At 38.8% G+C, this 124,224-nt stretch overlaps 8 protein-coding genes and 1 long non-coding RNA gene across 28 annotated transcripts in view; 8 read left to right on the forward strand and 1 right to left on the reverse strand.

The window, feature by feature from the left end:
• nlrc3l (NLR family, CARD domain containing 3-like) overlaps window positions 1-5,296 on the forward strand; it is a 9,347-nt gene extending 4,051 nt beyond the window's left edge. For 2 of the 4 annotated variants that reach the window (XR_014030519.1, XR_014030520.1), the window contains exons 6-8: window positions 951-1,197; window positions 2,066-3,877; window positions 4,648-5,296. Coding sequence is in view for 2 of the 4 variants with exons in the window: in XM_081371067.1 (XP_081227193.1) it covers window positions 951-1,197; window positions 2,066-3,657 (1,839 nt within the window). In the remaining 2 variants the exon portion in view is untranslated. Of the gene's footprint in view, window positions 1-950; window positions 1,198-2,065 lie in introns of all 4 variants that reach the window. The other 2 variants (XM_081371067.1, XM_081371066.1) reach the window with 1 other exon arrangement.
• A 1,072-nt stretch (window positions 5,297-6,368) lies between these two features.
• Window positions 6,369-17,036, forward strand: LOC308693944 (cysteine and histidine-rich domain-containing protein 1-like). The gene is made up of 11 exons (XM_081371137.1): window positions 6,369-6,580; window positions 7,934-7,983; window positions 8,921-8,977; window positions 9,262-9,422; window positions 9,569-9,672; window positions 9,779-9,837; window positions 10,739-10,809; window positions 10,891-10,993; window positions 11,082-11,201; window positions 11,318-11,380; window positions 15,740-17,036. Exons 1-11 carry the CDS (start codon window positions 6,517-6,519, stop codon window positions 15,905-15,907), a joined length of 1,020 nt encoding a protein of 339 aa, XP_081227263.1. The 5' UTR covers window positions 6,369-6,516; the 3' UTR covers window positions 15,908-17,036.
• A 1,385-nt stretch (window positions 17,037-18,421) lies between these two features.
• LOC308693926 (NACHT, LRR and PYD domains-containing protein 3-like) lies at window positions 18,422-44,816 on the forward strand. Its single transcript, XM_081371090.1, has 12 exons — window positions 18,422-18,611; window positions 18,896-18,991; window positions 19,183-19,296; window positions 19,582-19,677; window positions 21,402-21,515; window positions 21,592-23,394; window positions 25,882-26,052; window positions 36,139-36,309; window positions 37,026-37,196; window positions 41,038-41,208; window positions 41,939-42,117; window positions 44,327-44,816. Coding segments are annotated over exons 2-12 (3,042 nt in total). The 5' UTR covers window positions 18,422-18,611; window positions 18,896-18,941; the 3' UTR covers window positions 44,329-44,816.
• A 762-nt stretch (window positions 44,817-45,578) lies between these two features.
• On the forward strand, window positions 45,579-48,893 carry LOC308693250 (cysteine and histidine-rich domain-containing protein 1-like; the record flags this gene model as incomplete). Its single annotated transcript, XM_081370044.1, has 8 exons — window positions 45,579-45,909; window positions 46,027-46,130; window positions 46,237-46,295; window positions 46,975-47,045; window positions 47,119-47,221; window positions 47,310-47,429; window positions 47,546-47,608; window positions 48,726-48,893. Exons 1-8 carry the CDS (start codon window positions 45,710-45,712, stop codon window positions 48,891-48,893), a joined length of 888 nt encoding a protein of 295 aa, XP_081226170.1. The 5' UTR covers window positions 45,579-45,709.
• Window positions 48,894-50,426: 1,533 nt separating this feature from the next.
• On the forward strand, window positions 50,427-103,460 carry LOC308693928 (NACHT, LRR and PYD domains-containing protein 3-like). 16 transcript variants are annotated; one of them, XM_081371093.1, is made up of 13 exons: window positions 50,441-50,558; window positions 51,100-51,149; window positions 51,403-51,498; window positions 51,713-51,826; window positions 54,126-54,233; window positions 54,522-54,635; window positions 54,924-55,037; window positions 55,116-56,918; window positions 58,987-59,157; window positions 59,838-60,008; window positions 71,316-71,486; window positions 91,808-91,857; window positions 92,350-93,114. In XM_081371093.1, coding segments are annotated over exons 3-12 (2,817 nt in total). In that variant the 5' UTR covers window positions 50,441-50,558; window positions 51,100-51,149; window positions 51,403-51,448; the 3' UTR covers window positions 91,809-91,857; window positions 92,350-93,114. The 16 variants fall into 16 exon arrangements, 12 of the variants coding, with proteins under 12 accessions (XP_081227227.1, XP_081227218.1, XP_081227228.1 ...); XM_081371103.1 differs by lacking the exon at window positions 50,441-50,558 and adding an exon at window positions 50,637-50,786 and having other exon boundaries at window positions 92,350-93,115; XM_081371101.1 differs by having other exon boundaries at window positions 50,427-51,149.
• Window positions 75,087-83,217, reverse strand: LOC308693950. The gene is made up of 6 exons (XR_014030526.1): window positions 82,945-83,217; window positions 82,344-82,431; window positions 81,872-81,959; window positions 80,311-80,394; window positions 77,672-77,788; window positions 75,087-75,184 (listed from the first exon to the last, which is right to left on the reverse strand). It is a non-coding gene; the product is annotated as an uncharacterized lncRNA (long non-coding RNA).
• Window positions 96,205-97,860, forward strand: LOC308693251 (NACHT, LRR and PYD domains-containing protein 3-like; the record flags this gene model as incomplete). Its single annotated transcript, XM_081370045.1, has 4 exons — window positions 96,205-96,276; window positions 96,721-96,746; window positions 97,037-97,150; window positions 97,227-97,860. 4 exons carry the CDS (start codon window positions 96,205-96,207, stop codon window positions 97,858-97,860), a joined length of 846 nt encoding a protein of 281 aa, XP_081226171.1.
• LOC308693948 (uncharacterized protein) lies at window positions 97,352-101,262 on the forward strand. Of its 2 annotated transcripts, none has more exons than XM_081371141.1 (6): window positions 97,352-98,243; window positions 98,531-98,626; window positions 98,974-99,060; window positions 99,567-99,653; window positions 100,352-100,438; window positions 100,635-101,262. In XM_081371141.1, the coding sequence occupies exons 2-6, from the start codon at window positions 98,577-98,579 to the stop codon at window positions 100,744-100,746; spliced, it is 423 nt and encodes a 140-aa protein (XP_081227267.1). In that variant the 5' UTR covers window positions 97,352-98,243; window positions 98,531-98,576; the 3' UTR covers window positions 100,747-101,262. The 2 variants fall into 2 exon arrangements, 1 of the variants encoding a protein (XP_081227267.1); XR_014030525.1 differs by having other exon boundaries at window positions 97,740-97,878; window positions 99,829-100,438; window positions 100,635-101,173.
• Window positions 102,638-108,624, forward strand: LOC308693252 (cysteine and histidine-rich domain-containing protein 1-like; the record flags this gene model as incomplete). The annotated part of the gene is made up of 9 exons (XM_081370046.1): window positions 102,638-102,739; window positions 104,393-104,553; window positions 104,656-104,759; window positions 104,871-104,929; window positions 105,610-105,680; window positions 105,762-105,864; window positions 105,953-106,072; window positions 106,188-106,250; window positions 107,281-108,624. The coding sequence occupies 9 exons, from the start codon at window positions 102,638-102,640 to the stop codon at window positions 107,446-107,448; spliced, it is 951 nt and encodes a 316-aa protein (XP_081226172.1). The 3' UTR covers window positions 107,449-108,624.
• Between the last annotated feature and the right edge of the window lie 15,600 nt (window positions 108,625-124,224).

Here is a 124,224-nt window from a genome sequence, read left to right on the forward strand (position 1 = left end):
TTTGATTAACATGACTAATAAACATACTATTGCCTTATTCTGTATAAGAAGCCACATCATCTCACAGAAAGATGAGCTCAACTGTTGTTATGAAGCGATTTTGGAGTAAAACCATGTTATTAAATGTCTGTTGTTGGAAAGAGGTTCATAAATGCTTCTCATGTTTGGAAAGATGTTGCTTTTTCAAATGCACGTCACAAGTGACTCAAACTCAGTGCTTGTCAAATGGAGCAGCGTTTACGGAGCCGTACATCAATGACAAGCTGTGCATAAAAAATAATCGCAGCCTTTGCGATTTCAAAATCGCTGTAAGCCAATTCGATTTAAGTGCGATTACGTGTAAAGTGCGATTAATCATGCAGCCCTCCTCCTAAATGGTGGTCCTATGTCGTACAGTGTCACGGTCTTGCAACCAAAGATGGCCTGCGATCATTTTCTGTCATTTATCATGATCATCTCAGTGTGTTTGCTGCTACGACCTACGTCTACTGACTAACCATACAAAATGCAACATGAAATAGCGTATTGATCAATCCAACATGGCGCTAAAACTTAAAACGACTTGCCTCACGCTCCATTTGCAAAGTTGTCATGCCAAGTTGGACTCTTTTCCCAAGCCTAGCCTAGTTCATATTATCCTTTCGCTTCCTCCTCTTTTTTTTTTTTTTTTTCTGGGAAATGATCCAAATACACCAGAGAGGAATTCAAAGTTCATGATTTTGCAGTCTTTTGTCATTAATTTAATATACAGGGACAAAACCATTCAACTTCTTTGCAACATTTATAACTTTTTTGTTTCACTTTTTATACTTTTTATTTTACTAAAAAAAAAAAAAAAAAAACATCCAACGGTCTTTAAAATGAGATCAAACTTTTTTGATGCACATGGGTTACACTTTATCTTGCACTATATTCAGATAAATATTACAGATGTGTCTTGTCTCGTTCAGGCCATGGTGAACAGTCTTGGTCAGCTTCGTCCATCAGAGATGTCGTATTTTAAGCGTAGTCTGAGCAGTCACTGCAACTTCAAGAAGAACTACTCTATGATTGCGGATCTTACTGACGCGCTGGATGTGGCTGATAAAATGATCGAGATCTGTAAGCTGGGAGAGGCTCTCCATCTCACTGTACGAAACCTCCAGAACATCAGAAGGGACGATTTGGCCCAAATCCTGAGGAAGACCTGTAGACGAGGTACAGCAGCTTTCACACGTCACCTGATAGATGCTCAAGGAACAGTTGCCCCCAAAAAGTATAAACATTATTTATATTTATCATTTTATATATATATATATATATATATATATATATATATATATATATATATATATATATATATATATATATATATATATATATATATATATATATATATATACTTTGATCAAAACAGTAAAAAAGTAATTTAGGGCTGTCAATGTTAACACAATTAATTCAAAATCCTTAATGCATTCATTTAATGCAAATAAATTATTAAAGCACATGAAATTGCACCATTAACGTAATTTGTCACACAGTTAGTAGGGATGCACCAATATTAATTTTGTTATTAATCATTCTAATAAGCTGATTTGCTGCTCGAGAAACATTTCTATCAACAATGTTGAAAACAGTTTCCACAGAAATCTGAAGCAGCGGAAACTGATACTTTTTTTTTTTCCAGGATTGATCAGAAAGTTCAAAAGAGCAGCATTTATTTGAAATGAAAATATTTTAACATAATAAATGTCTTTACTGTCACTTCTGATCAGTTTAATGCATCCTTGCTGAATAACAGTATTAGTTTCTTTAGAAAAAAAAAAATCATACTGACCCAAAAAGTTTGATTGGTAGTGTACATTTTTATTTATTATTTTTACTTCTGACTCACGATATTGATTAAACGTATACAGAAATGAGTAATCAGTACAGTAAATTCTAGTTAATTCACAATAAATTATGACTTTTGAGTGAACTGTTCCTTTCATTTTTGAATATGGCTAATTATTTCAGTGTAAAATGTGTTATAAAATAAACCTTGCATGTTAAAAAGCGTAATAAATTCTGTTTTGTTTCTGTGCAGCCTTGTTACAGTATGATCTGAGAATAGCCCACGACAGGCGCTATTACTCTCTTTACGAGGGTCGATGTCGTCCAGGTCAGCAGCGCTACATCAGTGACGTCTACGTCGAACCCGTAACCGTCATCAGAGGCAGAAGGGACCCTGTCAACACTGAGAACGAAGTCCGACGGATCCCGTTCATGGTCGAGGAGACGGCAATCAGGGCCGCCGACATCTTCCGCCCCCTTCCTCCCGAGCACAAACCAATCCGTACGGTCATGATGACGGGAATCCCTGCCTGCGGTCTAACGGTGGCCGTGAGTAAGTTCATCGTGGATTGGATGGAGGACAAAAACAATCAGGATTTTCAATTAGTGTTCCCAATTCCGGCGAAAGAGTTGCACATTGCGAAAGGTGGAGACCTGAGCTTCCTAGAGACGCTCTCACGCTACTTCGCCGAAGCCGAGGACATCGGATTCATCGAGAAGGAAGATTGCTTGTGTCTCTTCATTATCGATGCGTTAGAAGTTTGCCGTCATCAACTGGACTTCGAAAACAACAAAACTATAACGAGCGCCAGGGAGAAAGCGCCACTTGACGCCCTTCTCACGAGCTTAATCAAAGGCACGTTGCTTCCTAACGCTTGTGTTTGGATCACCAGCCACGTCTCCGCCGCATACAAAATCCCTCCCAATTTAATCGACAGGTTTGTAGAGTTGAGAGGATTCACGGATCAAAACAAAGAAGAGTACTTTACCAAGAGAACCACCGACCCACCCGAGCTCGGTAGGAAGGTTTATGACCAAATGAAACGCTCCAAAGCTCTTGAAATCATCTGCCATCTTCCTCTCTTCAGCTGGATGGTGGCGTTTATCTTCGAACGGGCGTTTCGAGATCCCGACTATGGCAAACATCCACCTGGCATCACGGCGTTTTATTCGCAGTACGTCGTCGTCCAAATGAACCGCTCGTTCGAGAAGTATCGCGGCTGTAACGTGGAGGCGCAAAAGTGGAAGGATGAAGATAAGGCGTTTATAGAGCTGATGGGGAAGATGGCGTATCGAATGATTCTAGATGGACGAGACGAGTTTACCGTGGCTGATTTGAGAAATGTTAACCTGACCTATGAAGATTTGCGCACTCGTGATGAGTTAACCACCGAAGTCAGGCGGGCGAGCGAAGACGTAGAGACGTGGGTCTTCAAGTTCGTGCACGTTACCATACAGGAGTACATGGCCGCCATGTACGTGTACGTGGCGTTTAGGAAACACGCGAAAAACGTGTTTATATCGAGCCAAAAGTCTTGGTTACAGGGTACAACAGGCAAGGATCGCCCCGTGATCGAGATGTACCGTCCCGCCATCGACCGCATGCTGGCTTCTCCGAACGGACATCTGGACATGTTTCTTCGCTTTTTGATCGGATTGGTGACTCCAGGAACTGAGGATAACCTCCGTGGATACGTGCTCGGTCACTATCATCCCAAAGCCAAAGGCACGGAGGACTTGGTCAAATACATCAACAAAAAGATGAGGGAAAACATCCACCCTGACAGGCGAAGAAACCTGGAGTTGTGCATGGTGGAACTGGAGGAAGGCAAAGACGAAAGATGAGTGAGAATAGTAGAAAATGGATTAATCTCTCAAGCGGGACTGTGGAACACTAAACTAAAAGCAGCGTCCCACGCAAATCAATCTGGTCTAAGGGATAGTTCACCCAAACACGTGTACAGATTTAAGTCACTGCTGCTTTCATTGAATGGGATGACAGTGATAAAACACTCCATTTTTTGTTTCTGGGGTAAAAAAGCATGGGTTTGAATGACATTATCGTGTGTAATTTGCAAATATGGGTGATTAAAGGCACACTATGTAAGATTTTTGGATCAGAATATCCCGAAGCCACTAGAACAATGTTATATATTTTGCTGATCTGTGCACTTGCATTATCCCAAATGTTTCTAAGAATGTTTAAATCCAGTGAAATAAGCAGTTTTAATCGTGTGTCGCCTATCAATGGCATCATACCCGTAGAAGCCATGGGAACACCAAAGATGCTTTAATATATTATGTGTTTTATTAGACAGGTGAGCAACTGTTTGGATACATTCATCGACAGAGAACTAATCATTGTTATACAGCTCAACACAGTCTTTTTGTTTACATCTTGTTTTCTTGCTTTACCGCGAGTACCATGTTTAATATTGATCTAGCTCACTGCAGTGTGTAACAAGTGTCTCGTATAGTAGCCGCCGAGTGAACGCACAGAGTAGCATAACTTTCGACACACTCAAATGTATCTGATATGATAAAACAATGCTGCGTTACCCAACATACGCATGACCAGAAGAAGCGGAGGCGTCTGTTGGATAATAAAAGCTCCACTGCTCTCGAGCTGCTCGTCTCTCATTAGCAGTCGCTCCAACGCAAATAAATCTTCAATACATTACCGGTCATCCATGAATATGATTTCTGCCTGAGTGCCGTCGTATTCTCCACTGGCTGTAGAAGTGAAGACAACTCCCATGAATCCACGAAATCAAGGCGTCATCAAGCCACGCCTTTGTTTGAATAAACGACCTCTAGTGGTGAAAACTTACATAGTGTGCCTTTAATCCTGTATTTGTTGGGTGAGCTATTCCTCCTTTTAGGTGCTGAACAGAGAACATTAGTTTGCTTGTTTGTGTCAGTATGAGAACAGATAATAATAGCACTAATGTCATTAAAGTGCACAAGGGGCTGAAGAACTGGACGTGCAGTTTATCAACAACGGCTGGTTTGCAGAGTCACCAGCACCCAATGCAAACTCTAGTAAACGCATTATTCAGTGATCCGGCTGTGTGACACATGCAGTACTAGAATTTATTATCCTGACTAGACAGTGTTCTGATGCTTGTTTTTATTCATGTTATTCTGATATGAGCGTTTGTTGTTTTTCAGGTTTGTAATCATAAAATATTAATGGATTTTGTTTATGCTTCAGATTTACTCTTTAGTAAGAAATCATGTAGTTAATGATCCAGAATATGTTCAAATAGTCCAGTTTGCTTGGATTCACTGACATCTGAATGAATTTGAGCAACAATAGTATTTAATTTGCCACTTTTCTTTTTTTCCCCCTCTTTTTTTTTTTTAAGGGTAGTGTGACTGAAAATCTGGGTTGGAAAGCCAAGGGTTGTTGATTTACGTTGATTTATATGCCTTTATTACCATTGTGTCATTGAGTAACGTATAATAAAAATGTCTCTTGGAATGGTGGAGCAGTGGTGTTTCTTACCATGTCAAATTTTTCGAAATATTTAACGTCAATATCTAATGTATAGGTTATACAGCAATAGGCATCTGTATGTGTTTATATAAAATATAACGTAATGTAACTGTTTTTTGAGGGGGGGGGGAATATAAATGCATGTTTTTTTTTTTTAATTCCCCAAAAGTTTAAAATGCACAGAAGCTATGTCTCTTTAATATTTTTATCACCAAATTCTATTTTTCTCATGATTTTTTTTTTTTTTCTAATTTAAATAAAACTTTACCAGCTTATCACATTTAAGTGAGCATATTAGCATATTTGTAGTGACAAGGTACATTAAATTACATATTAGTGATGTATTACTAATATATATACACACAATTATTGCTGGTGCTTGGTAAGACTTGCATTAAAAGGGGAACCTGAACCACATCTAGAGACCGTTTTCCCGAGCTTTGCCGATGTTGCACGAGTCGCTGCCATGTGCTGGTTCGGGTGTAACGCGGAAAATTCTAGAGGTAATAATTGTTTCTCGTTGGACATAAAATAATTTTCCTCCAGGGGGCGTTTGGCGGCCCAGAAACACGAATCCTCCATCCAAACATTCAAATCTCAAGACATGAATTTCCTTTATTGGAGACACCAATACACTAGAAAGCTTAAACGTTAAAATGTATTGATTTCCGAGAATTGTTATCTTTGATAAAAATGTAAATCCGTCACAGCATTTTTTTTTTAGAAAATTAATTTTATAAAACAGCTTCTATAGTAATCGTAATCGACTGTGATTGGCTCATCCTGACGAGCGCTGAGAAAAGTAGCAGCTGCCACGTGACAACACCAATATCAGCAGCGCCAATATAGGACAATAATTTACATTAAATGATGACAACGAGAAACCTTAAAAGCCATTAAATTAAAAATACTCAAGGAATCGTCATAATATAAAAATAAAATTAATAGACCCACCACATTTATCACATGTAAATTAATTCTGACCGCCGTTCTACCCACTTATTTCCGTTTCTGCGGTCGAGTGTCAGAAAAGTTCGCGAATTTTCCCGAACGCGTCGCGAGTTTCCGGCAGAGGAAAGATCCTGCGCGAGGCACAATATACACGCGCGCTCCAGACATCAAAACCGAACATTCAGTGCAATAAAAGACTAAAAAACTGTTATTACGAGTTGTGAATACTTCATCTGTATCGTGAACCGTCCGCAATGTCTGTGCTTTGTTATAATAAAGGCTGCGGGCAGCGATTTGATCCAGAAATCAATCCAGAGGGTGAGTGTTTGTTACACTAATCTAGTTACAAAGTTTATTCATAATCGAAAGTGTTACTTATTATTTTTTGTGTGACGTTACCGCGCTGTCTATTATTTAGCTTCATACTCTTACGTTTCCAACCAAACAAAGCATGCATGGCTCTGGTTTTTAAGAAACACAACAGAGTCAGAAATATGCAGTGTTGTTAATTGAAATATAAGGCTTGCTTTGTAGAATATAATGCATGTAAGTGTGTTAGTGAACTGGACAGCACTGCATAATACTTGAGCTCAATGAATTATGTAACTTGCTGTCCTTATAAAGGGCTCTTACATTATCATAAAACATCACCAAACATTATTTAATGTATAAAAGATCAAAGGAAAATGCCACATAACTTCATATATTTGCCATATTTTTCCTGAAACATTACATACTTGAAGCATAAACTTACAAATCACTTTAGATTTAATATTTTTATTTGAATTATTATTATTTATTATTATTATTATTATTATTATTATTATATAGCCTAATAATTATACATATATAATTAACTGATATTTGTGATCACATGCCACACTGACACTGCTTGACAAACATGCATATAATGTTAGTTAACATAATTTTAAGTGTTACCCAAGTTTATGTCTAATTATAGCTTACTAGCTTTTTTCCTGAACTTTCCTGAAAAAAACAAATCCTTGAAACATTGATTTACATTTTGCTCCCTCATTCAGGTTCAGCTACTCTGATTCAAGAAAATTGTATTTCAGAAAAAAAATAATAAAAATATATTAATTTAATAAAAACAGTAATGTATAAAAATTAATTAACAATAATACACTACTGTCACTACTAATGATTAAATCATTCACAAATGTTCAAATAAGTGATTGGATAATAATGTTACACGTGATTTTAAGTGTAAAATCATTTCAATCATGACAACTCTCGAACAGTTTTAGCATGTTACTGAATATGGTAATGTTAATGTATTTGGTCTTGGTGGATTAGATCTGCTACACTGCTGTTGATTATTACTGTTACAGAGCAAGTATGGACTCGCTACTGCTAGTAGATACACAGATCATGTAAGATATGCGGCTGCTGCATAAATAATATACATAAATCCTGTAGCAGATCTAGGCAGGTGGAGCTGGGGAGGTGGAGAGGAACTTCATTACCAGCTTACAGCAAACAAACAACCAGACCATTTAAACGATGAGCAAGCGATCTCATTGGCTGCAGGATCAGCAGAGGCCAATCAGCTTGTACCATGCAGTAATGACGTGATTGCTTGTAGATTGCATGTAAAATACCATCAGCCTGCGGCGCCCTCTAGAGTTTCATGACTGATATGTTTTGCAGATGCGTGTACGTACCATCCTGGAGTTCCTGTGTTTCATGATGCTCTGAAGGTGAGTGCCTGAAGATCGTGGATATATGAAGTATTTATTCTTTTCATTCTAGACCCTGTTTACACCTGGAATTAAGATGCGTTTTGGTCGATCGGATCACAAGTAGACGAGGGACACACATTCCCGTTTACACCTGATGTTTTAATAAGTCACTTTTGTCCACTTTAAACCACTTCTGTCCTGATTTCTTCGAGGGGAGGGTCTATGGGCGGGTAAATGTTTGGGTTTATTCAGATCTTTCGATCTAATGGACAGAATAAGCTCATGCAATTTACATATGAAGCAAGACCGGAGACGATGGAAAAACATACAGAAAAATACTGTCGCTTCTGCTCTGACAGACGCAAGATCAGCCGAACGCTGTGAGTTTTTCATCTTCAAAACAATCCTGGGTCTTCAGACGACAAAGTTTAAATCCCGTCTGCTAAATCTCTTCCCATAATGTAGCATTAGAGTTGCAGTGCTTTGCCTGTGCTTCACCCCAATATAGTCCCAAGTCAATATCTGCCTAGGAAATCACCTAGTCTTAATCTGCATCGCTATTTGTACTCGTTGTGAATACACAGGCCACAAGAAGTAATTCGTTTTTTTTATTATTTTTTTTTATCACTTTTACTCATGACATGCTAGCTGGCAACAAAGGATTCCATTCATTATGCTAAGCTAAGCTAGCGGTGGCGCTTCCAAAATAAAACAATGCATGCGCTGAGACAAAAATGCGTTTGCCCACCTATCTAAATGTAGGAAAGACGGTGAATAAGCCCTATTTCAAAAAATGGTGGAGTGTTCCTTTTATTTTGTACTGTTTACTGGTACTTATTGGTGTCAGTCTTCTGAGAAATGTTTTTGTATTGTTCTGGGTGCAATAATGCATATGTTTCCTTTAAAAGACACTCCAACGAACCCTCTGTCTTTCTTTATCTCTTGCTTTCTTCAGGGTTGGTCGTGTTGTAAGAGACGGACAACAGACTTCTCAGATTTTCTTAGTATTGTGGTAAGTGTCTCATTCTCAGATCTCAGCAGAACATTTTACACGCAAATAAATGTGTTTTTGTGTTTGATGGTGTCTAAACACAGCATGCTTCTTCAGAAGAAAAGAGAGAGAACAACTATTTTCTGTTTTGCATTGGTGTACTCAAATTCTCACTGTCAGTTGCTAACCGATATCAGAACCATGTAAAATTCCTTAATCTCTTCGACATCCATGAATTCTGTCACTAAGATAATTAAAGCAAATGCATGCAAATGTCTCCTGTTTTATGGCTTGTTCTCTGTCAGGGCTGCACTAAAGGTCCTCATAACAGCGAGAAGCCGCTTGAACCCGTGAAACCAGACGTGAAGGTCTCAGGAGAGAAGAAAGAGCTGGAGGATCTGAAGCCCAGGTTTAATGAGTATATCATCCAGGCCCCCAAACCACTGGAGTCCATCCAGAGACCCAGGTAACTCTTCCTCCTCTTCATCTTCATCATCATCATCATCGCTATAATGGCTGCTAACCTCAAATTCACTTTATTCTTGTTTACTACTGTGAAGCTACTTTGAAAGGATGTGTATTGTATAAAGCGCTTTATAAATGTTGTTTCAGCGCTGAGGAGCCGCTGGTGGAGCTGCAGAGGAAAGTCTCCCCGTCTCTGAACCAGACGCTCGAGAAACTCAGACTCGCAGACGCCGCTCAGCTCCAAGAGAAAGGTGACGTTACATCATTATAAACTTGCAGGAGGTTCTAGATTCATTCTCGTTTTATTTAGTTACTTGACCATCTTAAACCTGACATGTGCATCTTTTTGACCTCCAGAAGAGGAAGGAAGTGAGGTCAAAATTGGGACGGCGTGTAAAAATGGAGGCTGCTCAAAGGTTAGAAGAACATTTCTTCTGTATGTTATGGTGATATAAGTCATGTTAGTTTAAAGAGGACCTATTATTATTTTTCCATGTTCATCTTTCTTTGGTGTGTAATGTTGCTGTTTGAGCATGTTTGAGTCCCTCCAGCAGGAGTTATTCTCTATATCAGTGTCACTGTTTCTGAACTCCCTGAAATGCCTCCATTGTAGTCTTGAGTTTCTTCCAGGAACGAACACGTCACAATATTCATCATTTAAATAATAAATATGCAGAATAAAGGGGCGGAGCCTGGTTGAGTTAGTTAGTAGTGTGTTGAAACTCGAGGTTATGGTAAGGGGCGGGACATTTCCCAAACACATTCACATTCTTGACCAATCACAACACACTGATCCAGCCGACCAATCAGAGCACAGTGTGCTTTTCAGAAGGAGGGGCTTCATAGAGACAGGAACTCAACAGAGCGTTACTGACAGACTGGGAAGAGAGGAGCTGCAACAATGGAGAATATGGGGAAATAATGTGTTTTTTGAACATGAAAACCTGTTCTTGTAGAGCCCAAAAACAAAATCAAGACATCAAATGGCCTCTTAAACATCATTAAATGCATTATAACATTGAGTGATACATTTGCCACAGTATTATTTAATCTTTGTTAATAAAAAATACAACTGTTCAATGTCAGTTAATGTCAACTCAAGAACATTACATAATATTAACTGATACAATTTTAGATTTTTTTGATCGATTAGCATATTTGTAAATGAAGATTAATAAATGGTTTAGAAGTATTTTTCATTGTTAGTTCACGTTTACTAATATACTTAATGTTAACAGATGGAACCTTACTGTATACAGTATATTAACCTTTTTTTTAATTAAATGTGTGCTAATATTATGCCATTATGATTATCAGACATACAACGGACCAAAGACTGATGCAGAAACGTGTTCATATCATCCTGGAGTGCCCATCTTCCACGAGGGGTGAGGAGAATTTATAACTGATGCTGAAAAGCAACTATTTCATCTTTTTAGACGGTATTTTATGAGCATGCATGGTTTCAGGATGAAGTACTGGAGCTGCTGTAAGAGGAAGACGTCTGATTTTAACTCATTCCTGTCTCAGGAGGGCTGTAATAAAGGATCACACCAGTGGAGGAAAGACACGGTGAGCCGAGCAATGGCTTCATGTCCATCAGGTCAAGATCACATGATAGACTATGATTCTCAAACGCGTGTGTTTTCTGTCTCTGCAGGGTAACAAAGTGGCTCCATGTCGATTTGATTGGCACCAGACAGGAAGTCATGTGACCATGTCTATCTATGCAAAGAACTCGAATCCTGAGCTTTGTTCTGTGGAAGCGAACAGCATCTCGGTGAGGGAGTTCGACTGTTTAAAGTGATATATGTGTTTTTGCCATTGTCCAGTGTGGTGATGTTATTTATTAATGGTCTGTACTTTTTTTGTCTGATGAATGATTTTTTTCTGCAGCTGAAAATGCGTCTGATCTTTGATGGAGAAAAAGAGTTTGAGCTGAAGATGAGCCTGTGGGGGGTGAGTGTCAGTGACCAGCCATTATCTGTCCTTAAAACACATTTAGTGTCATTGAGATAACATTATTGATTTATTCATATTTTGAACTAGCTTTTTATTTTTTATATTTAGAATTTTAATTTTAGTTCATTTTGTTGTATTTTTAATTTTTTTTTCATATATATATTTTTTTTGTTTACTTTTTATTTCAGTTTTAGTTTGATATTTTAGTACTTCAAATTAAACTAAAATGTTGCCTTGGCAAATGGCTGAAATACAATAAGTTAAAAAATATTTGTAATGTTTATATTACATTTGATTTCAGTTGATGTTTTATTGTATTTAAAGTAACTTTTTTTTTTTTCAGTTTTAGTTAACTATAATAACAATTTGATAAACTTGTTTTTTTACACTTGTATTGAAAAGTTTGAATTTGTTATGATCCTAAAAAACTTTTATTCTAAAATATTCCTTAAGTACATAAAATTACTTTGTGGACAACAGTGTTGTTGAAATAAAGCTGAAATAAAATATAATATAAAAATTAGATGAAGTGCTGAAATTACTAAAGCTGAATTTTTTTTTTTAAAGTTTAAAATAAATAAAAATGACAAAAAGCACAGCAAAAATACTAAAAGTGAAATTAAAATGAAAGCTGATTATTATTTTTTTTTACCTAATTCAAAACAATGAATACTATAATAATAATAATAATAATAATAATAAGTTTTATTTATATGGCGCCTTTCCATAGCTCAAGGTCGCTTTACATTGTACATTACAATATATTTAATGTACATTACAATACATATTGCGTAGTGTAAGAGGTAGCGAATTCCATAATTGAAGAGCATTAACACTAAATGACCTTCCACCTACAGTAGACAACCGGAAACGAGGGATAGACAATAAACCAAGTTCAGCTGATCTAAGGGACCGGGCAGGGTGGTAAGGGTAGAGTAGGTCAGACAGATATTGGGGAGCAAGACCATTTAAACGGATAGTTCACTTTGAAATAAAATTTTGGTATGTTTTAGCTTACCTCAAGGGCATCCAAGATGTAGGTGTCTTTGTTTCCGCAGTAGTTTCAATTTTGATATTTTTAGGTCAAACCGTTCTTGTCTGTCAGTCATATAATGCAGGTCTATGGTCACCACCTCAAAGAGCATGCACAGTGAAGTCCAAATTAAACAATTCCCCATCGTAAGTACACATTGATGGCCTAAGACACGAAACGAGCGGTTTGTGTGAGAAAACGAACAGTTATATCATTTTTACCTCTTGTACACAACCAACAAGTGATCTGAGGGCGTGCGCGCATCCTGGTGTGTGACGTGTGCGTGCGTTCTGGCTTAGTCTGCGCAAGCGCCGGAAAGCGCCGGAAGTGATCTCTCGTGCGTGTACGTCACTCATTTACACAGAACAGAGATTGTAGGTAAGACGGCTAATAGAAATGGTACTAAGAACTATAATACTGTTCATTTTCTCACACAAACCGCTTGTTTCGTGTCTTAGGCCATCAATGTGTACTTATGATGGGGAATTGTTTAACTTGGACTTCACTGTGCATGCTCTTTGAGGTGGTGACCATAGACCTGCATTATATGACTGACAGACAAGAACGGTTTGACCCAAAAATATAAAAATTGAAACTACTGCGGAAACAAAGACACCTACATCTTGGATGCCCTTGAGGTAAGCTAAAACATACCAAAATTTAATTTCAAAGTGAACTATCCGTTTAATGCTTTGGACGTTAGAAGCAATACCTTAAAGTGGATACGTGATGCCACAGGTAGCCAGTGAAGGTCATGAATCAGAGGAGTAATGTGAGCAGAACGTCTAGTGGAGGTGAGAACTCTTGCTGCAGAGTTTTGAACATAGTAATCTTGCAATAAGTTTTTTGGGAAGACCAAGAAATAATGCATTGCAATAGTCCAGCCGTGATGTGATTAATGCATGAATTAAGGTTTCAGCATCAGCTAAAGTGAGAGAAGATCGTAGACGAGCAATATTACAAAGATGGAAAAAAGAGTTTTTAACAAGAGAAGAAATATGAGAGACAAAAGATAGAGTTGGATCGAATAAGACACCAAGGTTACGAATCGATGACGAAGGCTTAACATGAGTTCCATCAATATCAAAGGACTAGTCCATCCTTTTGACTGAGGCAGTAAAGCCAATCACTGATATCTCAGTTTTCTTATCATTTAATTTGAGGAAATTCAGGGACATCCAATGAGATATATATATATATATATATATATATATATATATATATATATATATATATATATATATATATATATATAAATATATATATATATATATATATATATAGAAATAATAGTATTTAAATAATAAACAACACTGGTAGACAAATATAAATTGTGTATATATATTTGAAATGAATGACTTATAATATATATTACATTTAACTATGTAATTCTCATACTTCCATTTATTTATGTCACGATCCACACTCAAGGAGACGAGGGAAGATAATAATAATGCAGTATTTATTAGGGAAAATCCGTACTCACAACTAGTCCAGGCAAGGGTCAAAACCCAAATAAGGCAATCCAAAACACAAAACAATAAACAGGCAAAACCAGACCTCAGAAGTGGTGTGACAATAACAAGGACTCCATAACAAACACTAAACAGGCAGGGTATTTATACACACAGAAACTAACAATCATGATGGGGAACAGCTGGGTGCAATGAACAGTGATGAGTGCAGACAAGGATTGTGGGGAATGCAGTTCCTAATGAAATGACACCGTGGGGGAAGAGGACCTCTAGAGGACACCAGGGAACATAAACCAACACTGTGACATACCCCCACCCCCTCTCTACGGAGCGGCTACCAGATGCTCCAAGACGTAAAAGCAAACAAAACAAGAGTCCAGGCGGGGGGTGGAATGGTGGAGGATCAGGGGGCGGGATGGGGGGCCAGGTCCATGGAGGGGAACAGGAACAGGGGGGGAACAGCTTAGCCGGCAGCCAGGGCAAAACAGACCAAAAGAGATCTCCCCTTGGGCACCCAGGGCGAAGATGACAATCCATCTGGTGGCCAGGGCGGAGACTTTCCCTCGGGCGGCCAGGGCGGAGACGACCCTTCGGGAGGCCAGGGAGGAGACGACCCTTCGGGAGGCCAGGGAGGAGACGACCCTTCGGGAGGCCATGGCACAGGAACAGGAGCGGACACCGGCTCAGGAAGAGGAATCGGCTCAGGAACAGAAACAGGACCAGACCCCGGCTCAGGAACAGGCACCGGCTCAGGAACAGACACCGGCGCAGGAACAGACACCGGCTCGGCAGCGGCCATCTTGTCCGGAGACACAGGCTCGGCGGCGGCCATCTTGTCCGGAGACACAGGCTCAGCGGCGGCCATCTTGTCCGGAGACACAGGCGAAGCGGCGGCCATCTTGTCCGGAGACACAGGCTCGGCGGCGGCCATCTTGTCCGGAGACACAGGCTCGGTGGCAGCCATCTTGTCCGGAGACACTGGATCGGCAGACGTGACGTGAACAGTCTCTGGATCGGCAGACGTGACGTGAACAGTCTCTGGATCGGCAGACGTGCCAGGTCGCTGCTGGGGAGGCGCCGGCAGGGCGAGCTGCTCGGGGATGGCCTCCGTGACGACAGCGGGCTGCTCGAGGACGACCTCTGGATCTTTGGGGAGGCTGGAGGTCTTCCTCCTCCTCTGCCGTTTCTGATGGCGATGTGCAGGCTCTGGGCTGGGCGGAATCAGCGCGAACAGAGCTCTGGGCTGGACATCACCAGCCCAGGGTCGAAGAGGGGCCAGAGTGGAGAATGGTGTCAGGATTCCTCTCGACCACCTCCTCTGACAGCAATAAACAATAAACAGGCAAAACCAGACCTCAGAGGTGGTGTGACAATAACAAGGACTCCATAACAAACACTAAACAGGCAGGGTATTTATACACACAGAAACTAACAATCATGATGGGGAACAGCTGGGTGCAATGAACAGTGATGAGTGCAGACAAGGATTGTGGGGAATGCAGTTCCTAATGAAATGACACCATGGGGGAAGAGGACCTCTAGAGGACACCAGGGAACATAAACCAACACTGTGACAATTTATGCCATATTTGATTGGATTACATTAGTACTAAAAAGTGTGAAAAAGAGACTTAACACTTTTAATTCAATGATTTATAGTGTGAATTTCATCCATTAGATGACGTTCCAGCACAAATAAGGGGAAAAGCACAATACCTGTTGTGTTTATTAGACATGATCCATTGAATGGTTTTGTCCCTGTGTATTAATGACAAAATAAGAATTCAAAGTTCATGATTTTGCAGTGTATTTGGGTCTTTTGTTGATATATGATTGTGTGTTTGACAGGTGATTGACATCAGTAAGAGTGTTGTTAACATGATGGCCTCTAAAGTGGAGGTGGTCATGAAGAAGGCGGAGCCTATAACCTGGGCGCGGCTGGACACGCCCCCTCCAAAGCCTCAACCGACCAATGAGAAAAAAGAGGATCAAGACCAAGAGAAAATGATCGCTTGACTCCCGCCGACTCGCTCAGGCTCTCAGACAGCAGTGATCAACTAAACCTGCATCCTCACCCGCTGTATGATCTGGCAAATCTGTGAGATTATTGATTTACTTTATTGGAGTTCATAATAATCCGATAATTGTGTAGGATGAGCACAGCCGCAGACTGTTCTTGCTTTACACTCTAATCAGTTTAGATGTGAATGAAAACGAAGCTGTGAGGGATAGAAGTACATTTACACAATATTTATATTAATATTATAATAATATGAAATCTTTATCAAAATATAGTAAATATCAAACTAATGCTTACAGATACCTAACTAACTATCTTTAACTGTAGGAGCTGCCGCAATTTCAGTTATTTTTATATCACATCACAACTGTCAACTAGTAATAACACATTTTTCTAGTTGGTTTTATTAATCAGTTTAATATGACATCAATGCAGCATCACTTTTTTGTATTTTCCCCCTTGCACATTTTTTCCACTTAATTTGTGGAAATACTAATTTTACTGGGTGAACAATTCGTTTAATATCTCTCACAGCCTTGTTTTCATTGGTGTCTAATTCAATATGGCATCTTAAGTCTTTCTAAAATGATTTCACTGAATTATAAATATTCAATATGGCAATAAAACAGATTTGGTCGAGTAACTCTTTCCTGTGGAGGTGAGAGTGAGATGAGTCAAAATAATGCGCATCAAAATATCAAACAAAATGTTTAAAAACAGTGTCTTGTCTGTATTTTGGTTATTTCCTCTGTTATGTTAGTGCTGTCAACATTTATACAAGCAAATATACATGTTGCCTTTTTGTTGTTTTATCATTCCATGTTTTGATGATTTACAGCCTTAATTTTCATTTGCTCTTAAACAACAGTCTTAGCTGAGCTTAAGTTTAACAGTCTCAGATCAGCTTGGATTAGGTTTACTTGTGTCGTGGATTGGGAACTTTTGTCATGTCGTTTCATGAATGAAGCTTCAGACACTTACTCTGGTTTGGCATTCTAGAAATAAACTGCAGTAAATCACTGAAAACTAGAATTAAATATAAGTATGTTTATGTGAATCTGATGGATCTATTGTTTATTAGACTCTCATGTTACTGTAAACATTAAATTATTGTACTGTACTCTCAAATTTGTCTTTCTGTCTGATCATTCAGTCTAACTTAAGGAGATTTTACTTGCCAAATGCTCAAATAGCATGCGTTCGCTAGAGATTTTATTTTTGTAAATATAGTGGGAACTTTATTAGGGAGAATTTCCCTGGAATTTTTTATAAAACCATTCCATCACATCAATGTTTTATTAACTATTTGTACATTCATTCTACATTGACTGTCAGTTTTTACAGTGCGTTCAAACCAGACGCGACGCCTCAACACGCAATAATGTTACATACGTTTTTTTTCTAACCATCTATTTCTTTGAAGTCCCGACTGGAACATCAACTTACAAAATATGACAATGAAAATCTCAGGTATTGTTTATGTGCTTTACTTAATGTAAAAAGCGTCTAATGAGTGTGTGAATATCTTTTGTGGGTGACCTTTAGACACTGAGAGCGACAATGGGTAATAATTCATCTCAGATCCTTAAAATAAAACAAACAAGAACGCTGAAACTGTCAACTCGGTGTGATCAAATAAGTCTATTAAATGACAAACATTGTTTCAGTCACTCGATATGTATCTTTAGTAATGTTAAAGTAGTGTTATATGAATTTAAGTATTTGTAACCAGGGGCGGCTGGCCAATATGGCGCTAAAATATATTTTGCTTTCCATTCTGACTTTTTAACAACTGGGCACAGATCCAGCATGAGGGATTTGAAGCACCTGTCTGAGAAAGTAACGAAACAGTCAGTAGCAGTTTTAACACTAAGTGACATGACATCTGACGCACAGAAGCCAATGGCCCTGTCCCAAATGGCGCACTTCATGAGGACTTTCGGTCTCGTGGACTTAAATTGCGCGTGCTCGCTGAGTCTATGAGTTCGTAGGCCGTACAATTCAGCATTTTAACGCTCTGAAGTGTGCTCAGCAGAACATTAGTTTTTTCTACTTATTAGAAATGAGGTATTTATAGGCCTCTGTAGTCAAATAATGTGACATAACTCCAAAATGCTGCAGTAAAATGTGTACTTTATTTTACTGCTTTTTTTGTGCAAATAATTATGTTGTAAACCTCTACATAAAAATTCTCTAGATGTGGCCTATAAAGAAAATAAAAAAAAACATTAGTCAAATGCACAACTTGCAAAGACAACGTGAGTGTAAATTAAAAGGATAACAGAGTAAAGTACCAAAACTCTCGAAATATGGCATCTTATTATATCGTCACTCACAGATAGATAGCCTAGATCTGGGCAAATCAAGCGCCCTGAAAGCGCGATCTCTCTTTGCTGTTACTGAAATTACCATATTCACAGTAATAGGCGCACTCTTTTTTTTTTTTTTTTTTTTTGCGGCTGGCTTGACCGTGTATTTTCAAAACGCGGCTGGCTTTGCTTGACCGCAACATATAAAAAGTGAAAGTAAATGAGTTGATGTTTCGCCATTTAACAGCCAGAATGGATTCCATACTGAGTATCAAATTCAAAGTGTGTAATGGAAACTTTCATAAAAGCTAAGACACGAATTTACGTGCAACTACTTGATAGAAACGGCGGTGGATTTTGTGAATCTGAAAGTGATCAACCGTTTTTCGAGGTGAGTGTTCAGGTCTCGAGACGTTTTACGGGTGCCTTCCGCATTTAAGCCATTAGCCTATTTCCCCTAAAGGACATATTAGTTATTTTATATGTGTTTGTTTGATATTTTTCATGTTAGAGCTAAACATGCTTCCATTGTTTCATGTTGTCTGTGATTTATTTAGCATGTGTGTTAATACACGACTAACATTGTGTATTTGAGTGAACGCCGCGTCTCATGATCCTGTTTCTCTGAATCTCAGGTTCCGTTTAGCTGAATTATTGTTTGTCATTTCCATTCAGAGTCAGTGGTGAAGATCAGATTCTGTTTCAGCTGTTCAGCTTCATCATGGATGAAACTCAAACATCCAGAGATGAAGATTTTTATCCAGGTTGCAGGTATTTTGAATAAACTCTAGATTAAATCATCTTTAAATTATAGACAAGAAGATGTTTTTATTAAGTTAAAAACTTTAATTTTATTGAAAACCATTAGACCAGCCAGTTTTATAATTAAAATACCTTTTAAGAACTTATTTGAAAATATTATCAGATTTATCACCATTAATTATTAATTGTTTATGTTATAGTTCAGTTCATCAGAAGAGATCAGAACCAGAGCCCAGCTGTGTGTCGATGAGGAGTGACGCGTCTATGATTCTGCCAGTAGATTTTAAGAGTGGAGATACACAACATGATATCAGGTATAATGTTTCTGTGAAAATATGACTACTACAGCATGAGATTTTTTATTATTGGAATAATATTGGTGATATTTTCTTCAAGATATGAGAAATTCTTATTTATGTGTAGCTAATATTTGAATGTATGTAGTGTTACTCACACATGAGAGACGGATATGAGAGCACTTAGTTCATTTTACAGGTTTTTTTTATCAACATTGTGAAAATAAATTATTTAGGGATAAATTAATATGTGGTTTTTAAATACAGTAATTCAATATATTAACTTTATTCTGTTTTTGTTAGTTCAGTTCATCAGAAGAGATCAGAACCAGAGCCCAGCTGTGTGTCTATGAGTCCGCCAGTAAATTTTAAGAGTGGAGATACACAACATGATATCAGGTATAATGTTTCTGAGAAAATATGATTATAGTATGGCATTTTATATTATCAGATCATTATCAGTAATATATTCTACAAGATATAAACAATGTACACAAGGCCGTAACCAGGGTTTGAAAATTAGTGAGGTCCGGGGTGAGGTGCAGGGCCGGATTAAGAATTCAGAGGCCCCTGGCCACAATCAATGTCTTATGCCCCCCCTTAGGTAGGCCAAATGTATAGTTTGTCCAAGGACATTTTAATTTTGCATTAAGAGTTTTAGTTTACTGACTTAAAAGGAACTTTGTTGTACTATGCTGGAGTAAAGTTCATAAATGATCGATCTTTCCCATAGGATTTTGTAAAACTATGTTGGGTAAACCTCTGTCCCTCTAGGGGGGTTCGGGGGCATGCTCCCCCGTAAGAAAATTTTGTACATTTTAAGGTTAAATGCATCAATCTGGTGGTCTTTGAGAGCTCAAAATTAAGAGCTTCAACGGGCTTCAACCCATGAACTGTGCACAAAGAAAAAACATTGACTTGTACCTGGACATTAAAGGGGGCTCAAACATATTTTTTAGTTATGATATGGAGTTTCAGTCTACATTACATTATAACTGGTGTTTTAGTATGCCAAACAATTAGTATAATAATAATATAATAATGATTTAGATAATTATTCCTATTAAAATCCATATAGCCTATAATGAAAATGAATATTTCAAAAGTATACTTTACATTACACTATAGGAAAATTACAATACTTTTGTCCTAATGTCTTCACTTGCAAGAAATAAACTCTTTGATCGCGTGAGCAAAGTGCGCACTTTTCTTTAAATCACGCAGCACAAACATAATGCCCATATAGGATACTTAAATTCTTGTGCTGTTTTATAAAAGCACAAAACCATATCACGGTTTCGATATTAGTTCGTTGGCAAAATATAACGCTAGAGACCTTTATGTTAGGCTATACATTTTACATCTCATGTGTATTGGGAAAAGGGAGAAGAGCGAGTTCGGCAAAAGGCGGATTCGAACTCGAGTCGAACGCTTCAAAAGCTACTGAGTTTCAAGCACCTCACGCACGCCCAACGACCCATGCCACTGTAGCTATTTAGTAGAAGGTGTCTTTTTTTTGCTAAAAAGACAGGCACTTAGTGCAAATTACGCTCCATTATCGGAAATGTAAAAGAAAAAAAAAGTTCATTGGCACTTTTTGGTCATTTCATGAATTACAAATTGACATCAAATGTTGTTGCATCATGCTTGTAGTTTCTTTTGCGCTTTATTTACAAATTATAATAAAGTGACATAAAGCGCTCTGCCGCATTTTTTATAGTCTATGCTTACAACACGCTCTCAAGCCCCGTTCACTGATCTACCTTCTCGCAGCGACATAAATTGCAAACACACATGACGCGGTTTAAACGGCTAATTAATCATTCAGAGAGCTTGACATTTTATTTTTGAATATAAAAAAATGACCGAGGTCCAGACCTCGGTGACCTCATAGCTGGCTACGGCCATGAATGTACACGAAGAATGTTTTAATGTAATATTTTAATGCATACAGTCTAGTGTTGCTCACACAGAGAGACATCTGTGAAAGAACTCATTTTAATGTACAATTTGTGTAATAACAGTGTAATTTAAATAATAATGAAGAGTGATTGTTTTATTGATAAATGGATGTGTAATATGTTTAATATGTCAAATATGTATAACTTTAAACTCTGTTATAGTTCAGTTCATCAGAAGAGATCAGAACCAGAGCCCAGCTGTGTGTCTATGAGGAGAGACGCGTCTATGATTCCGCCAATAGATTTTAAGAGTGAAGATACACAGTCTGATCTCAGGTATTACATTTCAACAAAATATATGATTAAAAAAAGACATTGAGTTTATTAATGCTGTGGTATTTTCATTTTACAGCCATGAATTCCTCAACAGGTTTAGATCAAATCTGATGAAGAAGTTTGAGTGTCTGTATGAGGGAACAGCACAGCAGGGAAACCCAACACTCCTGAATGAGATTTACACAGAGCTCTACATCACAGAGAGTGAGAGTGGAGAGATCAGTAATGAACATGAGGTGAGACAGATTGAGACACAATCCAGGAGAGCAGCAACAGAGGACACACCGATCAAATACAAAGACATCTTTAGACCTTTACCTGGACAAGACAAACCCATCAGAACTGTGCTGACAAAGGGAGTCGCTGGCATTGGAAAAACAGTCTCTGTGCAGAAGTTCATCCTGGACTGGGCTGAAGAGAAAGAGAACCAGGACGTCCAGCTCATATTTCCACTTCCTTTCAGAGAGATCAATCTGATGAAGGACAAAACACTCAGTCTTTCAGATCTTCTTCATGTCTTTTTCCCTGAAACTAAAGAAATAGAAATATCCAAAGACAAATATAAAGTGTTGTTCATCTTTGATGGTCTGGATGAGTGTCGTCTGTCTCTGGATTTTCAGAGCGATGTGAGGTTGTGTGATGTAAGTGAATCAGCCTCAGTGGACGTGTTGCTGATGAACCTCATTGTGGGGAATCTGCTTCCCTCTGCTCTCATCTGGATCACCTCCAGACCAGCAGCAGCCGATCTCGTCCCCTCTGAGTGTGTCCATCGAGCGACAGAGGTACGAGGCTTCAATGATCCACAGAAGGAGGAATACTTCAGGAAGAGAGTCAGTGATCAGAGTCTGGCCAATACAATCATCACACACCTGAAGTCATCAAGGAGCCTCTACATCATGTGCCACATCCCAGTGTTCTGCTGGATCTCAGCCACTGTTCTGGAGAAGATGTTGAGCGAAGCAGAGACTGGAGAGATTCCCAAGACTCTCACTCAGATGTACACACACTTCCTGATCCTTCAGACCAACATCAAACATGAGAAGGACTATGAGAAGAACGTGACAGATGAAGACATGATCCTCAAACTGGGGAAACTGGCTTTTCAGCAGCTTCTGAAAGGCAATGTGATCTTCTATGAGGAAGACCTGAGAGAGTGTGGCATTGATGTGACAGAAGCATCAGTGTACTCAGGATTGTGCACTCAGATCTTCAGAGAGGAGTTTGGCTGGTATCAGGGGAACGTCTTCTGCTTTGTTCATCTGAGCGTTCAGGAACATCTAGCGGCTCTATATGTGCATCTCGACTATATAAACAACAACAGAAATGTGTTTGACCCGATCACCAAACAGAGTTTGCGGTCTAAAGTCAATGACTTGCTTCAGCTCATGTTTAAACATGTTTCATTATCTGCGCTGCATCAGAGAGCTGTGAATGAGGCTCTACAGAGTAAAAATGGACATCTGGACCTTTTCCTGCGGTTTCTTCTGGGTCTGTCAGTGGAGTCTCATCAGAATCTCCTACTAAGACTAATGAAACGGACAAGAACATCTGACAGCAATGAGGAAACAGTTGAGTACATCAAGAAAATGATCAGGACCATTGACTCTCCAGAGAAATCCATCAATCTGTTCCACTGTCTGAATGAACTGGGTGATCATTCACTAGTGGAGGAAATACAACAGTATCTGAAATCTGGAAGAATAAAGAAAGCCAAACTCTCTTCATCTCAGTGGTCAGCTGTAGTCTTTGTGTTGTTGACATCAGAGGAGAAGCTGAACAAATTTGATATTAATGATTTTGTTGGACGAGACAATAAAACTGAACAACTAAAGGTTCTTCTGAAGCTTCTTCCTGTGATTAAAGAATCCAGATCAGCTCAGTAAGTATCAATCAGAACAATCAGTTCAGTGTTAAAACATTAGGAAAATAACAGTTAATAAATCTTCAGTGCTGCAGATGTTGTCTGGAGTTCAGTGGTCAGTATTTTGATGTGTTTCTTAAACCGTGACAGTGTAAAATTCCTTCAGGCATTCAAACAAAGTCAGAAAATTTGTGTATGAATAAATAATTCAGGTTTACTAGTTGAATGTTCTTGCACATAAAGAAGGAATTTAAATATTTAAAAGAAATGATAAAAGAAATGAAGACCAAGCAAACAACTGGAGAAACAGCTCAGTTATCAAGTAGCTCAAATCTCCTAAAAAAAACATTTGATGTATGGTTTACATAGCAGTCATACATTTAAATTTTTACTATTAGATGGACAATTAAATATTAACTTTTATTTTTCTTGATTGAATGATACTTTAGATGTTTGATCATGTTTTGTGTAACGACTGCGAGTATGAACCAAACACCAGCTAATCTTCTTCCAGAAAATTAATTCAAACTCTCCACTTCTCGCGAATGAAGGGGGGAAGATTTGTTCAGAACGTCTCATGATCATCAGCATTCTGGCTATTTAAAAGAGCCCCCCAGCACCAACGAAATAGCTGGTCAATGCTAGCTTTGTATACTGGTCAATGCTAGCTTTGAATACTGACTGGTTAAGAGAAAGACAGAGACCAAGGTCCCACACAGAGTCCTCACATTCCAGGGTCAAATCACCAAACCCAGAGCCATAAGTCACCCATCCCGGCGCCAGAGAGTCGGCAAAAGACCCTTCTAATGACCAAACTAACGGAAAAGCTTGTCAATGTGAGGGGGTTTTTAAAAGAAGGATTGGTTCAGAGATGGCACAACATTCCTGACCCCTCCCCCATTGGGACCTCTGAACGAACAAACAGAGTTCTTTTCTCTCTAAACCAGAAAACTGAGATTCTTCCTACAGTATACATAAAACTCATTCAATAACAATTTTCAATGGACTTGTAAACATCATACATCATTCTATGTGTTTCTACGATATATGTGTCCATTTAATATGCTTTAATCCCATATAATTCATGTAATTGTATAACTATTAGGTGTGTGAATGAAAGTGTGTACTGTTTCATATCAATGCTATCTTACGAACACAACTAGCAAGATGGCTTGATTGAAATCTGGGTAAAATGTTTCGTATTCTTATAATAGTAATGATGTCTAAACTGTGGCCTCTGTACTCTCTGCCAGAGCTTGGAGAGTAAGGAGGTCCCAGATAATGCATGATTTACGATGAGACAAACAAAGCCAGTGTCTAATTGGTCCGATCTCTTCAGGAGGGGGGGACAAACTTTGAGTTTAAAATCTTAGACCCAAAAACAAAGTTCTCTCTCTGTGCTCTCGCTCTCTGGGTTCACCCTCAAGAAACGCTCTGCTACCACTCTCAAGAGAGATGGGCAGAAAAAGATGGAGATCTAAACCAGACAAGTAACCATGTAACAAACGCGCAGACGAAGGAACCCAAATTTAGATCAGAAGAACGGGTTCAACAGCTTTATTCAAGCCATCTTACTAGCCTACTCTATTCTCAATTTTCTTCCTTTTCTGTGTTATCATTTCCTTTATGTTCCGTTGTGAGTCTCGGTTCTAAGTTAAGTTTTGCGACAAGATTTCGAGCCACGTTTCTTCTGCAACGCACCGCTTTCCACTTCAAAGACTTTTCAACCATCCGACATCCACGCCACAGACATCTATCCAGGCACGAGGAGACCACAGCCAACGAACGGGAAACCCAAGGGAATCCCCAGAAGCAAAGATGCAAGTACCTCCAGACTAAAACTGAACTGGTGCATTGATATAAATTTAATAACCTGCCTAAAACGACAGAAGGGTTGAATTAATGCTTGATGGTTCGTTCAGGTTATGTCTTCTAAGTGCATAGAATCTTGAGATTTCATCATCTCACTCTTAAACTCATTTTTTTCAAACTCTTTCTTTCTCACTCTCTTTCTTCAGCAACCTGTATGAATGTGTGTGTATGCGTGCGCGTGTGTTTGTGTTAGATATTAGCTTTATGTGTTAGTATATAATCAATAAAGTATTGTTTGTATTTAAAAAGAGATTACTTGTGTTATCTGCTTACGAAATTTAATGTCTTAAACTTCTGATCTAAGTTACCTTGCTAACTATAGTGTTTCACTATAGTTCGGATATTTATATCCGTTGCAGAGTTGATAGTTACAGCCAGTTCAAATGAACCGCGAACGAGTCATTTGCTTGGTTGTAATAAGTGACTCTTTCGAATTCCCTATAAATAATTAATAATTCCTTTGAGCTAAATTGACGAATCACTACAAATACAAATATCTTACATTTGTGACATTTTAGATCAAACGTGTTCATTTTTGCTTTAAGTTTGAACTTTCTCTTTAATAATGGATTCACTGCTAAACTGATCTGATCTGAACTGAGAGAGTAAAGTGTGTGTCATTGTTCTCTACAGGTTGAAGGATTGTGGCGTCACAGATGAAGGTTTTGCTGCCCTGACTTCAGCTCTGAGATCAAACCCTGAACACCTGAGAGAACTGAATCTGTCATGGAATAAAATAGGAAAATCAGTGAATCTGCTGTCTGATGTACTACAGAATCCTCACTGTAAACTGGAGAAACTGAGGTAAGATCATATTTGACTCTCACACATGAATCACAATCAGCAGAAGAATAGAGGCAGAGAGATGGCGCCGCTGTGTTTGGCATGTCACCTGCTCCTCTGTTTTTTCATATTTGTTTTTGCTACCGTCTCGTCGTTTATTGTTTATGATCGCACTACGCTGCTGGAATTACGTTTTACAACTAATCGCCTCCTAAATGCCCAGTCCTTTAAACCACCACCGCCACTGTTGACATCAATTCCTCCTTTCCTGAGATGCCCTGTCTGTCTACTACCAGGCAGTAAGCGCCGCAGAAGACGTGGTCGGAGAGGCGGGTTACATGTCAGGCTGAGGACTCACCTGGATTCTCCGTCGCAGAGGAGTGGAGATCGATCAGGACTTGGCAGTGCTAGAGGATCGCGGGAGTGCTACCGGTGGCTTCGGCCGGTTGGCTTCGACACTGGCGTTCCATTTCCGTGTCCCCGCCGTGTAAAAACATCCACCCGGAGCTGTGTCCAAGGAAATCTCCGTCCAATTCCACGTGTGACATCGCCACTTGTTAACTCGACTACGTTCCGCATGGCACTTTGTAACACCAGATCGCTCAATAACAAAACATTTGTCCTCAATGATGTCATCTCCTCTCACAATCTGGATTTGTTTTTCCTCACCGAAACCTGGCTCCAGGCTTTTGAAGGAGGTTATTGACACCATAGGTCCCTTCCTTGTCTCCTTCATTAATAGCTGTCTTAGTTTGGGAACTGTTCCCACTGCTCTCAAACACGCCATTGTCAGACCGCTGCTCAAGAAACCCAACCTTGATCCCTCCATACTGTCCAACTTCCGCCCAATATCTCACCTGTCATTTTTGTCTAAGTTGATGGAGAAGCTTGTTCTGTCCCAGCTTCAGTCTCACCTACAACTGCACGTCATTGCTGATAAATTTCAGTCCGGTTTCAGGTCTAGACATAGTACCGAATCAGCGTTACTGAGGGTCAGTAATGACATTCTAGTAGCCCTGGACAGTAAAAGCTCTGTGGTTCTGGTGTTACTGGACCTGACCGCTGCATTTGACACCGTGGATCATGCCATCCTCATCTCCCGTCTTCAACATGCTATCGGTCTGCAGGGCACGGTGCTCAATTGGTTCTTTTCATATCTCACTAATAGAACTTTTTCAGTAATGCTTAATGACTTTTCCTCCTCAGCTGCCCCCCTGTCATCTGGTGTGCCACAAGGATCCATTCTCGGTCCTATTCTGTTTTCACTTTATATGCTGCCACTTGGTCAACTCATCTCCAATCACAACGTTCAATTTAATTTCTATGCTGACGATCTCCAGATCTACCTTCCTGTGATTCTGAGCAATCGTTCTGCGCTTGACCCCCTTTATAACTGCCTTCAGGACATCAAACAGTGGCTTTCGCAGAATTTCCTTCATCTGAATGAAGGAAAGACTGAGTACATCCTGTTCAGCCCGGACTCACCCAACAGTTCTCTCAGTTTTGGTCCTCTTACACCTCAGTTTGCACCCACTGTGCGTAACCTGGGTGTGATTTTTGACAAAAGTTTGCAGTATGACAAACAGAGCTCCCCAAAGCTGTGGAACGCACTTCCAGCACAGCTACGAAGCATTACCGTGTTGAGTGTTTTCAAATCACAGTTGAAAACACACCTATTCAGACAAGCTTTTAACACGTAGTTTCGGATTTGACTGTTATTTTTATGTACATTTATGTTTTTAAATATTGTTGTTTATTGTTGTTTTTACTGGAAAGCGCCTTGTGCACCTTCTGGCTGTTGTTAGGCGCTCTACAAATAAAATTTGATTGATTGATTGATTGACAATGTAAAGTATATTTGAAGTGTTCAGGCTCTATACAAAAGGAACTGTATTGCACTAATTACTATTACGATGCCAACCGTTTGAGAGGGTCGATTACCACATTTTGATGTCCAATCACCACAAGAGTAATGAAGAGCAGGCTACTGTACTAAATTGTACTATTTACTCTTAAGAATGTTGAATAACAATAATCAAATACACTGTGTATACATTCACCGTCAAAGGATTACACAAATGCAAAGAAAAATGTACATATGAAGGGCGTAGGCCTGCGCAAAATAATAAACAATATAAACAATGAAATATTTCAACAGATTTGAATTTCAAGGATACAGATGTTAGCTGGTGTTGTGATTAGGCAGTGAAAACAATGATTGCAACAGTCCGTGTTAGTCTCTACAGTTAGTGTTAGTCTCTCAGACGTAGTCGAAGTCGACTGAATGGGATCACGCTAGGGAGCCTATCTTCTTCAAGCATGCTTGAACGAGCCAATGCGCTATGACGACATGAATTGCATCACGCGCTCTGCCCCGCGAGACGGGTATCAATACGGAAGCGGATGCATACACCATCTGTCTTTCTCTTCGGAGCCGATCGTTCTCTATGACGAAATCTCTGAAGAGTGTTGTCTTCTACAACGAGCGAGTATGTCAGTGCTTCTTCAGAAAGTCTCTCCCTGGCTGGTGTTTCTACAGCGTGAGCAGCAGTGGTCGCGAGCTCTTTGAGCACTCAACTGCTGTTCTAACAGCATTACATATTTATTTGTGTTTGTTTGTCTGACGGCTGGTTGAGAGCGAGAACAGTGATTGCTTCACTGGTACAGGCTGCACCATCCCTGTCAGTGTTGCAGCAATCATTCCCCTGGGTGCTCCGGCACTGGTGAGAGGTTTCTCACTTCCTGAAAGAGCAACATAAGTGGGTTTGCGTCTTTTTCAAGATGTCATTCCGCCCATGCGTTTCTGGATGTGGTCATTCCTGTCCCCTTCTGACGGTCACAATTGCTGCGTCACGTGTTTGGGTGTTCAGCACGCTGAGGCAGCTTTTGTGGACGGTTCATGTTCCCATTGCGGGAATATGACTGTCTCAGTGTTGAGATCGAGACTCGCCTTCGTTCACGAAGGTGCAGTCCCCATTACCACGCCCCACCCCAGGGTGCCGTGTGGGATGGGTGATCGGAGATCAGTGAAGGAGTTTCCGCCTGGTAACCATTCCCTGTGGGGTCCTCAATCCTCCATCACACCGATACTAGTGGAGCCCCCTGCTGAGAGCACTGGTCCCTCTGTAATGGACCGACCAGATGTCTCACTCGCGGCTCCCCCAGAGGACAGGATGCCGGTTGCAGTATTGGAGGGTAAGCTGATCTTTGGAGATGACGACTCGGCTGCGTTATCCCCTTTGGGGAGTGTGAAACCCTCCACCGTGTCCCGCTCAGTCTCGGTTGGATGATTGGTTCTCAGCCCGCCGCCCCAGTGCCCTTCTTTCCCGAAGTGCATGGAGAGCTTACTAGGTCGTGGATGGCATCTTTAACTGCCGGAAGCGACCTAGAGAGTTTTTCCCCCCTCACTACCCTTGACGGAGGAGCGGTGAAGAGTTACGAGGCTATTCCCCCAGTCGAGTGGTCTGTCGTGGCGCATGGACATGCATGAGGGTTGTCTAGGCCGTGCGCTCACCAGTGAGCTCCGCACCACAACTGACTTGGCTCTCCGGAGATCGGCCTAGCGGTGTCCACCCTGGTGGTCCAGGAGCGCCATACTTGGCCCAACCTGGTTGATTTATCGGATGCGGACAAGGTTCGGTTCCTGGACTCCCCAATTTCCCAGCTTGGGCTGTTCAGGCCTCAGCGTAGAGCGAGCCACAGGCAGGCCGCCCAGCCTGTATCAGTCACTGCCAAGCCAGGTGGCAACTGTAAGACTAAGCGTCCCTGATCCAGGCTGCCCGGGAACGGGGGAACGAGCTCTTCAGACGGTTACCGTTCCGCCATTGGCTCTCCGGAGTCCAGTGGTACCCCAGTTGTCACAAGAGCGAATTCCTCTTTTCCTGGACCCCAAGAGGGGTCAGACTTGCGGTGTGCGACCCTGTAAAGCCTTGCACCCCTTGGTCCCCTCTTGTGTCGGCAGTCGGGTATGGTCCGAGGACCCGATTACGCCTTCTCCCGTAACCCCTGCGGACCAGTGGAGTCAGGTAAGTGTTGCCTCGCACACTCAGACCTCGCTTTGGGCCACCTCCGGGCCTTCCAGGCCAGGTCCCTGTCCTCCACCCCACTGCCCCACTCCGGGTACGTCTGTGGTGCCTCTGGTCCCCCTGTCCCGGTTTGTGGAAGCTTGGAGAGAGCTTCCCGGCTAGTCCAGCTGGCTCCTCCGTACCATCAGACTCGGCTACACAATTCAGTTCTTCCGGCATCCGCCCAAGTTCAGCAGCATTCTGTACACTTCAGTGTTGACCGAACGTGCCCGTTATGCGTGCAGAAATTGCAGTCCTACTGGTGAAGGATGCGATAGAACCGGATCCGTAAGCCGATATGAAGTCGGGCTTCTACAGCTCATACTTCATTGTACCCAAGAAAGGAGGTGGGTTATGGCCAATCTTGGACCTGCAACACTTGAATCGGGCCCTGTACAAGTCCCCGAGATTGGTTTGCAGCGGTCGACCTGAAAGACGCGTACTTTCATGTGTCCTTCCTGCGTTTCGCGTTCGAGGGTCGAGCTTATCATTACAAAGTTCTACCCTTCGGGCTGGCCCTGTCTCCCCGCGTCTTTATGAAAGTCGCGGAGGCAGCCATTTCTCCTATGAGAGAGCGTGGCCTTTGCATCCTCAACTATCTTGACGACTGGCTGATACTAGCTCAGTCCCGGGAACAGTTGTGCGAACACAGCGATGTGTTACTCCAACATATCAGCCAGTTGGGTCTTCAGGTGAACTGGGAAAAGAGCAAATCCTCGCCCCCGTGCAGAGGATCTCTTTTCTCGGTATGGAGCTGGACTTGGTCCAACAGACGGCACGCCTCACAGAGGAATGTGTCCAGTCCATGACCTGCCTGAGTACGCTCAAGAGCAGAGAAGAGGAGCAGGTCTTGCTAATCGTCCTTTATTGACCCGACCGGTCCTGGTTCCCTGAACTTATACTCCTCTCAACAGCCCCTCCCTGGCCCATCCCTCTGAGGGAGGACCTCCTCTCTCAGGGACAGGGCACCATATGGCACCCGCGTCCAGACCTCTGGAAACTCCATGTCTGGTCACTGGACGGGACGTGGAGGTTCTAGGTGATCTACCACAGTCAGTCGTAGATGCTTATGCCTTGAAGTGGAAACTATTCGTTGAATGGTGTTCTTCTCATCGAGTAGACCCCCGAAATTGCTCGATCCACGCTGTACTTTCTTTCCTGCAAGAGGGGTTGGAGCGAGGGCTGTCTCCCTCTACCCTCAAAGTGTATGTTGCCTCTATTGCCGCACATCACGATGCAGTGGATAGGAGATCCGTGGGAAAGCATGACCTGATCGTCCCCTCCATACCCTCTTGGGACTTGTCTCTGGTGTTAACTGCACTGCAGAGACCTCCCTTTGAGCCACTGCAGGCAGCTGAGTTAAAAGTCCTGTCTTTAAAAAAAGTTATCCTGCTTGCTTTGGCCTCCATCAAGAGGGTAGGGGACCTGCATGTATTTTCGGTCGACGAATCGTGCCTGGAGTTCGGGCCGGGTAACTCTCATGTTGTACTGAGACCCCGGCCTGGTTATGTGTCCAGGTTCCTACCACTCCCTTTCGGGACCAAGTGGTGAACCTGCAAGCGCTGCCCCCCGGAGGAGGCATAAGCCAGGGGGCTTTTCTCTGTCCAGTCCGTTCCTTACGGATATATGTTGACAGAACGCAAAGCCTCAGGACCTAAGATCAGCTCTTCATCTGTTATGGAGGCCAGCAGAAGGGAAAGGCTGTCTCAAAGCAGAGGTTGGCCCACTGGATAATGGATGCCATCATCTTGGCGTATGAGTCCCAAGGTGTACCTTGTCCCCTGGGATTGCGAGCTCACTTCACTCGGAGTGTAGCCGCCTCCTCGGCGTTGGCTCAAGGTGCCTCGCTTACAGATGTTTGTAGCTGCGGGCTGGGCGACACCTAACACATTCGCTAGATTCTATAGCCTACACGTCGAGCCGGTTGCTTCCTGTGTGCTCTCTTCAAATAGAAGCTAGTTAACACCGTATGCCCCGCTCGATGTGCCGGCTTGCTGCGCCATTCCCCTCCTATGGACTGGATATATGCGCCATTTTGCTCCAGTTGAGTTCTCCTTCGGCAGAACCCTGTTGAGCTCCTCCATGCCCCCTGCGGCTTGAACATGGCGGAGCGTCCGATGCTAGGCCTACTACTCTTGTGGAACTTGTGCTAGGTGCTGGGTCCATATGTTGTGATCCCTACGGCGATCCCATATGTGTATTTTTCCATGGTACACAGCAAAATCCCCAGTGTTAAATCATCACCTACAGTGTCAAATTTAACACCAGCAAAGTGTGTATATGTGTCCACACTACACAGTGTTACATTTACACTTTTGAAAGTGTTAATTTTTTAACTCTAATTTTCTGTATATTGTTAAAAGTTAGCACTATTCAACACTTAACATAACACTTAACGTTGTTTTTACACCACACTAGTGTTAGTGTTAAATTACAGTGTTATTGAGTAATACATTTTATTTTACACCAACACCAGTGTAGTGTGAATACAACAACATTAAGTGTTAAAATACTGTTCAGCAATAACATTATTGAGTGTCAATACCAATAGGCTACCTATAGAGCTGCTTCCAATCCTACTAAAGACAAATGGCAGAAAATGTCACAAACACACTTTATTAAGGTACACAGCAAAAAAGCCAGTGTACATTTAACTCAAATTGAGTCAAATTTAACACTCCCGAAATGTATAAATGACTCCCTCTATTTTGGAGTTAATATAATGCTTTTGAAAATGTGAAATGTATACATTACTCATGGAGTACATTTGAACACTTTGTTAAAATGTATTCCGGAGTAATGTGCATATTTCACACTTTCAAAAGTTTTATTTTAACTCCAAAATGGAGGGAGTCATTTATACATTTCGGGAGTGTTAAATGCTTTTTAACAAAAGGAATCTTTCCAGAAATAAAAGCAAAGTATTTAACCTTTTGATAACATTGAATGCACATCAAAACAATCCAGAAAGTTAAAATGTAACCTTAGTCTGGGATCATAGTAGAATTCTGTTCAATAAAGTAAAAAAAAAAGGCAAAATGCAAACAATTGTTTTAACAAACTAGTTTTTATTAATGAACAAGTCCCTTTACATCATAGGTTAACTTAAAATAAATGAAAGCAAAATATAGGCATTTGTCATCACAATTATGTGAAAGCTGCACATCAAATGGTCTGTATCTCTGTAATACTTCAAGTCCTGTACATGTCAGTGAATATAAGTCCTGTGTCAGTGAAGTTGAGTCAATACCTTCGACTTTGCAACAGTACAGCAACAACATTCAGCAGATGAAAAACAGTTGCAGGATATGAGTGGATCAGTTGTGTCCAGTTGCTAACAGTAAAGTTCAGTGCATAGTTGTTTCACAGAGAAGGAAAGGCTGTGCAGATCCAACTTTCTCAAAATCCTGTAGTGCTGGTTCCCTAGACAACACAAAACCAGACCAATTACAATCAATACAATTTGTGTTTTATAAATACAGCAAGTTTATGGTGGAAAAAGTTCAATCATCTTAAACTTTCGATTTCCAAGTAAATTAAAGACTTAATTCATCCAAAAATGTAAATTCTGTCATTAATTATTCACCCTTATGTTGTTCCAAACCAGTAAGAGTTTTGCTCATCTTCGGGAAAAACTCAAGATATTTTTTATAAAATTTCTGTCCCTTCATCGACAGCCTATTCAACGACAAAGCCACGGAAAGGTATAAAGGAAATCATAAGTAATTCTCATGAACGCATGTTGGAAATTATGCGTATTGGAACTTAAAAAAATACATATTGTAAATTAGATAAAACACTTACTTTCGTCGTTTCTCTGTTTAAAAGCAACCTCATCCTGGTCTGCTCTGCATCGCGCGTCAACGAAAATGCCTTTCTGAGACTGGTTTAGCCGTTCACAGCACATAAATATTGTAATAAAACAATATAATGTAATAAAAGTTTATAAAATGCATATATAAATGCGATAAAACACTTAATATCAGCGTTTTCCCTCCTCGTATGCCTTGCATCGCGAGTCAAAGAAAATGGCGTCTGTGAAAAAAAGTTTCAGGTCGTTTCGTCGCGCCCAGCGCGTAAATGTCCCGGATGTAATTAATTACACTCTCTCGGTGTAAATTTAATAACTCTACATATTTTCACCAGCCAGAGAGTGCGGTTTACACTAGCAGTTCAACACCAGTTCAACACCAGAAAATTAACTCTTTACTCTAAAAGTCCTTAACACCAGGATTTCAACACCGGAGATTTTTCTGTGTACGGTTTTGATTTTGCTCCCTAAGGTGAGCCCGTGTTTTTCCTTTGGCAGAGTTTCTGCCGTCACTGTTTTGGTTGATCCTCCCCCCTGTTATAGTCTGGAGTCATCCCAGTGACATTCCATGTGTTGTGCTGCCCGACATTTTGCCCAGTTCATATGTGTATCTCCCACGATTCCCCCCTTCAGGCTGGATGTTCCCTTCCTTCCATCGACAGGGCACGCTTTCCCAGTTTTATCCAAGTCTACTGTGCGGGTCTTGCGGAAAAGCAGTGACTTCCCTGGCCTAAGCCCTGTCCTATCACCACCTCAAGATGTGGGAAGGTGGCAGCTCTAGTGGCGTTTTCCAGGGTTAAAGATCCCATTCAGTCGATGTCGACTACGTCTGAAGGAGGGAACAGAGGACGTAGTCCCTTTGCCACTATAGCTGGACCACCGCTGACTCCGAGTTACGCTCGACTCCTCAGCGAAAAACAGATGGTGTATGCATCCGCTTCCGTATTTATACCCATCTCGCGGGGCGGAGCGCGTGATGCAATTCATGTCGCCATTGCGCGCATTGGCTCGTTCAAGCATGCTCGAAGAAGATAGGCTCCCTAGCGTGATCCCATTCAGTCGACGTCGACTACGTCCTCCATTCCCTCCTTCAGGGAACGATGGGTTGCATACGCAACCAGGACGTTCTTTAAGATGTTCAGATGTCCAGATAGCGATATGAAGTTGGTCGTTGAGCTGCAGTCTCTGGCCCCCTGATGCATGATGAATCCTCGACGATAATAAATGCAGGTGTAAATCTAAGATGTGTATGAGTGTTTATCTCGTTGATGTATGACTCTCAAATGTGGTTAATCTTCAATGACGCACATTCAAGAATCATCACTATGGAAACTTCAGCTCAAAGTTTAATACCATCCGCTGCCATTGAAGAGCACAAAAATTCTATCCTGCAGTTCACAAAGTGAAGGCGCTGCAGAAAGAGATTTTAATCTACCTTATTTTACTGCTTTTCAGGTAAGATTGCAGGACCTAATTTTTTCCTCAGGATCCGAACAGAAAAAATGATCTGCTCTCACGCGATCTCAGATTAAACCACACCTCTTCACATTCAAATCAATGACCAACATAATAGCTGCTCAGCCCTTATAATAAATTAACACAAACTTAACATGGGCTTTTTTACACTCTTTCTGCTGCTGTGAGTTCAGATTATTGAGCTGTAAATGATTGAACACATGATCTGATCCTCAATAACATGAAACTGCAGGACTGAGAGTCACACTGAAATACACACTTTCACACACAATCAACATTTCAGTCTCTTGACTTTAAACAGACTCGAGCTCAACACAGTCAGAACTGAGAAATGAAGAACATGCTGGATTCATTCTTACTGTTAATCATGTTCATCTTTCTGCATTGACACTTTCTAAAGGATTGTTTTTATTTTTGAAAAATGAAAACACACACACACCCTAATTGACACTCCATACATATCACATAGTACAAATCTATTAAGTAACGTAGTAAAACTAGTCTCTGTTGTGAATAGTCTCATTTATTAAAGCAGATTTTGCACAAGACTGACTTTTAACATAGTGTAAATAAGAGATTATTTTCCTGATTGAATAATACTTTAGATGTTTTATGATCATGTTTTGTGACATTTTAGATCTCAATCTAATGATCCATCAATGATCCAGTTAAGTTTGAACTTTCTCTTTAATAATGGATTCGCTGCTAAACTGATCTGAAATGAGAGAGTGAAGTGTGTGTCATTGTTCTCTACAGGTTGAGTGATTGTGGCGTCACAGATGAAGGTTTTGCTGCTCTGACTTCAGCTCTGAAATCAAACCCTGAACACCTGAGAGAACTGAGTCTGTCTGAGAACAAAATAGGAGAATCAGTGAATCTGCTGTCTGATGTACTACAGAATCCTCACTGTAAACTGGAGAAATTAGAGTAAGATCATATTTGACTCTCACACATGAATCACAATGTACAGTATACTTGAAGTGTTCAGCCTCTTTCTGCTGCTGTGAGTTCAGATTATTGAGCTGTAAATGATTGAACACATGAGCTGATCCTCAATAACATAAAACTGCAGGACTGAGAGTCACACTAAAATACACACTTTCACACACAATCAACATTTCAGTCTCTTGACTTTAAACAGACTCGAGCTCAACACAGTCAGAACTGAGAAATGAAGAACATGCTGGATTCATTCTTACTGTTAATTATGTTCATCTTTCTGCATTGACACTTTCTAAAGGATTGTTTTTAATTTTGTAAAATCAAAAAAACACACGCACACACAAACAAACAAACACACACACACACACACACACACACACACTCACGCACGCACGCACACACACTCACACACACACACACACCAATTTATTACTCCATAGATATTACATACAGATCTAAGTAACAGCAAAACTAGCCTATGTAGTGAATATAGTGTAATTTAAGAGATTATTTTTCATGATTGAATGATACTTTAGATGTTTTATGATCATGTTTTGTGTCATTTTGGATCTCAATCTAATGATCCCTCAGACATTTTAATTTGTGCTTTAATTTGGAACTTTCTCTTTAATAATGGATTCACTGCTAAACTGATCTGATCTGAACTGAGAGAGTGAAGTGTGTGTCATTGTTCTCTACAGGTTGAGTAATTGTGATATCACAGATGAAGGTTTTGCTGCTCTGATTCCAGCTCTGAGATCAAACCCTGAACACCTGAGAGATCTGGATCTGTCTGGGAATAAAATAGGAAAATCAGTGAATCTGCTGTCTGATGTACTACAGAATCCTCACTGTAAACTGGAGGAACTGTGGTAAGATCATATTTGACTCTCACAAATGAATCACAATGTAAAGTATATTTGAAGTGTTCAGCCTCTGTTATTCGTCCAAAATATTTTTTTTAAACTTTGGCCATGTTTAGCATGAGAATCCATCTCTTTAACACTGTAAACAACTCTGAATACATGAAACACCATTGTACCCCCCCTTTAAAGGACTATTCCGGTTAAAAATGAACCTGGGGTAATTAACACATGGTCACCGAGTCGATCGTTCCCGGGGATGCGTTTTCATTATAATCGAATTTAAAGAGTTTTATCTCTAAAAACAGATTAGCTCATAACACTAGTATATGGGGCACAGAGTAAGTAAAAGTAAATCGCTAGTTAATACCACTAACAAGGCTCAAAATAGCCTCAAACTAACACGGTAGCATAATGAGGGTCCCTACATGCAAACCGAAGCATTGAGAACTTTGTAAGTGTACAGACAGTTAAATAAGAAGATACTTCATAAAGACAGTACATTACGCATTTACAGGCAGCGGGCATCTTGGAAAAAAGTCTCGATTAGTCGAGCCACGAACGCCGTGCTAAGTGAGCTGGTCGATAGGAATTACGTTTGTGAAATCTAACGTAGCACGGCGTTCATGGCTCGACTAATCGTACCTAATGTACTGTCTTTATGAAGTATCTTCTTATTAAACTGTCTGTACACTTACAAAGTTCTCAATGCTTCGGTTTGCATGTAGGGACCCTCATTATGCTACCGTGTTAGTGTGAGGCTATTTTGAGCCTTGTTAGTGGTATTAACTAGCGATTTACTTTTACTTACTCTGTGCCCCATATACTAGTGTTATGAGCTAATCTGTTTTTAGAGATAAAACTCTTTATATTCGATTATCATGAAAACGCATCCCAGGAAACGATCGACTCGGTAACCATGTGTTAATTACCCCTAGGTTAATTTTTCACCGGAATTGTCCTTTAACAGTAAAACTAACCTATGTTGTGAAAAGTGTCATTTATTAACCCTCTGGGGTCTGAGGTGTTTTTGGGGTCCTTGAGATGTTCTGACATGCCCTGACATTTGTGTTTTTTTCAGTTGCTTATAAACATATTAATGGCAGGTGTAAAAAGTGTAATTACACTCTATTTAGCACAAACAGGGCTATCATAATATGTGAGCAACATGTATGTACATGTTTGGTTTTTTTGAGAGAATAATGTTTATGCATGGTTATTGAAAAAAACTAAAAATGAAAGTTTCTGAAATAAGGCCACAAAATATGTGACTTTTGTCGCTTAGAGTTTTTTCTTCAAAATGATGTGAAAATCATCCTGCCTAATCATTCACATAAAACAATACATTGATTTAAATTTTGTAAGACACTTTTTGTTTGGAAAGGCAATATGCGTAGGGGCGTGATTCACACCTGAGAAGACAACGACTCGCATAATGAGCTGCATAATGAGCCGCATAATGAGCTCAAAACATATGAGCAGGAATTCGCAACATTATAAGCTTATTTGATGTGGCAGTATTTTACAGTAAAACTTTATAATCTATCCGATTTTTCTAGTCGATGTTTTACTCATCTCAGTATAGCAATAGAGTTTGGTATAAGCTGTTCATTCATTCACACACAAAAACGTGATTCATATTTAAACAGTATTTTTGCCAGCAGTAGTAGCTACACAACAGTGCGTATCTGTGCGTTCATTCATTCACACACAGAAACGCGATTCATATTTAAACAGTCTTTTTGTGTACAGACACTATTGCGATTAGAACAAAGTAAATATAGAACTGACCTATTCCTCAGCTGGATCCGTTGCTCCTTAAAAATGAAACTTCCAGCACTTCTGAGGTAAATTTTCCAGGATTATTATTAAGATAGTATTATTCCTCACAGCGTCGTAAAGTACATGAGTTTAATAAACTCGGTGTGTTTTATCCAGCTAATGTGGGCATTCACAGGTTTGCATGTTTCGCCTCAGATCATTTGCGTTTGAATAGTGCACACTCTCCGTGGGCGGGGTCACATTAAAACTTAATGAGCTGAGATGAGAACGACTGACATCTCTCTCTTTTCATACATATTACATAAACTGAGAATATTTGTTTTATATAAATTACTTCATTTGAAAGAAGAGAATTCAAGATTCATGCCCGTGTGCCTGTGTGACTGTTTGACTGAGTATTCGCTGAGTTACAGTTAATTTTCGGACGCGTTTCAGAATGGACTTAACTGACAGAGAGAAAGTAGAACTCGCATCATGTTTATTTTTCTTTATTTTGCAAAAAGCACAACACTTTGTTTTTATTGTGAGTATACACAAAAAAAAATTGACATTTCAAGAAGATCAAAGTCAACAGAGTATTTTGACTCTTTTGCACTGATAAGAAAAAAAGCGAGCAGATCACGCCGGCGTGATTGTCGACCCTATGAGGTTAAAGCAGATTTTGCACAAGACTGACTTTTAATATATTGCAAATAAGAGATGATTTTTCCTGATTGAATGATACTTTAGATGTTTTATGATCATGTTTTGTGACATTTTAGATCTCAATCTAATAATCCATCAAACATATTTCAGTTTAAGTTTGCTTTAAAGCTACACTGTGTGATATTTTCCCCCATCTAGCGGTGAAATTGTATATGACTACCCAGTGAATATTAGTTTCTGTTCCTTTCAATTCCGAGGTCGTTTTAACTCATATGGTGGCCGTATTATTCCAAAATTAACATGGCTTCCAGTTCGACTTCGTCCATGAGTGTTCCTTCAAGTGATGAGGTTGCTTTAGAAAACTATTACAAAGTGCATTTAGTTATTTAGTCAGTTAGCATGTAGGTTATGACCTCTATGTAAAATGAATAATAGTTTTATGTTTTCGTTATGTTGGTACCATTTCATTGCTAATATCAGCTATCCCAAACGAATGCAAGCTAATGTTAGTAAAGTATCAGTGCTATCGTTATTCTGTATATTGAACGAGATTAATAATGTAAGGCAATGTTTACAGCGTAGGCTACATAATTTTCTCTGTGAGCAGAGTCAGAGATCAGTTGTTGCGACAGATGTCTATTGAAACTATTCATCACCTGTGATCCGTTGCAGCACAGATTTATGTTACAAGGTAAACAATACTTTTTCACCATTGACGCGAGGAAAAGTAATGCAAGTTATACTAAGAGGTCGTTCTGGCATTATGCACAACCATGCTATGGTTAGACAAGCAACTATAAAACTTTGAATTTACACAAATAGGCTGAATTACCTGTCGAGAAGAAAGCAGGCAACTTCGGCGTCTTTTAAAATCTTTGCTCCTCATGAGCTCTTTCCATCTGGGAAAAGTTACTCCAATATTGACTTTGGTCTTGCTGATTTGCCTGACGCGTTGACGTTTTAGTTCTCTCTTTCGCTTCTTTGGCGACTCTGCTACATGTCCTCGAAAATAGGCATGATCCTCCATCTTCAGCAATTTTTCAAATCTGCCGGCAGTCGCGAGTAATCTCCCCCTCACATTCGTCACAGTGTCACTGAGTGTAAAACGCGAAAGGCGAAGCTTGAATTTCCAGGTATGTCCCTCTTTGGCGAATGTATTTTCAAGATGGAGGCGCAACATGGCTGCCGCCATTCGAGGGACCCGCTCATATGTATTATAAATGGCAGATTTTACGCTTATGAGAATACTTTATTAGTTGGTGGAAGTAATTACACATGAATGAGCATATATACTTGTGTTTTTGCTAAGAATCAACTTAAAAAGTTACACAGTGTAGCTGTAACTTTCTCTTTAATAATGGATTCACTGCTAAACTGATCTGATCTGAACTATGAGTGAAGTGTTTGTCATTGTTCTCTACAGGTTGCGTGATTGTGGCGTCACAGATGAAGGTTTTGCTGCTCTGACTTCAGCTCTGAAATCAAACCCTGAACACCTGAGAGATCTGAATCTGTCTGGGAATAAAATAGGAGAATCAGTGAATCTGCTGTCTGATGTACTACAGAATCCTCACTGTAAACTGGAGAAACTGTGGTAAGATCATATTTGACTCTCACACATGAATCACAATGTAAAGTATATTTGAAGTGTTCAGCCTCTTTCTGCTGCTGTGAGTTCAGATTATTGAGCTGTAAATGATTGAACACATGAACTGATCCTCAATAACATGAAACTGCAGGACAGAGAGTCACACTGAAATACACACTTTCACACACAATCAACATTTCAGTCTCTTGACTTTAAACAGACTCGAGCTCAACACAGTCAGAACTGAGAAATGAAGAACATGCTGGATTCATTCTTACTGTTAATTATGTTCATCTTTCTGCAATGACACTTTCTAAAGTATTGTTTTTAATTTAGTAAAATCACACACACACACACACACACACACACACACACACACACACACACACACACACACACACACACACACACGCACACACACACACACACGCACACACACACACACACACACACACACACACACCAATTTTTACATACATATTACATACAAATCTAAGTAACAGCAAAACTAGCCTATGTAGTGAATAGTGTAATTTAAGAGATTATTTTTCCTGATTGAATGATACTTTAGATGTTTTATGATCATGTTTTGTGACATTTTAGATCTCAATCTAATGATCCATCGAACATATTAATTTGTGCTTTAAGTTTGAACTTTCTCTTTAATAATGGATTCACTGCTAAACTGATCTGATCTGAACTGAGAGAGTGAAGTGTGTGTCATTGTTCTCTACAGGTTGAGTTATTGTGGCGTCACATATGAAGGTTGTTTTGCTCTGGCTTCAGCTCTGAGATCAAACCCTGAACACCTGAGACATCTGAATCTGACTGGGAATAAAATAGGAAATTCAGGAATGAAGTTGCTCTCTGATCTGAAGGATGATCCACATTATAAACTGGAGAACCTACACTACTGTGAGTATATTTTTATTTCAAGCCTTTAAATTGACCCAATTTCAGTAACAGGTCTCATATGTGTGTTACTGGAGAATATAAGCTCAACTTATAATTATATAATAATATAGATAATAATTCAGCTCCACTTTAGTCTCTGTAAACTGTTTTTAATAAGAGTTTAGTTTAATTCTGTGATGTGAATATGATCTATGAATAGGCTAGGTCTATATTAGAGGCTGACATTTTTTCAGGAATCCCGCGGGTCACGGGAATGGGAAACAAAATCACTATTAATCACGGGATTGGGATGGGACAGGAAAAAATATCAGCGGGAGTGGGCGGGACCGGGAATCGTAATAAAACTATGATACCCAACTTTATACACAAATATACAGTTTCTATAAATAAACTCTATATTTAAATTTGAATTAAATTCTATTTGCCCTGTCTCTTTATGCTCTCCTGTTTGCTTTGGTGTGGCAAGTGAATGACGTGCTCCACACACCCGTACCAGTTGGTGGCTGTAATATATGCACCAAGTTGGTATAGAGCTGCCAACTCTCACGCATTCACCCACGCTTTTCACACGCTCTCACGCCCCACACATCCATTTTCTCATGCACAGAAAAATCGCAAAGCAAAGAGGACACGGAGAACGACAGACTAGACAGAGCAGGTTACTTTATGATATAAAAAAATCTCAGCTCTCAGATTCTGTCAATTTTATTACTTAAAAAGAATTTAGCTAAATATGTGTTCTATATTACATATTTATTATATTTTTACTTATATCATTAAATAAAGTTGTTATTATAATAATTAAAAAACGCATTATATTTAATTTGAGTTATTTTTAACCTTAAATAATAGCCTACTACCAGCTGATAGGGTTTTTTTCTTGAGAAAAATGAACGCCTATCTTGTGTAGCCTACCTAATATTTATCCAAATGAGTCAATATTAAATCAAATCACAATAATTTAATTGAAATAATAAAAAAGCGTAGCTTACCAGAAATTGTACCATGTAAACATTGTAACATGTTGTCACTAAACCTAATAAAATTCTGTTTAGTTACTAAAATGTGTTTGCATGGATGATTTACAGGAAATTTAATGTGTTTAATGTGCATTGTTTAAACTGGCTTTCAGTTCAATAAAGTAACATAAACTGTGCTATGCTGTTATCTGTACTGTATTTCTTTTTACTGTAACTGACAGATTCCGGTAAAAAAAAAAAAAAACACAACACGGGAGTGGGAGGGAATAGGAGTCATTCTTCTGGGATTGGGACGGGATTGGATGTTTTTTCGTGGGATTGGGACGGGAGAGGTTTGAAAATCCACTCCCGTGTCACCCTCTAGTCTATATGAATATTTTCATCCCTTACATGTTTACATGCACAACTTTTGTTTTTGTTTTGTTTGATGTGTGTGTTTATATGTCACAAGCTTCAAATCGGAATTGAGTTTATTCCCGCTGTGTGCACATACTATTCTCTTCTTCAAACACTTTGTTTGTTTTAAACGGCAGACTTAATATTTATATATTACGGATTAGGTCCTAATTAGGAGACAATGAGCACATGACCCGTTGTGCCGTGCTGCTTATATTGATCCCGCAGTAAAAACACCCCTACCTGCACCCGAAACAGCCTGTGGATGAGAGTCTGAAAGAAGGACTGAAGGCCGTGAGATTGTGTTGGTCATTCATGACACTTCATTCAACAACTACAACAACTCGTACGCATCATACGGCATTACGTCATTGCAAACGCACAGTACTTTCCAGATTCAGTTTTCAATCTGATCAAGTGTTTACATGTCCTCTCGATCAAATTAGAAAAGGAATAAACCACCCAATCCGATCCAAATTTCATTCAGATCGAACTCATTCGATTAAGGCGTTTACATGAAGGCTTTTCAGTCCGAGCCGTTAAATCTGATTACTAACGGATTATTTGTTTGCATGGAAATGTGGTGTGTGTGTGTGTGTGTGTGTGTGTGTGTGTGTGTGTGTGTGTGTGTGTGTGTTTGTGTGTGTGAGTGATAAAGTGATAATTGTTTATCATTTGCTGTTATTAATCTATTCCAGTTTGTCATTAATATCTCTGGCTGTAATATAAATATACTAATATTCTGGCTGTGTTTTCCTGAAATGATCTCCAGATGTGATGTGACTCAGTAATGGCTTATACTCATAAGTGTGTGTCTGTGTGTTTTATTGTAGGACTCTCAGTGTTTAGACGTCAGTTCAGTTTCCTCAGGATCAGCTGATGGTGAATAAAGAGCCGCTACTGAGACTGAAGACACAGAGACACACAGCGATCACACTGACGTGTGTGTGTGACTTCACACCAGTTTCTTGTTTTATAGTAATGGCTCATGAAAATGAGTGTTGAAAATAGCAGCTTTGAATTGTTTCACATTTGTTAGATATTGATTATAATGTAAATGGTGAAACACTTAAATTATGAGACAAACGGTTAAAGCAAAGTGAAAACAAGCCTTAGACAATAGATTTATTGTGCAATACAGACAGCGTTGTGAAAAGTGTTATAGGTTTTATCAAGAGTTTGACTTCAGAAGAGATGTTGTAAATTATACCATCAGAGGAAGACAAAGATTATGCAAATAATTTCACTGAACATTAATTTGTCAAATAATTTTATAATTTTATATGATGATCTATGTTTCCAAATAAATCTTCACATTCTTTTACTGGTTTCTTGTTTTTTCCCCTCCTGCCTCTGAACACAGTTAATTACTGATTGCAATGTTAATTTCTATCACATTCCTCTTGATGTATCAAGTATTTCTAAAGCCAATAACAAAGAAACAGTGATATGAGTGCGGGCTGAGATTTGATCCAGAAATCAATCCATTGGGTGAGTGTTTGTTACACTAATCTAGTTACAAAGTTTATTCATAATCGAAAGTGTTACTTATTATTTGTACACCGCGCTATCTATTATTTACCTTCATAATCTTACGTTTCAATGACCAAACGATAGCATGCATGGCTCTGGTTTCTTGTGTGTTGTAAGAAACACAACGGAGTCAGAAATATATGCAGTCTTGTTAATAAGCTTGCTTTGTAGAATATAATGCATATATGTGTGTTATTGTGAACTGGACAGCACTGCATACTACTAGAGCTCAATGAATTATGTGCTATCCTCCTTATCAAGGGCTCTTACATTATAATAAAAGATCATCAAACATTATTTAATGTATAAAAGATCATTCATTTATAAAGGAAAATGTCACATAACTTAATTTATTTGCCTTCTTTTTTTCCTGAAACATTACTTGAAGCATTAACTTTAAAATAATTTTAGATTGTATATTTTTATATGAATTACTATTTATTAAATGATAATTAATATATTAAACTGATATCTGTGATCACATGACATGCTGACACTGCTTCATAAACATGCATATAATGTTTGTTAATATTATTTTAAGTGTAATTAATAAAACTGTTTTCTGTTTTGCATTGGTGTGTTTTAATTCTCTAACTCTCAGCTGCTAACCGATATCACAACCATGTAAAATTCCTTTATCTCTTCGATATCGCTGAATTCTGTCACTGAGATAAAGCAAATGCATGCAAATGTCTCCTGTTTTATGGCTCGTTCTCTGTCAGGGCTGCACTAAAGGTCCTCATAACAGCGAGAAGCCGCTTGAACCCGTGAAACCAGACGTGAAGGTCTCAGGAGAGAAGAAAGAGCTGGAGGATCTGAAGCCCAGGTTTAATGAGTATATCATCCAGGCCCCCAAACCACTGGAGTCCATTCAGAGACCCAGGTAACTCTTCCTCCTCTTCATCTTCATCATCATCATCATCATCATCACTATAATGGCTGCTAAAGCTGCTTTGAAAGGATCTGTATTGTATAAAGCGCTTTATAAATGTTGTTTCAGCGCTGAGGAGCCGCTGGTGGAGCTGCAGAGGAAAGTCTCCCCGTCTCTGAACCAGACGCTCGAGAAACTCAGACTCGCAGACGCCGCTCAGCTCCAAGAGAAAGGTGACGTTACATCATTATAAACTTGCAGGAGGTTCTAGATTCATTCTCGTTTTATTTAGTTACTTGACCATCTTAAACCTGACATGTGCATCTTTTTGACCTCCAGAAGAGGAAGGAAGTGAGGTCAAAATTGGGACAGCGTGTAAAAATGGAGGCTGCTCGAAGGTTAGAAGAACATTTCTGCTGTATGTTATGGTGATATAAGCTCCTGTTAGTTTAAAGAGGCCCTATTATGATTTTTCCATGTTCATCTTTCTTTAGTGTACAAATGTTGCTGTTTGAGCATGAGAAAGTCCCTCCAGCAGGAGTTATTCTCTATATCAGTGTCACTGTTTCTGAACTCCCTGAAACGCCTCCATTGTAGTCTTGAGTTTCTTCCAGGAACGAACACGTCACAATATTCCTCATTTAAATAATAAATATACACAATAAAGGGGCAGAGACTGTTGAGTTAGTTAGTAGTGTGTTGAAACTGGTGGTTATGGTAAGGGGCGGGACATTTCCCAAACACATTCAAAGTGCTTGACCAATCACAACACACTAATCCACTCAACCAATCAGAGCACAGTGTGCTCTTCAGAAGGAGGGGCTTCATAGAGACAGGAACTAAACAGAGCGTTACTGACAGACTGGGAAGAGAGGAGCTGCAACAATGGAGAATATGGGAAAATAATGTGGTTTTTTTAACTATCAAATATGAAAAAAGCTGTTCTAGTAGTGCCCCCCCCCCACCATCCCTTTTTGACCATTTTTGATTTTAATAATCTATATTTAGAAATTAACATTAATTAATATATTTTTTAATGAAATATGTGTGCTAATATTATGCCATTATGATTATCAGACATACAACGGACCAAAGACTGATGCAGAAACGTGTTCATATCATCCCGGAGTGCCCATCTTCCACGAGGGGTGAGGAGAATTTATAACTGATGCTGAAAGCGACTATTTCATCTTTTTATTTTATGAGCATGCATGGTTTCAGGATGAAGTACTGGAGCTGCTGTAAGAGGAAGACGTCTGATTTTAACTCATTCCTGTCTCAGGAGGGCTGTAATAAAGGATCACACCAGTGGAGGAAAGACACGGTGAGTCGAGCAATGGCTTCACGTCCATCAGGTCAACATCACATGATAGACTATGATTCTCAAACACGTGTGTTTTCTGTCTCTGCAGGGTAACAAAGTGGCTCCATGTCGATTTGATTGGCACCAGACAGGAAGTCATGTGACCATGTCTATCTATGCAAAGAACTCAAATCCTGAGCTTTGTTCTGTGGAAGCGAACAGCATCTCGGTGAGGGAGTTCGACTTTTTAAAGTGATATACTGTGTTTTTGCCATTGTCCAGTGTGGTGATGTTATTTATTAATGGTCTGTACTTTTGTTGTCTGATGAATGATTTTTTCTGCAGCTGAAAATGCATCTGATCTTTGATGGAGAAAAAGAGTTTGAGCTGAAGATGAGCCTGTGGGGGGTGAGTTTCAGTAACCAGCCATTATCTGTCCTTAAAACACATTTACTGTCATTGAGATAACATTATTGATTTATTCATATTTTGAACTAGCTTTTTATTTTTTATATTTAGAATTTTAATTTTAGTTAATTTGTATGTTTTTGTTCGTTTTTGAGTATTTTTTTTATTAGTTTACTTTTTATTTCAGTTTTAGTTTGATATTTTAGTACTAAAATGTTGCCTTGGCAAACCGCTGAAATACAATTAGTTAAAGTTTTTTTTTTAATATTTCATTTTATTTCCTTTTTTATTTAAAGTAACAAATCATTTTGTTTAGTTTTACTAACTATAATAACACAATTTGTTTGATCTTATAAACTTTTCTTAATTAAAAAAAATATCTTAATTATGATCTTAAAAAACATTTGTTCTTAAATCTGCTGAAGTGCTTGAAATTACTTTGTGAAATAATAAAAATAAAATATAAATATTAGATGGAAAGTAATGAATTTGAAATGTTGAAAGAACTGAAAGAAATCATAAAGTTGAAGTGCTGAAATTTCTAAAGCTGAAATAAAAATAAATTAAATCTTAAAAGAACACATTACAAAAATACTGAAACAAAACTGAAATTAAAATGAAAGCTGAAAAAAATAAAAATAAATATAATTCAAATATATATATATATATATATATATATATATATATATATATATATATATAATAGTTAAATAATAATAACAACACTGGTAGACAAATATTTTTTTTTCTTTCTTTTTTTAAATTAATGAGGTATGGAAGGATAATTCAATAATTGACTTATAATATATACATTTGTTTAACTATGCAATTCTCATACTCCATTTATTTATGCCATATTTGATTGGATTACATTACTAAAAAGTTTGAAAAAGAGACATAACACTTTCAATTCAATGATTTATAGTGTGAATTTCATCCATTAGATGGTGTTACAGTGCAAATAAGGGGAAAAGCACAATACCTGTTGTGTTTATTAGACATGATCCATTGAATTGTTTTGTCCCTGTATATTAATGACAAAAGAAGAATTAAAAAAGTTCATGATTTTACAGTGTATTTGGGTCGTTTTGTTGATATATGATTGTGTGTTTGACAGGTGATTGACATCAGTAAGAGTGTTGTTAACATGATGGCCTCTAAAGTGGAGGTGGTCATGAAGAAGGCGGAGCCTATAACCTGGGCGCGGCTGGACACGCCCCCTCCAAAGCCTCAACCGACCAATGAGAAGAAAGAGGATCAAGGCCAAGAGAAAATGATCGCTTGACTCCCGTCGACCCGCTCGGGCTCTCAGACAGCAGTGATCAACTAAACCTGCATCCTCACCCGCTGTATGATCTGGCAAATCTGTGAGATTATTGATTTACTTTATTGAAGTTCATAATAATCTGATAATATAGATTGTGTAGGATGAGCACAGCCGCAGACTGTTCTTGCTTTACACTCTAATCAGTTTAGATGTGAATGAAAACGAAGCTGTGAGGGATAGAAGTACATTTACACCATCTTTATATTAATATTATAATCATTTTAAAACTTGATCAAAATACAGTAAATATCAAACTAATGCATACAGATACCTAACTAACTATCTTTAACTGTTGGAGCTGCTGCAATTATTAGTTATGCAGTTATTTTTATATCACATCACAACAGTCAACTAGTAATAACACATTTTTTTAGTTGGTTTTATTTATCTGGAACTTGTAATTACGGTAATTTTAACATGACATCAGTGCAGCATCACTTTTTTGTATTTGTTCCCCCTGCACATTTTTTCCACTTAATTTGTTGAAATGCTAATTTTATTGGGTGAACAATTCGTTTAATATCTCTCACAGCCTCGTTTTCATTGGTGTCAGATTCAATATGGCACCTAAAGTCTTTACAAAATGATTTCACTGAATTATAAAATTTCAATATGGCAATAAAACAGATGTTGTCCAGTAATTCTAGCTTTCTGTAGAGGTGAGAGTAAGATGAGTCCAATTAATGCACATCAAAATATCAAACAAAATGTTTAATAAAAAGTGTCTTGTCTGTATTTTGTTATTTCCTCTGTTATGTTAGTGCTGTCAACATTTATACAAGCAAATATATGTGTTGCCTTTTTGTTGTTTTTTCATTCCATGTTTTGATGATTTACAGCCTTAATTTTAATGCACATTCGCTCCTAAACAACAGTCTTAGCTGAGCTTAAGTTTAACAGTCTCAGTTCAGCTTGGATTAGGTTTACTTGTGTCGTGGATTGGGAACTTTTGTTCATGTCGTGTCATGAATGAAGCAGCTTCACACACTTACTCTGGTTTGGCATTCTAGAAATAAACTGCAGTAAATCACTGAAAACTAGAATGAAATATAAGTGTGTTTATGTGAATCTGATGGATGATGGATCTATTGTTTATAAGACTCTCATGTTACTGTAAACATTAAATTATTGTACTGTACTCTCAAATTCGTCTTTCTGTCTGATCATTCAGTCTAACTTCAGGAGATTCTACTTGCCAAATCAAATGCTCAAATAGCATTCATTCTCTAGAGATTTTATTTTTGTAAAACATAGTGCTTTATTAGGAAAAAATTCTATGGATTTTTTTTACAAAACCATTCCATCACATGAATGTTTTATTAACAATTTTTACATTCATTCTACACTGACTGTGTGAGTTTTTACACCGTGTCCAAACAAGACACGACGCCGCAACATGCGATAAAAAAGTAGGCCTACGTACATCATAGTTTTTGTCCTAACCAGCTGCGACCATGTGACGATTATTTTGTTTATATCTCTTATGGCTCTGGTTTCGGTTTCTATTTCTGTGAAGTCGGGGCTGGAATATCAACTTATAAAGTATGACAATCAAAAAAGCGAATAATGAGTGTGTGAATATCTTTTGGGTGACCTTTATAGACACACTGACATATACAATGGGTACGTAACGTTTCGAACATGTCCGAAAGAAACAGTTCTCGGTTCTTTACTGGTGATTCGAGAACTGCTGCAACAACCAGTTCGGTAGTGCGTGCATGCGCAGTATCCGCTGCTCGTGCTCTTCAGTTTAACATGCCTCAGTTCAGTACTGTTGGAGTTACTGCCGTAAAATATACTCCGGGATATTGTTTTATTTCGAGTCGGAGGGACTGTCAGGCATGTCCGAAAGTGAGTAACTGTTAAAGTAACTTGTAGATCAGCGCTGATGACTCAATACGCGCGGCGTAGGCCTACTGTTACGAACGATTCAGTCCGATTTGATGTAGGCTACTGTTTCGACCGTTTAACCTAAAATAACCGGTTCAAAAGAACGATTCGTTCACGAACCGGGCACCATTATTGTTTTGCGCGTGAAAGTAAAAGTAATGAACAGATCGAGTTGATGTTTCGCCATTTAACAGCCAGAATCGACTGAGTATCAAATGCAAAGTGTTTAATGGAAACCTTCACAAAAGCTAATTTGCGTGTAACTACTTGATAGAAACGGCGGGTGGATTTTGTGAATCTGAAAGTGATCAAACGTTGATCAAGGTGAGTCTTTTTTTTTACCAATATTAGCCTATTTCCCCTAAAGAACATATTAGTTATTTTATATGTGTTTGATATTTTTCATTTTAGAGCAAAACATGGTTTCATTGTTTCGTGTTTCGTCGATTTATTTAGCATGTGTGTTAATAATATACGACTAACATTGTGTATTTGAGTGAACGCCGCGTCTCATGACCCTGTTTCTCTGAATCTCAGGTTCCGTTCAGCTGAATTATTGTTTGTCATTTCCATTCAGAGTCAGTGGTGAAGATCAGATTCTGTTTCAACTGTTCAGCTTCATCATGGATGAAACTCAAACATCCAGAGATGAAGATTTTTATCCAGGTTGCAGGTATTTTGAATAAACTCCAGATTAAATCATCTTTAAATTATAGGCAAGAAGATGTTTTTAATAAGTTAAAAACTTAAATTTTATTGAAAACAATTAGACCAGCCAGTTTTTAATTTTTTTTATTAAAATAACTTTTAAGAACTTATATTTATGTATGTATGTGTGTGTGTGTGTGTGTGTGTGTGTGTGTGTATATATATATATTATGTTATAGTTCAGTTCATCAGAAGAGATCAGAACCAGAGTCCAGCTGTGTGTCTATGAGGAGTGACGCGTCTATGGATCATCCAGTACATTTTAAGAGTGAAGATACACAGACTGATCTCAGGTATTACATTTCTATAAAAATATGATTATAGTATGGCATTTTATATTATCAGAACATTATCAGTAATATATTCTGTCAGGTTTGTGGGTGAGGGATGAAGCGAGGACTCAAATGCAGAGGTGATGGGCTTTATTTTAATAATAAAAATAAAACAAAATACAAACAAAAACTACCCCGAGGGGGAAGACTTGAATTGACAGCAGGGAAACACACGGTGTACATACAACGTAGAAATGGCAACAAACCAGCACAGGACTGCAAACACAGGGGGTGCTTCTCAATATCCCTCCTCGTCTCCTTTCTCCTCCGTCCTCCATCCTATGAATCAGAAACCGATCGAGCTCAGCCATCTTGAAGGACATATCAATTCTCTAAATGCACCGCGAGGAGTCGAGGATCGAGGAGTGAGGAGGCTTCCTGAGGAGTCATGAGCGAGGATACACAGGTGGATCCTATGCGGAAGAGTTTTATCGACTTAAACGTGACGCACGTATAAATTCTCCTCCCCCTTCACATCGGTCACAATCATTTTGATTTATACTTTACCTTTGCAGTTTATATAAACCACACATCTCACATATTTCAATAGGGAATCATGCTTTATTATTATTTATTATGAATTTCTTAAATAAACAAATTTCAACAACATAAGGGCAGATCCTTTGAGCGCTGCTGATGATGCTGTGAAGTGACGCTTGAGTGATCAAGTATTCCACAACGTATAAAAAAGCTTTCATTCGATTCCTCCGTCCTCGCGTCTTTTCCTTGCAGCCTTCCCTCGCATCCTACAGGGTGTGGAGCTGAGACGCGAGGAAAGGAAACAAGGATGCACAAATAAGAACTGAGAAGCACCCAGGGAGAATAAATAGGGAGCAAACAAGGCAGGTAACGAGGGAGGACAGGTGGGGCAAATGCAACAATAATAAGGGCTGCGTTCAGCCCCGACAAAACGTTGCACAACGTTTTTTAAACAGAAACGGTGATGCGTTGAACACACTGTTCTGATGACGCAAGAGTTGCAACTATGGCAGCTGAGAAGGCCATTCTTTGTGTTCCTTGTGAAGAATTTTCGGAGCCTGATGAAGTCGGTATAAATATGTGTTTTATACCACAAAATATGCCCGATGTTACAGTTACTGCACTTGCCGCCCAGAACAAAAGAGAACATCCCAATCGAGTGAAGGGATTGCTGAAACTGAAATGGACACATCTTACCTAATTCAGACTAAAACACATCTATTTAGCCTCACATACTGACTTTATTTGTAGTTCATACTGTTTTAATACCCTGTATTTTCTTTCTCATTTTTAGGAAAAGCACTTAATTACCATTGTTTATTTCTATACCATATTGTCATACACTTGCAACGAAGCTAAAAATATAAACTACATCATTATGTTGATATCCTATATTTTTACAATAAAACTTACGACAAACATGTCTTCTAATATCCTCAGTTGTTGCGTATACCGAGCTGCATCGAACACATTTGTAAATTACTTTCCTTGAACCCATTGTGCGAGTTCACTTTAATACCGCGTGCTTTATATACATGTTGCTGCTGATTGGACTGCAGTTCTGATCCACCCACCAAACAAGAGAAAACGTATCTCAAACCCCGTTGCACACCGGTGCACGCCTTTTCCAGGAAACATGACGTACAACCCGGAAACCGTAGCAAAACGTTGCGCACCATTTTGAACTTGAACGTGCCCCAGGTGAAAAGAGGTGGGTGGGGTTAGACAATAGACAGGAGAGCACATGACACAAGGAAACATGACAAGCCATGTGCTCACACCAAACATGACAAAAACACAAGCACAAAACGAGACATGAACACACAGCTAATGAAAACTCATAAGCCAAGTGTTCACACAAAACATGACAACAGGAAAGCACACAGCTAATGTAAAACACAAGCTGTGTGCTACACAACACGAGACACAACATGACATGAAAGCACGCGGCCGATAAAAACATGGCTCGAGCACGCTCGTAACCGTGCACTCAGACAAAGACAAGACAGAGCTCTGTCACAAAACCAAGAATTGAACTAGACAGAAGTGACAGAACCCTGACAATATTCTACAAGATATAAACAATGTTCAAGAATGTTTTAATGCATACAGTATAGTGTTGCTCATACAGAGAGACATCTGTGAAAGAACTCATTTCAATGTACAATTTTTGTAATAACAGTGTAAATTAAATAATCATAAAGAGTGATAGTTTTATTGATAAATGCATATGTAATATGTTGAATATGGCAAATATGTTTAACTTTAAACTCTGTTATAGTTCAGTTCATCAGAAGAGATCAGAACCAGAGCCCAGCTGTGTGAGGAGTGACGCGTCTATGGATCATCCAGTACATTTTAAGAGTGAAGATACACAGACTGAGCTCAGGTATTACATTTCTATAAAAATATGATTATAGTATGGAATTTTATATTATCAGAACATTATCAGTAATATATTCTACAAGATATAAGAAATTCAGTTTGGACATTGCTTACAGTTATTTTTATGTGTAGCTAATATTTTAGTGTATGTTGTGTTACACATAAGAGACGTATATGCACTTAGTTAAAAAAATTTTTATCAACATTGTGAAAATAAATTCTTTAAGGATAAATGAATATGTGATTTTTGAATACAGTAAATCAATGTATTAACTTCAATATTTTGTTATAGTTCAGTTCGTAAGAAGAGATCAGAACCAGAGCACAGCTGTGTGTCTATGAGGAGTGACACGTCTATGATTCGGCCAGTAGATTTTAAGAGTGAAGATACACAGTCTGATCTCAGGTATTACATTTCTATAAAAATATGATTATAGTATGGAATTTTATATTATCAGAACATTATCAGTAATATATTCTACAAGATATAAGAAATTCAGTTTGGACATTGCTTACAGTTATTTTTATGTGTAGCTAATATTTTAGTGTATGTTGTGTTACACATAAGAGACGTATATGCACTTAGTTAAAAAAATTTTTATCAACATTGTGAAAATAAATTCTTTAAGGATAAATGAATATGTGATTTTTGAATACAGTAAATCAATGTATTAACTTCAATATTTTGTTATAGTTCAGTTCGTAAGAAGAGATCAGAACCAGAGCACAGCTGTGTGTCTATGAGGAGTGACACGTCTATGATTCGGCCAGTAGATTTTAAGAGTGAAGATACACAGTCTGATCTCAGGTATTACATTTCAACAAAATATATGATAAAAAAAAAATACATTGTGTTTTTTAACGCTGTGGTATTTTAATTTTACAGTCATGAAGTCCTCAACAGGTTTAGATCAAGTCTGATGAAGAGGTTTGAGTGTCTGTATGAGGGAACAGCACAGCAGGGAAACCCAACACTCCTGAATGAGATTTACACAGAGCTCTACATCACAGAGAGTGAGAGTGGAGAGATCAGTAATGAACATGAGGTGAGACAGATTGAGACACAATCCAGGAGAGCAGCAACAGAGGACACACCGATCAAATGCAGTGACATCTTTAGACCTTTACCTGGACAAGACAAACCCATCAGAACTGTGCTGACAAAGGGAGTCGCTGGCATTGGAAAAACAGTCTCTGTGCAGAAGTTCATCCTGGACTGGGCTGAAGAGAAAGAGAACCAGGACATCCAGTTCATATTTCCACTTCCTTTCAGAGAGATCAATCTGATGAAGGACAAAACACTCAGTCTTTCAGAGCTTCTTCATGTCTTTTTCCCTGAAACTAAAGAAATGGAAATATCCAAAGACAAATATAAAGTGGTGTTCATCTTTGATGGTCTGGATGAGTGTCGTCTGTCTCTGGATTTTCAGAGCGATGTGAGGTTGTGTGATGTTAGTGAATCAGCCTCAGTGGACGTGTTGCTGACGAACCTCATTGTGGGGAATCTGCTTCCCTCTGCTCTCATCTGGATCACCTCCAGACCAGCAGCAGCCGATCTCGTCCCCTCTGAGTGTGTCCATCGAGTGACAGAGGTACGAGGCTTCAATGATCCACAGAAGGAGGAATACTTCAGGAAGAGAGTCAGTGATCAGAGTCTGGCCAATACAATCATCACACACCTGAAGTCATCAAGGAGCCTCTACATCATGTGCCACATCCCAGTGTTCTGCTGGATCTCAGCCACTGTTCTGGAGAAGATGTTGAGCGAAGCAGAGACTGGAGAGATTCCCAAGACTCTCACTCAGATGTACACACACTTCCTGATCCTTCAGACCAACATCAAACATGAGAAGGACTATGAGCAGAGCGTGACAGATGAAGACATGATCCTCAAACTGGGGAAACTGGCTTTTCAGCAGCTTGTGAAAGGCAATGTGATCTTCTATGAGGAAGACCTGAGAGAGTGTGGCATTGATGTGACAGAAGCATCAGTGTACTCAGGATTGTGCACTCAGATCTTCAGAGAGGAGTCTGGCTGGTATCAGGGGAAAGTCTTCTGCTTTGTTCATCTGAGTGTTCAGGAACATCTAGCGGCTCTATATGTGCATCTCTCCTGTACAAACAACAACACCAATGTGTTTAACCCAATCACCAAACAAAGTTTGCTGTCTGAAGTCATGGACTTGTTTCAGCTCATGTTTAAACATGTGTTATTATCTGAGCTGCATCAGAGAGCTGTGAATGAGGCTCTACAGAGTAAAAATGGACATCTGGATCTTTTCCTGCGGTTTCTTCTGGGTCTGTCAGTAAAGTCTCATCAGATTCTCCTACAAAGACTAATGAAACAGACAAGTAGATCTGACGGCAATGAGGAAACAGTTGAGTACATCAAGGAGAAGATCAGGACCATTGACTCTTCAGAGAAATCCATCAATCTGTTCCACTGTCTGAATGAACTGGGTGATCGTTCACTAGTGGAGGAAATACAACAGTATCTGAAACCTGGAGGAATAAAGAAAGCCAATCTCTCTTCATCTCAGTGGTCAGCTGTAGTCTTTGTGTTGTTGACATCAGAGGAGAAGCTGGATGAGTTTAATATTAATGATTTTGTTGGAAGAGACAATAAAACTGAACAACTAAATGTTCTTCAGAAGCTTCTTCCTGTGATTAAAGAATCCAGATCAGTTCAGTAAGTATCAATCAGAACAATCAGTTCACTGTTAAAACATCAGGAAAATAACAGTTAATAAATCTTCAGTGCTGCAGATGTTGTCTGGAGTTCAGTGGTCAGTATTTGATGTGTTTCCTAAACCGTGACAACGTAAAATTCCTTCAGGCATTCAAACAAAGCCAGAAAATTTGTGTATGGATAATTTTTTTTTAAAATAATAATTTTTTCAACTAGGTTTACTAGTTGAATGTTCTTGTACGTAAAGGAGTCAAAAAATTAAAAGAAATGATAAAAGAATTTAAGACCAAGCAAACAACTGGAGAAACAGCTGATTTATCAAGTATCTCTAAACTCCTAAAAACATTTGATGTATGGTTTACATAGCAGAGTTATACATTTAAATTTTTACAAATAGATGGACAATAAACATTTACTTGATGTTTAGCTTAAAATTAAACATTTTAACTTTACTGTGAAATTGACAATTAAGAATCAAATCACTGAGTATGTGAAATAAGTGGTGGTTCTCTAGTAAATTTCATATTTAATGTGAAGCAATGACATAAGAATAGCAATGTACAATGAGACATTTAAGATTATTTACAAGTCATTACTTGTAATGACAAATAAATAATGTACAAATATTTGGAATATGATTTAAAGGAGAACTCCGGTCAATTTTAACATTGAGCTAATTTTTTTTGTAAATTTGTAGTGCTGTCAGTACAGAGAACAACGACAAAAATCGGTGTTGCCTACACCGTGTTATCCTCTTTTTAAAATTTGCACCCTGTTGACTTCAATGGGGCAAGTTTTAAACCTGCTTTTAGCCTCTTAACATCCTTGATGTGTCATTACAAGTGCACAGAAAATGTGAGTGATTCCTTTAGAGTGAACACGAGTGAATCTGACTGCAGTAGATGTTAGAGATATTAATAAAAATGATGTTATTTCAGCCAGCGCACATACCTGTATTTACATCCTGTTTTCGGTCGAAGTCCAAAGTAATCGATTGTCGAGTTCACGCGCGTAATCATAGGTAACTAAACAACAGTGGAGAACTCGACAATCGACTACTTTGGACTTCAACCGAAAACAGGAAATAAATACAGGTATGTGCGCTGGCCGAATTATCACTTTTATTCATATCTTTCACATCTACTGTAGTCAGATTCACCCGTGTTCACTCTGAAGGAATCACTCACATGGCTGTGCACTTGTAATGACACATCAATGATGTTAACACGGTGTAGGCAACACCAATTTTTGTCGTTGTTCTCTGTATTGACAGCACTCCAAATTTACAAAAAAATGAGCTCAATGTTAAAATTGACCGGAGTTCTCCTTTAAAAGATACTGTATATTGATATGAATTTTTATTTTTATTTATCTATTAATCTGTTGTGCGTATCTATTTTGACATGCCGTTCTGCAGTGTGTAATTGGCCATCGGTCCTCTCAACTGCAAGAAAAACAAAACTTTTATTCAATGGATTATGTATAGCCTCGAAAGAGCGCTCCCTTTACAATCATTATAAAGCTGTCACTCATCTCAGTTCACAATCTCACAAAGTTCCATTCTAAACAATAAAGTTGTCTACATTACCTAAATAAAATCTGTCATTTTGTTAATGAGAGGATTTGTAAGCGTGAAGAACTCAGCACTGAACAAAAAAGAGATCAGCAAACATGTCTGTGATTGGCTACATTTCTTACCGCTGCAAAAACACGTTGTAAATAGAAACATTTGACCATGAACCTTGGATAATAATTTTACATTGTTAAATTATATTGGAATTGAAATTTGTTGGAAAGCTATTTGATAGTGTTTAAAATTATGCTATTTGATTTTCATCTCTCAGATAGATTGATAGATTGATAGAGATATATAGTGCAAATAAGAGCTTGTTTTCCTGATTGAATGATACTTAAATGTTTTATGATCATGTTTTGTGACATTTTATATCTCAATCTAATGATCCCTCAAACATATTAATTTGTGCTTTAAGTTTGAACTTTCTCTTTAATAATGGATTCACTGCTAAACTGATCTGATCTGAACTGTGTGTGTCATTGTTCTCTACAGGTTGAGTTATTGTGGCGTCACAGATGAAGGTTTTGCTGCTCTGACTTCAGCTCTGAGATCAAACCCTGAACACCTGAGAGAACTGGATCTGACTGGGAATAAAATAGGAAAATCAGTGAATCTGCTGTCTGATGTACTACAGAATCCTCACTGTAAACTGGAGAAACTGTGGTAAGATCATATTTGACTCTCACACACGAATCACAATGTAAAGTATATTTGAAGTGTTCAGCCTCTTTCTGCTGCTGTGAGTTCATATTATTGAGCTGTAAATGACTGAACACATGATCTGATCCTCAATAACATGAAACTGCAGGACTGAGAGTCACTCTGAAATACACACTTTCACACACAATCAACATTTCAGTCTCTTGACTTTAAACAGACTCGAGCTCAACACCGTCAGAACTGAGAAATGAAGAACATGCTGGATTCATTCTTACTGTTAATTATGTTCATCTTTCTGCATTGACACTTTCTAAAGGATTGTTTTTAATTTTGTAAAATGAAAACACACAAACACTAATTGACACTCCATACATATTACATAGTACAGATCTAGTAAGTAACATTGTAAAACTAGCCTATGTTGTGAATGGTGTCATTTATTAAAGCAAATTTTGCACAAGACTGACTTTTAATATAGTGCAAATAAGAGATTATTTTTCCTGATTGAATGATACTTCAGATGTTTTATGATCATGTTTTGTGACATTTTAGATCTCAATCTAATGATCCCTCAAACATATTAATTTGTGCTTTAAGTTTGAACTTTCTCTTTAATAATGGATTCACTGCTAAACTGATCTGATCTGAACTGAGAGTGAAGTGTGTGTCATTGTTCTCTACAGGTTGAGGGATTGTGGCATCACAGATGAAGGTTTTGCTGCTCTGACTTCAGCTCTGAGATCAAACCCTGAACACCTGAGAGAACTGAATCTGTATGGGAATGAAATAGGAAAATCAGTGAATCTGCTGTCTGATGTACTACAGAATCCTCTCTGTAAACTGGAGAAACTGTGGTAAGATCATATTTGACTCTCACACATGAATCACAATGTAAAGTATATTTGAAGTGTTCAGCCTCTTTCTGCTGCTGTGAGTTCAGATTATTGAGCTGTAAATGATTAAACATGTTTTACATCATCAATAAATGACACGTTTGGTGATGTGAGCTGCGTTACACACGGGATTGAAATGGTCGCTACAAAGAAATCTCTAATGTTTATTTTGGTCATGGCTTGTCTTGAAAAACAAAGACAATTTGACGGTTGTCGTAGGAGAAGTCACACTGCAGGACTGAGAGTCAAATCTTCTGACACTTTATGTAGTGACCATCTTTCCGTGCAGGAAATACAGTAGACGCGTGTTCCATACAACTTGATTTATTTCTCTTGCAAACAAGTAAAGGAAATCAGAGACCCATTAAATCTGGATCAAAATCACAAGTCTTCAGAATCAAAAATATAAAAAATATCTCCCACAAAAAATATAAATAAAAAATAAAAAATAATCAGTAACTAATCAACTAGATCCAGGTAAAAGACAAATCAAATCGATGGGTCTTTCTATAATGCTGTTTTTTGTTATGCCCCCTCTTGTCTGGAAAGACATCTATAATACGTCCCATAAGCTAGAGTTCTCAACGGGCCCGAAAATTACAACCCGACCCGACCCGGCCCGTGGCTTTTAAAGCCCGGACCCGATGTAACCCGACACATCAACATGAATTATCTGCCCGAACCCGGCCCGCGGCCCGACGCCGCGTCGGATTTTTTTTCCTCATACACGTATTATCATGACCAGCAGACGGGAATTCAAATCAACCTTTAATGTTCACGCCTTTTAACAATACAAACAACTGAAACAATAAACTTATATATAAAATATATAAATAGGCTGTAGCAGCGACGGTGTATTCACCTGTGGCAAGTTTACTTTTCACCAACTACATCTTCTTCTCTCCAGGCTAAAGGCGTGCGCGTGCATCAGGTCCGCCCCCGCCCTTCTCCATGATGCACGTTGCACGCAGCAGCCAGACTTTCTTTATGGTGAACAGCTGCGATGATTAATATGTTTTTTTTTTTTTCACTGAGCGGAAAAGATAAGCCCGAGGTCCGACCCGACCCGAGTCATTTGATTATATTTTCGACCCGAACCCGGCCCGAACCCGCGGTTCCCGTCGGGTTTGTCGGGCCGACCCGACCCGTTGAGAACTCTACCATAAGCCATAAATTTCTCAGTGCCATATCTTCATTGATGAGTACTATATCCCCCGATTTAAGATTTTTCCTAACTTCATTCCACTTCTGTCTCTCTTGCAAAAGTGGAAGGTATTCTCTAGTCCGTCGCTTCCAAAAAAGGTTAGCAATATATTGTATCTGTCTCCACCTCCTTCTTGAATAGGTATCATTTCTTTCAAAGGTACCAGGGGGGAAAGAAACTTGACCTTTCAATTGCAAAAGATGGTTGGGAGTTAATGCCTCAGGATCTCTGGCATCTTCAGAAACTTATAGTTCGGTCGTTATGAATGGCCTCAATTTCACAAAGTTGCAAGTTGCAAGCCTTCGTCATCTAGAGTTTGTTGTCTTGTGATTGAATATAAAGATTTCTTAATGAGACGAATGAGTCTTTCCCACGCACCGCCATGATGAGAGCCATACGGAGGATTAAATGTCCACTTGATTCCTTCGTCTAGCATCACATTCTGAATCTTGCTGATATTAAGATGAGCAAGCGCTCTTTTTAGCTCTCGTTCTGCTCCTACGAAACTTGTTCCATTGTCAGAGACTATTTCTTTGACTTGTCCTCTTCTACAGATAAAACGTTGTAGAGACTGAGATGCAAGAATCCGTATCCAGTGAATAAACAACTTCAAGATGTACGGCTCTAGATATAAGACAGGTAAAAAGAGCCCCATATCTCTTTGCTAGACTCCGTCCTCTTTTCACTTCTATGGGTCCATAATAGTCTAGGCCAGTGGTTCCCAAACCTGTCCTGAAGGCCCCCCAACACTGCACGTTTTCTTCAACTCATCAGCTCATTAACCCATGTGATAATGAGCTGATGAGTTGAATCAGGTGTGTTTGATTAGGGAGACAAAGAAAACGTGCAGTGTTGGGGGTCCTCCAGGACAGGTTTGGGAACCACTGGTCTAGGCCAACGTGAGTGAAAGGAGTCAAAGCATGTGTAATTCTTCTGTTGCATTGCAGAAGAATTCCATCATCGGCACAGAAGACATTCACGAATGATCCGCCTTGCTGCTGAATTGGCCTTAATGATCCAGGATTTCCTTCTGAGAATAGATAACATTTGGTTCCTTCCACAATGACCTACCTTGGAGTGAATGTGATTCAAGAGTAGTTTTGACAGATAACAATCACTAGGGAGAATGGCAGGATGTATTATCTCATCAGGCATTGCAAGCTTGCTTAGTCTTCCTCTGACTCTTAAGACACCATCCTTGAAGATTGGGTCCAACTTGTAGATTCTACTGCTCTCTTTAATATTGCTTCCTCTTTTTAGTGATGCAATTTCATCACAGAAAGAGTTCTGTTGAGTATGAATCACAAGTGCTTTCTCTGCATATTCAAGATCCTCTAGGGAGAGGGTTTGGGGACCAAGCTGTTTTTTGAAATTTGTCATTAGATAATCCGTCTGCTGCTTGTAATTAGGATCTTGTAAAGAGATTGATGACATGATTTCTTTTCTTTTTTTATTCAAAAGTCTAAGAATAGACTTGAACTTCAAAATCCATGCTGCCATCTTTCTCAGGCGATCCCAGGATGAGAATCTCTTAATAAAATGGGTGAGTGGATTTTCATTCGGTGTAACAGCTGCAGTAAATGTGACAGCTGTTTTCTTGAGCTCTGGATTGTTATCTTCTAGAGTAGAAGGTTCATGGGAAAATCTGGCCAGGTTGTTTCAGGCTTTCTAAGAAAATCTGGGCCTTTACACCATCGCTCTCTGTCGAGAAAAGAATGGACTGCCAGTCCTCATGATGCATCATCTGCAGGATTCAAAGTTATCTGCACATATTTCCATTGGGATTTTTGTGAGAGGTCTCGAATAATGCTTACTCGATTTGCTACATAGGTCTGCAACCTTCTTTTGTCATTACAAATATACTTGAGCACAGAAGTACTGTCCGTCCAAAAAACTGAATTTTGTACTGGTAACTCAAGTTCCTGTTTCAGCATTCTGTCAATACAAGCTGCTAAAACAGCAGCTGCAAGTTCCAACCTTGGAATGGTGATGGTCTTAAGAGGGGCAACTCTTGCCTTGCCTATTATCAGAGCTGTATGAGTTTGGCCTGTCATGTTGGTGAGCCTAGGATAGCTAGTGGTGCCATAACCAACTTCACTGGCATCACAAAAATGATGCAGCTGGACTCTCGTAGGCTTCTCGAAATTGATCGGTTTAAGACACCTACCAATGTTGAAGTTTGATAACTTCTCAAGCTCACCCAGCAAATTCTTCCATTGATGTGCAAGACTTTCAGGGATTTCTTCATCCCACCCAAAATTCATTCGGCACAGTTCTTGAACAATTTTTTTAGCAAGAAGAGTTAAAGGTGCTAGAAACCCGAATGGGTCGTAGATCGAATTAACAATCGACAGAATGCTTCTTCTGCTGATCAACTGTTGCTTGTGGCTGATTCTAATGAAGAAAGTATCAGTTTTCACATCCCATTGAATGCCAAGTGCCCGATCCATGGGCAATTTATCCTTTCCAAGGTCTAAAGCCTTAATATCTTTTGCTCTGTCATCCTCTGGAATGGAAGAAAGAACAATACGACTATTGCTGACCCATTTTGTGAGTTTGAACCCGTCACTGGCACATGTAGCTTGAAGTTCATGTACTAAGTCCACAGCCTGTTCCTCATTTTGCACAGATTTGAGGCAGTCATCAAAGTAAAAGTTGTTCAGAATGGTGCTAAGAACTTCTGCCTCAGCCTTTCCTTCATTATCTTCAGCTGTCCTTCTGAGGGCAAAATTTGCGCAACTCTGCGACGAGACTGCCCCAAAAAGATGTACAGTCATCCGATATTCAGATAACAAACCACTTATGTTTCCATCGGGCCACCATAGGAATCTCAGGAATTCTGTATCCTCCTTTGGGACCTTGACCTGATGGAACATTCCCTCAATATCTGCCATGACTGCTACAGCTTCCTATCGAAATCTGAGAAGTATACCCAAAAGGGTGTTGGTAAGATCTGGGCCTTGCAAAAGCTCTGAATTCAAAGAGGTGCTTCGAAAGGTGGAAGTACAATCAAAGACTACTCGTATCTTCCCTTTTCTCTTATGATACACCCCATGATGTGGGATATACCACATTCTTCCATCTCTTCTGTGAAGCTGCTCAACAGGTACCTTTTCAGCATATCCCTTTTCTAGGATATCTTCCATGAAGCCTTTGTAGTCTTTTAGAAATGACTCATCCCTTCTGAATTTTTTAAGGAGGTTAAGCGCTCTCTGCTCGGCTACTTCTCTATTATTTGGCATGTTGATATTATCTCTCCTAAATGGGAGTCGTAATTCATAATGACCACCCCCCACCTTAATATAATCATTTGCAATGGTCAAAAACTGCTTATCCTCATAGGAGAGTTCCTTCTTTTCGTTGTAGGCTTGTTCTGCAAAATCTTGATTGTATTGATTAATCAACAACTTCTCCAGTCTGTCCACATAAATCCTGTTGGAGGTGACATGCGATTGACGATATTTGCAGAGTGGCTGCTCAAAGGACCATTAATAAGCCATCCTAGGCATGTTTGGACTGCGTAAGGTCCATCTCCTTGGCTGTTAATAACTTTTAGAGGCTCCATTGCCTTAGGAACATTCACTCCTATTAAGAGGTCCACGTCAGCCTTAATGGACTTCAAATGAACATCATCCAGGTATGGCCACCTCCTAATGTCCTCTTCCTTTGGAATGTTTTCTTGACTTACAGGAAGCTTTGAGTGAACACCTTAGGTAACTCTATGAAGCAATTGCTATCATGACTGCTCACCTCCTGACCAGTCAGTCTGTAGGTTTTTATTGGTTTCTCGTGACCCATTGTTTTCAGTAGGATGTCAGTCTTCCTTCCACTTACACAAAGTTTTTCCATTAGCTTCTCCGTACAGAATGTTGCAGAGCTTCCGGGATCCAAAAAGGCATATGTACGAATCGCATGATTACCTCTAATTGCCTTGATTTTAACTGGTACTATTGCCAGCTTGCAGTCTGAGGTGCCGGCCCCTGTTTGATCAATTGATACCATAGCAATGGTGACAGAATTGCCCTTAACTTCTATAAGACCAGTGTTACCTTTGAGAGAATCATTTTGTGTTCTTGGAGATTCAGTACACATCTTAGATGTATTCTCTTCAAAGAGCAAAATTGTAGGATTTTTCCTTTTACAGATATGACAAGTGAGATGTCTTTTGCATGTTTTGCTCATGTGCCCTTTGGTAAAACATACAAAACAGAATCCATTGGTTTTAAGGAATTCAACCTTTTGTTTATGAGGCTTTCTAGCCATCAGATGACAAACTTCCATTGCATGGATCCCTGAACAAAATAGGCAGGCAAAATTGCTAGCGTTGTTAGCGTAGCTATTTCCAATGTCTTGTTTGTCCTTGTTAGCTGTAACGTTACCTTGCAGTTTAGTATTAACCAGTGAAACTGCAGTAACAAAACTCCTTTTACTGCTGGATTTGAATGGCTGCATGACCCGTTTAACTTTCATATTTGATGCAGTATTATGAATATCTCTGAAAACAGGATCTTGCAGAATTCTGGCTTGCTTCTCAATAAACATCACTAGGTTATGAAACCTAGGCCTTTGTTTAGTTTGTTCTCATATGTCATATGCTGACGATCTCCAATTCTCCCTCAACTTATAAGGAAGCTTTGAAACAATCATCTTCAAGTTGGAAGGCAAGTCCAATTCTGAAGTATTGGAAAGATCCTGTGCTGCACTGCAGCAGCCTCGCAAAAAACAGAGCATAATTCTTTCTCATCATCTTGTGGAATGCTATTCCAATTAAGTGCTTTCTCTGTATGCACTAATAATTTTGAATTCATCTCCAAAATAGCATTCAAGAAGCCACATTGCCTCCTTATACCCTTTGTCAGCAGTCATATGGAGACAGCTTTGAACCAAGTCTTTTGGTTTTCCTGTTGTATATTGCTCTAAAAAGTACAGTCGATCTTGATTACTGCTGGTCTTATCCTCAATATTATATTTGAAGGCTCGCATGAATAATTTATATTTTAAAGGATCGCCATCAAACACTGGTATCTCCTTTTTAGTAGGGGTGTAAATCGGAGCCTTCATAACGATTCGATACGATACCGATTTCTTAAGCCAATGATTCGATTATTTTCGAAACTTCAGAATTCCTTGTGATACGATTCGATACGATTTAATACTAGATATTTTTACATGATATCTATTAAGTTTCAAATAAATCAACAAAAATAATTTTGTTTAAAATAAAATTGCCTTTTATTGAGAATACAGAATACAATTGCATGTCACAAAGAAATTGTTTTTCCACCTCCACGAATGAGACGAGTGTTGTTCATTATGTCGCCTTGTTGAGGTAAATTGTAGTTTTCCTTGCTTTACCCCAGTCTTAAAGTAAAAAAGATGACTGTGAAAAATAGTAGAATTAAATTAAATACATTTATGGTGAGATTATTAAACACATTTATGGTGAATTTACTACATTTTTCATGTCAATCTGTGTTCATTTTGACCACGAAACATGCGCTGTCACTTTAATTCAGTGCGTGCAGCACAGCAGAAATAGACTCGGTGCGGAAACGATCGCTGCACTGCTGTATACGCACCGCTCCTGGAACGGATAAACGGACCGCAACCACGTGCAGTGTGAAAGCTCTAACCTGTTAACATGGGTACGGAAAAAAATATGCACCGCATACGCACTGCAAATGGAGTATGTGTGAAATGGGAGTTACAATAAAGTGCAATCAGACAAACGACAACATCTCTTACCACTGCTCCATCTGTTTTCCTGAAGCCAAAATACTTCCACATCCATGACTTGACGCTGACTGGACTGTGTAACATTTCACTTTCATTGCCAGCTCGATCTGACGGTTCCATCGAAAGTCAGACTCAACAGTGTGTGTGAACATAGACTGTGAAACGTAAGTAACGCATGTGAAGTAGAAGACAATAATGAGATTAGCGCCACCCGCAGCTTAGTAGGTTGTTGTACACTTTTGTTGGAGCGGATGCTGTAAATAGACAGGCGGCAAAATAAACACATTAATCGATACTCGTGCGGACACATCAATGCATCGAATAGTCGGCTGTATAATCGATGCATCGATACGAATCGATTAATATTTACACCCCTACTATTTAGGGAGACCTGCTTGCCTTTGCTGATTCACCAGAAGGTCTGCAAGATCGCATTGCCTTTTCATACTGTTTGTAATATCAACATTGTCTGCAGAATGATGGCTAGCAGAACATTGACTAGCTGCATGAATATTTGCTGAAAACTGAACAGCTGATGGTTGCTGAATCAGATGTGCATTGTCTTGGTCTTCCCAAGGTTTATATACAAACTTTTGTAAAGGCGTTTTGGGTACGGCTCCCAAGTCTTTGAAATGGAGTGGTGATAATGTTATTTCTGCTCCATTGAGGTCGGAAGATTTTGCTGCCTAATGTTGTTTGAAATAATTATTCATTCCATTTCCAGGCTTGAAAGTTTCACAAGGGGTATGCAAGGAATTTACATCGGACTGTGTCTCGTGTAGCTCGAAGACCTTTTCCGCAGCTACCTTTACATGTGTAGATGAAATTTTAGAAGTATTGGAGGGCACTCTTGAACCTCTACCTTTTGAAGCTCTTGAGCTCACTGAACTCCTTGATACATTTGAAATACTGTAATTTTGTTGTTCACTTGTTTGTGGATCGTAATGAGCATTCATCCATATATCAACCTCATGCAAGAAATCATTAAATGTGACCATCTTTGGTTCATACCAGTCTACCCGTTCCATTTCTTTCACATCCTCTTGTAACAGGTTTTGTACATATTCATGCGCATTTTTAAAATCATTGAGAGCCCTTTTAAATTTCTCCAAACCTTCCTTCACAGTTTCAACATTTTCATTAGTATCAATAAGAGCTCTTATATCGTTCATTTTGCGAGTGCATGACCCAAGATTCCCTCTGCGCGATGCGCTTAATGATTTCAAATTGTGAATGTCCATACCGGCATTTTCAAATTCATCAGCCATTTTCAAATTTAAAAACTTAGTTCAGCCAGTTCGTAGCAATTTACTCAATTTCGTTTTAAATTTTCATTCCTCGTATTCGCTTGCCTATATTCATCAACCCTTTGTACCTTCATTCCTTGAGATCGAACCGCAATGATCCGCAACCGGCACGTAACTCACACACGCTGTTCGAGGATTGCGCAATGCCAACATCCTCCGTGTGTAGCACGGCGTCCTCAGCAAAGTCTGTGTCTTCGTGTACACATAATCCAGGGAGTTTTGAGACTTATGTAGTGACCATCTTTCCGTAGAGGAAATACAGTAGACGCGTGTTCCATAAACTTGATTTATTTCTCTTGGAAACAAGTAAAGGAAATCAGAGACCCATTAAATCTCCCGCACGGTCTCAAAACTGTGTCCCTTTTCCCCGTTGGCCACACCCTCACCTGACTACCATCTAACTAAAACACTCTGATATCATAGGTACAGCCCACCTCATTACATTATTAAAGGAAAACAGAAACTAACATAAATGCATATAAATTCATTAACAGCATATCAACAAAATTATTCACAGGCTCCTACACTGTCAGAATCTCGTCTGAGGTAAAATTAGATCTCAACGGTCATTAATCATTTGTTGGTGATCATATCAAATAGGGCTGCACAATTAATCGCAATTAATATGAAATAAATTTTGCTTATCGCTATTATGAAATCACAAAAGCTGCGATTATTTATTATGTGCAGCTTGTCAGTGACGTACGGCTCTGATCAGTAGTAAACGCTGCTCCACCTGAAAGTACTGCGAGTCGCTTTTAATGTGCATTTGAAAAAGCAACACACATCAAACATCTTTCCAAACATGAGAAGCATTTATGAACCTCTTGTCCAACAAAAGACAACATTTAATAAATCAAAGCGTTTCAATCTTCTGGTTATTCAGCTACAGATAATGTGATGGCCATAGGGATTTCCTGGAATGATGCGTGTTATCGTACTTCTGCGGCGGGGTGTACTTAGCGTATATGTATGTGTGTGTGTGTGTGTGAGACACCCTCTGGCTTTCAGATCGAGCAGCATTTACTACCGATCACAGAGCCGTACTTCACTGACAAACTGCGCATAAAATAATTACAGCCTTTACCAGATCGCGTGCGGTTTCATTTTGTTCAGTTGTTCAGTCGTGCAGCCCTAATAAAAACTAACGACCAAACACTTCAGGTTTTGGCCTAAGATCAGAGGAAAATTTAGGATTTGCTAAATTTGTCTCAGACGGCCAAATCGTGGCCAAAATTCACACAGTGTACAGTCGGCTTAACAGTAAAACTAACCTATGTTGTGAAAAGTGTTATTTATTAAAGCAGTTTTTGCATAAAAGACTCAGTTTTATTATAGTGCAAATAAGAGATTATTCTGTATACTCACAATAAAAATAAAGTGTTTTGCTTTTTGCCAAATAAAGAAAAATTAACATGATGCGATTTCTGCCTTCTCTCTGTCAGTAAACTCCCATTTGAAACGCGTTCGAAAATGATCTATAACTCCGCGAAAATTCAGTCAAACAGGCAAACAGACCCACGGGCATAAAGCTTGAGATCGCATCTTTTAAATGAAGTAATTTATATAAAAAACAAATATTCTCAGCTTCTGTAATCTGTATAAAAAGAGAGCGACTCCTGTCGAGCTCATTACGAGCTAATTCACAGTAATGTGACCACTCCCCGGGGAGCGCGTGCTATTCAAACGCAAATTCTGAGAACTATTTCAGAGCTGTGAAACGCCCACATCAGCTGTAAACAAAGCGTGTCGCGACTCCTCGCGGGTGAGACATTATAGCCTACCTTATGGAGAAAAGATTCCTCAGAACAGTGCTGATGAGGAGCAATATCTCCTGATATGAGGAGCAGATCCCGCTGAGGAGTGAGGTAGGCTGTTTTCTTTTCTCACGTGTGGAATAACGTTATGGAATAACGTTAGTGTAGGCCTATGTAAACCGCAAAAAGATGAATCGCATTTCTATAATATGACTCGCCTTTCTGTGAGATGAATGAAGGGGACATATTTGAAGACTGTTTAGCCTAAATATGAATCGCGCGTCTGTGTGTGAAAGAATAAACTGCTTTGCTATAGCCTACTGAGATGAGTAAAAATCGACTGGAATATGTTGAAATAAAATGTATTCGTATAAGCAACGTATTAAACTGCAAAAAAAAATACTATTTTTGTCAAAAATAAATTCATAGACTAAGATGTTAGATGTTCCAATGTTGGCTATATTCAAACTAATGAATACATATGATAAAATGTAGGCCTATAATCTTTTTTTTTTTTTTTTTTTTTTTACAAAGAAAGAGTACACTTGAAATATTGTTGAAATTGTAATTATTGTTGTAATTGTAACATTTTTAATAAAATAGCAAAACATATTTACAAGAGAGATGTAAGCGAAATCTTAAATGGTCAATATAAGTCTTCTAAATACATCTTTTGTCCTTGCATTGTGGCTCAGTCAGTTTCACACCTGAGTGAATGGCTCATCATTATGCAGAGTGGGTGGGACATTATAATCTAAGGTGTAAACTGCTCCTCCCCCTCGCATATTGGCTTTCCAAGCAAAACCTGTTTTACAACATTTAAATCAATGTATTTTTTTTTGTGAACGATAAAGCAAGACTATTTTTACATCATTTTGAAGCTAGAACTCAAAGGGACAACATCCATTAGTCAAAAGTCTTGTGGACACATATTTAATATGTGTTTTGTGGTCTTAATTCAGCAACTTTCATTTTCATTTTTTCCAATAACCACGCATAAACATTATTCTCTTAAAAATACAAACATCTACATACACGTTGCTCGCATATTATGGTAGCCCTGTTTGTGCTATATAGAGTGAATTTACACCTTTGCCATTAACTTGTTTATAAATTACTGAAAAAAGCACAAATGTCAAGGCATGTCAGAACATCTCAAGGACCCCAAAAACAGCTTGGTCCCCAGAGGGTTAATAATGGATTCACAGCTAAACTGATCTGATCTGAACTGAGAGAGTGAAGTGTGTGTCATTGTTCTCTACAGGTTGAGTTATTGTGGCGTCACAGATGAAGGTTTTGCTGCTCTGACTTCAGCTCTGAGATCAAACCCTGAACACCTGAGAGAACTGAATCTGTCTGGGAATGAAATAGGAAAATCATTGAATCTGCTGTCTGATGTACTACAGAATCCTCACTGTAAACTGGAGAAACTGTGGTAAGATCATATTTGACTCTCACACATGAATCACAATGTAAAGTATATTTGAAGTGTTCAGCCTCTTTCTGCTGCTGTGAGTTCAGATTATTGAGCTGTAAATGATTGAACACATGAGCTGATCCTCAATAACATGAAACTGCAGGACTGAGAGTCACACTGAAATACACACTTTCACACACAATCAACATTTCAGTCTCTTGACTTTAAGCAGACTCGAGCACGCACACAAATCCTCTTATCTCGCTGAAATCTGGACGGCTTTACAAACGGTTTGGTTTCTTACAAACGTTATTAACGTGGCTATAATTCTGAATGCTTAAACATTTTGAACATAATTATTCATATGTATGCAGTATAATAGCTACATCTCTGACGTTTATAACAAACCAAACCGTTTGAAAATCAGTAGAAAATTGAGTAAGTTATGGTTATTTAAAAGTACATGCACCATGTTATGAGTGAGCGAGCACCCTGTGGTAAGATGGCCGCCGTGTGCGGATGTCGAGCTCCATTGGCCAGCAGCGCGGACGAGACATCTAGCCTTTATATGATATCTATGGTTCTTACCAGACCACAGAGCATGGATTACTGATCCGGGTCACGGCACGTTAACAACTGGGAACAGGAAATCAACTGGTATGTTCATCTGTTTGTACAATAACAATTACAATAAACTACAAACCTCAACTGTAACAATATCTGGAAAATCTTTGTGTGTCTGCGTAGAAACTTCACCCCTACCTGTGTGCATGATGGCAAACTTGGTTTAAATAAGATACGGATTGCCAATACGTAAGTAAGAACTGTGCTCTATGAGTGAAAATTGAGCCTGTAAAAGTATTGGAACTGGATAAAGATTGTTTCCACGGAAGAACGGATTGTTTTTTTTCATGACTTGACGCCATCATTCCCAATCAACGGAACATTGACGCCACCTGTGCGGAGCTGATTGACGGAGATTGGAAACTCCGAATGACAACGCGCAGGCAGAGGGGTATGTGCAACATTAAGCTTTATTGGAAAAGCCAGAAACAGCTACATTAATGGACCTACAGTAGTTGACTGATGCATATACTGTCACCACAATATCAGCTGTCTGAAACCTTCTGTGATTGCCGTGTGGTTTACTGGATCACGCTAAAAGTGAAACAAATATGTCCATTGTCATGTCTGATGTTCGGTCACAAGATGGCGATGTTGCACTGGATTCTGAAAAAGAAAAAAGGGTTATTAAACACACTGCTAAAGGTTTGGAAATGTTCATTGAAAACTGTCAGAAAATAAGAAACTTGAAATGTAAACAAGCTAAGAAGTTAATGGAATTGCTAAAAGAGCTCATGAAATCAAAGGAGAATGCAAATGAAGTGCAATCTAACTTGGTTAAATTAATCAACATCTGTGATGAAGCCAAAAGAAACCATCCCAGATAGCACACGTACGTCGGGCCGACGTTGGCCCGATGTACAAAGTTCCATCGGCACGATGTCGCTCAGAGATCGTTTGCTCATCGGCAATATGTCTCCTCGACGTCGGCCTTTGATCGCAAATGATCTCCGGCCGATGTTTGAACGATGCAAAGCTGTAAATCTTTTGGCAGCTCTGCATGGGTTTTATAGGACCTTTATTTATAGGTCGGACCTTTCGGGCTACTCTTTACATTAGACACCATGCGCTGCTTTCATTGACGCACGCACTTACGAACACACACACACACACACACACACACACACAGAGCGGAGATCGCGCTGCAACACTCACTCACTCAGCAGCACATAAACTGTAGTCAACATTGCCCCGAGACTTAAATTGATAAAATAGCTTTGATACTGAACACATGCAACTTTCATCCCTCAAAATGGCCATATTCAAGAAAAAAAAGTGGAGTAGTTTTACACTTCCATCTTACCTCGCACTCTTTCAAAGTTAAACTGATGAAACACATGCTCTGCTTCTGTGAACAGTAAACCCCGCCTTCTATGATTTGATTGGCTATCTATTTGGATGGTCTCTGTAAGGTAGACCAGCCTAAAATGTAAGTTTTAAACCTTTTTGCCAACCTAAAAACAGAGCGGAGCAAGAATTTCCAATATTGAATTTCCAGTTTGGCTATTTCTAACTATTGACATACTATTGTTATTATTGACGTATAATTATACACTGCAAAAAATGCTTTTCTTACTTAGTATTTTTGTGTTGTTTCCAGTCCAAATATCTAAACATTCTTAAATCAAGAAAAATAACATAAGAAATTCTATTTTGTTTTCAGATAAACAAAGTAATTTAAGTAATTTTTGCTTAAAACAAGATAAATTATCTGCCAGTGGGGTAAGAAAAAATAATCTTGTTTTCCAATTGAATCAAGATTAATTTTTCTTACCCCACTGGCAGATAATTTAGCTTGTTTTAAGCAAAAAATTACTTAAATTACTCTGTTTATCTGAAAACAAAATAGAATTTCTTATGTCATTTTACTTCTCTAGTAAATGCTTCTTGATTTAAGAATTTTTTGTTATTTGGACTGGAAACAACACAAAAATACTAAGTAAGAAAAGCATGTTTTGCAGTGTAGGACTTGTCCCCCTCAATGTCTATGTACCAGTGGCGGCTGCTGGTCTTTCAAAGAGGGGAAGCTCATTTTCGGCCTACATCATAAAAATTATTAATTTATTTATACGTAAATTCTATGTTCCTTTTCAAGAAAATGCTCTGTGAAAAATGAATGTAATCATATAATAAAGGTATAAATAATAATATAATAAAGTATAATAATAATGTTACTAATAATAATATATATTTTTTATTATTTAAATAATTATTTTTGAATTATTACTAATAATAATAATATAAAAAATATAATAAGTAATAATATAATAAAGGTGTAAATGTATAATTGTGTGAAATGTATTATAAAAATTGGCTAGCAATTTCGACAAGCAAATACCAAGAAATAGATTTGAGCAGTTTATCTTTGAAAAATCCGCGATGGGACTGAGCTCGAACAGCTTCAACATCAGCGACTTTTTATTGTATGAAATCGCTGTCAATCAAAAGGAGACGCAGCCTTTCGACAGACCCTCCAATCATCATGCGGAAGCCCGGAGTCCAGGCCAGCCCACTCCCCGTTCACCCCCAGAGAAGCTGAGCTTCCATGGGCGGGACATAATCGCAGCATTTATCCAATGACCGTCTAGTTTCGAAGCGCTGAAAAAAACTGTTCGAAGCAGCCCCATTGAAGTCAATGGAAGCTGGGCTTCAACAGGGAAATGCACTGTGACGCTACGGGAATGTATGAGAAGGAAATCGAGTCAGCCGACCTGTAACTGATTCTGAACGAACTCGTCTTTGAGACGAACGTTTTCTAACGCATTTTAGTCAATAATATGTTAATACAATAGTACATATTTGACCATTCATTTTTTGACATTATAAGGGAAGCCGAGCTTCCCTTGCAGTCTTAAAGAAATCGCCACTGCTATGTACATATACAGCCCTGGAGTTACTTGACTATCCAATATGAAAAAAGTAGGCTATACTGACATTGAAAAATATCTTCTTAATTTTGTGTGTAACTGTCTCTAGTATAATGAACAGACACAATTCAAGTTAAGACATTTTAATGACACCAGAAAGAACTCCAGGAGAAAAGGGATCAAAAAGGAACAGCAACAATGTAGAGAAGGATTCTTCCTGGCAACCTGTAACAGAGTGAAAAACAATGAGAAAAAGCAGTTAGGACTAAAGCTAAGAATAAAATTGTCATTACACTGGATAATATAATTAAAAATCTAACAACAATCAAAGGTACATCAGCTGGCAAACCATTTAATAGTTTAATAGGTTTAATAGTCTATTTAAAGGGAATGATTGTTGTGGGGAGTTTGCTCAAACTATGGCAGCGATACAGCGAATAGTTGTGCTAAAAGACGGCGCCGTCCGCGGAGTGCTTTCAAAGGCCAGTGAAAGCAGACTGTCAGTTAAATTGTAAGTAGATGCTAACTGTTTCTCATGGGTTCGTATGGTATTTTAAACATTTACAGGGGTAAGTCTGTGATTTTATTGCCATCCGAATCCATAATGTCAGTGTTTATTTTCACCCAACCCGCGTACATTTCTTAATTGCTTTTATAAAGAACACCGCTTTCTCAGTTAACGCAGTGAAGCAGCCCCTGCACAAGTGAATAATTGATTCTCGAGCCATCGATATCAGCAGATTCAGCAGCATCGCCACGGGTAGCACTGGGTAACGTCACACGTAAGAAGGAATATCTTTAGCAGCTTTCTAAGGTATACACGCCGGAACACGCCTATAAATGGTATACCTTTAGTTAAAGGGACACTTCACCCATTTGCATTAAGCTTTGCATTGTTAGAAACCCAGTCATACTATTGAATGGTCGTGCAACACTCTCTCATTTTCCCCTGAGACGGGAGAAATCTGTTATTTACCTCTTACACTTCCTCCTACAATGACGCAAAAATCGTCATTTTGCGTCATTGTAGGAGGAAGTGTTAGAGGGGGGGATTTCTGTTAAGACTACAGACACTAGTTTCTCATCTTTCCCAGGGTGGGGCGCGCTCACGCTACAGACCTATTACAGATCATTGGGTGGGACTTTACTCTCTGAAACTGAAAGCAATATCCTCCATCTTGTTTGAAGCTAAGCTAACAGGCGCTGTGGAGACAGATGTAAAGTTATGACAATAGCGGAGGAGAGTGCTCAATATGATATAGAAGAAGAGGATTTCGGAAGTCTGATGCTTGAATCAGGTGTTTGTGGCTACCTTTACAAGCCGCATTATAGCGAAGAGCAGCCGAGGCAGAAGACCTGCCTGCCGCGGACGAGGAGCCCGGACTGGCTCGAGTTAGGGCGGACTGGTGGCGCCGGTGATCTCACAATGCAGCTACGAACCGCTACGAACACAGAGATAGAGTCCGCCTGCGGCAAAGAATTTCAACGATGACAATTTCTCCTGGACGAAATCTCTGAATCAGACGAGGACACGGACGTTTGTGTTGAGAACTAGTTTCGCACCGCATATGTTCTGACTGAACATCCAGGTACCATGCAATAATTCACCTTTTCGAAAGAAATACAAACGAGGAGTAATGCACTATATGAGTTCGCCAACTAACTAGACATTTTGTGTGAATGTGAAATGAATTTCAAGCTCTGGTAGTAGCTAGCCTTGTAGACGGAAGAGTGATTTCTCTTATAGGCAGATATGCGCTTTCTGGATTAGTGGGAGTGGCTTGCGGAGCTGTGCAATGTGGTGCATTGTGGGAGTTGTTGTCTTTCATACAAATGCGTTCTGAAGTTATTTTTTGTCTTTTCTCGGTCACGAAGGCACCAAATTCAAAAATTATTTTACATTTCGACTACATATATGACCCACTTTAAATAAAAAACAATGTTCAAATGGGTGAAATGACCCTTTAAGTTATACCTTAAGAGTCTTCGTAGCATGCTAAGAGACAACGCTATCGGGAAACCCAACCCAGGTGTTTATGAATGAGACACTGAATTAATTGGTTTTAAAAGTGTTTGAATTAATGATTCAATTGAGTATCTTTTTTTTAAATAGACTGAAACATGTTATTCTGATGTATGTTATCGTGGTCTCCATTTTAAACAAAACAAAAATGATTTTAAACCAAATAGATTCTCAGTTTATCCTGAATTAGGAGCCGTTCACATATCGCGTTTAAAAACGTGTGGAAAGCGCTCTCTCCTTTCTACAAGCTCTTGCGCTCCCATGGCGTCTGTCGTTGCTATGCAACCATGAACTGCGCTCTCCATGATGACGAGGAAGTATCAGCAAAGGATTAATTGATTTCTAGCCCTTGCATTAGCTTTACTACTAGATATATTTATGGAGATGAGAAATAAAAACTCGCCCTGTACAGCTATGATCGGCTGTTCGGCCGAGTTTTCCATGTTGTTACGGAAAGGCCAAAGCTGATCGGTTGGTTTTTGTCACATGACCTGCGGTGCGCTTGTGGCATTCTGAAAAGTTGAGATGTTTTCATCTCGCTGTGGCATATGCGTGCCTGGAAAAACGAGCACGCCGCATCGCATGCGCGTCACTTCTATTATGGTATTACACTTTTACTATGGTTTGTTTGGGTTCATTCCAAATATCAACAGTTTCCAACAGCGTTTTTGAAATATTGCTTACCCCACCTTAATATCTGGCAGTTTTTTTATGTCCATCTATAGTTGCCATCATCTGAAGTCTTCACAAGTGAGGCTGGATCCAAACTGGAGCTGCTATAATCTCTAGTGAACTTGCTGAGCATCCTGAGATAGAAACAGGGAAGCAACAGGAGAAAGATTAGCATAGCTGCAGTTCATATTATTTCAGGCAAAAGATGATCATGTGCACTTTTTACTATTTCATCACATATTAACTGTAAAACAAGATTATGAGATGTGTTAATTGAATGCTTGGCTAAAGCAGGGCTCCAGACTAACTTTTTTTATTAGGAGCGCTGTAGCCCCTGACTTAAAATTTTAGGAGCGCAAGCAGAAAATTTAGGGGCACATCTTAAATCACCTTGCAATGCAATTATTCACATTTTCCCCCAAAATAACTGTATTACTGACAAATGCTTTGATAATAAATAGCCTTAACGTACAGAAATTACAATGTGCAGTTTTATTTTAAGTTCACAGGGCTCCAGACTAACATTTGAGGGCAGCGGCACTAAGTTCTACAGAAAGTATTTGGTAGCACTGTGGGATGACAAAGCACTGAGCTTAATTTGAGGTGTATAGATAAAGTTAACTTTAATTATTATCATTCATAATGTCTTAATATTAATTCAAAAGCAAAATGAGTGACAAAATATATATTAGGGAGTGAAAATAGCCAGTAAGTGTCCTCTGCAGCTATGTTTACAATAGTAATTTAATCTTTATCTTTTTTTTTTTTTTAAATAAGTGTGAGTTTCCCTACTTCTTGAAACTTTTAGTTTTATAAATAGGTCTTTAAAGGATGAACAAAAAATGTTTGGTCAACACATTATTAAAAATAACATTTAAATATGATAATATAGTTTTGAAGTGCTGGAAAAATATGTGTAGGCTACTGTTATAACCACAGTATACCATAGTTACAGTTAGTGTTACTACAGTAAATCCAAGGTGATTGTTGCTAATCTGTGGACCTAAAGCCTTCAATAACTTGTTCGCTCATTGCACATGTTTCTCCTGGTTTCCACGTCAGCGCTGTTTGATCTTATATGGTTTATAACAGAGAATTCTGCGTCAAATCTGAATGTTTCTCACTGGATCTCGCAGCAATGTTATTAATTCTGTCGCGAACTCAATGGATTTCTTCACTGGATCTCCACGATGTAACTGTTTCGCGTGATCGCGATTGGCCCGCGACTGGCGAGGAGCTCTGCGCTGTCTATTATTGGTTCGAACTATTAAACGGTCTGTGAAGCAGAATGAGTGCTGAGTAGCGCAGTTTTTTCCACTTTCATTTCGTTTTTATTTATTAACATGTCACGGCATACTCTATGCTTGAGGCTGAGATTGAGTGTTTAAACTGCGAAGTGCCTGCACTGTCTGCAAACTTCGTTTTCCCCGCAGTTCTGGGGTAGCCACTGCAACATTCGCAGCTCATGGAGTTCATCTCCTTACAGTACCTCAACCAGCTGAATTCTCGTAGCCAGTCTTCCCGAAAATAGTGGGTTCAGGCCTTTATCACCTTACAAACCTCTGACTCTGAATCATCATCATCCGATTGTGTCTGTCCGTGACATTGATATTTGTCTCCGTCTCCTTCCCACGGACGTTTACGCGCGCTCGATTATCTCTAGGACCCTCCCCCTCCACACATTAGCCAGTTACAGTGGCCATTCCCTATTCTTCTCACACTCATTGGCCTGCCACACATTCCAGATTCATTGACGCGCCCCTTCCACGTTTAACGTGAAAAAATAAAAAAATAAATTACTGGTCGCACATGTGCGACTGGGTGTAAAATTCAGTCGCACACTCTCAAATTTTGGTCGCAAAATGCGACCATTTGGTCGCAGTCTGGAGCCCTGTAAAGAGTTGTGTCTTTAGTCTAGATTTAAATTGGGAGAGTGTGTCTGAGCCCCGAACATTATCAGGAAGGTTATTTATGAAAGTAAAAGAGTAGCAAAACTCAAGAGCATAAAGATGTGAATTTGAGAACTTGTCCCCTGTAAAATACAAGTCCAAAGTTGAATTTAGAGATTTGCACTTGCAGAACGTGACTTAACGCATAGACAGTGATATTAAAATAAATAAATGATAACTCTGTAAACACCATACTAATTAAAAATAGACTACTATGTACAGTTAAGCGTTTTCCTCACATAGAAAACTGGTAGAAAACACTTAAAGGTTGCATGGTATGAAAATTTCACTTTATGAGGTTTTTTAACATTAATATGAGTTCCCCTAGCCTGCCTATGGTCCCCCAGTGGCTAGAAATTGTGATAGGTGTAAAACAAGCCCTGGGTATTCTGCTACGCCTTTGAGAAAATGAAAGCTGGTAATAATCATACATTTTTCTTGAGCGTCAAATCATCAAATTAGAATGATTTCTGAAAGATCATATGAAGCTGTGATGCTGAAAATTCAGTTTTGATCACAGGAATTAATTACATTTTACAATATATTCACATAGAAAACAGTTATTTAAAATTTGTTATATTATTTCACAATATTATTGTTTTTAATGCTGTCTTGGTGAACATAAGAGACTTCTTTCAAAACATAATTTTTTTACCAACACAATTAGTGTATGTTTGACATTAGTGTATGTTTGAAGTTTTACTTACTAATCATATGGTTCATAGCGCCTTAGAGATGATGATCAGCCCAACTCTGCTACGGTGGAGGCAAGGGCATCAACATTGAAGGATCTAGGAACACAACACACCATTTGTCACAGAGCCAACAATATTATTATATAATGGCAGGTTTATTACAAGTAAGAAGCTATAGCTAAGCTATATTATATATAAGCTACAGCAGAGGTGAAATGCTTTTCTGAGATGAGTTTCTGAATCTATTTGACCTGCATCTGGGCATGGAGTACCTACGGCCTGAGGGAAGTAGCTTGAACTGGCAGGACAAAGGATGACTAGGGTCAGCTGCAATCATAGACTGTAAAAAAATATGGACGTAGTGTCCGTGACGTCACCCGTAGGTTTCTGAAGAGCATTTTTGAAGCCTAAAGTGGGCGGAGCCATCCGTCGCCATCTTGGCCTTGCGTCACTCCCGGATAACAGAAAATAGGCAAACAGGCGGGGCGTGAGTGGAGCTGAGGAGCCTGGCCTGGCCATAGATATGAGCCTGGCTATCTGAAATCACCTAGCTCGACGTGATCGAGTTAGCTGATGATGTAAAGCCAATTAAAAGTTCCTGTTTTTGCCCTTCGAAATATTATAATAGTTAAATACATGGCTACAAGTGAGACTGTGTATTACTTCGAGAGTGTTTGTGTGTGACAGTGATATTTATGTGCATAACGTTACATGTCAGTCACTCTTTCATGGTCCGTCAGCGCGGCATCGCTCAAGTTCGTAGAGAGCTTATTCAGTCCATTTTAAATTCTGATTTTGGCCGCCTCTCAAATGGGTTAAACCGTTAAACCATAGATATATTGCCTTTGAAGTGCAAGTAAATGCGCTAGAAAATCCGCGCTCATTCATGGATCGATGTGCATTTATTGCACGGACGGAGAAAGCGCCGACGCCTGCATGATTTCATCTGACGGTCACGGTACATAAGCATATTATAATCCATCTGTTCCGTGAGAGCAGAACAAACGAGCCTTTATTGACGTTTTAAATTTGAAAACCCCAAAAAGCAACGGAATTGTCTGACATCCATTAGTGCATGTTCACAGAGGAAAACAACTGAAATACAGCGCTGGTTGTTCTCTCAAACGATACTCGACGACAACGACTGAATCCAAAGACGTGGGCTTTGTACCCAAGTATTAAATTGTATGAAATAATCCCGAAAAAAAGCACAAACACCGCAGAGAAGGCAAGTTCAGCAGCTAACATTTGCTGAGGTGAAGTGACGGCTAGTAACAGCAGACAAACAGCTAGCATTGACATCAGCGGGAATCCACCTGTCACTCAAGTGGCCACACCCTTAAATTTAAATATTAATCAACTAAACGGATGAGTTATAAATAAATTCACCCCCCTCACAGTTGTTATGAAGGGCAAAATTAGCTGTATAGACCAAAGCCACAGAGAGAACCAGGCTGTAAACATGTTTTTTTTCTGCTGTAAAGTTGGTAATTTTAACATGAGGGAGATACAGATTTGACTCACTTCTGCAGCAAGGCCAAGCGGCCAGTTAATGAATTGCAGTTTAACTCACTTCCGTGTTGGTTTCAAGAGAGAGACGGGGAGGTTGCCGCTTGGCTGCAATAGATAGTGCCTTCTTTGCCACTCTGTTGGAGTAGCTGCTAAATGTGTGAGAGAGGGGGAAAGTTAAAGCCTGCAATCTTGCTACACGTCCTAACTCTCTAATCGTTTTTTGTAGGAACCAAACCAGCAGATAAAACAGAAGGTTAAAACAGACTGAATAAAACAAGAATAAAACATTCTCATCAAAGTGGGGTCAATGTTAAAATTCCTCAGTCTACGGTAAAAATACATTCGCTGCTGGGCTTTGGCACAAACAGCATCAGTGTGTGATTCAAAACATAGCTTACTATCAATTATTGTGCCAAGGTTGTATTCTTGTATTATCTCAATAGGTTATGATAGTAAGGGGAAGAGGGGGCCTCTGTTTCCTAAAATCAGTAATTAATTCTTTAGTTTTGGATTTCCTAACGTTACCTACCTACCTGTATTTCCTACTTCTCCAGCAGTAGCTTTCTTCAGAAATGTTGAAGTCGTGGAGCTTTCCCTCTGTTATGGGTTATTTTGTTGCTGCTGAAATCACAGAACATTTTTTTTAATCAATATTTGTTTACCATTGATCTAGTTTCAACCATGTAACTTGTGTAAGTGTAAGTTCTCCATGTAAGTGACGTCACCGATTACATACGTTTATGTTTACGTTTGTGTAAAATAAATTAGCTCACTTCCAAGTAAAACCTTTACAAAACCTCTCATATACACATAAGAGGTGATTAAAAGCCCAAACTTTCATAAACAAAAGCTCAACCGAGTTAACGTTAACTTAGCTTAACCAGAGACAATTTATATGGCTTAACTTAGCTGCTAACGTTACCTTCTCTGAAAACGGTTGAGATGCTAACGGACTTTTTCCGAAGACACAAAGCCATGTCTATAAAAGTAAATATTCAACATAAGCGTATCAATTACAAGTAAGAGAAGTGTCAAGAACAGTTGTGTGTATTATCCGTGTGATTTTAGAGACTTATATCACCTGAAAGCAGTGAATTTGAAAACAACAGCGAGAGAGGGAGTTTTCCTGCTTACCAGTCGCAGTGGTCCCGCGGCGTTTCCATGGCAACTCTGCGCCGCGGCCGCTCCAGTGTTTGAAAGCGACTTGAAAGTTCACAAGCACAACGCGACATCGGCCTCCCGTATAGTGGGCCGACCTAAAGCCGACGTAACGGAGCTGGGAAATAGAGCACTGACTGACAAGAGATCTGCCTACGCCTGGCCGACGCCTTTGCGATGTTATAGGGAGGGAGGCCGACGCTCGATGTTGGGCCAACGTCGGCCCGACGTACGTGTGCTATCTGGGATGAGTCATTGGTGAAGTTACCACTGCCTGAAAATGAACTTGAAAGGCAAAATCATTGGTTTCAACAAAAAATGGAAACTTTTGATGGTTTTATACAAGATGTAAATGTGTGGTTGTCAGAGGTTGGGTGGCATAAAAAACACACCATTGCTGAAAGTGTAAACACAGATGACATTGGACCGGATGACAGTGTTTCTAATGTGTCAAAACATAAATCAAACCACAAATCAAGTTCTTCATCACGTGCATCTTCAACATCCTCTGCTCGCATTAAAGCTCAGGCAGAAAAGGCTGCTCTCATGGAACGGGTTGCCGCTCTGCAGAAAAGGCATGACCTTGAGGCACAGGAAGAACAACTGAAAAGGAAGAAAGAACAATTGGAATTAGAGACTGAACTGGCAGCAACCACTGCAAAAATTAATGTACTTGAATCAATGGGATCAAGAAACAGCTCAAGAGTATCTGATGGGATGAACTCGTATTTGAGAAAAGGAACTGCTCAAAAGGAAACGTCAGTCAAATTAAATCCACATGCAAAGACCTACCTGATCAAGTGCAACAAAGACAGAATGTGCGGATGGGAACTGAATCTTCTTCCCAGCAACAGGTTGTTCGACCAAAGGAAAGAGCTGATGGACCATCTGCTAGAGCTCAGCAAATGACTCATCTAACACAACAACCTGTATTTAAAGATAAAAATCAAGGTGATATCTATCACATAATTCAAAGGCAAAGTGACATCACAGCTCTTCTCACTCAACAAAATCTCTCTTCTACTTTACCACCAAGAGATATTCCTGTTTATGATGGTGATCCATTGCAATATGGAGTTTTCATCAGGGCATTTGAGAGAGGAGTGGAAAGAAAGACCGATGACTACAGTGACTGTCTGCATTTCCTAGAGCAATACACCAGAGGGTATCCAAAAGATTTAGTCCACAGCTGCCAACATTTGCCTTCAGCTGAGGGCTATAAAAGAGCAAAAGATCTGCTTAAAGAACATTTTGGTAATGAACATAAGATTGCCACAGCATACATGGACAAAGCATTTGCCTGAGTGGCCAGCGATCAAGCCAGAGGATGTGAAAGCATTGCAAGCGTTTTCATTATTCCTGAGAGGTTGTTGCAATGTAATGCGACAGCTCACCTATATGGAGGAGTTGAATGTTGCTTCCAGTATGAAGACCATTCTTCTGAAGCTGCCTTACAAGCTCAGAGACAAGTGGAGGAATAGGGCATGTCAGCTCCAAGAACAACATGGACGTCGAGCTAGTTTCTCTGACTTGGTAGACTTCATAGAGAGACAAGTGAAGATATTGTCAGATCCACTTTTTGGAAATATCCAGGATGCTAAGACAATTACATCTGTCAAAAGCTCCACCTTTGTCAAAGCAAGAGAAAAGCCGAGACCAAGAGGAAGCAGCTTTGCAACTACTGTAACACCTGTAGAAACAGAAAAACAAGAAACAATTACAACAAATGGAATGAAGAATGTATCTGCCACTAATTCTCAAAATTGCTGTTTGTTCTGTGATAGAGGTGGTCACACATTGGTGCGGTGTCCACAAATCAGGAAAAAGATGCACAGGGAAAAAATAGACTTCTTAAAGAAAAGGGGAGTCTGTTTTGGATGTTTGAAGGTAGGACACATGAGCAAAGACTGCAATAGTCGTCTGACTTGTGACGTGTGCAATAAAAATCATCCTGAAATACTTCACATTGAACAAAAGGACATTGGAAAGAATGCAGAACTGAATGAGAAATCAATTGGGAGCAATGCCGTTCTCTCACCTCATACATGTGGGCATATTGGGGCCGGTGAAGAGGCCTATCTCTTCTCTATCGTTCCAGTACAAGTAAAGACTCCCAAGGGAGACACAGTGTTGCAAACTTATGCATTTTTGGATCATGGAAGCTCATCTACATTCTGCACAGAAAGCTTGATGAGAAGATTGAATGTTACAGGACAAAAGGCAAGCATTCTTCTGCGTACAATGAACCAAGAGAAACCTGTGACCAGTCATCATATCTCAGGTTTAGAGGTATCAAGTCTGGACAAAAATGATTTTATACAACTGTCCAATGTATTTACACATAAGACCATGCCTGTTTCCAAGCTCAACATTCCAAGAAAAGAAGACCTGACTCAATGGCCTTACTTGAAGGATGTCAAGATTCATGAAATAGACGCCGGTATTGACCTGCTCATTGGCACAAATGCTTCTAAGGTATTGGAACCTTGGGAGGTGGTCAATAGCCAAGGGGATGGACCATACGCTGTGAGGACCCTACTGGGGTGGGTCATCTATGGTCCCTTGAGAGGAGACAACAACGTCAGGGATGAGAATGGCTGCCCTGTTGCTGCTGTCAATCGAATGTCTATTGTGAATCTAGAGGAGCTACTGGTTAAACAATACAATCATGATTTCAATGAAGTAACCAGCAAGGAAACAGAGGAAATGTCCAGAGAAGAGATTAAATTCTTGGATATGGTGAATCACTCAATAAAAATGACAGATGGTCACTACTGCCTAGACTTACCTTTCAAGCAAAAAAATCCCAGCATGCCAAATAACCGTTGCATAGCAGAGCAGCGCATCCAAAGCCTGAAACGCAAGTTTGGTAAAAATGAGATGTTTCACAATGAATATACAACTTTTCTCAAAGAAATGATCGACAACGGCTATGCTGAAATGATACCAGTAGATCAACTGAATCGTAATGATGGGGAACTCTGGTATATCCCACATCACGGGGTGTATCACTCAAGGAAAGGAACCTTAAGAGTGGTCTTCGACTGCGGTGCTGGCTTTAAGGGAACATCACTCAATGAACAATTGCTTCAGGGTCCAGATCTTACCAACTCACTCATCGGAGTACTCATCAGATTCAGACAAGAGCCGGTTGCCCTAATGGCTGACATCAAAGCAATGTTTCACCAGGTCAAAGTGTCAGAAAAACATATAGACTATCTGCGATTCCTATGGTGGCCTGATGGTACGGTGACCGGGAGGGGACATGTTCGGTTCACTTATTTTTGTCGTGGCCACAACATATAAACTCGTGGGAACGTGATATTAAGTCGTGGGAACGTCATAATATCTCGTGGGAACGTCATATTAAGTCGTGGCCACGAGATCATTTTGTTGAGGTAACGACATCATTATGTCGTGGCCACGCGATCATATGTTGAGGGAACAATATATTTTTCTCGTGGCCACGACTTCATATTTTGAGAGAACGACATCTATTTGTCGTGGCCATGAGTTGAGGGAGCCACAGCGGCCAATAGGCTACTGTAACCGTACCATAGCATAGACTGGGCTACAGCAGAGATGGAGATAACAGAAGAAATAACATTTTACTTTAAGTTAGGAATGTCATATAAAGATATAGTGCGGTCTTTGGCATTAAGACATGGGTACGTTGTAAGTGAAAGACACATGAAGCGCATTCTTAGACTTTTTTGTCGCACGCATATTTAGGGACCGTCTCAAAATTACATGCGACATTGGCATAAACGTTTCTAACTTCAATAGCATTTGAAGACAATGACTTACAGTCATAAAACCAACTGTACATTGTTCACCCAGGTCTCATGTATGATGCACACCTTTTAGATTTTTGATATTTATTTAAATAAACTGCTAAATCAAATGCAAATATTGCTATGTAGCCTAGGCCTATTTCACTACTGTATGGGATCATACACAAAATATGACAATATTTAAAGCTCAATATCATTTGAAGACAGTGACTTACAGTCATAAAACCAACGGTATATTGTTCATATAGGTCTAATGATGCACACCTTTAATATTTTTGATATTTATGACAATAAACTGCTAAATCATACGCAAATATTGCTATGTATTTCACTACTGTATGGGATCATATACAGAATATGACAATATTTAAAGCTCAATATCATTTGAAGACAGTGACTTACAGTCATAAAACCAACGGTACATAGTTCATATAGGTCTCATGTATGATGCACACCTTTAATATTTTTTATATTTATGACAATAAACTGCTAAATCATATGCAAATAATGCTATGCATTTCTCTACTGTGTGGGATCATATACAGAATATGACCATATTTAAAGCTCAATAGCATTTAAAGACAATGACTTACAGTCATAAAACCAAATGTACATTGTTCATGTAGGTGTCAGGTAGGCCTATGTGGCAGTGAAATACATAGCAATATTTGCATATGATTTAGCAGTTTATTTAAATAAATATCAAAAATCTAAAAGGTGTGCATCATACATGAGACCTGGGTGAACAATGTACAGTTGGTTTTATGACTGTAAGTCATTGTCTTCAAATGCTATTGAAGTTAGAAACGTTTATGCCAATGTCGCATGTAATTTTGAGACGGTCCCTAAATATGTGTGCGACAAAAAAGTCTAAGAATGCGCTTCATGTGTCTTTCACTTACAACGTACCCATGTCTTAATGCCAAAGACCCCACTATATCTTTATATGACATTCCTAATTTAAAGTAGGCTAAATGCTATGGTACGGTTACAGTATTGGCCGCTGTGGCTCCCTCAACATAACTCGTGGCCACGACAAATAGATGTCGTTCTCTCAAAATATGAAGTCGTGGCCACGAGAAAAATATATCGTTCCCTCAAAATATGATCTCGAGGCCACGACTTTGCATCGCGTGGTCATGTCGTTACCTCAACAAAATGATCTCGTGGCCACGACTTAATATGACGTTCCCACGAGATATTATGACGTTCCCACGACTTAATATCACGTTCCCACGAGTTTATATGTTGTGGCCACGACAAAAATAAGTGAACCGAACATGTCCCCTCCCGGTCACCGTATGATGGTGATGTGCAGCAGGATCTCGTCGAATACCGGATGAAAGTACACCTCTTTGGAGCAGTGTCATCACCGAGTTGTGCAAACTTTGCACTAAGAAAGACCGCTGAAGATAACAAAGCTCACTTTCCAGCAGAGGTTACAGACACCGTAAAGAACAACTTTTACGTAGATGATTGCTTAAAATCCATGTCCACAGAACAGGACGCTGTTCTTATGGTAAGAGACCTGACTGCTCTCTGCCAGAAGGGAGGTTTCGTATTGTCAAAGTGGATCAGCAACAGCCGTAAAGTATTGGCATCCATTCCACAAGAATACAGAACCAAAGAGACAAAAGAGTTGGACTTGGACAGGGACAACCTGCCGATGGAAAGAGCACTAGGATTGCACTGGTGCGTTGAAACATATGTGTTCATGTTCAGAATTACTGCACAGCCACGAGCATACACCAGACGTGGCATCTTGTCTGTGGTTGGCTCTGTATACGACCCTTTAGGATTCCTAGCACCATTTATTCTGCCAGCCAAACTGATTATGCAGGAACTCTGTAAAAAAAACCTTGGATGGGATGAAAACATACCCCAAACTGTTTCTCAGCAGTGGACAGGATGGTTGGCAGATCTGAACAAGCTGACAGAGTTTAGAGTGGACCGTTGCATGAAGCCCACAAGCTTTGGTCAAATCAGAAATGCAGAGTTGCACCACTTTTCAGATGCAAGCGAAAGTGGATATGGTACGGTTTCATATCTTAGACTGGAAAACAAAGACGAAGAGGTGCATGTTGCTTTCATGATAGGGAAAGCAAGAGTATCACCATTAAAGCAAGTAACGATTCCCAGATTGGAGCTCACAGCTGCAGTTCTAGCTGTCAAAGTTGACAGAATGCTTCGGAAGGAATTACAGCTTCAGCTGAACAAATCCATCTTCTGGACTGATAGCACAACAGTGCTGAAATATATCAACAATGAAACCAAACGTTTCCGAACATTCGTAGCAAATAGGATCTCCTTTGTAAGGGATACTACCGATGTGTCACAATGGAGATATGTTAGCACCAAGGAAAATCCAGCAGATGAAGCCTCTAGGGGGCTAACAGCAAATTGCTTCTTAAGCTGCAAAAGATGGATCAAGGGACCAGAGTTTCTCTGTCAACCAGACAGAGAATGGCAGAAACCTCATTTGGAAACTGTAATCTCTGCCAATGATCCGGAAGTCAAGCAAGACATCACAAGCAACCTCATTGTTAAAGGTCCATTGAACCCCACCAGCTCTCTGATAAGTTATTTCTCTTCATGGAGAAGTCTGATGACAGCTGTAGCTTGGCTACTTAAAGTAAAAACAACTATCTTACTGCTGACTAGAAAAAGAAAGGAGATTCAGACTGCTGCGAGTAACTTTAAAGATGAGTCCAGCCAACTAAAGGAGATGCAAGCTTTTAAAGCAACACTCCAAAGACAGTGTTTAAATCCTGAGGATCTGATGCATGCAGAACGTGCAGTTATTTCTTTCAGTCAAAGACAAAGCTTTGAAGGAGAACTATCTACGCTAGAGGCTGGTAAAATTGGAGTCAAAAGAAGCAGTAATCTGTACAAACTGGACCCGGTGTTGGATGATGGACTTCTGAGAGTAGGTGGTCGCCTGAGTAGACTAGCGATGCCTGAAGAAGCCAAGCATCCAGTTATTCTCTCGAAAGACCTGCACATATCCACACTATTGCTACGACATATCCATGAACAACTTGGCCACGGTGGAAGAAATCATATGCTATCTCGACTCCGTAAAAAATACTGGATTATCAAAGCTAACTCAGCAGCAAGAAGGATCATAACAGATTGTGTTGTGTGCAAACGACAGCGGGGAAGAGTTGGAGAGCAGAAAATGGCAGACTTACCCCTGGAAAGGATTCTACCAGGCAAGCCTCCATTTACAAATGTTGGAGTAGATTACTTCGTTCCTATAGAGATCAAGAGAGGACGAAGTCTTGTTAAAAGATATGGCGTAATCTTCACCTGCATGGCAAGCAGGGCAGTACATCTAGAAATCGCATATAGTCTTGACACAGATTCCTGCATCCATGCATTACGAAGATTTATTTGTCGACGAGGTCAAGTGTTGTCTTTAAGATCAGACAATGGCACAAATTTTATTGGAGCTGAAAGAGAACTGAGAGATGTATGGGAGCGTTTGATCCGCATGGTTCGAAATGTACTGCACTCTGTTCTTAGCCAACAAGTTCTGGATGACGAAGGGTTGCAAACTTTAATTTGTGAAGTTGAAGCAATTTTAAATGATCGACCCATTACAAAGCTTTCTGAGGACCCAATGGACCTGGAAGCACTCACCCCAAACCACCTTCTTCTGTTGAAAACCAAGCCAATACTACCGCCTGGACTCTTCGTAAAAGAGGACTTATACCTAAGGCGCAGATGGAGACAAGCACAATACATGGCAGATCTCTTCTGGAAAAGGTGGACACAGGAGTACTTACCTTTAATCCAAGAACGTCAGCGGTGGTCAAAGGTAAAAAGGAACTTTGCTCCAGGTGACATAGTTGTGGTGGTTGACTCCACTGCACCACGAGGCTCCTGGTTAATGGGCAGAATACTGGAGACGAAAGCAGATGCACAAGGCCTTGTGCGTACCGTTCGGCTTCAGACAAAAAACAATATATTGGAAAGACCAATAACAAAGATATGTCTGATTAAAGAGACTGAGATTGAGAAGGACTGATGGTAAAGACCAGATCCCACCATGTGCCATGTTCTGGACACCTCTGGCCCAAACAAAAATAAAAAAAGTGTATAATGTATATAGCTCCTTTCATTATTTTTTGGTAATTGTTATTTGTTATATAAGACAATTAGGGGCCGGTGTGTTGGAGCCATTTATGTTTATTGTTTGCATAATATTTTATTTTGTTTGGATATATTTATATTTATATTCTGGACACTGGGTGACAGTGATTTGATGCACATGGTTGTATAAAAGGGGGCATAGGTGACAGGAAGTGATAGCCACAGGTAGGGGGAGCACACACAGTTCTTACCAGACCACAGAGCATGGATTACTGATCCGGGTCACGGCACGTTAACAACTGGGAACAGGAAATCAACTGGTATGTTCATCTGTTTGTACAATAACAATTACAATAAACTACAAACCTCAACTGTAACAATATCTGGAAAATCTTTGTGTGTCTGCGTAGAAACTTCACCCCTACCTGTGTGCATGATGGCAAACTTGGTTTAAATAAGATACGGATTGCCAATACATTACACGTGATTCTAAGTGTTGTAAGTATAAAATAATTTCAATCATGACAACTCTCGGATAGTTTTAGCATGTTATTGAATATGGTAATGTTAATGTATTTGGTCTTGGTGGATTAGATCTGCTACACTGCTGTTGATTATTACTATTACAGAGCAAGTATGGACTCGCTACTGCTAATAGATACACAGATCATGTAAGATATGCGGCTGCTGCATAAATAATATACATAAATCCTGTAGCAGATCTAGGCAGGTGGAGCTGGGGAGGAGGAGGGGTTCAGAGGAACTTCAGGACCAGCTTACAGCAAACAATCAACCAGACCATTTAAATGTTGAGCAAGTGATCTCATTGGCTGCAGGATCAGCAGAGGCCAATCAGCTTGTGCCTTGCAGTAATGACGTGACTTGAAGATTGCATGTAAAAGACCATCAGCCTGCGCCCTCTAGAGTTTCATGACTGATATGTTTTGTAGATGCGTGTACGTACCATCCTGGAGTTCCTGTGTTTCATGATGCTCTGAAGGTGAGTGCCTGATTGTGGATATATTAAGTTTTTATTTTATTTAATTTTTATTCTAGGCCCTGTTTACACCTGGTATTAAGATGCGTTTTGGTCGATCGGATCGCAATTAGACAAGGGAGATTCCCATTTACACCTGGTGTTTTAATCCGTCACTTTTGTCCACTTTCAACCACTTCTGTCCTGATTTCTTCGAGGGGAGGGTCTTTGAGGAGGGAAATGGATGGGCCTTTTCAGATCTAATGGATGAAATAAGCTCAAGCAATTTACTTGTGAACATGACTGGAGATGATGGAAAAACACTGAGAGCATCAGCTTTAGTTTCTGCTCTGACAGGCGTAAGATCAGTTATGTTAAACATATGTATGTTTGCTTTGTATATTAAATAATAGAATGTGTAGTATGTGTGAAGTATGTTTAAAGTGAAAATATTTTATCTGCCGCTGTGTCGTTCCTGTTAATCAACAAAAGATGCCGATTTATTTTCTACTGCAGGACACAGAGCTAGAAGACATTCACAAGGGGAGAAGATGAGGATCTTAACTATCGGTGAAGATGATGTTGCCACTATCCACTCAAACCCAAATATAAGATGCCTCTCTGTAATACTGTAAGAACAGATTGGGCTGGATAATGTGCAAGAACTTTGCCACAGCTATTACTCTCCACTTTGGCTTGTTTTATGCCCTCAATGTGAACTATTCTAAATAATAATATACACTTTTGACAAAATTAAAAATTGTTTATTAGTCTTTTGATTTAAAGTGCTCAGCAAGAGTCCGGGCCTTCAAAAAAATTATTGTTCAAGTAACTGCAATCCATATGGATAATTATAAGATTGAGCATTTATTTACTCTTATTTAGTGCATAGTTTTTTATGGCTTCCTTTCTTCTCTAGAACATAAAGATATAAATGTAAACCATGTTTTATAAAAATGTAACCCATATAATTTAATCCATGTCTTCTGAATACAATCAGATATCAAGATTTATAAAGAATTGGTAGTTTATTGTTTACTGTTTGTCCCAAAACTGTATTACTTAAGAAAATACAAATTAAAGCTGCATGTTTTTATGTGTCTTGCACAGAAGAAAATGAGTCCTATGAGTTTGAGACAGAAAAAAGTAAATAATTATGATTTTGGGGTAAAATATTCCTTTGAATAAAAAAAAGAAAATTCTTGTCATGATGACAGCTAATTGAAATGACATTTTTATTTGCCTTCAACATGCTTATGAATAAATTTTTGTTAACATTGACTCACTGTTTTCAGTTTTTGACTTATTATAAATAATAATAATGTTATTGTAAGTTTCCAGCCGTAACATATCATTACTTAGTACCAATCCAAAAGGATTTTTTTGTTCACTCAACTTCAGACATTGAGTTCTACAGACAACATTTTTTGAATTGGCTCAACTTAAAAAGGTTTGTTAAAAAATAGTTGCACCTCTCCAGAAAACTAACAATCTTAAGTTAACCCAATTAAATATTTTTGTAAGACTTACAACTTAATTTCAGTCAGTATAACTGTTATTTACAAAAGTTGAGTAAACAAGAAAAAGACCTGGTGTTAGGCCCAGTGTTGCCAACTTAACGGCTTTGTCGATAGATATAGCGACTTTTCAGAACCATTAAATGACTTTTTTTCAACAAAGCGAATAGCGACAAATCTAGTGACTTTTTGGACAAACCTTAGCAACTTTCCAAATATGGGCAGTACTGCAAATGTGAGGTCTTACTACCCCACTGCAGCCACACCTCTCTCTGTGTGACTGCGTGACTGATCACTTATCAGCTTCTCCTTTGTTTTAAATTCAAACCATTTAATTTGACTGTTTTTTTTTTCTTTCTTGTCATGCCATTATATTACTCACTATAACAGGGCTTTAGTTCATTCCGGTTTCTGAACTCTCCGACTTCAGATCGTATATTAGAGACTGTACAGTGTACTTATCCAAACACAACAATAAACTTCCTCAAACTCATATACACATACAAAAGCGCATACACACAATATAAATTCAACTCTATTAAACACATACACATAATATAAATATAAATATAAAAAGCACATATATACACAAGTAAATATAAATACAAATACACGCAGATAGAACATTACAAACATTTAAAATAGCAAACACGTCACACTGATATATTCACAAAAGTACAGGAAAGAATGGGAGTTAATCCATTAATTTTAAGGGGTGGCTGAAGCCCTATGTGGGCAATGACACAAGGGCTTACTGTCTGTACTGCAAGACAGAATTTTGTGCCAAGTTGTCGGATGTTAGAAAGCATGCATCATCTCAGAAGCACAATGAAAAGTCCAAGCCCTTCAATCAATCCAAACAAACCACATTACCATTTGCTCCAAAAACGCAGACTCTTGCAAACAGGCAGAGGAAACAATGGCAATGGCAATTTAAGAGCACTGTTCCTTTCTGTCTTGTGACCACATGTGTAAGGCATGCAAAGCTACTTTTTCAGATTCCAGTGTGCCCCAACATTTTTGGATGCACCAAGTGTACCGAAATGACCATATTTCATTAAAAGACTGGTGGCTGATATTGGTGACCGCAAATACAGCCTCCTTCTTGATGAAAGCACCGATGTAAGTGTCTCAAAGTACCTTGGAATCGTAATTCGGTAATTAATTTGAGTGAACGCCGCGTCTCATGATCCTGTTTCTCTGAACTTCAGGTTCCGTTCAGCTGAATTATTGTTTGTCATTTCCATTCAGAGTCAGTGGTGAAGATCAGATTCTGTTTCAACTGTTCAGCTTCATCATGGATGAAACTCAAACATCCAGAGATGAAGATTTTTATCCAGGTTGCAGGTATTTTGAATAAACTCCAGATTAAATCATCTTTAAATTATAGGCAAGAAGATGTTTTTATTAAGTTAAAAACTTTAATTGTATTGAAAACCATTACACCAGACAGTTTTTTAATTAAAATACCTTTTAAAAACTTATTGTCACGGTTCATGAATTCACTGTCTCTTTCTCGTCTCGTGTGATTGTTGTTGTGTGTGTGAGTGTGGGTGTGGTCACTGAACTCTACCGCTGATCTGCGGCGTCAGCTGCATCTCATCAGCGGCGTCAGCTGCAGCTGATCAACGTGCCTACTTAAGTTCACAGTTTCATCTTGTCTTTGTCAGATTGTTGTGGAGTATTCCTGTGTTCATTCCCGTTCCTGTTTCTGTCTGGCGTCGGTGTATTCCTGTTGGATTGTTCTTCGTTCTCTGTCTGGAATTCTCACCTTGCATGTCACGGACATCTTTCAGCCTCACCATCATCATCACCCGTGTTGCCCATTGTGGTCCCTGCACCACTCGACTGCCTCCGTGTTTTGTGTGTGTCTGTTTACATCTGACTTATCTGTTAAACTTCCAATAAAGAGTTTTACTTGCATTATTGCATCCTCCTGTTTGAGTCGTTACAGAACGATCTGACCACCTGATGGATGCAGCAAGTGGACCAACGATCACTATGGATTAATTCATCGCTAGAAGCATTACAAGAATGGATGCTCAGGAAGAGAGTCTCACAAACACGGGTCAGGCGGTGCAGGCTTTAGTGGCGCAGGTGTCCGAGCTCACCCAGCAACTACAACATCTGAGAGCTCCCACTGCACCACCCACACCGCCAGTTCCACCCACACCACCTGAACCCCTCTTTCAGTCAGAACATCGCCTGCCTGTTCCTGAGTCTTGTTCAGGAGAGCCTAGCTACTGCAGAGCCTTCTTAACCCATTGTTCCATGCATTTCTTGTTACAACCGAGGACCTTCAACATCGAACGATCGAAAGTGGCGTTTGTTTTGACATTATTGACTGGAAGAGCGGCATTATGGGGAACGGCGGTGTGGGAGAACCAGGATCCATGCTGTACCTCGTTCCAGGCACTCTCCGAGGAGATGAGGCGAGACTTCGATAGAGTGGTGGCAGGGAGAGAGGCGGCCAGGATACTTGCCGACCTTCGTCAAGGTGACCACTCTGTGCCGGACTATTCCATCGAGTTCCGGACCTTGGCGGCAGACGAGCCTCAATGGCCTTATCCCAACGAGCCTCAATGGCCTTATCGACCTGGCACTGAAGCTGGACGCCCGATTAACCAGGATGGAACGTCGTGTACTTCCTAACAGATCACCTGGGGGCGCTGAGAATCTACGTGCCAGCAGCGGGAACACGGGTAGCCCCGTCTTCGATCATGAGCCCATGCAGGTGGGGAGAGCTCGGCTTTCCCGGGAGGAGAAGGAGAGGCGGAGGTCCCAGGGGCTCTGCCTCTACTGTGGAGGGGCGGGCCATTTCCTACGTGCCTGCCCAGTAAAAGAGGCAAGCCCGATGGTCACAGGGAGGCTACTATCGGGTGGGATCTCCGCCGAGAAGACCTCATCATCATCCACGCTCCTCCTGGTAAGACTGAGATGGGCAACCTACACGCACGACAATCAAGCCCTGCTGGATTCCGGAGCAGAAGGTAATTTCATGGACTTAAAACTTGCTCACAGATTTCAGATCCCGATCACGTCACTTACCCACAAGATTTCAGTCAACGCACTCAATGGTCAAGATCTCCCTAACATTTCACTCAGTACCGGACCCATTAGCCTCATCACATCAGGCAACCATACCGAAACATTATTATTTCTTCTCGTGGATTCTCCACTACCACCCGTTGTCCATGGTCACCCCTGGTTAACCCAACAGAACCCTAGAGTGGACTGGCGTCAGAATTCCATTTCTGCATGGAGCAAACAATGTCATGAGTCCTGTCTAGTGTCATAGATTTACTGCCAGGTAAGTCTCCGCCTGTCTATGAGGAGTGATGTGTCTATGGATATTATAATACGTTTTAAGAGTGAAGATACACAGACTGATCTCAGGTATTTCATTTCTATAAAACATTTATTATAGTATGGCATTTTATATTATCAGAGCATTATCAGTAATATATTCTACAATAAATGAATAATGTACAAGAAGAATGTTTTATGTAATATTTTAATGCATACAGTATAGTGTTGCTCACACAGAGAGACATCTGTGAAAGAACTCATTTCAGTGTACAATTCTTAACAGTGTAAATTAAATAATCATAAAGAGTGGTTGTTTTATTGATAAATGCACATATGTTGAATATGGCAAGTATTTTTAACTTTAAACTCTGTTATAGTTCAGTTCATCAGAAGAGATCAGAGCCAGAGCCCAGCTGTGTGTCTATGAGGAGAGACGCGTCTATGATTCGCCCAGTATATTTTAAGAGTGGAGATACACAGACTGATCTCAGGTATTTAATTGCAACAAAATATATGATTAAAAAAAGACATTGTGTTTATTAATACTGTGGTATTTTAATTTTACAGCCATGAAGTCCTCAACAGGTTTAGATCAAATCTGATGAAGAAGTTTGAGTGTCTGTATGAGGGAACAGCACAGCAGGGAAACCCAACACTCCTGAATGAGATTTACACAGAGCTCTACATCACAGAGAGTGAGAGTGGAGAGATCAGTAATGAACATGAGCTGAGACAGATTGAGACACAATCCAGGAGAGCAGCAACAGAGGACACACCGATCAAATGCAATGACATCTTTAGACCTTTACCTGGACAAGACAAACCCATCAGAACTGTGCAGACAAAGGGAGTCGCTGGCATTGGAAAAACAGTCTCTGTGCAGAAGTTCATCCTGGACTGGGCTGAAGAGAAAGAGAATCAGGACGTCCAGCTCATATTTCCACTTCCTTTCAGAGAGATCAATCTGATGAAGGACAAAACACTCAGTCTTTCAGATCTTCTTCATGTCTTTTTCCCTGAAACTAAAGAAATGGAAATATCCAGTGACAAATATAAAGTGTTGTTCATCTTTGATGGTCTGGATGAGTGTCGTCTGTCTCTGGATTTTCAGAGCGATGTGAGGTTGTGTGATGTAAGTGAATCAGCCTCGGTGGACGTGTTGCTGACGAACCTCATTGTGGGGAATCTGGACATATATTAATCCTTGGTGTACAATCAGGTGAATATTTCCAGAACAACAGCCACTTCATCTGCGCTGTCATGAAAACCCACCCAGCTGTGATCAGTGTGGCAAGAAGTTCAGATCCTCATCATATCTCAACAAACACCTGACAGTTCACGCAGTTCACATATTTGTTAGGTGTGGCTCATTTATATCTTGTGTGCACAAAGTCCAAACTCCACAAAAAATATTTCACATGCACTACCGCGCATCTAAAACAACCAGAATCGATTCTATACGGAGTATCAAAGGTTTATAATAACCTTAATAAAAACTAAGCCGTGAATGTGCATTTATGTAGCTACTTGAAAGAACGGATGGAGGAGGTTTTTTAATCGATATGTAATCAAATGTTGATCAAGGTGAGTGTTAAGGTCTTGAGACGCTTTACATTACATGTGACTTCCGCATTCATATATTATTATTATTTTTATACAAAGGACGTAAATAGTTCTTTGACTTGCATTTGATAATTTTAAATGAACCTGGTTTAATTGGTTTCATGTTGTCTGTGGGGTTCTTCCCTTTGTGTAGCCTAATAGGCTATTCGAGTAACATTGTGGATTTGAGTGAACGACGGGTCACATGATCCTGTTTCTCTGACTCTCAGATCCTTTCAGCTGAATTATTGTTTGTCATTTCCATCCAGAGTCAGTGTTGGAGATCATATTCTGTTTCAACTGTTCAGCTTCATCATGGATGACACACAGACATCCAGAGATGAAGAGTTTTCTCCAGGATGCAGGTATTTTGAATAAACACTAGATTAAATCACTTTTAATTGACAGAATTGGAAGTCTCCCAAAAACATGTTTGTGTGTGTGTGTGTGTGTGTGTGTGTGTAAGTGAGAATTTTAATAAAAAACAATAAGACCAGAGCTCAGACGTGTCATATTTATATTATGATGTTTTAAATACAAGGTATTCATGTTTTTATAGATATTAGGCAGAGAGACACATCTATGAAAGCACTCAGTGCGCCTTTTATGTTTTTTGTATCAACATTGTAAATGAAAAGATCATAAGTGTTTTAAATAAACTAATAGTAATGCAGTAATTCAAAGGATTCACTTTAATCTATTTGTGTTATAGTTCAGTTCATCAGAAGAGATCAGATCCAGAGCCCAGCTGTGTGTCTATGAGGAGTGATGTGTCTATGGGTGTGCCACTACATTTCAGGTATAACATTTCTTTATATTCAATTTAAATTATTCAGTTATAAACCACAAGCAGTCCGGTCATAAAAATGACAGCAAACAGAAATTGACCACAAAGTAAAATACTGTTTGTTTATTACAGTTGTGACCTTCAGCAAGTGCATTGTTAATAAGTTCATAAACTGTTGTCGAAACTATTAAGGTAATTTCAGAGTGTCTGATTCCTGATTAATTCCTGGTATAATTCCTTGTATAATTGCTTAAATCTGTTCGGTTACAGTTACATTTCAGCAGAAGAGATCAGAACCATTGCTCAGATGTGTCATATTTATATTACAATGCTTTATATACTAGTTATTCATGTTATTATGGCATTCGTATTAGATATTAGGCAGAGAGACACTTAAAATTGCTTAGTTTGGTACAGGTTTTGTATCAACATGGTGTAAATGTAAATATCATAAGTTTTTAATGATACATGAATATCAAGCAATTCAAATGATTCACTTTAATCTTTCTCTGTTTTAGTTCAGTTCATCAGAAGAGATCAGATCCAGAGCCCAGCTGTGTGTCTATGAGGAGTGATGTGTCTATGCATGTGCCACTAAATTTCAGGTATAACATTTCTTTATATTCAATTTAAGTTATTTAGTTATAAACCACAAGCGGTGTGGTCATAAAAATGACAACAAACAGAAATTGACCACAAAGTAAAATACTGTTTGTTTATTACAGTTGTGACCTTCAGCAAGTGCATTGTTAATAAGTTCTCTCCTCTCTCCACCTATAGCTGGTGTGTGGTGAGCGCACTGGCGCCGTTGTTCTGTGGCTGCCGTCGCATCATCCAAGTGGATGCTGCACACTGGTGGTGGTTGAGGAGAGACCCCTGATATGATTGTAAAGCGCTTTGGGTGTACAGTAGTACATATGAAAGCGCTATATAAATGCCTCATTCTGTTCTATTCTATTCTATAAACTGTTGTCGAAATTATTAAGGTAATATCAGAGTGTCTGATTCCTGATTAATTCCTGGTATAATTTCTTAAATATGTCCGGTTACAGTTACATTTCAGCAGAAGAGATCAGAACCATTGCTCAGATGTGTGTCATATATATTACAATGCTTTATATACTAGTTATTCATGTTATTATGGCATTCGTATTAGATATTAGATATTAGAGAGACACGTGAAATTGCGTAGTTCGGTACAGGTTTTGTATCAACATGGTGTAAATGTAAATATCATAAGTTTTTTATGATACATGAATATCAAGCAATTCAAATGATTCACTTTAATCTTTCTCTGTTATAGTTCATTTCATCAGAAGAGATCAGAGCCAGAGCCCAGCTGTGTGTCTATGAGGAGTGACTGGTCTATGAGTGTGCCACTACATTTCAGGTATACCATTTCTTTATATTAAATTAAAATTATTCAGTTATAAACAACAATCTGTTTGGCCAACAGAATGATAGCAGGCAGATATTGACGACAAAGTAAAATATTGCGTGTTTGTTTATTATGGTTGTGACCTTTAGCAAGTGCATTGATAATAAGTTCATTAACAACCGTTAATTCTCTGATTCTCATGTTTCAGTTCAATCCCTCCACCCAGAAGAGCTGTAACAAAACTCCTCTGTAAGAAGTATGACCACTCTATGAATCAACTACAGGACTTTAATGAAAGCAGGTATTTTGCTGTCCGGTAAATTGTAGGGTTTTTTATTGTTGATTTTTTTTGCAGTGCATTATCACACATTTCTCAAATAATTTATTAGAAACTGACACATTTCATAAAACCAATTATTTGCTTAATGTCTCATGACACTGAAAACAAGACATTTTGCTTTATTTTTTTAACCTCTTTAACCCATGTAATAATGTTGTATTCTAATTTTACAGCCAAATAGTCCTCAACATGTTCAGATCAAATCTGATGAAGAAGTTTGAGTGTCTGTATGAGGGAACAGAAAAGCAGAGAAATAATATTTATATTTAAATACAATAGGCCTACCTGAAAGTTTTATGTACTATTTTGAACACAAGAGGGCAGCATAGCCCTATTTATGACTTGATATTTTAAAACAAACAGCACTATTCTGCCTGTTTTTAACTTAAACATGCTTCTTGAATTGGAAAAAAAAAAGAATAAAATGGGTTTAGTTGTAATATTTGTAGAATTTTATATAGAAAAAATGGTGTATAATAAAATTTTTAGAAGATCTAAGGCTTTTCCTGTTTTTTCTTTTTTTGACATGACTTTAATCCCTCGCCATAGCAAAACCGTTTGAGATATTCAAAATCCGCTCACATTAAATGTATTTTCATCATGTTGAAAAAGTTTGGTGGGAATTAAATAAACCACTTAAGATGAGTGGGTAAAAATTCAGAGGCTGATTTTGCAAAAAATCCACATTCAGACCAAAATATCTGACTTCCTGTTGGTCGGATCTAATGACTATAAGTAGAAAGTTGTCCAGCTCCAAACATTTTGAAAATGACAGACGTCCTGCTGCCAGTTGGTAGCGCTATCTCGCTATATTGGCCTCTTACAACGAACACACAGTTGAAGTTTCATCAAGATCAGTTAATGTATGCAGAAGTTATTACACACTTCCTGTTTACCTTTTTCGCTGTAAATTCATTTCCTCGCCACGGCCAAACCATTCGAGATATCAAACATCCGCTGGAAATTTATCATCCTCAATGCCTTAACTTCATGCACACCGAGTTTGGTGGCGATTGGATGAATTCCCTTGGAGGAATATATCACATTCCAGAGCAAGCATTTTCCAAACAACCCTAAATAGCTGACTTCCTTTTGGGCTGGCGTAAAAAGTAAAAGTTGTTTGGCTTGATGAGATCTATACTGCCGTGCAAAGGCAAAAGACCGTAACTTCGTTTTTGGTCGAAAATGAGTTATTTATATTTTTGGCACATTCAAGACCTTCTTTATCATGTGGATAAGTATCTTGAATCAATTCCGTTTTTTTTTCGAGAAAATAATGATTTGTCTTAACAGTAACTTCCAAAAGCCCATGAGAAACCAAGGCAGAACACCGTAACATCAGTTACCGCTCTTTGGCTTTGTTTTGGAACGCTCAAATTACGAGTTACGGTGCTCTGCCTTTGTTTAGCCGCGCGTCAATATGAAGTTACTGTGCCGGTGTTCAATCAAATCTCATACTTCATTGTACCCAAGAAAGGAGGTGGGTTATGGCCAATCTTGGACCTGCAACACTTGAATCGGGCCCTGTACAAGTCCCCGAGATTGGTTTGCAGCGGTCGACCTGAAAGACGCGTACTTTCATGTGTCCTTCCTGCGTTTCGCGTTCGAGGGTCGAGCTTATCATTACAAAGTTCTACCCTTCGGGCTGGCCCTGTCTTTATGAAAGTCGCGGAGGCAGCCATTCCTCCTATGAGAGAGCGTGGCCTTTGCATCCTCAACTATCTTGACGACTGGCTGATACTAGCTCAGTCCCGGGAACAGTTGTGCGAACACAGCGATGTGTTACTCCAACATATCAGCCAGTTGGGTCTTCAGGTGAACTGGGAAAAGAGCAAATCCTCGCCCCCGTGCAGAGGATCTCTTTTCTCGGTATGGAGCTGGACTTGGTCCAACAGACGGCACGCCTCACAGAAGAATGTGTCCAGTCAATGATGACCTGCCTGAGTACGCTCAAGAGCAGAGAAGAGGAGCAGGTCTTGCTAATCGTCCTTTATTGGCCCGACCGGTCCTGGTTCCCTGAACTTATACTCCTCTCAACAGCCCCTCCCTGGCCCATCCCTCTGAGGGAGGACCTCCTCTCTCAGGGACAGGGCACCATATGGCACCCGCGTCCAGACCTCTGGAAACTCCATGTCTGGTCACTGGACGGGACGTGGAGGTTCTAGGTGATCTACCACAGTCAGTCGTAGATGCTTATGCCTTGAAGTGGAAACTATTCGTTGAATGGTGTTCTTCTCATCGAGTAGACCCCCGAAATTGCTCGATCCACGCTGTACTTTCTTTCCTGCAAGAAAGAAAGTACATGTACTGACGTGTGTGTGTGACTTCACACCAGTTTCTTGTTTTATAGTAATGGCTCATGAAAATGAGTGTTGAAAATAGCAGCTTTGAATTGTTTCACATTTGTTAGATATTGATTATAATGTAAATGGTGAAACACTTAAATTATGAGACAAACGGTTAAAGCAAAGTGAAAACAAGCCTTAGACAATAGATTTATTGTGCAATACAGACAGCGTTGTGAAAAGTGTTATAGGTTTTATCAAGAGTTTGACTTCAGAAGAGATGTTGTAAATTATACCATCAGAGGAAGACAAAGATTATGCAAATAATTTCACTGAACATTAATTTGTCAAATAATTTTATAATTTTATATGATGATCTATGTTTCCAAATAAATCTTCACATTCTTTTACTGGTTTCTTGTTTTTTCCCCTCCTGCCTCTGAACACAGTTAATTACTGATTGCAATGTTAATTTCTATCACATTCCTCTTGATGTATCAAGTATTTCTAAAGCCAATAACAAAGAAACAGTGATATGAGTGCGGGCTGAGATTTGATCCAGAAATCAATCCATTGGGTGAGTGTTTGTTACACTAATCTAGTTACAAAGTTTATTCATAATCGAAAGTGTTACTTATTATTTGTATACCGCGCTATCTATTATTTACCTTCATAATCTTACGTTTCAATGACCAAACGAGAGCATGCATAGCTCTGGTTTCTTGTGTGTTGTAAGAAACACAACAGAGTCAGAAATATATGCAGTCTTGTTAATAAGCTTGCTTTGTAGAATATAATGCATATATGTGTGTTATTGTGAACTGGACAGCACTGCATACTACTAGAGCTCAATGAATTATGTGCTATCCTCCTTATCAAGGGCTCTTACATTATAATAAAAGATCATCAAACATTATTTAATGTATAAAAGATCATTCATTTGTAAAGGAAAATGTCACATAACTTAATTTATTTGCCTTATTTTTTTCCTGAAACATTACTTGAAGCATTAACTTTAAAATAATTTTAGATTGTATATTTTTATATGAATTACTATTTATTAAATGATAATTAATATATTAAACTGATATCTGTGATCACATGACATGCTGACACTGCTTCATAAACATGCATATAATGTTTGTTAATATTATTTTAAGTGTAATTAATAAAACTGTTTTCTGTTTTGCATTGGTGTGTTTTAATTCTCTAACTCTCAGCTGCTAACCGATATCACAACCATGTAAAATTCCTTTATCTCTTCGATATCCATGAATTCTGTCACTGAGATAAAGCAAATGTATGCAAATGTCTCCTGTTTTATGGCTCGTTCTCTGTCAGGGCTGCACTAAAGGTCCTCATAACAGCGAGAAGCCGCTTGAACCCGTGAAACCAGACGTGAAGGTCTCAGGAGAGAAGAAAGAGCTGGAGGATCTGAAGCCCAGGTTTAATGAGTATATCATCCAGGCCCCCAAACCACTGGAGTCCATCCAGAGACCCAGGTAACTCTTCCTCCTCTTCATCATCATCATCGCTATAATGGCTGCTAAAGCTGCTTTGAAAGGATCTGTATTGTATAAAGCGCTTTATAAATGTTGTTTCAGCGCTGAGGAGCCGCTGGTGGAGCTGCAGAGGAAAGTCTCCCCGTCTCTGAACCAGACGCTCGAGAAACTCAGACTCGCAGACGCCGCTCAGCTCCAAGAGAAAGGTGATGTTACATCATTATAAACTTGCAGGAGGTTCTAGATTCATTCTCGTTTTATTTAGTTACTTGACCATCTCATGCAAAACCTGACATGTGCATCTTTTTGACCTCCAGAAGAGGAAGGAAGTGAGGTCAAAATTGGGACGGCGTGTAAAAATGGAGGCTGCTCGAAGGTTAGAAGAACATTTCTTCTGTATGTTATTGTAACTTTACAGTTAGTTAAAGAGGACCTATTATGATTTTTCCATGTTCATCTTTCTTTAGTGTACAAATGTTGCTGTTTGAGCATGAGAAAGTCCCTCCAGCTGGAGTTATTCTCTATATCAGTGTCAGTGTTTCTGAACTCCCTGAAACGCCTCCATTGTAGTCTTGAGTTTCTTCCAGGAACGAACACGTCACAATATTCCTCTTTTAAATTATAAATATGCACAATAAAGGGGCAGAGACTGTTGAGTTAGTTAGTAGTGTGTTGAAACTGGTGGTTATGATAAGGGGCGGGACATTTCCCAAACACATTCAAAGTGCTTGACCAATCACAACACACTAATCCACTCAACCAATCAGAGCACAGTGTGCTCTTCAGAAGGAGGGGCTTCATAGAGACAGGAACTAAACAGAGCGTTACTGACAGACTGGGAAGAGAGGAGCTGCAATAATGGAGAATATGGGGAAATAATGTGTTTTTTTTAACTATCAAATATGAAAAAAGCTGTTCTAGTAGTGATTCCCCCCCCCCCCAACCCTCCCTTTTTGACCATTTTTGATTTTAATAATCTATATTTAGAAATTAACATTAATTAATATATTTTTTAATGAAATATGTGTGCTAATATTATGCCATTATGATTATCAGACATACAACGGACCAAAGACTGATGCAGAAACGTGTTCATATCATCCCGGAGTGCCCATCTTCCACGAGGGGTGAGGAGAATTTATAACTGATGCTGAAAGCGACAATTTTACCTTTTTAGACGGTATTTTATGAGCATTTCATGGTTTCAGGATGAAGTACTGGAGCTGCTGTAAGAGGAAGACGTCTGATTTTAACTCGTTCCTGTCTCAGGAGGGCTGTAATAAAGGATCACACCAGTGGAGGAAAGACACGGTGAGCCGAGCAATGGCTTCACGTCCATCAGGTCAAGATCACATGATAGACTATGATTCTCAAACACGTGTGTTTTATGTCCCTGCAGGGTAACAAAGTGGCTCCATGTCGATTTGATTGGCACCAGACAGGAAGTCATGTGACCATGTCTATCTATGCAAAGAACTCGAATCCTGAGCTTTGTTCTGTGGAAGCGAACAGCATCTCGGTGAGGGAGTTCGATGTTTAAAGTGATATATGTGTTTTTGCCATTGTCTAGTGTGGTGATGTTATTTATTAATGGTCTGTACTTCTGTTGTCTGATGAATGATTTTTTTCTGCAGCTGAAAATGCGTCTGATCTTTGATGGAGAAAAAGAGTTTGAGCTGAAGATGAGCCTGTGGGGGGTGAGTGTCAGTGACCATCCATTATCTGTCCTTAAAACACATTTAGTGTCATTGAGATAACATTATTGATTTATTCATATTTTTTATATTTTGAATTTTAATTTGTTCTTTTGTATGTTTTTGTTAGTTTTTGATTATTTTTATTAGTTTACTTTTTATTTCAGTTTTAGTTTATTTTAGTACATAAATGTTGCCTTGGCAAACGGCTGAAATACAATAAGTTAAAGTTTTTAAAAATATTTCATTTTATTTGCTTTGTTTATTTTATTTAAAGTACTAATAGTTTTGCTAACTATAATACCACAATTTGTTCATATAATTTGATGATCTTATAAACTTTTCTTAATTCAATTTTTTTATCTTAATTATGATCTTAAAAAACATTTGTTCTAAAATCTGCTAAAGTGCTTGAAATTACTTTGTAGACAACAGTGTTATTCAACAGTGTATTTCAAAATCTAAAAATATTAGATGAAAAGAAATACATTTGAAATGTTGAAAGAACTGAAAGAAATCATATAAAGTTGAAGTGCTGACATTTCTAAAGCTGAAATAAAAATAAATTAAAGCTTAAAAGAAAACATAACAAAAATACTGAAACAAAACGAAAGCTGAAATTAAAAATAACTAAATCTAATTCAAAATAAAACTATAATAGTATATAAATAATAGTATAAGACAAATATAAATTGTGCACACATTATTTTCAAATGTGATATTTTAGTTTATTTTTATTTTTTAAATGAATGAGGTAGTGGAAGGACAATTAAATAATTAACTTAAAATATATATTACATGTGTTTATCTATGTAATTCTCATACTTCCATTTATTTATGCCAATGTTTGATTGGATTACATTAGTACTAAAAAGTTAGAAAAAGAGACTTAACACTTTCAAGTCAATGATTTACAGTGTGAATTTCATCCATTAGATGGCGTTATTAGATGTTTTGTTAAGAAGAATTCAAAGTTCATGATTTTGCAGTGTATTTGGGTCGTTTTGTTGATATATGATTGTGTGTTTGACAGGTGATTGACATCAGTAAGAGTGTTGTTAACATGATGGCCTCTAAAGTGGAGGTGGTCATGAAGAAGGCGGAGCCTATAACCTGTGCGCGGCTGGACACGCCCCCTCCAAAGCCTCAACCGGCCAATGAGAAGAAAGAGGATCAAGACCAAGAGAAAATGATCGCTTGACTCCCGCCGACTCGCTCGGGCTCTCAGACAGCAGTGATCAACTAAACCTGCATCCTCACCCGCTGTATGATCTGGCAAATCTGGGAGAAGATTATTGATTTACTTTATTGAAGTTCATAATAACCTATAATATAGATTGTGTAGGATGAGCGCAGCCGCAGACTGTTCTTGCTTTACACTCTAATCAGTTTAGATGTGAATGAAAGAATGAAAACGAAGCTGTGAGGGATAGAAGGACATTTACACCATCTTTATATTAATATAATAATAATTTTAAAACTTGATCAAAATACAGTAAATATCAAACTGATGCATACAGATACCAAACTAACTATCTTTAACTGTTGGATCTGCTGCAATTTCAGTTATTTTTATATCACATCACAACACTCAACTAGTAATTTTTCAATTACTAAACAAATTTTTCTAGTTGGTTTTATTAATCAGGAACTCGTAATAATGGTAATTTTAACATGACATCAATGCAGCATCACTTTTGTATTTGTCCCCCCTGCACATTTTTTCCGCTTAATTTGTGGAAATGCTAATTTCATTGGGTGAACAATTCGTTTAATATCTCTCACAGCCTTGTTTTCATTGGTGTCAGATTCAATATGGCACCTTAAGTCTTTCTAAAATGATTTCACTGAATTATAAAATTTCAATTTGGCAATAAAACAGATGTTGTCCAGTAATTCTAGCTTTCTGTAGAGGTGAGTGTAAGATGCGTCCAAATAATGCGCATCAAAATATCAAACAAAATGTTTAATAAAAAATGTCTTGTCTGTTTGGTTATTTCCTCTGTTATGTTAGTGCTGTCAACATTTATACAAGCAAATATACTTGTTGCCTTTTTGTTGTTTTGTCATTCCATGTTGTTTTGATGATTTACAGCCTTAATTTTCATGCACATTCACTCCTAAACAACAGTCTTAGCTGAGCTTAAGTTTAACAGTCTCAGATCAGCTTGGATTAGGTTTACTTGTGTCATGGATTGGGAACTTTTGTCATGTCGTTTCATGAATGAAGCTTCAGACACTTACTCTGGTTTGGCATTCTAGAAATAAACTGCAGTAAATCATGAAATATAAGTGTGTTTATGTGAATCTGATGGATCTATTGTTTATTAGACCCTCTCATGTCACTAAACATTAAATTATTGTACTGTACTCTCACATTTGTTTTTCTGTCTTATCATTCAGTCTAACTTAAGGAGATTCTACTTGCCAAATGCTCAAATAGCATGTGTTATTTTTGTAAAACATAGTGCTTTATTAGGGAGAATTTCTCTGGAATTTTTTATAAAACCATTCCATCACATGAATGTTTTATTAACTATTGTACAGGGTGGGCCATTTATATGGATACACCGTAATAACATGGGAATGGTTGGTGATATTAAAGTCCTGTTTGTGGCACATTAGTATATGTGAGGGGGCAAAATCCTCAAGGTGGGTGGTGACCATGACATATACTAATGTACCACAAACAGGACTTTAATATCACCAACCATTCCCATGTTATTACGGTGTATCCATATAAATGGCCCACCCTGTACAATCATTCTACATTGACTGTCAGTTTTTACACCGTGTTCAAACCAGACGCGACGCCGCAACACGCAAAAAAATAAAAAATTCATGTAACACGTTTTTTTTCTAACCATCTATTTCTTTAAAGTCCCGACTTTTATAGACACACTGCAGCTACAATGGGTAATAATTCACCTCAAAAACTGAATATAAAACAAACAAGAACGTTGAAACTGTCAACTCGGTGTGATCAAATAAGTCTGTTCTATGACAAAGACTGTTTCAGTCACTCGATATTTTTATTAATGTTAAAGTAGTGTTATATGAATTTAAGTATTTGTAACCAGGGGCGGCTGGCCAATATAGGGCGCTAGGCGCTAAAATATATTTTACTTTCCATTCTGACTTTTTAAAACAACGGGGACAGATCCAGCATGAGGGATTTGAAGCACCTGTCTGAGAAAGTAACGAAACAGTCAGTATAGCAGTTTTAACATGAAGTGTCAAGGCATCTGATGCACAGAAGCCAATGGCACATGTCACTATCACTGATCTATATAATGACATTCTATATAGATCAGTGGTCACTATGCTTATTGCCACATCCGGTCTTTATTGGCATGTGCCAGGATAATACAGCGAGATTCGCGACACACTGACACGACACCTGACCTGACCGACACCCAGAGATGGGCATACATACATGGAAATGTATTTAAAATACAAATACAAAATACTGTGTGGAAAAAAAATATTTAAATACAAAATACTGTGTGAATTTTTTTTATTTAAATACAAATACAGTATTTTGTATTTTGAAAATACACAAAATACATGTGAAATTGGCCATCCAGTGCAGGTATAGGTCACAGTGAATTAAGAAACTATAGGCCTACTGACTTTACATTCCTAACCTCATCTCTGCCCTTTCTTTCTTTTTTTCTTTCTTTCTTTCTTTCTTTCTTTCTTTCTTTCTTTCTTTCTTTCTTTCTTTCTTTCTTTCTTTCTTTCTTTCTTTCTTTCTTTCTGGCAATTACAAATAAACTTATGCAAAATAGCATATGGCTTATTTCTGGTTACAATGTAGTCTATTACTTGTGGTGAACACTATTAAAAAATTCATACTGTATGTAAAACTGTGAGAACCTTTTCTGCTATCTAGCAAAGAATATGGATGGGCGATATGACCAAAATCTCAATTTTACTTCACAGTAACAATATCATGGTTTCACAATTCCAGAGTTTTTTTTTGTTTTTTTTTTTGTCCAATTCTTTTTAAGTAATTTTATGTTTATTTTTATGTAAAGTTTATTTGTTTTAATAAGTTTATTAAAATTAGAAAGTGTATCTAAAATGTAAAATTAGAATTAATTTAGATTCATTTGACACTATTTACTTCTTTTTGATTATTATTTTTTATGTACAATAAAACTAAAAGCTGAAGATTTGTGTGGAGTATCATTCATCAGTGCTTCTTTTTCCACTCCAACGTTCCAATAATTCCTGCCCACTAAAAGCTGCACGGATAAATTTGCTTACCCCATAGGCCCATCTATGTAAACGATTTAGAAAAAGTTCCATCAATTCACACTTTATATCATCACTATGATATAGTGTCATATCACCCAGCCCTAACATGCTATAATGCTTTAATGCTTTAAACACATTTGACAAGCTAGTTGATAAAAATCAACAACCGGTCAAGACTGATTGGCTAACGCTATTTTCCCACTTGTCTGTGCTCTTTTATTTTTTCATGTTAACTGAAGTGAATAATGCACCATTTTAACTTTAATCAACAAGTAGAATTGATCATGACATTCTGAGCTAGTGAATGTCTGAACTAGTTGATGCAAAAAATCAGTAATTGACGAAAAAAAAATGTCGTTGACGAAAATAATGACGAAAATTCAGTGAGTAATAAACTTAATGCGGTCTGTGTCCTTAATATTGATCAAGCAACAAAAGCAAAAGAGAAAAGCATTCATTGCTCATTAATAGCTTTAATAAGGATTAATTATATTTCATTCATACAAATAAATATGTCTGCTTGAAAGAATAGAGAATGATGTATGCAAGTAGTTATAAAGAATGCATATATCATTCATTGAAAAGAAGACGAGGCTGAATCCAGCTTCTTATTCGCAGCTTCTTATTGACGCTATCCGTTCCACCTTAAATGACGCGAACTTCCGCGTTTGATGGCTTCTTATTGACGCTAAAGTTAGGGACCGTGTGGTTTTTCTCTTTCGCGTTTTTTAACGGAATTGTGTTACTTTTGTGTCTATTTTCAGAATAAAACTATAATAAAAAATGTTTAAATGCAAATAACACTGATATATCAGCGAAAATGGACTGTAAAAATATAAAGGCACATAAGGCTACGGTATTCTTTAATTATTGTACATGTCATCAATTTAGGGACCATGTGGTTTTTCTCTTATTTACACTTTTTAGGGACCCTGTTTATTGTAGGCCTATCTATTTTTCGAAAAGAATAATACACTATTTTGAAAGGTAAATAACAAATAATAATAACATAAAATGATTGTAAAAAAATATAATGAGGCATATACATCAATCTTTAATTAGGCTACTGCAAATAACATAATTTGAATGTATTTAAAAATAAATATATTGAATACTTTTTTTTATTATTTTTATTATTATTGCAAATTAAAATTTCACAATAACCAGAGATTATGCTACAGCTTGGATCCAGACCCTTATGAGGACTTCAGACACATTTGAAGAGATGAAACCTACTCCTGCAAGGACTCCAGAACATCAAACATGGATGATTATAAATAAATAAATGATCATTTTATCATTGCTTTAAAATGCACATTAATTTAGCTTAAAATGCATGAGTTTGTAAATACTAATTTGTTCTAGCTTATAACTGTACTTTATATCTCATAAAATCCTACTGTGGTTTTGTAACAGAAATCTGCATTTTCTATAAAGCTGCTTTGAATTATGTATTGTGAAAAGTCTTATACAAATGAATGTCTGTATAAATTAAATTGAACTGACTTGAAAGAGCCATTGCATTGTTACTGTACATTTTAAAGTTATGGACCCAATCTGAAAACAATGCACTTTACACGTCCAATAATCCGCCTAATGTATTTTCTGCCCATTTCGCGGCGCTGTTTCTCAGCTGCCTCAGAGGGTGCGTTAAATTGGACATTATCCCATTATAGTAGAGATACTACTCTAACGAAATCCAAATTTTAAGCACTTTTTACTGTGGAATAATTTTTTTATGAAGCTTTAAACTTGGCACTTTACACAGTGCACAATGAGCCGCCTAATGTATTTTCTGCCTATTTCGCGGCGCGTTTTCTCAGCTGCCTCAGAGGGTGCGTTAATTTGGACATTATCCCATTATAGTAGAGCTACTCCTCTAACGAAATCCAAATTTTAAGCACTTTTTACTGTGGAATTATTTTTTTATGAAGCTTTAAACTTCACACAATGTCCAATAATCCGCCTAATGTATTTTCTGCCCATTTCGCGGCGCTGTTTCTCAGCTGCCTCAGAGGGTGCGTTAAATTGGACATTATCCCATTATAGTAGAGCTACTATTCTAACGAAATCCAAATTTTAAGCACTTTTTACTGTGGAATAATGTTTTTATGAAGCTTTAAACTTGGTACCGTACACAATGTACAATAATCCGCCTAATGTATTTTCTGCCTATTTCGCGGCGCGTTTTCTCAGCTGCCTCAGAGGGTGCGTTAATTTGGACATTATCCCATTATAGTAGAGCTACTCCTCTAACGAAATCCAAATTTTAAGCACTTTTTACTGTGGAATTATTTTTTTATGAAGCTTTAAACTTCACACAATGTCCAATAATCCGCCTAATGTATTTTCTGCCCATTTCGCGGCGCTGTTTCTCAGCTGCCTCAGAGGATGCGTTCAATTGGACATCATCCCATTATAGTAGAGCTACTTCTCTAACGAAATCCAAATTTTAAGCACTTTTTACAGTGGAATAATTTTTTTATGAATTTTTAAACTTGCCACATTACACAATGTACAATAATCCGCCTAATGCATTTTCTGCCCATTTCGCGGCGTGGTTTCTCAGCTGCCTCAGAGGGTGCGTTAAATTGGACATTATCCCATTATAGTAGAGCTACTCCTCTAACGAAATCCAAATTTTCAGCAGTTTTTACTGTGGAATTTTTTTTTTTTTTTTTTTTTTGAAGCTTTAAACTTGGTACTTTACAATGTCCAATAATCCGCCTAATGTATTTTCTGCCCATTTCGCGGCGCTGTTTCTCAGCTGCCTCAGAGGGTGCGTTCAATTGGACATCATCCCATTATAGTAGACCTACTCCTCTAACGAAATCCAAATTTTCAGCAGTTTTTACTGTGGAATTATTTTTCTATGAAGCTTTAAACTTGGTACTTTACACAATGTCCAATAATCCGCCTAAAGTATTTTCTGCCCATTTCGTGGCGCTGTTTCTCAGCTGCCTCAGAGGGTGCGTTAAATTGGACATTATCCCATTATAGTAGAGCTACTCCCCTAACGAAATCCAAATTTTAAGCTTTTTTTACTGTGGAATTATTTTTTTATGAAGCTTTAAACTTCACACAATGTCCAATAATCCGCCTAATGTATTTTCTGCCCATTTCGCGGCGCTGTTTCTCAGCTGCCTCAGAGGGTGCGTTAAATTGGACATTATCCCATTATAGTAGAGCTACTACTCTAACGAAATCCAAATTTTAAGCACTTTTTACTGTGGAATAATTTTTTTATGAAGCTTTAAACTTGGTACCGTACACAATGTACAATAATCCGCCTAATGTATTTTCTGCCTATTTCGCGGCGCGTTTTCTCAGCTGCCTCAGAGGGTGCGTTAATTTGGACATTATTCCATTATAGTAGAGCTACTCCTCTAACGAAATCCAAATTTTAAGCACTTTTTACTGTGGGATTATTTTTTTATGAAGCTTTAAACTTCACACAATGTCCAATAATCCGCCTAATGTATTTTCTGCCCATTTCGCGGCGCTGTTTCTCAGCTGCCTCAGAGGATGCGTTCAATTGGACATCATCCCATTATAGTAGAGCTACTCCTCTAACGAAATCCAAATTTTAAGCACTTTTTACTGTGGAATTATTTTTTTATGAATTTTTAAACTTGGCACATTACACAATGTACAATAATCCGCCTAATGCATTTTCTGCCCATTTCGCGGCGTGGTTTCTCAGCTGCCTCAGAGGGTGCGTTAAATTGGACATTATCCCATTATAGTAGAGCTACTCCTCTAACGAAATCCAAATTTTCAGCAGTTTTTACTGTGGAATTTTTTTTTTATTTTTTATTTTTTTGAAGCTTTAAACTTGGTACTTTACGTCCAATAATCCGCCTAATGTATTTTCTGCCCATTTCGCGGCGCTGTTTCTCAGCTGCCTCAGAGGGTGCGTTCAATTGGACATCATCCCATTATAGTAGACCTACTCCTCTAACGAAATCCAAATTTTCAGCAGTTTTTACTGTGGAATTATTTTTCTATGAAGCTTTAAACTTGGTACTTTACACAATGCACAATAATCCGCCTAATGTATTTTCTGCCCATTTCGCGGCGCTGTTTCTCAGCTGCCTCAGAGGGTGCGTTAAATTGGACATTATCCCATTATAGTAGAGCTACTCCCCTAACGAAATCCAAATTTTAAGCTTTTTTTACTGTGGAATTATTTTTTTATGAAGCTTTAAACTTCACACAATGTCCAATAATCCGCCTAATGTATTTTCTGCCCATTTCGCGGCGCTGTTTCTCAGCTGCCTCAGAGGGTGCGTTAAATTGGACATTATCCCATTATAGTAGAGCTACTCCTCTAACGAAATCCAAATTTTCAGCAGTTTTTACTGTGGAATTATTTTTCTGTGAAGCTTTAAACTTGGTACTTTACACGTCCAATAATCCGCCTAATGTATTTTCTGCCCATTTCGCGGCGCTGTTTCTCAGCTGCCTCAGAGGGTGCGTTAAATTGGACATTATCCCATTATAGTAGAGCTACTCCCCTAACGAAATCCAAATGTTAAGCTTTTTTTACTGTGGAATTATTTTTTTATGAAGCTTTAAACTTCACACAATGTCCAATAATCCGCCTAATGTATTTTCTGCCCATTTCGCGGCGCTGTTTCTCAGCTGCCTCAGAGGGTGCGTTCAATTGGACATTATCCCAGTATAGTAGAGCTACTCCTCTAACGAAATCCAAATTTTAAGCACTTTTTACTGTGGAATTATTTTTTTATGAAGCTTTAAACTTGGTACTTTACACAATGTACAATAATCCGCCTAATGTATTATCTGCCCATTTCGCGGCGCTGTTTCTCAGCTGCCTCAGAGGGTGCGTTAAATTGGACATTATCCCATTATAGTAGAGCTACTCCTCTAACGAAATCCAAATTTTAAGCACTTTTTACTGTGGAATTATTTTTTTATGAAGCGTTAAACTTGGTACTTTACACAATGTACAATAATCCACCTAATGTATTTTCTGCCCATTTCGCGGCGCTGTTTTTCAGCTGCCTCAGAGGGTGCGTTAAATTGGACATTATCCCATTATAGTAGAGCTACTCCCCTAACGAAATCCAAATTTTAAGCACTTTTAACTGTGGAATAATTTTTTTATGAAGCTTTAAACTTTACACAATGTACAATAATCCGCCTAATTTATTATCTGCCCATTTCGCGGCGCTGTTTCTCAGCTGCCTCAGAGGGTGCGTTAAATTGGACATTATCCCATTATAGTAGAGCTACTCCTCTAACGAAATCCAAATTTTAAGCACTTTTTACTGTGGAATTATTTTTTTATGAAGCGTTAAACTTGGTACTTTACACAATGTACAATAATCCGCCTAATGTATTTTCTGCCCATTTCGCGGCGCTGTTTCTCAGCTGCCTCAGAGGGTGCGTTAAATTGGACATTATCCCATTATAGTAGAGCTACTCCCCTAACGAAATTCAAATTTTAAGCACTTTTAACTGTGGAATAATTTTTTTATGAAGCTTTAAACTTTACACAATGTACAATAATCCGCCTAATGTATTTTCTGCCCATTTCGCGGCGCTGTTTCTCAGCTGCCTCAGAGGGTGCGTTCAATTGGACATCATCCCATTATAGTAGACCTACTCCTCTAACGAAATCCAAATTTTCAGCACTTTTTACTGTGGAATTATTTTTTTATGAAGCTTTGAAACTTGGTACTTTACACAATGTCCAATAATCCGCCTAATGTATTTTCTGCATATTTCGCGGCGCTGTTTCTCAGCTGCCTCAGAGGGTGCGTTAAATTGGACATTATTCCATTATAGTAGAGCTACTCCCCTAACGAAATCCAAATTTTAAGCACTTTTTACTGTGGAATAATTTTTTTATGAAGCTTTAAACTTCACACAATGTCCAATAATCTGCCTAATGTATTTTCTGCATATTTCGCGGCGCTTTTTCTCAGCTGCCTCAGAGGGTGCGTTAAATTGGACATTATTCCATTATAGTAGAGCTACTCCCCTAACGAAATCCAAATTTCAAGCACTTTTAACTGTGGAATAATTTTTTTATGAAGCTTTAAACTTTACACAATGTCCAATAATCCGCCTAATGTATTTTCTGCCCATTTCGCGGCGCTGTTTCTCAGCTGCCTCAGAGGGTGCGTTCAATTGGACATTATCCCATTATAGTAGAGCTACTCCCCTAACGAAATCCAAATTTTAAGCACTTTTTACTGTGGAATTATTTTTTTATGAAGCTTTAAACTTCACACAATGTCCAATAATCCGCCTAATGTATTTTCTGCCCATTTCGCGGCGCTGTTTCTCAGCTGCCTCAGAGGGTGCGTTCAATTGGACATCATCCCATTATAGTAGACCTACTCCTCTAACGAAATCCAAATTTTCAGCACTTTTTACTGTGGAATGATTTTTTTATGAAGCTTTGAATCTTGGTACTTTACACAATGTCCAATAATCCGCCTAATGTATTTTCTGCCCATTTCGCGGCGCTGTTTCTCAGCTGCCTCAGAGGGTGCGTTAAATTGGACATCATCCCATTATAGTAGAGCTACTCCTCTAACGAAATCCAAATTTTAAGCACTTTTTACTGTGGAATTATTTTTTTATGAAGCGTTAAACTTGGTACTTTACACAATGTACAATAATCCGCCTAATGTATTTTCTGCCCATTTCGCGGCGCTGTTTCTCAGCTGCCTCAGAGGGTGCGTTCAATTGGACATCATCCCATTATAGTAGACCTACTCCTCTAACGAAATCCAAATTTTCAGCACTTTTTACTGTGGAATTATTTTTTTATGAAGCTTTGAAACTTGGTACTTTACACAATGTCCAATAATCCGCCTAATGTATTTTCTGCATATTTCGCGGCGCTGTTTCTCAGCTGCCTCAGAGGGTGCGTTAAATTGGACATTATTCCATTATAGTAGAGCTACTCCCCTAACGAAATCCAAATTTTAAGCACTTTTAACTGTGGAATAATTTTTTTATGAAGCTTTAAACTTTACACAATGTACAATAATCCGCCTAATGTATTTTCTGCCCATTTCGCGGTGCTGTTTCTCAGCTGCCTCAGAGGGTGCGTTCAATTGGACATTATCCCATTATAGTAGAGCTACTCCTCTAACGAAATCCAAATTTTCAGCAGTTTTTACTGTGGAATTATTTTTTTATGAAGCTTTGAAACTTGGTACTTTACACAATGTCCAATAATCCGCCTAATGTATTTTCTGCCCATTTCGCGGCGCTGTTTCTCAGCTGCCTCAGAGGGTGCGTTCAATTGGACATTATCCCATTATAGTAGAGCTACTCCCCTAACGAAATCCAAATTTTAAGCACTTTTTACTGTGGAATTATTTTTTTATGAAGCTTTAAACTTCACACAATGTCCAATAATCCGCCTAATGTATTTTCTGCCCATTTCGCGGCGCTGTTTCTTAGCTGCCTCAGAGGGTGCGTTCAATTGGACATCATCCCATTATAGTAGACCTACTCCTCTAACGAAATCCAAATTTTCAGCACTTTTTACTGTGGAATTATTTTTTTATGAAGCTTTGAAACTTGGTACTTTACACAATGTCCAATAATCCGCCTAATGTATTTTCTGCATATTTCGCGGCGCTGTTTCTCAGCTGCCTCAGAGGGTGCGTTAAATTGGACATTATCCCATTATAGTAGAGCTACTCCTCTAACGAAATCCAAATTTTAAGCACTTTTTACAGTGGAATTATTTTTTTATGAAGCTTTAAACTTCACACAATGTCCAATAATCCGCCTAATGTATTTTCTGCCCATTTCGCGGCGCTGTTTCTCAGCTGCCTCAGAGGATGCGTTCAATTGGACATCATCCCATTATAGTAGACCTACTCCTCTAACGAAATCCAAATTTTCAGCACTTTTTACTGTGGAATTATTTTTTTATGAAGCATTGAAACTTGGTACTTTACACAATGTCCAATAATCCGCCTAATGTATTTTCTGCCCATTTCGCGGCGCTGTTTCTCAGCTGCCTCAGAGGGTGCGTTAAATTGGACATTATCCCATTATAGTAGAGCTACTCCTCTAATGAAATCCAAATTTTAAGCACTTTTTACTGTGGAATTATTTTTTTATGAAGCTTTAAACTTCACACAATGTCCAATAATCTGCCTAATGTATTTTCTGCCCAGTTCGCGGCGCTGTTTCTCAGCTGCCTCAGAGGGTGCGTTAAATTGGACATTATCCCTTTAAAGTAGAAGTACTACTCTAACGAAATCCAAATTTTAAGCAGTTTTTACTGTGGAGTTATTTTTTTATGAAGCTTTAAACTTGGCACTTTACACAGTGCACAATGAGCCGCCTAATGTATTTTCTGCCCATTTCGCAGCGCTGGTTCTCAGCCGCCCAAGAGGGTGCGTTAAATTGGACATGATCCCATTATAGTAGAGCTATGAATCTAATGAAATCCAAATTTTAAGCAGTTTTTACCTTAGATTTTTTTTTTGTATGAATTTTTAAACTTGGCACTTTACACAATGTACAATAATCCGCCTATTGCATTTTCCGCCCATTTTGCGGGACTGTTTCTCACCCGCCTCAGAGGGTGCGTTAAATTGGACATTATCCCATTATAATAGAGCTACTACTCTAACGAAATCCAAATTTTGAGCAGTTTTTACTGTGGAATTATTGTTTTATGAAGCTTTGAATTTGATACATTAAACAATGCACAAAGAGCCGTATTGCACCTAAGGCCCATTTCGGGGTGCTGTTTCTCACCCGCCTAAGAGGGTGCGTTAAATTGGACATTATCCCGTTATAGGATAGATGTTCCTCTAATGAAATCCAAATTTTGAGCAGTTTTTACTGTGGAATTTTTTTTTATGAAGCTTTGAACTTGACATTACACAATGTACAATAATCCCCCTATTGCATTTTCCGCCCATTTCGCGGCGCAGTTTCTCACCCGCCTCAGAGTGTGCGTTAAATCGGACATTATCCCATTATAATAGAGCTACTACTCTAACGAAATCCAAATTTTAAGCACTTTTTACCCTGGAATAATTTTTTTATGAAGCTTTAAACTTGGCACTTTACACAATGAGCCGCCTAATGTATTTTCTGCCCATTTCGCAGTGCTGTTTCTCAGCCGCCTCAGAGGGTGCATTAAATTGGACATGATCCCATTATAGTAGAGCTACTACTCTAACGATATTCACATTTTAAGCACTTTTTACTGTGGAATTACTTTTTTATGAAGCTTTAAACTTGGCACATTACACAGTACACAATGAGCCGCCTAATGTATTTTCTGCCCATTTCGCGGCGCTGTTTCTCAGCTGCCTGAGAGGGTGCATTAAATTGGACATTATCCCATTATAGTAGAGCTACTACTCTAATATAATCCAAATTTTAAGCAGTTTTTACTATAGAATTCTTTTTTTATGAATTTATGAACTTGACATTACACAATGCACAAAGAGCCGTATTGCGCCTTAGGCCCATTTGGTGGTGCTATTTCTCGGCAACTTCAGAGGGTGCGTTAAATTGAACATTATCTCGTTATAGGACAGCTGTTCCTCTAATGAAATCCAAATTTCGAGCAGTTTTTACTGTGGAATTATTGTTTTATGAAACTTTGAATTTGATACATTAAACAATGCACAATAATCCGTCTATTGCATTTTCCGCCCAATTCGCGGCGCTGTTTCTCGCCTGCCTCAGAGGGTACGTTAAAGTGGACATTATCCCTTTATAGGACAGCTGTTCCTCTAATAAAATCCAAATTTTGAGCAGTTTTTACAGTAGAATTATTGTTTTATGAAACTTTGAATTTGATACATTAAACAATGCACAATAATCCGCCTATTGCATTTTCCGCCCAATTCGCGGCGCTGTTTCTCGCCTGCCTCAGAGGGTACGTTAAAGTGGACATTATCCCGTTATAGGACAGCTGTTCCTCTAATGAAATCCAAATTTTGAGCAGTGTTTACTGTGGAATTGTTGTTTTATGAAGCTTTGAACATGACACATTACACAATGCACAAAGAGCCGTATTGCACCTGAGGCCCATTTCGCGGCGCTGTTTCTCGGCCGCCTCAGAGGGTGCGTTAAATTGGACATTATCCCGTTATAGGATAGATGTTCCTCTAATGAAATCCAAATTTTGAGCAGTTTTTACTGTGGAATTATTATTTTATGAAGCTTTGAACTTGACACATTACACAATGCACAAAGCCGTATTGCACCTTAGGCCCATTTGGTGGCGCTGTTTCTCGGCCGCCTCAGAGGGTGCGTTAAAGTGGACATTATCACATTACAGTAGAGCTACACCTCTAACGAAATCCAAATTTTGAGCAGTTTTTACTGTGGAATTATTATTTTATGAAGCTTTGAACTTGACACATTACACAATGCACAAAGAGCCGTATTGCGCCTTAGGCCCAATTGGTGGCGCTGTTTCTCGGCCGACTCAGAGGGTGCGTTAAAGTGGACATTATCACATTATAGTAGAGCTACACCTCTAACGAAATCCAAATTTTGAGCCGTTTTTACTGTGGAATTATTATTTTATAAAGCTTTGAACTTTACACATTACACAATGCACAAAGAGCCGTATTGCGCCTTAGGCCCATTTCGCGGCGCTGTTTCTCACCCACCTCAGAGGACATAACACAATGCACAAAGAGGCGTATTTGTGCATTGTGTAATGTGTCATGTTAATTGATTGATTGGTTAATGAGTATGCTCCCAATTATTGTGTTTGTCATGTGTCCATGCCATGTGATGTTCTATTTAAGCTGCACCTGTACCAATAAATGATTGATTGTGTGTTCTCACTGCAACCTGTGTAAAGCATGTTTTCTCTGTCTTTAGCCAGTATCTAGTCAAGCTCTGTTTAACATGTCAAGGTCAAAAATTCATACAAAAAGAATTCTACAGTAAAAACTGCTTAAAATGTGGATTTCGTTAGAGTAGTAGCTCTACCATAATGAGATAATGTCCAATTTAACGCACCCTCTGAGGCAGGCGAGAAACAGCGCCGCGAATTGGGCGGAAAATGCACTGTTTAATGTGTCAAATTCAAAGCTTCATAAAACAATAATTCCACAGTAAAAACTGCTCAAAATCTGGATTTTATTAGAGGAACAGCAGTCCTATAACGGGATAATGTCCACTTTAACGCACCCTCTGAGGCGGCCGAGAAACAGCGCCGCCAAATGGGCCTAAGGCGCAATACGGCTCTTTGTGCATTGTGTAATGTGTCAAGTTCAAAGCTTCATAAAAAAAAATCTACAGTAAAAACTGCTCAAAATGTGGATTTCGTTAGAGGAGTAGCTCTACTATAATGGGACAATGTCCAATTTAACGCACCCCCTGAGGTGGCCGAGAAACAACACCGCGAAATGGGCAGAAAATACATTAGGCGGCTTATTGTGCACTGTATACAATGCAAAATTCATTAAAAGAAAATGATACAGTTAAAACTGCTCAATATTTGGATTTCATTAGAGGAACAGCTGTCCTATAAGAGGATAATGTCCAATTTAACGCACCCTCTGAGGCGGCCGAGAAACAGCGCTGCGAAATGGGCAGAAAATACATTAGGCGGCTTATTGTGCACTGTGTAAAATGCAAAATGCAAAAAAATATAAAAAAAATAATTCTACAGTAAAAACTGCTCAAAATTTGGATTTCATTAGAGGAACAGCTGTCCTATAAGAGGATAATGTCCAATTTAACGCACCCTCTGAGGCGGCCGAGAAACAGCGCCGCGAAATGGGAAGAAAATGCAAATGCAACCAAAACAATGCAACTTCTTTAACTATATTGTCACATTTGTCATGGGTGCATAACTTAAGAATGCTAAAGTAAAAATGTCTAAATTTGATACTGTGTTAACTCTTCTGTATTGTCAGATTGGTTCCATAACTTTAAATTGTACAGTAACCATGCCCATTGCTTTCAAGTCAATTCAATTTAATTCATACATTCATTTGTATGATGCATCACATCATTAATGCACAATACATCATTTCAAAGGAGCTTTACAGAAAATGCAGGTTTCTGTGTTACAAAATCACAATAGGATTTGATGAGATATCAGAAAGTACAGTTATATGTTAGTAAAAATTTGTATTTACAAATATCAAACATGCATTTTACCAAGATTAGTGTGCAGTTTAAAGTAATGATAAAATGATAGCTAATTTTTGTACAATCATCCATGTTTGATTCTGGAGTCCTTGCAGGGGTAGGTTTCATCATCTATTCAAAGGTGCTGGGTCATCTGAAATCTTCATAAGAGGCTGGATCCATATTTAAATACCTTAAATTATGTTATTACATTCTTTTCTGAAAATATAATCAATACAAACAGGGTCTCTAAAAAGTGTGAATAAGTGAAAACCCACATGATCCTTAAATTGAGCTAATGACATGTACAATAATTAAAGAATAGTAGGCTACTGTAGCCTTGTGTGCCTTTATATTTTTACAGTCCATTTTCGCTGATATATCAGTGTTATTTGCATTTAAACATTTTTTATTATTATTTTATTCTGAAAATAGACACAAAAGTAACACAATTCCGTTAAAAAACGCGAAAAAGAGAAAAACCGCACGGTCCCTAAGTTGAGCGTCAATAAGAAGCCAGCAAACGCGGAAGTTCGCGTCATTTAAGGTGGAACGGATAGCGTCAATAAGAAGCTGCGAATAAGAAGCTGGATTCAGCCTCGTGAAAAGAAGACTGCGCTCTACTTTAGGAAAAGTGGTTTCATTTAATTTTAAGATTTTTTTTTTAAGTTACAGTAGTAAAATCTGTATCTGTATTGCATGTTAAAACTTTAAAATCATTCATATTAGCAGGTTAATATATGTTTATATATATAATATATATCTACCACAAATGCAGGACATCATACTGGATCGCTTTCCAAATCGTCACTATCTAACATTTTCGTCTAGTTTTTATTCGTTGACGAAAATGTCAATAGATTTTCTTCATAGTTTTTGTCATTCAAAACTAGTTTTTATTTAGTTATCGTCTCGTTTTCGTCTGTGAAAAAAATGTCGTTGACGAAAATAATGACGAAAATTATTCGTCAACGAAATTAACACTGCCCTACAGTCTTATCCTCTAACTGAATTTATCGATGTGGATTAACGTGACGTTCATATATTTAATAAGGTTGCCCCTGGACATGAGTTTATGCTAAAGACTACCACCGCTTAATAGAATAAAAAAAAAATTCTGTTGCTGTCAGTATTGTTTTTGGAAATTAGGCTACATTAAAATGCAATGGTCTCGTTTCAAAAGCATTGGTCAATATGCTTGCGTCGACTTCACTGTAGCCTATATGTGCCCTGCTTCCTTTCCGTGAGTTCTGACCGAAAAATGGAAAATATCAAGCGCTTCCGTTTCAGAGTCCCTCATGTTTGTTAGCCCAGGACATTTTACAAATCCAGACCAAACGATGTTCTACGGCCATGTCCGGAATAAAGAGTAGCCTATCCATGTCACACAGACAGTAAGATTTAGGATTTTGACCATATACCTCGCAGTCACAGACCGCATCAACGTCAGTGAGCTATACTTATTGTATTTCGCCACAGGGTGTCACTGTGGCCTCAACCCTTCGCCTTCGCTTACTCTGAGCTCGATTGCTATGTCTGAGGTAAACCACGCCCTCCTCATTACCCTGCGCAGGAAGAAATGTAGGAAGAA

Source organism: Scardinius erythrophthalmus (assembly GCF_964197995.2).
Source record: "Scardinius erythrophthalmus genome assembly, chromosome: 7".
Lineage (NCBI taxonomy): Eukaryota > Metazoa > Chordata > Actinopteri > Cypriniformes > Leuciscidae > Scardinius > Scardinius erythrophthalmus.

Coding starts and splice junctions, on each gene's coding strand:
- LOC308693948 (XM_081371141.1), top strand. CDS start 98,577: ATGGATGACACACAGACATCCAGAGATGAAGAGTTTTCTCCAGGATGC. Junction 98,627..98,973: donor GAGTTTTCTCCAGGATGCAG/GTATTTTGAATA, acceptor TTTGTGTTATAG/TTCAGTTCATCAGAAGAGAT. Junction 99,061..99,566: donor GGTGTGCCACTACATTTCAG/GTATAACATTTC, acceptor TCTCTGTTTTAG/TTCAGTTCATCAGAAGAGAT.
- LOC308693944 (XM_081371137.1), top strand. CDS start 6,517: ATGTCTGTGCTTTGTTATAATAAAGGCTGCGGGCAGCGATTTGATCCA. Junction 6,581..7,933: donor TCCAGAAATCAATCCAGAGG/GTGAGTGTTTGT, acceptor TATGTTTTGCAG/ATGCGTGTACGTACCATCCT. Junction 8,978..9,261: donor CAGATTTTCTTAGTATTGTG/GTAAGTGTCTCA, acceptor GTTCTCTGTCAG/GGCTGCACTAAAGGTCCTCA.
- LOC308693926 (XM_081371090.1), top strand. CDS start 18,942: ATGGATGAAACTCAAACATCCAGAGATGAAGATTTTTATCCAGGTTGC. Junction 18,992..19,182: donor GATTTTTATCCAGGTTGCAG/GTATTTTGAATA, acceptor TTTATGTTATAG/TTCAGTTCATCAGAAGAGAT. Junction 26,053..36,138: donor TGTAAACTGGAGAAACTGAG/GTAAGATCATAT, acceptor TGTTCTCTACAG/GTTGAGTGATTGTGGCGTCA.
- LOC308693928 (XM_081371092.1), top strand. CDS start 51,449: ATGGATGAAACTCAAACATCCAGAGATGAAGATTTTTATCCAGGTTGC. Junction 54,234..54,521: donor GATACACAGACTGAGCTCAG/GTATTACATTTC, acceptor ATTTTGTTATAG/TTCAGTTCGTAAGAAGAGAT. Junction 59,158..59,837: donor TGTAAACTGGAGAAACTGTG/GTAAGATCATAT, acceptor TGTTCTCTACAG/GTTGAGGGATTGTGGCATCA.